The 140388-nt window shown below is 52.0% G+C and overlaps 5 protein-coding genes across 10 annotated transcripts in view; 2 read left to right on the forward strand and 3 right to left on the reverse strand.

Annotated features, from left to right (window-relative positions):
• Positions 1 to 9948, forward strand: part of ASPHD2 (aspartate beta-hydroxylase domain containing 2) — a 12467-nt gene extending 2519 nt beyond the window's left edge. The window contains exons 1-4 of one of the 2 annotated variants that reach the window (XM_040250984.1): positions 1490 to 2406; positions 7515 to 7628; positions 8148 to 8261; positions 9080 to 9948. In XM_040250984.1, the coding sequence (XP_040106918.1) occupies positions 1599 to 2406; positions 7515 to 7628; positions 8148 to 8257 (1032 nt within the window). In that variant the 5' untranslated portion in view covers positions 1490 to 1598 and the 3' untranslated portion in view covers positions 8258 to 8261; positions 9080 to 9948. Of the gene's footprint in view, positions 1 to 1306; positions 2407 to 7514; positions 7629 to 8147 lie in introns of those variants that run through there. The other variant, XM_040250983.1, reaches the window with a different exon arrangement.
• Positions 9949 to 15275: 5327 nt separating this feature from the next.
• On the reverse strand, positions 15276 to 40859 carry HPS4 (HPS4 biogenesis of lysosomal organelles complex 3 subunit 2). 4 transcript variants are annotated; one of them, XM_040250987.1, is made up of 15 exons: positions 40778 to 40859; positions 38910 to 39434; positions 36439 to 36529; positions 34604 to 34747; positions 30018 to 30125; positions 29563 to 29679; positions 28072 to 28166; positions 27190 to 27262; positions 25287 to 25323; positions 24553 to 24649; positions 23175 to 24003; positions 18932 to 19064; positions 18388 to 18496; positions 17461 to 17471; positions 15276 to 16535 (listed from the first exon to the last, which is right to left on the reverse strand). In XM_040250987.1, the coding sequence occupies exons 2-15, from the start codon at positions 38948 to 38950 to the stop codon at positions 16387 to 16389; spliced, it is 2034 nt and encodes a 677-aa protein (XP_040106921.1). In that variant the 5' UTR covers positions 38951 to 39434; positions 40778 to 40859; the 3' UTR covers positions 15276 to 16386. The 4 variants fall into 4 exon arrangements, with proteins under 4 accessions (XP_040106921.1, XP_040106920.1, XP_040106919.1 ...); XM_040250986.1 differs by having other exon boundaries at positions 17461 to 17474; XM_040250985.1 differs by lacking the exon at positions 17461 to 17471.
• Positions 40860 to 40897: 38 nt separating this feature from the next.
• Positions 40898 to 63905, forward strand: SRRD (SRR1 domain containing). The gene is made up of 7 exons (XM_040251298.1): positions 40898 to 41067; positions 59685 to 59725; positions 61097 to 61356; positions 61431 to 61529; positions 62409 to 62563; positions 62829 to 62874; positions 63201 to 63905. Exons 1-7 carry the CDS (start codon positions 40898 to 40900, stop codon positions 63420 to 63422), a joined length of 993 nt encoding a protein of 330 aa, XP_040107232.1. The 3' UTR covers positions 63423 to 63905.
• On the reverse strand, positions 63481 to 79455 carry TFIP11 (tuftelin interacting protein 11). Its single transcript, XM_040250989.1, has 13 exons — positions 79363 to 79455; positions 77555 to 77772; positions 71686 to 71839; positions 71260 to 71416; positions 69817 to 69944; positions 69320 to 69472; positions 67472 to 67999; positions 67249 to 67355; positions 66402 to 66570; positions 65846 to 66089; positions 65368 to 65510; positions 64911 to 65076; positions 63481 to 63888 (listed from the first exon to the last, which is right to left on the reverse strand). The coding sequence occupies exons 2-13, from the start codon at positions 77761 to 77763 to the stop codon at positions 63533 to 63535; spliced, it is 2514 nt and encodes an 837-aa protein (XP_040106923.1). The 5' UTR covers positions 77764 to 77772; positions 79363 to 79455; the 3' UTR covers positions 63481 to 63532.
• Positions 79456 to 88607: 9152 nt separating this feature from the next.
• Positions 88608 to 140388, reverse strand: part of TPST2 (tyrosylprotein sulfotransferase 2) — a 55041-nt gene continuing 3260 nt past the window's right edge. Inside the window, exons 1-7 of one of the 2 annotated variants that reach the window (XM_040250990.1) lie at positions 130371 to 130836; positions 109789 to 109860; positions 104562 to 105467; positions 100183 to 100381; positions 96510 to 96560; positions 90759 to 90807; positions 88608 to 89130 (exon numbers count right to left, since the gene is read on the reverse strand). In XM_040250990.1, the coding sequence (XP_040106924.1) occupies positions 90766 to 90807; positions 96510 to 96560; positions 100183 to 100381; positions 104562 to 105467; positions 109789 to 109860; positions 130371 to 130456 (1356 nt within the window). In that variant the 5' untranslated portion in view covers positions 130457 to 130836 and the 3' untranslated portion in view covers positions 88608 to 89130; positions 90759 to 90765. Of the gene's footprint in view, positions 89131 to 90758; positions 90808 to 96509; positions 96561 to 100182; positions 100382 to 104561; positions 105468 to 109788; positions 109861 to 130370; positions 130837 to 140388 lie in introns of those variants that run through there. The other variant, XM_040250991.1, reaches the window with a different exon arrangement.

The following is a 140388-nucleotide window of genomic DNA, read 5'->3' on the forward strand; positions in this document are numbered from 1 at the left end:
GTAGTACCAAACAAAATTTCAGAATTATTCTCCTCGAGATGAGAGAATGTTACTACACATGTAGTGGAACATAGACCTGGCTGTTCTCTGATTAAAAAGAGGGTGGACAAAGAGTTTCATCTGGGAAGCATCTCTGGGCTTTTTTGTTTTTTAGTTTTATTGGAGTCGAGTTGCTTTACATGTTGTGTTAGCTTCTACTGCACAGGAAGATGAAGCAGCCAGACTTACACATATACCCCCTCTCGTTTGGATTCCCCTCCCATTTAGGTGACCAAAGTGCATTAGTTAGGGTTCTCCTGCTATACAGTGTGTTCCTATCAGCTGTTTATTTTATACATAGTATCAATAGTGTATATATGTCAGCTGGCAATGAGACAGCTGGGCTCTGATCGTCTTTTAGATTATTAGGATAATAAGCATGCTAGACGTTGGCCCGAAACATAAGTGAGCTACGAGGTAAAGCGCTTCTGTCTGGTTTGGAGGCAGAGACCAGAAAGGGTTTCTGTTTCTCTCTCCTCACTCTGTCCATCGTTTCACTTCATAATCCCATGAGTGAGGCCAGTAGGTAGCCTCCCAAGCCAGTAGACAGAAAATGCCCAGTGTCTGCCACGGATTGACCCCAGGGAGCCCACTTGCTTTTCCAGCTTGATTTAAGCCCAGCCTGTGTCAGAAGGGCAAGAGATTAAATAAACAAGAATGATGAAGTGCTGTGAAAGAGAAAGTAAAAAGGAGAACATGAGGTTTTAAGTGCCTTTGCCACTTGTAAGATGCTTTTGAATCCAGATTTCTCTTTAATAAAAACTACAAGAGAGTTGGCTTCCCTACTGGTCCAGTGGTTAAGATTCCCAGCTTCTACTGCAGAGGGTGAGGGTTCAGTCCCTGGTCGGGCAGTTCCATTACAGAGATTTAGGGAGATGCAGCATTTATTACATACCTTCTTTACAAGAGTAGGGCAGTAGATCCTGCTTTGAGGTGAGATGGGCTTTGTGTACCCGCCCCCACTGCATGAACTGGGGTGTTATAGGACCTCTCTGAGCCTCAGTTTCCTCATCCATAAAGTGGGGATCATAGCTCCTCCTGAGGATGACACAAAACAGATGGGACTGCTGCAATTATCCAACAGTACTTGACCTAGATTAGACACAACTGGCGTTTTGGGAAATGGGGGAAGAATGCACAAGATGAGAAGTGTGTCCTCTTCCAACAGGGATCTGATAAAACGATCTGGGGCTTTTTGCATTTTAGTTGAGGACTTTTCTGAGTGTAAAAATTGATGCCGGTTTATTATTATTATTTTCAATCCCAGGTTTGGATTGCCTAAAAAATCATTGCACGGTGACCTGCCCCACGTCCTAAGGCGACCTCAAGCCACTCCTTCGCCCCCCGCCCGCAGGGACTCCCGCTGGGACTGGAGCGGTGGGCGCAGAGGTCGGTCCATGCCACCCGCAGCAGCAGCCCAGGACCCGCGGCCGCCATGCCCCCGCCGGCCCAGGCAGCCCCCCGCCCCCGGCGCTAGGCTGCAGGGCGTCAGTGCCCTCGGGACCCCTGAGGACTGACCTCGTCTGACCTCGCTCCAGACCCCGTCAGCTCCCCCTAAAATGTCGCTCGAGTGGCTGGTGGCCTGGGGCTGGTCGCTGGACGGCCTGAGGGACTGCATCGCCGCCGGCATCCAGTCGGTGCGGGACTGCGACACCACGGCGGCGGTCAGCGTGGCCTGCCTGCTGGCCCTGTTCGTGTGGTACTGTTACCACGTGGGCCGCGAGCAGCCCCGGGCCTACGCCTCAGTCAACGCCCTGATGCAGGGCCCTGACGCGGCGGGGCTGCAGAACGGCTTCGTGTACTGCCAGTCGGCCGAGTGCGTGCGCTGCGGCCACAGCGAGGGCCTCAACCAGAAGCTCTACCACAACCTGCAGGAATACGCCAAGCGCTACTCGTGGTCCGGCATGGGCCGCATCCACAAGGGCATCCGCGAGCAGGGCCGCTACCTCAGCAGCCGGCCGTCCATCCAGAAGCCTGAGGTCTTCTTCCTGCCCGACCTGCCCACCGCGCCCTACTTCTCGCGGGAGGCGCAGAAGCACGACGTGGAGCTGCTGGAGCGCAACTTCCAGACCATCCTGTGCGAGTTTGAGACGCTGTACAAAGCCTTCTCGAACTGCAGCCTCCCGCAGGGCTGGAAGATGAACAGCACCCCCAGCGGGGAGTGGGTCACCTTTCACTTGGTCAACCAGGGGGTCTGCGTCCCCCGGAACTGCAGGAAGTGCCCACGGACGTACCGCTTGCTGGGAAGCCTTCGGACCTGTATTGGCAACAATGTTTTTGGGAACGCGTGCCTCTCTGTGCTGAGCCCCGGCACCGTCATCACAGAGCACTACGGCCCCACCAACATCCGCGTCCGGTGCCATTTAGGTAGGTGGCGGAGGCGGGGCCTCCGGTCCTGAATCCCGCCCCAGGAAAGCTACGCACTTCATGGCACTCTGATCAAAAATCGATGGGTCAAGTGTACACAGTGTTGGCAGCAGAGATTGAGTCAAAAAAGAAAGGCATGGTCAGTATCAACCTACTCTGTGACAGGTGCTCCATTCAGAGGCCCTGTCTGCCCTGTCCAGGCGGGGAGCTGCCAGCCGCATGTGACTGTCCAGGGCCTGAAACGTGGCCGGTGCAACTAAGGAGCTCGATTTTTACTTTAATCCAGAAGTTAAAATCTGGCGGTGGCTGCTGTATGGAACAGAGTAGCTCTAGAGCCAGAGGCTATTGAAGTGGTTCTGGAGGTTTGTCACGACGTCCAGGAGGCTGGAAGATAACCAGAGTGCCTTCCTAATCACAAGGACGAAGTGATGCTTGGTGTTACATTGATTTTGTTCAGACTCTACGGAGGTTGGTAATAGGTTTAGTGTGTGTAGCAGTGGTTTTCAGAACAGGATCTGAAGTCAGGTTGCCTGTGTTTGCATCCTGGCTCCACCACGAGCTGGCTGGGTTCCTTTGGACAAGTCAGTCCACCTCTCTGGGCCTCAAGTTTCCCCATTTGGAAATTGGAGGTAAAAAAGACCGTTTCTTACAGAGCTATGTTGGTAGTGTGAGTTGTGAAGCCTTTGTTCAAGCAGAGCCCGCTAGAGAGTGTTCTTGTTTAGTTGCTAAGTCGTGTCCAACTCTTTGTAACCCCATGGACTATAGCCCGCCAGGCTCCTCTGTCCGTGGGATTTCCTAGGCAAGAACACTGGAGTTAGGAGTGTTCTTGAGAGTGAGTACTCGATAAAAGCAGGCTCAAATGCTACTCAGTGAAGAGGGATATTAGTTCTCCAGAATGCCTCTTCCCTGGTGAGTCGAGATAACATGTTGGTTACCAGGGCAACGGTGCCACAGGTTAGCATCCCACACCAGAAGAGCCTGGGGGAGGCCCAGCTTAGTGGTGTGACCGCCCCACCTGTGGCGCGGACGGGGGACTAGCACATGGAGGAGCCCAGGATGGGCTTGAGCAGAGATATCAGAACTGGGCTCCGCAGGGGACCTTGGGGCTGCCAGCGGCGGTGGGGGGGGGGGCGGGCCTGAGCCCCTCTCCCCGGGGCCCCTCTGCTCCTCCTGTGCTCTGTCTGTGAGGATTGGACAGAGGGCTTTACTGCTTCAAAGAAAAAGAAAATTAGATTGAGGCAGTTGACACCGTTTTGAGTAGTTCAAGAGTAAAAGCAGGACACGATCGGGGCCCTGGAGGGAGTGGCCTGGCTTCATGGCCGGCTGTGAGACTTTGCACAGTAACTGTATCTCTCTGGGCTTCAGTCTCCACATCTGTAAGATGTGCAGATAGTACTCACTCACAGGAATGTTGAGAGGTTCTTCCATGGGCATTTGACACAGCGCCTGGCGCATAACAACTTTCGATAAATGGCAGCTAGGATGTTAATGATCAAACGGTGTGCTGGGCAGTGTGAAAAACTAATCCATAGAACGTGGTCCCGCCCCCAGGAGACAGAAGAAACTGTGCAGGCTCCGGAAGCACACACACCTGGACTCAGATCCTGGCTTAGCCCGTTTGCCAGGCGGCTTGGGGAGGCTCTGAAGCTGTGCCTCCGTCTTCTCCTCTCTGCAGTGGGGGTAGTACCCACCTGGAGGGCTGATTGGATGATTAGAAGTATGTCCTGCGTGTTAAGTGCTTGGCAGGTGGAGGGCAGTCAGGTAAAGGGGGCTCTGGTTAATCAGAGACGCTACATGATCGTCCAAAGTGATGGTCGTGGTCAGTAAAGTCTCTGTGCAATGCACCCGGATGCGCTCTGAGCTCAGGGGACCCGGGCGCTGCAGCTGGGCTGCTCTGGGGAGAAGGATCTGACCCCATGGGACCCAGGGACCACTCGGGCAGAGCGAGGGAAGAGCTGTCCCCTGGAGCAGGGAAGTCCGCTGCTGGGCTGAGCTGGCCCAGTCGGTGGGAGCAAACCACAGGGCACCCCCCCCCCCCCCCCCCCCCCACCCCGGTCAGGCTGAGGAATTGAGGCTGTGGGCACAGGAAGCAATGCTGTTCTTGTTAAAGGTTCTCCTTGTCTTTGGAAAGCTTCAGAGCGGTGTGTGGGGAAGGGCATCTGAGGCAGAATTCCGGGCAGTGTGAGCAGGAAGGGCTGGTGGCAAGAGCACCCGGGATCTGCCCCCTGGGTATCAATGCCTGTTGTGTATCAGTGCCGTGTAATGCGTGTGTTTGTAATACGTGTCTGCACGGGCCTCTATATGACCTGTCCTTCCCCTCCCCGAGTGCCTCCTGCCACCAGAGAAACTGGGTCACCCGTGTCACCCTGGACAGCAGGCGGTGCTGGAAGGCGGCCCACCGGCGTGGGCTGTGCCATGGCCAGGGCGAGTGCCAGGGCTGGGTTTGCCATTTCCTTCTCTTCTCTGTCCTGCCTACATGATCCACCCAGAAAGGAAACAGGGTGTGTGAGACTCATGTGACCTTGTGTGTTGACTGGAGGGTCTGGAGCATGAGGTCAGAGACAGGGAGGGCCTGGTACATGCTGGTGGCCACACTGTCACCAGTTAACCTGGCCATCGTGGGGAGGCCCCTGCGGTTCCGGGACTGTGCCCTGGAAATGCACACCCACCCCTGCCTCCTTTTCTGCCTTTTGTCCTCATGGGGCCTGGGGGTGTCATTTCTCTGTGTGACTGCAGCCCCAGCGCCTCCAGTTGGCACAAGTTTGCCGAGCCTGCTCCAAGCTTCCACTAGACGTGGCATCACTTAACCCCTCTCCACGCTGCCCAGCCATCACCCCGCAGTGCGTAGGGGCTGCAGTGTTCCCAGCCACTACCACAGACCTCCAGGGAACCGCCTCTGGAACTAACCAGGCAGATGTTAGCCACGAGGCAGGTGCCCATTCTCGTCGGGAAGCCCAGTCAGGCTCTCGTCCCTTTGTGAGTATTGCTGGTGTTCTTGGCCGTCTGGATGGTGATGCAAGTGGGTCAGCTCGTGTCTGCCTTGCCCGCCCTGCAGGCCAGCTGCCAGCCTCCTGAGGCAGGGCCTCGCTGGACAGAGCCCTTTTTCCTCCTATCTCTTGTCTCTGTTCGTGGGCGGTGGAGACAAAGCAGTAAGCCCTAAGCCAGAGAGGCCGGAGACGCAGGACTGCCGAGGCAGTGTGGGGGCCTATCCCCAGGAGCCACCCAGATACTCTGTCTGTGGGGGTGCTGACTGTTCCTGCCAGCCAGGCTGGCTCTGGCAGTTAGCTGGGATGGTGGGCCGCAGGGAGGCTGGGGTACAGGGGAGGGAGGAGGAGGAGAGGGAACTGGGGCTGGGAAGCGCAAGCCAGGCTGTCTTTCTGTTGTACTGTGGGGACTGGTAGTGAATCACTACCCAGAGAGAGGGGAGCTCCTTTCCAAAACCCTGGGGTGGACTGTCCCTGCGGAGAACCACCCATTCCTAAAGGCCTTCTGCACCCGAACCAAGCAGTGAGGGGACACACGGAAGGATGTGGCCCGCGGGGCTCTCCATCACAGCCAGTGAGTGGCAGGCTGAACCCCTTTACGACCCTGACCTCCCCCAGCAGTTGTCACTGTAGTGGGAGAGGGTGGTTCCAGAGGCAGAATGGACTGTCAGCTGAGCCAGTGAATGTACTATTGAGAGCTGAAACTGAGCGTCTGCGGGGAAATTGACAACCGCTTAGCATCACTGCTACTGACCTGTCAGCTCACACTTCCATCATACTGTCTAGTGTCAGACCAGCCTGCTCCATGGAGCCAGACAGACTGGGGTTCGAATTTCAGTTCCCTCAGGGCTGAATAGCACTCCCAGCTGGTCACTGAACTTCCCTAAGGCTCAGTTACTGCATCTGGAAAGCATGTGAAGTGATGTCTGTAAAGTGTATGTTTAATGCAAACCCCTGCTCGCAGTAAGTCTTTGGTGGTTGGTAGCAAGGACACTGGTCGCATAGCCTGGAAGGCAAGTACGCCCACGGCCCCTCTTTACAGACGAAGAGCTATGGCTCAGAGAGGTGGAGGGATTTGCTTAAAGTCACCTAGCACATAAATGTGGTTGTCTGACCCCAGGTCCTCTGTCTTGCCCTCTCCTCCTCATGGCCTCTGTTTCAATTCTGCCTCCATCCATGCTTCCTGGAGCCATCCATTGATGGTTCAGGGGGTACATGAAATCCTCAGGCTGTTCGGAAGCTGTTTCCTGTGTGTCAAGGGGACGTTAAATCAGAGCGGTGGGTGCCGACTGGCCCAGGGTTGTGGTTGTCAGGTTGGGACACAGGAGACAGAACCCCACCATGCCAGCGCCTCTTGCAGGGCCCGCTGCCTCCCAGGTCGGGCCCACTCACCCTCTTCCGAATCAGTTAGGTGGCTACAGGTGCCTAGGCAACCAGAGTGCCAGGGGCCCAGCGCCCTTCAGACGCTCAGGTTGGAGATGGGGGCGTGAACATGTACGCACAGCAGCGTTTCAACCAGACGCCGTGTCCGGGGTTATATACCCGAGCCCCCTGCCCCGCACTTGTGTTGAACACAGTGGCTCCCTCTCTGAGGATGTCAGTCTGTTACCTCTCAAAGCTCGACGTTTCTTTAGGGGTGTCTCCAGTTTCCCAGAGTGAGGCTGGGGAAACTTGGCCTGTGAACATGCCATGCTCAGGCCTTGCGATGGACCCCAAGGGGGGGGCACCCTGAGGGTCTTAGCATCTTTACTCTCAGCTGGAGCAGCCCTTGCCTCTCGCGCAGGTGGAGGTCTGATCCCACCTGCCTCAACCTCCAGGGGTCCTACGGCTGGGCTTCAGGAGTCTCCAGGTGAGGTGCAAGCCTCAGTCGGTCTGTGCTTTAATCAGAGGTGTCCCTGGCCCAGAGCAGATTAAGCCACGGGAGGAGGGAGCATTTCTGGGTGTCTGGGTGCACAGCCTGGCTCTGTCCTAGCAAACTGCAATCGGGGCTCCCGAGGGGTGAGGGAGGGGGAAGGCGGGGCTTCGGAAGTTGAGTGCCACCCCCCAACCCGCCGAGGCTGCCCTCCTGACTTCCAGCATCCTGGTCCTGCCCCTCTTCATCCTCTCCTCTCTCCTCTCCCCCAGGTCTGAAAACCCCAAGCGGCTGTGAGCTGGTGGTGGGAGGGGAGCCCCAGTGCTGGGCAGAAGGCCGCTGCCTCCTCTTCGATGATTCCTTCCTACACACTGCGTTCCACGAAGGTGAGTACCTGTCTGCTCTGTGGCCGCCTTTAAATATAAACATGTATATACTTACATGTACTTCAATTTTATCTCTTTAGAGCTGTTTCTGGTTTCCAGAAAAACTGAGCAGAAAGTCCAGAATGTTTGCCCCCTTGATGTGACCTTCCTCTGCATATACTTTCCCTTTATTAACATTTTGCATGGCCGTGGCACGTTTGTGAACAGTGGCTGCGTCATAGTTTACATGAAGGTTGACCCTTGCTGTTCGTTCTGTGGGCTTGGACAGATGTCATGGGTCTGCCACAGGAGGAGAGCATGCAGTAGCTTTCCTGCCCTAAACGTGCTCTGCGCTCTGCTCTGAACCTTCTGGGGCCCTCTCCTAGGGTTTGTTCAGGGAGAAGGCGAGCCTGCGCTCTGTGCCAGGGGGCAGGAGGGGTCACTGCCCGGGTGCTGCCCGCGTGGGTCCGTCTCCACCGTGGTCCCGGCTCGGGGCGCTTTGACCTTCTCCTCTCGCCGCCCTGCCCTCCCCTCCTCCAGGTTCAGCAGAGGACGGCCCGCGGGTGGTTTTCATGGTGGATCTGTGGCACCCGCACGTCGCGGCGGCCGAGCGGCAGGCCCTGGATTTCATCTTTGCTCCGGGACGATGAGAACGTTGGTCGCGCTGGAGTCGCCAGGAGTGACAGTGGATGTGCCTGCGTAGACGGGGTTGCGGCCCAGCCCCCGGCTCCGTGTGGACCCCATCCATGCTCAGAAACCTGCCTCAACCGAGAGCTCGCATTTGGGACTTTTGTGTTTTAAGATCATGTTGGGTCCCTTTTTCCTTTGGTTATTGAACAGTAGGGAATTTCCAGCTTGTATTTCCTTAGATTTTTCCCCCCCTTCCCATCGTTTGCTTCTGCGATTCCTTTCTGCCTAAAAGCGCGTTCCTTTGCGCTGCAGCCAGAGGCCCGGTGTCCCTGCTGTCTGGTGTCACGCGCGCTGCTACTTGGTCTTGTCAGTGCTCTGAAGTAGAGTCGCCAAACGGTTACTTGTCTGAATGTAATAACATAAATCTTCTTGTGGTCATCTTAAGAGGAAAAAACAACAACAACAAAAAAACAACCAAAAAACTGCAAAGCAGAGAGCTGGCGAGCATGGCCTCTGCTGCTGTTACGTCACCTGGGGCCCTTCCGCTGCCCCAGGGCAGGGCGCAGTCTGCAGTCAGCATCGCCACCTGGCCCCGGCCAGCTGCGGCATTGGCAGGGTGGCCCTGGTCAGGGGCAGGGCCAGCCCACCATCGCTCACCTCACCCCGAGCCCCATGAGCTCGCTCACGGCAAGAGCCTTGGGCTGGCGGGACCAGAGGCTTCTCTGTAAATGTGGCTTTCCGAACAGAGCCGGGGTTGGCGTCTTCTTCTCCTTCGAGAGCCCAGCCGGGGCTCCCTCGGATCTGTCTCTGAATGTGTGATTCGCTTACCTCACTGCCTACAGAAGCCCTACTGCCAAATCGGGCCCGGGAGGTTCCCCACTTAAGCTGTGTGGAGTCCACGGCGCTGAGCGTTCAGACCACCAGGCTGGCCCATGGGCGCCAAGGTGGGGCGAGCAAGGCCTCCCTCCTCCGGGGACGTTCTGGAAAAGCCTCTCTCTGGCAAAACTGGGAATCGTAGGTCCGCCCAGGATGTGTCTGTTTTTCGCTTTGGAGTTCTGCTGCCTGTGATTTTCCATTTGTCTGTCTGTACATAAACGTTCAAATGCTGGGCTCGGAGATCACGCTGGGGTCGGCCTTGTGCCTGTCACCACACAAGGGCACGGCTCCGGCCCCCCTCAAGCCAGCGTGTGCTCGACCCTGGGCGACCTGCAGACCCAAAGGACCCACAGTCTCAACGCTGGCTTGTTGGTCTCCTGTGAAGGATGTGGCTGGGTTATGGCACCAAGTCTGGAAATGGCCCCATGTCAGCCCATGTGTAAAGGAGTCATCACCGGCCACACGAGAGAGGCATTTTTGGAATAATGTATTATTGCAGAGTTGGGCTGATAAAGCCATGGAGTGGCATGGAACACACAGTTTGTCCCGTGTCCAGGTCCAGCATCAAGAAACCATGTCTGCGTTTGAGTACACTTTCTACACATCTTTTTCAGCGATTAGGATGCAGGAAAGGGCAGAGATTTCTGCCCCGCCCGAAGTCTTTCTCCTCCTCCTCCAGTTTCTTGTTGAAGAGTCACTGAGGTGCATGATCTGTCTGCATCCTGACTGCTGTCTGTCTACAAAGCCGGCAGCCCACACCCGTCCCCAGCTGCCTGTGCTTCCGTGACGCGGCTGGGGACCAGGAGGTAAATAAAAGATCTTGCTGAAAACCAGAGTGACGTGGTGAAGGTGGTGTGTGGGGAAAGAGACGTGACTTGGGCAGAAGCTTTGAGCTGGAGGCTCTTGGTTCCTGGATCATGTCATGGAGACAGGTGGGACCCTGAAGGTGGTCACATTCAGTGACTGAAGCGAAGTGTAGTTCTGATCCTGGGGGAGAGGGAAGGAGCAGACCTGTGGAATGTTCAGGAACTGCAGGCGTCAGCCCCAGGTAGAGAACCAGGACCCTACCCTGCCTCAGAAAAACTGAGTCGGGACTCAGTGCTGGGAACTCGCTTGGGCCAGTCACTGTCCTTCACCATAGAGACGCAGTGACATCGGTCCCCTTCCTGACACCACGGGGGTTCTGAGCAGTTAGGGAGAAACAGGTGAGGAGGAAATGTGGGTGAGGGGGAGCTGGGTGAACTCACGGGGCCAGTGGTAGAGGTGGCCAGGGGCGCCGCGTTGCCTGTGTCTAACCTCAGGGCCCAGACCCTCGACGGCTGCGTTTTGAATCTTGCCGCTTAGAAGAGGGACCAGGGCTCTGGTGACCTGGAGCTGCCTGGCTGCCGGGTGTCTTCACAGCAAGGATGGCCGGGCCGCCATGGCTCCCCTGAAGGGTGCGTTGCCAACTTGGCAGTCGCTAAAGTAATTCACACATCATGGCGGGGGATGCCCGAGGTGAGAGAGGGGAGCTGGCCTGCCCGCCCAGCTTCGGATGGGAAGCCCTACCTTCCACCGGGAGACACCCAGCCCCAGCTGGCTAGGCCAGAGCGGTTGCTCAGTGTGACAAGGTCATCTCCCAGGTCTTCTGTGCACCTGCTCATCACCCCCCAAAGTCACCTCAATTGTCTGGGTTCTGAGCTCCCCTTGGTGACATCGAGTGCCCTGCAGCCTGTGGCGGGAAAGGGGGAGGGTAGTCCTCACTCACTGATTTTGCACTTTGCACAGTACGGTCACCTGGGGGGCTGTTGAGAAATACTGGTACCTTCCCCCACCTCCCCCAAGGCAGTCCCGTTCTTTGTTTCAGCTCATTTCCTGGGCTGAATCTCCTGTGTAGCTGGGGCTGAGGGTCGTTGCCCTGAGTAGCAGAGATGATGAAGCCTGTGAAACCAGCCAGCTGGAGGCTCGGGGCTGAGCTGTGTCCCTGTGACGCTGGACAGGCCTCCTAATCTTGGTCTCTAGGGGACAGCCACTGTTTCTAACGCCCTCCTCCAACGGTACTTTGAGGAGTCTCTTGTAAGAGCGTTAACATTGCCATTCTCAGTCCTTGCGTTTCTTCGACTTGACCCAACCCCAGCTGCAGGACTGGGCATATAACCCATACCTGACCAATCAGAGCTTTCCAGATCCCTGGGTACCTTGGATTGGGTCAAGGCTGGGCACATGACCCACATCTGATCAATCAGAGCCTTCCAAACTCCTAGGTCCTCGGGGATTGGGTCAGGGCTGGGCACATGACCCACATCTGACCAATCAGAGCCTTCCAAACTCTTAGGTCCTCAGGGATTGGGTCATGGCTGGGCACAGGACCCCAGTTCTTTCCTGGGACCGTTGAGAAAAAGGCAACTGTTGATGGGATGGGAGTGGGGAATCCAGTGTGAAGAAAATCTGTGAGTGAAACCCACAGAGGAGAGCAGGTCTCATCTTGTGGAGACATCTGAATCTTGATAGAGCTTTGCCTGGAAGCAGCCCTACCTCTGGCCTTTTCCATCACAGGAGCCAATAAATGCTCTTAACTCACGTCCAAGCTGTTGTTTTCGTCTGCTGCTCCCTAGGTGTCCAGATCCACTTTGTGCCTGATGCTCCCTGGCCTAGGATTAAAGGGAGGCTTCAGCAAGATAGTATCATGGTGAGCTGTGGGTGGGTGGGAAGTGCTCCCTAGGCGTTTTCAAAATGTAAACACGATAAGCAAAGGCTCAGTGCAGAGTGCTGTGTTTAAGGATTATCACGCTCTGCTGCCAGCCGCCTCGCCTCCCCATGACATGTTCGTCCCCGCTTGAATCTTACTAACCAGATGTAGACCCTGGGGACAGGACAGAATGAGGCCCTGTATTTTAGAGCTGCTGACAGATGGCAGCAAAAATACTCCAGCAGAGTGCAGCGTTGGGTGGCAGGAGACAACACACGCAGAGATTGACGGACTCTGCCTCCTTCCCAGGTGCACACAGTGGTCCCAACTTCAGATCACCCGCTCTTTCCCGTAATGCCCACTCCTGCCACCCTGGATGCAAGGTGGGTGCATTTCATCATCGAGTACAGATGGCACTGTACCTTCTGGGAGAGTCTGTCACATGTGTTATTATCCCGTAATACTTGGAGCCCTGCCAGGGGGAGCTGGGACAGCTACACACTAAACACGGGAAAACGTAGGGTCCGAGGGCAGTGGACACGGAAGAGGTTGCGCTGGCAGATGAGGCCAGCTGTCTGTGCTCACGGCTCACCATCCCCAGGCTTTTGAACTCTGGCGTGCATTCAGGCCTGTCTCCACGGCAGATAGAGGTACCCCACTGGGGAGAGCGTTTGCCTTCTCAGGACACACACTGAGCCCACTTTCTGAAGGCCCATGACACACCATGCTTTCACATACATCGCCTCTCCTTTCCATTTAAAAGAAGACGCTGAGGTTCAGAGAATTACATTAACCAGTTTCAGAAGCAAGTCCTAGAACCAGATTTGAACCCTAGTCTGTTGACTCCAAAGCCGGGTGCACCTCCAGCCACAGGAACCGGTTGGGGCTGGTCGGAGAGTAGGGACCAGTTCCGAGCACGTGCAGGGGACAGAATCAGGAGAGGGCCAGGCTCACCCTCCCCTGCCCCGACGCCCTCCCTGGGAGCACTCGGCCCAGGCAGGAGAGGGGAGGGCTGGCGCTCAGCTGACCAAGCACACTCTGCAGTCGTGAAATGCCTCTTCTTGGCTCTTGACGGGATTCAAAAGACTCTCTGGGTTTTGTTCCCCGGAGAGCTGCAGCTGGGTTCCAGGTGGTTCAGACATTTAAAATAAAGAGAGAGGAAGTGTCCTTTAGCCGCGAAGCCCTGAGAATCTTCACCTTAAGCTCCCCAGATTCAGTGACCGTGTTGAGAAAAGATCCAGGGTGGCTTGTTTTCTGAGCCAGGGTGACGGGTGTGGCGTTAACACTCTGCCCTCCCCACGGTCGGGGACAGGGGGTTCCCCTCCTGCTGCTCTTTTCCCAGGACAGGTCCGCAGTGAAGGGGTGCGGGGGTGTGTGCGGCGGGAGGCGGTGAACGGACGCTGGCGTTGCGCACAGCTCGAGAGCATCAGCCGTTGGTTTCCTGCTTGCGCCGTGGACTCCTTCGGAGCAAGGATCTCCCCTCTCTCCCTTGGGGCTTCTCCCCTCTGGAGACCACTCCCCACATACAGCAGGCGCATCCTTCTACCTGCCCCAAGTGCAGGCAGAGGCGGGGGATCTAGGTCATCCTTGAATCTGCCGGTTTCCCTCCATCGTCTGTCCACAGCCTCCAACGGCGGTGGGGGGGGGAGGCGGCGGTGGGAGGTTTCCACTCCTGCCATGCTTCTCGCCTAACCGGGAGCCAGGGAGGAGCAAATCAAGTCACTGCCCTGTTTCAAGGCTCTCCTTCGCCCAGCGCCTCGGCCACTTCCCTGGTGCGGGCATGCTCCAGCAGGAACGAGCAGGAAGGGGAGGGAGTGCTCCATTTCTTCCCTCCTTGTGTAGCGTAGGTCTTCCAGGTGGGAAGGGCAGGGCTGGGATCTGGACTGAGACTGTCCGGCATTTGGCCTAACGGTCCAAGCCAGTAAGGAGTCTGGTGGGCGGGTGAGATGTGGGCCCGCACGCATGCGCACCATCTATTGCTGTGATGCATGACCCCAAAAGTGGCTTAAAACAGCACCCGTTTATCATCTCCCATGCTTCCTGAGGGCCAGAGGTTCTGAAGTGGCTTGGCTTGGCGGTTCTGGCTGTTTCTCTTAGGGCTGAATCAGATGGGGACAGGCAGGGCCTGCTGTTGTCTGGTGGAGGCCACTGGGGCCAGGCAACCTGCCTCCAAGAGGCTCACTTCACACGGCCATGGGCAGGAGACCTCACCCCGGGCACATCTCCCCACGACAGGTGGACCGAGAGAGAGGTGGCACCTGCGATGTTTTGTGACCTACCCTCAGAAGTCACACTGGCATCTTGGCCACATTCTGGTCATTAAAAACAAGCACTCCGTCCAGCCCTCACTCAAGGGCGCGAGTCAGGTCCTGAAATTGTAGCAGAGAGATTCCAGACTTTCTAAAATACTTACTTGGCTGCGTCAGGTCTTAGCTGCAGCCTGCGAGATCTCTGGTTGTTGTGTGGACTCGCGCTGTGGCTTGCAGGCTCAGGAGTTGTGTGCCGCGCGGGCTCAGTTGCTCTGAGGCGTGTGGGGTCTTAGCTCCCCGACCAGGGATCAGACCTGCATACCCCTCACTGCAAGGTGGATCCTTAACCCACTGGACCACCGGGCAAGTCCCTGTTGGCTTACTCCCACACTGCTCTGCGGACCTCACGCTCTTCCTGTGACGTAGACTCCACTCAGAGGGAGGCACTGGGCTGCCTTGAGCGCAGACTCTAGGAACCAGGATTCTGTGTTTTACGTGTTTTCAGCCTGATAGTAGCCCTGGGAAATGAGATGGTAAGAGAGGTTTCTGGAAGCAAAGCAAAGATGATGATCTGCCAGTAGCCTGGCACCTAGGAAAGGGCCCAGAATAGGCAGGAGGCTGCCTTGTGAAGCAGATCTCATGTGGAAGTGTCCTCAAACCCAGGCACTCAGCCGAGCTACTGAGGGCGGGGGATACGAACACGGGCTCGGGCGCTCCGAGTTCTGTCCCTGCATCAACACGTAACAGGTCAGATTTTCGCCAGCCTCAAGACTTGCAGATCTCACAACTCTAGACCATCGGCAGCAAGTCTGGCTGATTAGAAATACCGCAGGACAGGAAGGGAATGGGTTCTGTGTCCGTCAGTCACGGGAAGGTGCCTGCAGAGGCTCGCCAAGGTCTTGGAAGGAATTTTCCTCCGACAGTCTGGCAGAGAAGTGGGACAACGTGCATTTCCCTAGCTTCAGCTACAGCCCTCCTTCATCTGGGAAGCTCACTGTCTTAGGCCAGCCAGGGGCAGGAGGGATGCCAGAGAGGTGACGGAAAGGGGGCTGTGGGCGTGGTGTGCGGTGCAGCCTTGCTGAAGCTGGTGCTGTCCGCCCCCAACCCTCGCACACAGACCGCGCTGACACACCCTTCCTCCCTAGCCTGGCTGGATCAGGCAGGGCAGAAAGGTGACCACGCAGAGTACACACATGCGTGTACATCTATACATACGTATCCCCATCAGAACTCAGTACTCAGAACTCAGTAGCATTTTTGGCTACTTTATTTTTAGCCCTTAACAACTTGTTTCAAGAAAAAGACCCCATGTCATAAACAGGAAATATTGGCTCACTGGCATGAAGTTACACTGCAATTTTCACATGGAGCCTTAGGTGCTTCTGGTAAAGATCTGGTTAGGATTTTGGTAAATATTTTCATTCTGTGACTTGCATCGTATCATCACAGAACGTTGGACCATAACGTCACCGAACTGATGTTCTAAGTCCTACCCCGGCCTGGCAACAGCCAGAGCAGAATGCTGTCTCCTCTCACGCAGCATCCCCCTCCCTGAAAAGCAGCTCTGCTTCTGCTCTAAGACCTTTTAGAAACTCCTGTTTGGGACCCTCACTCGAAGCAACCAGCAGCACCACCCACTTCCAGCCAAGGGGCCGGCCTGGCCAGTCATCACCCACCTCCGGGTCCCGGCGCCCCAGGCTCCTTTTGTGTCATTGAGATCGCCCCTTCCCCACCGTGGGTGATCCAGAAGATCCAGACAAGGCAGTCTCAGCATCCCCGACCGCTTCCTGTGCACCCATCCCCCAGGAGGACCGTGGTGAAGACAGCCTGAGAAGTGGGCGCACGGTGTGCTTGCAGACAGACAGATCCGTCTCCTGGCTGTGCAGTCACCTCAGACCCACCCCCTGCAGACAGCGAGGGACATGCACTCTAGACCAGGGACAACGGCGTTCTAGAAGGAACACCAGCCTCAGTCTCTGTATACGAGTCAAGGCTGGGGTGGAGCAGCCCCAGGAAACGTCGGGCGCCCCGGCCTCCGTGTAATGGGGGAGTCACTGACCTGAGCCCCTGGGGTGGAAAGAGCCGTGGCCCCACCCTGGCCCCCACACCACCCACGCTGTCAAGTTCTTACCACAAGCTCTAGGTCTGCCAACCTGAGGAACGACCCCCTCCAGCCCTGATCCACAGAAGGAGTAACACTCAAAAACTGCAGTCCCCAAAGAGGACTATTCCAGGGAAAGTAAAATAGAGGGGCTTTCCACTTAACAAGACGGCACTTCCTTTGCTGGGGTTTGATTTGAGAGGCACCGCGAGGGTCAGGAGCGACCCACGGTTCAGAGCAGGTTCACTCCATGCTTCAGCAGCTTCTGTTTGGCTTTGCCTGGGAGGCCGAAGACACCGTCCTGCGGGTTCGGGAAGCCAGAGCTCCGCGCCGCTGTGGCCAGCTGCTGGAAGTAGGTTTCCTGAACAGGGTTGCAGCAGGCGTATACAGCCGTGGAAGCGTTCCTGGTAGTGGGCAGAGAGAGGAGACCACAGTCCGGCACCATGCAGACCTCAGACCCCAGAGACCCCGCGAGGTCTCTGGCCCAGCAGGACAAGCATGGGCCCAGTCACTGTGGCCACAGAGAAGGGGTGCCTCAGGGTTCCGAGCACGGGTCTGGAGGTCCCACGCAACCTGGGTGCTCACCCCAGCCCTGAGACTTCTGGCTGTGGGAGTCTCAGCTTTCTCATCAGAAGAATAGATGACAGCAGTCAATTCCCTCACTGAGACTTCAGGGAGTAAATGAGTTAGGAATGGATACAAATCGCTCAGCCCGTGGTGGGATGGTTCAGAAATGGAGGCTGTTGTTTCCATTACTGTTACTCAGATGAGCTACGTATCCCACCATGAAAAGTCTCAGCTCCGAGGAAGGTGAGACGCTGCAGGTCCACAGGTGGGGGGTGGGTCTGGGTTGCCAGCGTGGGCAGCTCTGACTTAAAGCCAGAGGAGGCACATTTATTGTGGAGAGATACACAGAAATATTGGCTGGAGACAGCGCTGGGCAGCAGAAACGCCCACATTCCTGTGTGGCAGCTGACAGACATTAGAACCTGGTCAGCCAGGCCCAGAGCCCACGCCCCACAGCCCGCCTCTCAACTACACTGCACACACACACACACACACACACACACACACACACACACACACACACGCCCCAACCACAAGCGTGCGTGGCGGGGCGCACGCCGCGGAGACGAGACACCTGGGCGCAAATCCTGACTCGGCCTCTGATCTGGGGCGACTCATTCACCCTACTGCATACTTGTGTCTCAGTTTCCTTGTCTGTGAAATGAGGTTACAAAGAATGTACCCGACCAACCCACTCCAGAGTACAGTACACACACACACCACACACACAGCAAGCACTCCCCTTCTGATCCTCTAACTTGCCTTCTTTTCTGCTACTGGTTTCATAAGAGAAGCATGTAGAGAGAAAAAGTAGAGTTTAGTTGGTTAAAGACTGTAAATGCCACTAATTAACAGGTCTAGATCTGCTGGCCTGAAGGTGTTCAAGAGACGCAACAAAGTGAAAAAGGAACTTAAAAAACAGCAAGTGCATGTGCTCCAGTTTTTTTTTTTTTTTTAAGAAGAAAGACCAGTAAAATAATAAAAAATACTGATCATGTTTTTTATATGGGCTACCCCAGTGGTTCAGTGGTAAAGAATCCTTGCCTGCCAATGCAAGAGATGAGGGGTTCGATCCCTGTATTGGGAAGATCCCCTGGAGAAGGGAATGGCGACCCACTCCAGTATTCCTACCTGGAGAATCCCATGGACAGAGGAGCCTGGTGGCTACAGACCACGGGGTCGCAAGAGTCAGACGCGACTGAGGGACTGAGCAGCAGCACCTCTTATGTGCAAAAAAAACCCAACTAACGCCAAGAAAACCCGGGGTGTGATACACCATGCTGCTGACTGTGAGCATCCGGGGGCACATGCTGGTGTGGGGAGGACACGCTGCCCTTGGGAGACCTTTGAGGTGGGGACATCTGGATGTTGTGGTCAGGAGCACGCTGCATCTATCCAGTTGGAAGACAGACGACAGCCCCTCCTCCGCCCCCAGTGACTGATGGAAACACCAAGACGGGGAGGGCCTTGGGTCGCCTCCCTGCTGTCCCTCAGTGTCTGGAGCAGCCCGAGCCCCAGAAAGGACCCAGCATGTACAGGACTCGGGGAAGCCTGAGGGTGGATGACAGCAGCCCGCAGGGCGGGTCAGGAAGGCCCGGGCCAGTCCTCGCACTGCTCTTCATCCAGTTGTGAGTGAGGCTCTGCCAGGGACCCCGAGTGCTGGGCTGGGAGCGGCCTGGGGACACTCACCTGACAGTCACCTCGTACAGCGTGGGCAGCCGCGCGAAGTCGGAATGCATCAGGCTGACAGCCTGGAGGAAGCGGCGGTCCTGCGCTGTGGTCACCTGCGGCAGGTTGGCTTCCGGAAGAGGACACGGAAGTCGTCATGCATGGCAGAGTGCCGCCCCCCAGTACACCCAAACCCAGAACCACCAAAAGCTGGGATGAAATGAGGCCCCCCCAGGCAGGAGCGTGGGTGCCCAGAGGCAGTGGGACAGAGGCCGAGGTGCTGGGCCCTCCCACCACCCCTGATGGTGGTCAACACTTGTCTCGGCACACGCGTGTCCAAGTCGGGAGGCAACCCCATCAGTCTGGACGCGGGTGCTTCTCTCAAAATGCTGGAGAAAGGGCCAGAAAGAGACCAGCTGGGAAGAGTTTGCCGAGAGTAGTTAAACCCAGTGGGAGCTGGGCTCCGAGAGAGAAAGAGCATCCTGACCACAGGGTACCTCCCGCCCAGCCAGGGAGCTGGGCCCGGGTGCTGACCCCTCACCCACTTCCTGGAGGCGGCCCTTACCTGCTAGCACGTTCTGGACACGGTCGTAGTGTGCGAAGCTGTAGGTTCTGACCGCGGGGGCCGCTTGGTCCCGGGGCAGTGTCTCGCTCAGGTGCACCTCCAGCCCGTTGAGGGACGCCAGGCTGCCGTGGTACTGCGGGGTGGGAGGGGACAGGCCGCCGCCACTCAGCAGGCCACCCGAGGAGAGCCGCCGGGCCGCCCGACTTAGCGCCACGGGGGCTAGGACCCGTGTTTGGAGAGGTCCCGACTTCTGCCCTGAGGTCCTAAACCTCTTCAAAGCGTTCATCGCTCAGTCCTGTCTGACTCTTTGCGACCTCGTGGACTGTAGCCCACCAGGCTCCTCTGTCCATGGAATTCTCCAGGCAGGAATACCGGAGTGGGTTGCCATTCCCTTCTCCAGGGGATCTTCCCGACCCAGGGATCGAACCCCGGTTTACAACATTGCAGGCAAATTCTTTACTGTCTGAGCCACCACAGAGAGACCTTTTCAAACTTGTAGAAAAATGAGAACATAGAGGGAAGCCAAAAAGTAAAAGAAGGGGTAAAAAGGAAAACAAGCTAAGAAGAACAGCCCAGAACCTCAGCATCCAGGCAGAGCTGCTGGCAGGCGGCCCGCCCCCTCCTCACCACGCTGCCGCCCGCGCCGGTTGACCGGCGCGTCTCAGTCAGACTGAGACGTCATGACGTCATCCGCGTGTGCAGCGCGGCCCCCTCCCTCCCGGGAACCCCAGAGGAGCTAGGGGCGTGGGCCGGCGGCTCTCCGCTCACTGGCCCAGGGGAGGACCCGGGTGAAGAAGGCCGTGCAGGGCTGAGGCCCAGGCACCTCTTTGTTCCATCGCCTCTGGGGGGGATGTCACGTGCAGGTGCCATGGGAACACAGGACTGTCCCCTTTCGTATGAGTCGTTGTTTATAAGCTAAAGATGGGCGTCAGACTGTAAGCAACGACTGACGCTAGTTTTGCGACCTAACGATATAGCATGAACTTCCCTCTTCAATCTGTTTTCCCACAACGACATTTTCCAATGACCAACGGCTGAGCTCTGGGGCCCATCAAGCGGGGATGTCACACCCGATGGACCTGAAATAGGGCCCCATGGGGCCGCCCCGGGGGCTACTGAAGTCACAAGGAGACAGTGGCTAGTGCCCATGTGAACGAGCCCGTGTCTCAGCCTCTTCCTAGCCAGACCACCAGGGCCAGTTACAGAGGTTTTTGCACCTTGTTCTTTTCATCTGTAAAACAGGAATATCACTGCTGACTGGCGGAAGTCAAATAACATATGGACACTCTGTCCATTCTAAAGTGCTCCCTGGAGGGAGGCGTTTTCCTGAAGTCAAGAATATGAAAATCATCGTCCTTGAAGAAGCGCTCTCTCTTCCACGAGCACCCGTCCCTGGACTGACAAGATGTGTCTGTGGGCTGACTTATTTCACAACAGCTGTGCAAAACACTATGTGCAATAAAAAGGCTCAGTGATGCAGAGAGAATGTTCTGAGGTGAATGTCAGAAAGCTCAGGCGTCATCTTGGGAAGCACCCTGGACTTAAATTAGCATTTCTGGCCCATGTTGTAGAAATGAAACTCAGGCATTAGGTCTGGCTACAAGGTTTACGCGGCATCCCCAGGGCCCAGCAGACAGCCTGGCTCCCAGGAGGTGCCCGGTCCACAGCCACTTGGTGACTGGACTGTGAGCGGGAACTAGGCACCGTCAGCTGCAGGCTGTGACTCAGTCACAGGTGTGAATGACAGGCAGTGTCCAGGAGGACAGGCAGACACCAGGGGTTGGCAAACATGGCCCGTGGACCATTTTTATAGCCTGACAACTAGGACTGGTTTTTATATTTTTATATGGTTAGAAAAAAGAGTCAAAATAATAATATTGTGATGTGAAATCATATGAAGTTCCAATTTTTGTGTCCATAACAGTTTGCTGGAACACAGCCCCAGTTTACATACTGTTCATGGTTGTTTTTGTATTATAACAGCAGAGGGGAAGAGCTGTACAAAGCAGAAAACATCTGCTGTGTATCCCTTCACATTAGAGTTTGCCAACCCCAAGACACGCTGCCACATACATGACCTGCACAACACACTAGAGCACACGGAGCTGAGGCTGTGCCGGGACCCCCTGCCTTTTAGTCCACAGCTAAGTTAGTGGCTCACTGTCAGTGCACAGCCAAACATGCGGAAGAGTCGCTGCAGGGACACCCATGTACTCAGAAGCACGAGTTTCAGGGGAGAGGAAGGTTTTTCGTATTTTCTGCCAACACACTAACCTCGGGCCTCGTCTGCTCTACGCTCACAGTTCCCCATCCTGCTGTAGCAATGAATAATTGATCCCATCACTGTGGCTGAAAGTCACTGAGATGATCTCAGGGTTCTGAGCAGGAAACTGTCGGTGGCTCTCTGCTGCCCCCTGGTGGGAGGAGCCGACTCTGCTCCCTCTGAACCAGGGGGGACCTCTCCCTGGCTGCTCCCCACTCACCCCGGTCACCCAGGGCCCTGACCCACCCTCAGCAAGCAGAAACGGTGGCAGCTGGTCCACGCAAAGATGTGATGGCGAAACGACACGGAGCCGTGGCGACGAGTCCTACCCGGGGGGACTGTGCTCATGCTCACGTCTGAGTGTCGTGCACCCGGCTGGGGGGGTGGGGGGGGGGGGGGCCGAGCTTTTCTGACAGCAGCAGAGTCCGGGGGGAAATCAGGTCAACTGTTTTGTGTGCAGGTCAGGACCAAAAGGCAGTGAAAGCTCTCTGCCAGTTATAAAGGAGACGGCCTCCAGGTCTGATCAACCGATTCCCCTCTCAAACCAGCAAGCTGATCAAAGTCTGTTACACCCTTCTCTTTTTAGGAAAGACTGGTTCTCCTTTTCTGTAAAGCTGTGTTCTCTCTCCTCCCAGACCCCAAACCATCCTGTCCATGAAAGCCCAGGGAAGTCATTGTCCTGACACCAGGATGGGCCGAGACAGACCAAGTGCCATGTCCACATATAAAGGGCCATGGAAGGCAGGCCTTCAGTCCTTCACCTTCCCACCTGCCGGGCCATGGTCAGGCCCACGGGGGACAGAGGGGTCGGGGTGGGGGCCGGGAAACAAGCAAGAGGTGTGGACCCGCCCCGTGTGTTAGCTAGGTCTCCATCGCTACTTCAGGGCGAGATGGGCGTCACCGTGCTGGGCCCCAGCGCTGTTCAAGGCTTGGTAGAAGTAGCAGATGTAAATTATTTACATAAAGCAAATGTAGCATGAACCCTAATTTACCTCCTTCTCTCTGAGCAGCCTGTGGTGGTTCTTCTTTCTATCTTGGGGGGCCTCATCTGAGCTGGGCGCTAAGCCAAACAGACCATGAGACCGAGGTGTGGGGGGAGGGGGAGGATGGATGTGCGGAACTGCACCCCTGGTCCCCGAGCTGTTACAATGAGGCGGGGGGCGGGGGGGGATGTCGGTCAGAGCCAGGGAGATGGAGGTGGAGAGGGTGACCTGGGGCCTGGGGAAAGGGGAGAGGGGCCAGGCAGGTGCGGGAGGGCTCCGTGCGGGGACCCGCCTTCCCTCCTCCACTGCACTCCAAGGGGGACCCGCTCCTTTACAAAGGGTCATGGGCCCTGCGTGCTAATAAGATGAGCTTAGCACAATATAGATTGAAGAACAGAAACACGGCAGGCCCCAGGACGCCGTTCGCCCTGCAGCAGTCTCAACCAGCTGCTCTTACCTCCGCTGCTTCCCTGGCAACTAAAGCAGGGCTGTTACTATGGCAACTGCATCCAGCATGGACCCCAGCCCAGAGGTCAGTGAGCCTCTAGGCGTGGGGGGAGAGCTGCATGGGTTTGAGTGGTGCCTTCTGGAGCCAGTCAGCATTTCAGAGGGCCCAGGCTCCTAGGAAGGAGCTTCAGATGGACGGGAATTGGGGCTCGTGGAGAAACCCACCCCAGGTGGTAACACGTGCAGACTCCGGCCACACAGAGATGTGAGGGCTGCCGGGCGGGGGCGAGGCCATGTGTGGTCAGTGCCCAGCACCCTCCCAGGTCACTACGAACCAGAGACCCCGAGAAAGTGGGGACGCTGGAGAGGGCAGCCCTGGTGGCTGCCTCTGCACTTGGCTCTGTGCTTGGCACTGGACGCTCACCGCCCACAAACAGGGAGGTGGGCACTCCCTGCACCCCACCATATAAACAAGGGCGTTTGTACTGGGCCGTGCAGCTGACGGCTGAGCCCGACCCCGCCCCAGCCCCCCACCCCGCTGCACACTCACCACCTCCTCCACGGCCGCACGGTCCCCCAGCAGCGGCTCCTCGGCCAGCAGCGACAGCACCAGGCCCTTGACGCTGTGCGTGTAGAGGTTCATCCGCACGAGCCCCTCGCAGGAGGCCGGGCTCACCGTGGACGCGGTTCTGTCTGCAGAGGGGCCTTTGTCTGAGGGGTCTGTGGAGTCCGGGCCGGGGGTCAAGCAGCCCTCGGGAGCCCCACTGCGGCGCTGCTCTCCACCATGTTCCTCCGGGGGCAGTTCAGTGCCCCTCTGCCTCAAAACCAAGCAAGGTGCCCGCCCAGGCCTGCTCGTCCTGCCGGGGACGTGGTCTTCCCTGGGGACGGGGGCTTGGCCGCCACTGCCAGGAAGGTCTGCGGGCTGCTCGAGGGCTCCGTTCTGGGGGACCACCTCAGGAGCGGAAGCAGGGAGGCGGCCCAGGGGCAGGGCCCCGTGCAGCTTGGCTCCGGGACTGCTGGGGTTGTGGACAGATTCCTCACAACCAGAACCCCCGCCATCTGCAGCAGGATGGCCCGGGGATGCTTCTGTTTCCTGAACCTCTGGGATGTGGATTTCACACAAGTCCAGGTCCTCATTCCCCCTGAATAAACCCGAACCCCTGCCCGCAGCAGTGCGGTGCTGCATCGCGGGCAGCGTGATCTTCAGGTCAGGGCCGGGCCAGTGTCCGTTCTCCCTGCTGCCATCTGCCCAGGCGGCATCAGGAGACGGGGGTTCAGGTGTGGTCGTTGAGGTCTGAGCCTTGGATCCCATGTGTCCGGGGGCGTTTTCTTTCGGAGCGGCTGAAGGCTCCTGGAGTCTGGCTGGAGGCACCGGAGTGCTGGTGAGGAAGGGCAGACGACTGAGTGTGGTCAAGGCCCTGCCTGGGGGACTAAAGCAGCTCCCTTACAAATAACAGGCACTGGTGACATGTGCTGCCACACAGTAACACCAGGGTCACTGCTGGAAGTGGCAGAGCCCCCTGGATCAGAGGCACCCAGGTCTGGGGCTTAATTGCGAGTCAGGTCCTATATAGGCGCTGCACGAATGCTGTTTTCACCTTTCACGATGAACCCAAGACGTAGGCATTACTGGATCCATTTTACAGATGGAAAAACTGAGGCTCGGGCAGGGAATGGACTTGCCCACGGTCACACAGCAGGTAAGCCACGGATCTCAGATCTGAAACTTACGCTTGTCTCACTCTGCCAGATGCCCCTCATCTCTGCTGAAGGTCCAACTGTCCATCCCTCACCCCCACCCCCTGCCAGGGCAGAGCGTGGAGAAGAGGGAATCGTGAGAGGATGGGATGCACGGGGCTTCTGGATGAGCCCCTGGGAGGGACTGCCCGACATGTGGGTTCAGAGCAGCCTCTTTTGAGCCCCCTTACCTGGCTGGGGGCTCCCAGGGGAACTCGCGGAGACTGGCGGCTTCCTCTTCAGTCAGGAAAACAGGCGTGATCTGAACGTTGGGAGGGAGTGCCGCTCCTAGAAGTGCAGAGCAATGTGGTCAGGGCCCTCTCTGGGCCAGAGAAGAGGGGGTAGGAAGCGTTTTTGGCATGATGCCTCCAGCCCGCAGGCCAGCCCAGCAAGCAGCTCTGGGCTCCGTTCCCCAGAACAGAAGCCACAAAGCTGCAGCTACAGTTTCTGCCGTCAGCAAGGGAAAGCCCATGTGGGCCACTCTGCTCCCAGAGTGACGTTTGGTGGAAGAAAACTGACCGGCACTTAAGACAGAACCTGGATCAAAAGCACTTCTAACTGACCAAAGGGGTCTGCCCGAACTTAGGCTTCAAACTAAACCCCCCTCTGCTGCCAAAGGTCTTCCTGGCAGTGGCCCTGCCGTCACGCTCTCCCCATTGTCACCTTCTGGAACTCATCTGAGCAGCCTCATGGTGCTGAGGGTTAAGGAGGAGCTGAGAGGGAGGATTTAAAAGCTGTGCCTAAAATCAGAGGCTTTACAACTGGGATTTTGAGAGTAACTTTGCCCTTGCAGCGTTAATATTTCCCTGATCTCACGAGCCGACAGGATAACTGTTTGGGACTGCTCCGCCTTCCACGTGACTTGGATAGGGCCAGGCTGCTTACAGGCCGTTTCCAAAACGTGGCAGGACACCCGTCTACTCACCACATTCCTGCAGGGCGTCCCCTCCCGTAGGTTTCCTCTGAAAATAAACAGACAGGCGTCGGTGCGGGGCACCGCGTGCTCTCCCTGACCTGCCCATCGGGACCGCATGCTGCCATCTGTCCCTGAAACGTGGCCGAGGCCCGGGTGCTGGGCCCAGCCGCTCGCCCACAGCAACGCGGATGGAACAAATCCCCCCAGGCTGCCTGCTCCCCGCCCGGGCTGGGGTCACGCCGGCTAAGGCGGCTAAGGCGGCCACGCCACCCAGGCGCATACCGGCGTCCCCCCTTTCCGATCTCTCATTCTTCCTCTTGGGGAAGGACAGCGAGTGTTCCTGTGCTTCCAGACCTGCAGGGAAGTCATCTTCCGGAATACGGCCACGTCTCCCGCAGCCCTGGCTGAAGTCCACACAGGCCCCATTGTGACAGCAGCGTGAGGGGCCTGTGACCCTCACAGCGAAGGCCTCAGCCTAAAACCGAGGCGAGGCCGGCTGGCCTCTGCGTTTACAACCAAGGCGGGAAACCCGGGGAATCTCCTCAAAAGAGCTTTCCGGCCGTCTCCACCGAAAGGACCCAGCAAAGCAAGAGGAAAACCAAAAACTGCTCTTCTAGCCAAAATGACTTGCCCTCCTCTGAAAGGATGTGGTTTCCTTCACAGAAGCTAACTCCAGACAAAAATTCTTTTCAAAAAAATCACACAGAATCCCCTCTTCCACAAGCCAATCCTGTGAACACGAGGCACATTTTCCTGTAAAGTCCGTGCATTTTTAAAATACTTTGAGCACACATTACATAAAGTTCTATTTCTCTGCTCAAAAGAGGGACTCACAGTTTCTGTCATGAGAGCACCTTCGGCCATTTTTAACGGCTGACTAAAGTCATAGGAAGTTCACCGTGGTGCAGGAGAATTCAGCACTCCCTGACTTGAGACCACCATCAGCAACCTGTCTGGAAAGGGCAGGCCAGTCAGTGTTTTGGGCACTGCGGCTGTAGGTCTCCGTCCAGCTACTCAAGCTGCAGCCGTGGCAGTAAAGCAGGCCAAGAAAACATGGCAGGCAGCTCCTACCTTAGATGTCTAAGTGATAATCTGATTTTTCACTTTCATAAATCTTATTGTGACAAGAGTTTTGAGTATAAACCTTTTCCAGCAGTCGGATGACTTCCTTAGTATTGATTCTCGGAGCTGAACAAGGGGGAAAAAGGAAAAGACCCCTTCGGCCCTCTCCTTATCAGACAGTTCACCAGGAGGGGTGTTCTCACGCCGCCTGCACCACAGTGAGAAGGAGCCGGAATAGAGCCCCACGTGCGTTTTTAAATGTCTGCTGACATAGCAAGTGCAAAAAGCTAGCCTTCTGACAGATTTAAAACCAGTTTCACACACTAAGAATCAACTTGCAAAACAAAAGAGAAAAGAGCTCCAAGGATATGTGCCAAACGCTAGAGGTGATTATCTCTATGTGGCCCAGCTGTGGGCAGTTTTCTTCTCAATGAGCACGTTATGACTTTTCCTTCATTATGAAAACAATTAGGCAAATATAAGATAGAAGTATTTTAAAAGCCACTGTCGTCCTAAGCCGTCTTTTACAGTCTCTCTCTGAAAAAAATCCAACATTGCTTTGACATAAAGCCCACCCTGCGGGAAGTCATATTCTCACAGTTCCACCTGGATGGAAGAAAAACCAACCATCCAAGCCGACCACGCAGGAGGAAACATTTTCTTCCAGCTTTGCCAGGACCTCGCTTGAGGGGGACCACACGGATGGACGGGGGTCCTAAGAAGCACATGGCAGCCCCCTGCCCCCCTGCCCCATCCAGTGCTGGTGATCAGCCTCGCCCGACACAAAGACAGACTCGCTGGGGGAGACTCCCCGCCGGGGGCAGGGTGCGCGGGGAGAGGGGTTTGATACCTGGTCCTGACGTGCCACGCGATGAAGCAGGACCTTGGCCGTGACGGAGGGCGGGAGCTGGGTGCTGACGATCCTGGACAGGAACCAGAACAGCAGAGAAGAAACAGAGTCAGGACCTGGCATCAAGACAGTCCCAGCACCCGCAGCAGCTCGGATCTGGGGGACACAGCTGGTGGGAGTGTCACCTGGGGAGGCACTCACAGGGGCCCTCTGGCTGTTCCCCATCAGTTTTAAATGTCGAAATGCTTGGACCGACTTGTACTAAGAATATTTCTAAGGTGCCAGGAGGGCTTCTCCAGGGCACATCCCTCCAGGATCATAGCACTGGACACAGAGCACCAGCTCCCCTGCCTCTGACCTGGATGGCCAAGCCTCCTTGAGGCCCGGAGGAGGCATGGAGGGCTCCCAGGCTCTCTAAGAGGCCCTCCAGCCAGGCGAAGAGGTGCAGTGAGACCTCTGTGAGGCTAGCCCGAGGCAGACCCAACCACACAGCTGCGGGAGCCCAAGCAGGAGCCACGGCTGGTACACTGGGGCCCTGGGCAGCAGGGGGCGTGCCATGGGCCTCATACCCCTCTCCTGATGGTGGTGGGGCCCGGAGACCGACCACTCCGCAGGCATGGCCCAGCTGAGAGCTACATGGATCTCTGCAAAGCTGCCTTGTTCACTCCTACCTCTTCTCTGGACACAACAGCTTCCAATTCCCTAGGGACAGGCACGGCCCCTCAATCGAATCTAAACTACCCTCGAGTTGCCAAAGAAGACCGGCTGAAACTGGCCACACACAGAGCTCTCGGCTCCCCAGCCCCAATCAGGAGGTGGCCGGGTGGTCAGGGCTGCAGCGGGGGGTGGGGATGAGGGAGAAGGGACGGGGGTACTACTCACAGTCCCGCGTAGAGGATGCAGCCGGCGAGCATGTGGGGCGCGCGCTGGCAGGTCTGCAGGATGAGGGCCGCCTTGAGCAGGAGCAGGGGCTCCACCTGTGTGGGGCGAGAGGCAAGCCCCAGTTGGCACGCCCCCGTGGGCAGGAGGGGACGGGCAGGGGGCTGCGGAGGGCAAATGCAGCACTGGGAGCCCGAGCCCGGACGGAGGGCGTGCCGCACACTGGTCACGTCACGCCTCTGCCATCCTGCACAGCTGCCACCACAAAACGCCAGCTGCTTGGGACCGGGGGCCTCCCTGAAGCCGGGAGGCAGAGAGAACTGGGCATATGGCTCTTCACAGGCAACCGTCCACATCACCAAGGAGGTCCTGATCGGTGGCGCGGAGACCAGGAGGCAGCCGCAGGGGAGAGCCCGCCCCTCAGATTCAGGTCAGGTGAACCCACTCTCCTCTGCAGCCCAAGGCCCTGTGGCAGGTGGCTTACTGTCTGACCCAGTCCCCTAACTCAGCCAGAAGGGAAATGGAAGCATCACAGTCTTTCACACGGGGAAGCACGTCTCGGTCCTCGGTCCTTATAAAAAAGTCCCTAAAGGGACAGGCAGAGGATCTGAACCTGCTCACGAAGGGCCAGCAGTGGCCACCAGCCTCCTCCGGGTTCCTGCCTGGCAGCCGGAGCCTGCGGTACCCGGGAGCAGCCAGCACTGAGTGTTAAGGAGCCAGGCTGGAACCCTTACCGTGGGCGGTTAGTTCCTTCACAGCCACTCGGAACGCTCTGGGCCAACTTCCAAGAAGCCCTCCAAACAGGAGCGGGAAAACCCGTCCCTGTTTCTAGCATCGAGCCAGTGCCACACCCCAGGGACAGGGACACGGTCCCCACCCGCAGAGACCCAGGCCACGCATGGTGGAAGGTCCCACTCCCAAGATGCTCGGGGCACGAGCAGGGCTCCTCATAGCACCGCTCACACCGCCCCCCGCTGTGATGGTGAGGATGTGACGTCTGCCAAGGCCAAAGGCCACCAGCCCGCAGCAGTGCAGGTGGCCTCCCGTCACCATGTGCTGAGGCGACAGCTCAGGGACAGACCCTGCCCAGCCCTGCTGTCCCAGACAGTGGCCGCCCTGGGCCTTTCTGGATGCTGAGAATAACTAATGATAACGCTGAGAAGAGGGCCTTCAGATTACTGAATTCAGCACGTCTGGGCATTAACAAAGGAATAACACTCTTTCCTGAGCATCTGTCCTTTACGTAACTGTCCCAGTTTCAGCCCCAGAACAGTCCTGGGAGGTGGGTGTCACACCGCTCCATGGGTAAGGAGAACGAGGCTGAGACAGGTGACCTGACTGGTCCTAGCCCACGCGGCTGGCAAGCGCTGCCTGGAACCTAAATTCTTAACAGCCATGGGGACGGAGGGACAGCTCATCAAAGGGGAAGCACTCGCGTCCAGAAGCCCAGTTCCCATCCACACATGCAGCGGGCAGGGGTGCCGAGCCGGTTACCTTGGTTCGGTCCAGGTGCCAGAGGCAGCTGAAGATCTTGTGCAGGCCGCCCGTGTTCCCCAGGATGTACTCGATGAGCGTGTCCCACTCGGTGTGCAGTTCTTCCCGCGGGCGGCTCTGAAACAGAACAGCCGGCGTCAGCACCCACGATCCCGAGACACGCGCTCCAGCGGGGACTCCAGCCCCCCGCAGAACTGTCCCTCACGCGGACCCGGCTGGCAGGGAGGGCATCTTCTGAACTGCCCACACCCCCAGGCAAGGAGAGGACAGAAGGTGGATGAATGGGCCCCAGGCCCCCAGGGAAGAAAGGCGTCCGGGAGGGGTTCCGGGGGCCCATGACCCTGTGGCTGACAGGTCGTGTTTGTGTAAAGGGTTCCCGATGCCCGGATGTGCCCTGGCAGTGTCACTTTTGCTAAAGAGGTTCCACGTGAGCCTCCCCGCTGCCCTCCTCGTACCTTGCAGGCCAGAGACATGGGCCCGTTGTGAAAATGAAAGAAGCCAATGAGCCGGTGCAGAAGCTGCCTGCAGCTGACGTCGGGGAGCTCCACGGCACAGCCCAGCACCTGCAGAGGACAGCGTTCTCCTGTTCTCGGATGCCAAGCCTGAAGTCCTGGTACCCAAGGTTCACTAAGCCAGACTCCACGGGCCCCTGGAGATCCATCCTCTGTGTGCAGCCCCACACCCTCCCCCAGCCATGCAGCGCTCCACAGGAAACGGGTGGGTTTTGAACCCACTCCTGCCACCTGAGCTGGAATCATCATCCCTGCTTCCTGCTCATCTGCCTGGGCATCCCCACCCCCTCAGCCCCCCCCCAACACACACAGATTCCAGCTCCCCAGGCCTGCTCTCATCACTGCAGCCAACCGTGACCTCTCTCCTGAACCCCCGTATGGTCACCACGGTGATCTGGACACTGGATGTTTCATTTGGGTTTCACAGCAAACATGGGATCCAGACGGTTAGGAGTGGCCATCCCTTCTCCAGCTGGATGGGGCCCTTCCATAACCCGCACCCAGTGCATCGTCACGCCAGGGCGGAGCGACGGCGGTGTTCCGTTCCACAAACGATAGACACTTGCTCAGTTAGGAAGTAATCTGGCCCCCTGTTTATGGAGCTTGAAAAACACTTCATCTTCTTTGACTCACTAATTCTACCTGGAGGAATCTCTCCTAAGGGAACCATCAGAAACTTCAACAAACCAACTATGAACAAAAACAGGTGAACAAACAAATGCTCTCTGAATGTAAGCGCCACTCAAGTGCCGTCTACAGTCTGGCGCCCAGTTAAGTGCTTACTTCTCCCCCAGTTATTCTACAGATTGAAAGAAATCCTAATAATCTCACCAACTTTCCTTCAGAGACTGACAAACTGATTCTGCAACAGAAATACAAAGGACTGAAAAGAGCAAACGCTGTCTCAGAGAAGAGTAAGTTTGGAGGACTTCCCCCAGCTGATTTCAAGACTTATTCTAAAGCTGCAGACATCAAGACAGAGCAGTACGTGTACAGAATCTTCAGAAAGCCCAGTGGGCAAGAACAGCACGCCCAGAAGCAGAGCCGCACTTAAACGGTCATCTGAGCTCCAACAAAGGAGCCCCAGGAAGCAAATAGGAAAAGGCAAGTTTTTCAACAGCGGTGCTAGAACAATGGGACATCCATAAGGAGAAAAGGCCCTTTGACCTCTGCTCATACTATTCACAAGGATTTATCCAAGGTGGATTACAGACCTAAATTTAAAAGCTAGCACTATGAAACGTGCTCCCCCCAACCGCCGCCCCCCAGAATTGGAGAATGTCTTCTCTAATGGGTAGGCAGTGGTTTTAGACAGGATACAGAAAGCAATAACTGTAAAAGATAAAACTGATAGACTTCATTAAAACCAAAAAACGCCTCATCAAAAGACATTACTAAGAAACTTAAGCACACCCAGAGACTGGGGGAAATTATCTCAAAGGAAGATACCCAAATGTCCACGAAGCACATGAAGAAGCCCTGCTGTGACTAGTCACGGGGGAAGTGCAAATTAACACCGATTGAGATGCCACTTCACATCCAGCTCAGTGGCTAAAATTGTGAATAAACAGACTGACATGCCCGCTGATGAGGGTGTGAAGTACCTGGCCTTCTCATAGACTGTCAGTGGGAACGCAAGACAGTGCAACCGCTTTGGGCAAACGTCTGGTGGTTTCTTATAAAATCAACACACACCTACCGTTAAGACCTAGCAACTTCACGCCTATGTATTTACCCATGAGAAAGGGAAATGTATGTCCACAGAAAGACTTGTACAGCAATGTTTTTAGAGCCTTACTCTTTTCGTTTATTTGCAATGTTGTTAATTCCTGCCATACAGCAAAGTGATTCAGGGATACATATGTCTGCGCTAAGTCGCTTCATTCATGTCCGACTCTTTGTGACCCTATGGACTGTAGCCTGCCGGGCTCCTCTGTTCATGGGATTCTCCAGGCAAGAATAGTGGAGTGGGTTGCCATGCCCTCCTTCAGGGGGTCTTCCCAACCGGGGATCAAACAAATGTCTCGTGCGTTGGCAAGCAGGTTCTTTACCACGAGCGCTACCTGGGAAGCCACATATATTCTTTTTCAGACTGTTTTCCATTATGGTTTATCGCAGGACATGGAGTCTAGTTCCCCTTTACTATACAGCAGGGCCTTGTTTATCCATCCTATGTGTTTGCCCCTGCTACTCGCAAACTCCCAGGACTCCCCTCCCCTAACCTCCTCTCCCTTGGCAACCACAAGTCTGCTCCCTGTAGCTGTGAGACTTTTTCTGTTTGTAGCTGTTTGTGTCATATTTTAGAGGCCACGTATAAGTGATATCACGTGTTATTTGTCTTTCCAACTTTCGTTTCTGACTTCCTTCACTTAGTATGCTAATCTCTAGTTTGATCCATGTTGCTGCAAACGGCATGAGTCCCTTCTTTTTTACGGCTGAGCAGTGGGCCGCTGTATGCAACGGGCCGCACCCTCTTTACCCATTCACCTGTCCATGGACGTTCTCCGTGTCTTGGCTGCTGTAAATAGTGCTGCCCTGAACGGTGGTGCATGTGGCTTTCTTTCCTCCCATATTTATTTGGCTGCACCGGGCCTTAGTTGTGGCACGTGGGATCTCCAGTCTTTGCTGTGGCGTGTGAAATCTCTAGCTGCAGCCTGTGGGATCTAGTTCCCTGACCAGGGATCGAACCCAGGCCCCCCACATTGGGAGTGTGGAGTCTTAGCCCCCGGACCACCAGGGAAGTCAAGTATGTTTCTTAATTAGAGTTTTGTATGGATATGTGCCCAAGAGTAGGACTGCTGGACCATTTGGTAGCTCTGTTTTCGGGTTTCTGAGGAGCCTCTGTGCTCTTACCCAGTGCGTGCGTGCCAAGTCGCTTCATTCGCGTCTGACTCTTTGCAGCCCTATGGACCGCAGCCCACCAGACTCCTCTGTGCATGGAGTTCTCCAGGCAAGAATATTGCCATACCCTCCTCCCAGGGATGTGCCCAACCCAGGGATCAAACCACATCTCTTCCATCTCTTGCGCTGGCAGGCGGGTTCTTTACCACTAGCGCCACCTGGGAAGCCGTTTCCCACAGTGGCTGCACCAATTTCCGTCCCACCGACAGTGCAGGAGGCTTCCCTTTTCTCCACGCCCACTCTAGCATTTATTATCGGTAGACTTTTGATGATGGCTGTTCTGACTGGTGTGAGGTGATACCTCGTTGTAGTTTCGATACTCATTTCTCTAGACCCTTATTAATCTTAAGTGCCCCAAACTGGACAAAGTTCCTGTATCCAGAAAAAGGAATGAGTAAGCAGACCAGTACATTTAGACTGTGGAATACTGCTCAGTGATAAACAGGAATGCACCGTGGGGCTGTGCAACAACGTGGATGAATCCCAGTTAAGCAGCAGGACAGGACCCAGTACAGAGGAATGATGTGAGTATTATTCCACTTACATGACACCCTAGAACAGGCAGAATTCTTCTTTGGTGGGAACACTCCAAACAGTGTTACCTGGGATGCGGGGGGAGGGGATGGAATTAAGGACATAAGGGAACTTCCTGGCGTGATGCTAACATATTCTGCATCTTGATAGGGATTTGTGTTACACAGGTGCACCATTTATCCAAACGCACCACATACACTCAAGATTTGTCTATTTCATCGCACGTAAATGAATTTTACCTCAAAAAAGAGCAGAAGAACCACAAACACATATTGAACTCTAGTTAACGTGCAGCACAATGGCATATTTGGGGCCAGGCGGTAAGGTATATACTCATATGTGCAACTTCAGAAAGCATTAAAATAGAGGATAAAGGAATGAATAGATAGTATGTGATAAAGCAATGACAATGAAGGGTTCACTGTAGAATCTCAGAGGTATGTGGGTATTCACCATACAGTTCTTTCAACCGTTTGTTATGTTAGGAAATTTTCACAATAAAACATTGGAAATAATACCTATAAAGGCGAAGATACTTCCTCACATGTAAGCATCCGTTTCCCTCAGGAATAAATTTAAAATAAGAGTAGGCAGGAGACAAAGGGACTTGAGAGTAAAGGGTACTACGAGCTGTAAGTGGGTTTGTTTTGTTTTTTTTCCCTTAATGGTCCTTGGAGACCTAACCGACATGCACCAGTGTCTTCAAGTTTCGAGCTCCCTTCCCCAGTAAGTGTGGAAAGTACAGGGAGGAATAGAGGAGAAACAAGAAAAGATGGAGATTAAAAACTCAGTTTGCATCACAGAGCAAAAAGAACGTCCACAGGACGACTGAAGTCTTTCAAAAGCAAGGCGAACGCCGCCTTGTGCAATGCAGGCTGTGATAGTGACGTTTGGGAGAGCACTCAGCTCCGATGGCACCCGCAGAGCGGGACGCGGGCATCGTGGATGACACAGAGGCAGGGGACGAGGCAGCAGGCTCAGGAGCCACGGCAAGGGTTACCTTGTAAACCCTGCTGTCACGACACCTCTCAGCAAGACAAGCACCTCTTGGTAGAGGCGACCCCGCCGGCACTGGTTCAGCCTGGCAAACTCACCCAGAGGTAATCACCGTCAACCTTTACAGCGAACTTCAGTTTCCGAAGGCGGACAAGGGCGGGAGGAGAGCCGGAAATGTGGGAAACGCAGTGGACGGCCCCAGCGATCTGTCCACACAGCAGCTCCTGGTGGTCCAGCGGGGTCTGGGGAGAGGAGCCAGTCCAGACATGAGGCTGAAGGTCCTGAACTCCCAAGTCGTTCCTCAGAGTCGGGGTTGGCAGACTGCAGCCCCGAGGCCAGATCGGCTCTGCTGCCTGTTTCTCTCTATAATCTGTGAGCCCAGGATGGCTTTTACAGTTTTGTAAGGGTTGTCAAAATAACAAGGAAGAACATGTGACAGAGACCTTGCGTGGCTTACAAAGCCTAAAGCACTGGCCCTTTTGAGGCCAAGTTGGCTGAACCTTGCCCGGGGTGTCACAGAACGCCCACAGTGAATGCAGGAGATGATGGCCCAGGAACGGCGTTCCTGTTCCCGGGATTACAGGCCTGCACACATATCCCCATTCAGATCCCCGTGGAGACCGGAGTGGTGCAGGCTAATCCCCGCTCTGCAAGTCAGAGCACAATCATGTGAGCAAACACACGGGCCTCCCGACCCACCTTCACGCTAAGTAAACCCCCGGGGGAGATAGCACGTGATGCCACGGAGAATGGAGCACTGGTGCCTCAAAGGGCTGAACCTGGACTCAGTCAAGGCTCTAGATCCTTTAGCTTACAGGAAAGGCTCTGGGCAGGAAGCACCGAATGGCCCCATTGTGAGGAAGGGACCAGCCCAGTCCGAGTGGGACACGTGCTGACGCTCCCCTGAATCAGGGACCCGCTGTCTTCAGTAATTCAGTGGCACAGGGGGGAGAGGATGGGGGGGTGGGTGAGCAGCGTCATACGATAAGAGGGACTTGAAACACAGCCGCACAGGGCTCGTGGATCTTGTTTGGATGCTAATTAGGAGAAAAGGAAGGGAGAGAGAAAGGGAGAGGGAAGGAAGGGCTGAGCGACATCTCAGATAATAAAGGCGAAATGGGAACACAGACTATATAGGATGGTATTATTGTCACCAATGGCAACTTTCGCCCAGCGGGATGTTACCCAAATATACCCTTTCCAGTTAGAGGTGTTCCCTGATGCTGGTGAGATGACACCACGTCTAGGATCTGCTTCAAATACTCCAGGGGGAAAAACAAGAGTAGGGAGGAGTTAGGCTAGCTCATAACAGGCTAGTCAGGTGGTGATCTTTGTTGAAGTCGGGCACAAGGGCTGATGACTCACTCCTCTTTACTCTGGTATATGTTCGGAGAAAAGTTTTTTTCTTTTTTTTCCAATGGAGCAGACAGAAAATCGTGACAGTAACAGAGAGGTAGAGAAGGCAGAAGTACTGGGCCGCTGGCTGGGGCATTTCAACATCAGAACAGCAACAAAGAATACAGCTACGAGTAAGGGAGCAGGGCTTCCCTGGCGGTCCAGGGGTTACGAATCTGCCTGCCAGTGCAGGGGATGTGGGTTCGATCCCTGGCCTGGGACGAGTCCACATACCTCGGAGCAACTAAGCCCACGGGCCACAGGTACTGAAGCCCACGCTCTAGAGCCACGCTCCGCAACAAGAGAAGCCACCGAAAGGAGTAGCCTGTGCGCCACAGCCAGAGGGCAGCCGCCACTGGTGCAACCAGAGAAAGCCTGTGTGCAGCAGAAAGACCCCGCATAGCCAAAATCATAATCATAATCAAGAAAGAATGAGAGAGTAGAAGTGGCAAATGCCTGGATTATGCGAAGAAAACTGTCAAGATATAAACCCTTTGAAAGGTCATGGGGTCCCCACCGAGTGAGCCGAGTGGCTTACCTGAGGGGGATAAAAGTAACAGATGCCAGCTCGGGTTGGATCTCCTTCTCCCTTCACCTGGGAACCATCATAGAGGAAAAAATAGTTCCACCTGCCAAGAGAAGAGAAAGGAGCCGTGTTCCCTTCCATCCCGTGAGCAGGGCCTTGTAACACGCAGCTTCCGGTGGCCCAGCCCAAGAGGGACTCATGCCTTGGTATCTGAAAAGCCTTCTGGGGGCCCCAGAGGAGAAGGAAGCTGAGAGCTACAAAGAGATAAGACCATTTTGTTAAGTGCGGCCGACTCAAGCTGAAAACACGCCTCCATCCAGCTGTCCGACCCTCTGCCCCAAAACACAGCGAGCAGCTAAGGAAAGACAGTGCGCCCACGATGACGCCTCTTATTTGAGACACTGCGCCTTAACTCCATACCCACGCAGTTTGGTAACGTGTCTTCTAAGATGCTGATAACGAAGTAAGTTAGGGATGTCTTAGCTGCCCTCACAACTGCTGGGCACGAGGGCTTGTGGCGTGCGCTGCATTCGCCAACCCTGGGGCCACGGCGAGCAAAGGCACACAAGGAATGTGCAGTCTCCAGGCAGGAGAGCACGTCTGTAATGGCAAAGTGGGGGCACCGCACCCCTCTCTGCGGTGGTCCGCTGGTGAAGACGCCGTAATTCCACTGCAGGGGGCGCAGCTTCAACCCCTGGCTGAGGAAGTTAAGATCCTGCATGCCACCTGGCTCAGCCAAAAAAATTACAAGACAAAAACTAAAAGCCTCATTCCCTCCTTTGACAGGACCCCTCATCAAACTTCTCATTTCCTCTCTGCAGAGGAAGCTCTCAATTCCCACAACCCTCTGCTCTTCCCTAAAGACTCGGGGTCTCCTCTGCGGTATGACTATAATTATCTCCTTAAGACCACAAGGCAAACTCCCCAGGCTAGCCCTGGGTTCAGCCTCTGTCTCTGAAAGCATGCCCGTCAGGCCAGAGCAGTGACTGCACTCTTCTCCCCAATCTACACCCTCCCCCTGTTGCCCTCCCTGGCCCCCACTTTATCCTCCCCGTGACAAGCAGTAACTGTTTCCAGCACATTCCGGTTGCCCGAGTTCTAGATCTCAATGTGCCACCGGCTTCAGGGCAAGAGCAGATCAAAAATGCCTCGGGCGCAGCTCAGAAACCCCATTGCCGGGTGGTGAGCCTCTTGTAATGTAACGTACAGAAACAGCACATCACTGTGTTGGGTACAATGTTATCCGTCAGTTATGCTGCAGACAAAATGTCATAGAAAAAGATGGCATTTGTGGTTATCAGAGGCAGGGGGTGGGGGAAGTGGGGATCGGATGAAGGTAGTCAAAAGGTACAACCTTCCAGTTATAAGTACTGCCAGGGTTGTAACGTGTTGTTGCTGTTGTTTACTCGCTGGCGCCGTCTCCGACTCTTTGCGACCCCGTGGATTGTAGCCTGCCAGGCTCCCCTGTCCATGGGATTCTCCAGGCAAGAGTACTGGAGTGGGCTGCCATTTCTTCCTCCAGGGGGTCTTCCCAGCCCAGGGACAGATCCTGCACATCTTACGCGGCCCCTGCATTGGCAGGAGGATTCTTTACTGCTGAGCCACCAGCAAAGGCCTGGTGTAATGTACAGTATGATAAATGTAATGAACACTGCCGTGTGTTATACATGAAAGTTGTTAAACAGAGTAAATCCCGAGTTCTCATTACAAGGAAAAAACTTTTCCTTTTATTTTGTATCTGTGTGAGATGATGGATGCTCACTAAACTGACTGTAATCTTTTCATGATTATGTGAGTTACAGTGCTGAACGTCAATTATATGTCAGTGAACTGGAAGCTTGTAGGTAGATAAATACATGATGAACGAATGCAACCCCACTGCTGGGCTCCATTCCACCTTTTCCTCATGTTCCCTGGATGAAAGTGCCCCGACTCTTGACAGGCCCACAAAGAACACTTGAGTGTCATTTTGAACTGCACACATATAAACGTCATAAACTCTGCTCATTCTTTTGAAACCACGCCTCTCACTTTCCTCTCCTCGATTTAACATTCACTGAACCAAATTCAGACAGGCTTAACCCATTTAGGGTTAAGAAAAGTTTCAGGCAGGTGTTGTGTAATACCCCTCAAGAGCCAGTCTGGCCGAACTTCTCCTCGTGGGGAAATTCCACATGGCCACCTCTGCTTGTCTCTCAAAAGTGAGGACTCGATCGCCTGTGGTACTGTCACGGCCCAGCTGCAGAATCCAGCCACAGCTATCCTTTCTGCAATCTACCAGCAGCACTAGACCCTGCAAGAGGCTTGAGCGGTCACAACACATCAGCTTCAGAGAGAAATGGCCCTTGATTAGTGGCTCTGAGGAAAATGGTTCCCGCCCGCTTAATTAAATTTAGACAATCCAGTTGGGGATTTTCAGTTCACCCAAAACATCTGTCCAGCAGCCTGGCAGGAACTAAACCCCCGCAGGCCCTGCTACTCACCAGGAGGCCAACTTGCTCTCTGTGGAGGTAGAGGCCGCCATTTACTCTCCGAGGGCCCTCATTCTCTTCATTTGGGTTTTCTTTTCCAGTCTGGCTTTATTCTCCCCAGCAGTGGCAATTTCCTCCGGGTCCCCAGTCTGCTGAATCCGGATGTGGGGCGTTTAGGTGTCTTCAGTCGCCAGCAGTCACTTTTCTAGTTTTCATTTAGCATGAAAGTGCTGCTTCCCTTCCCCGGAGGCCCTTCAGTCCCATCAGTACCTCCAGCCTCTCAGATAGAATAAAATAAAGCAAGACAATTGTTCCAGAAAGTCAAATCCACCAATCTGGTTCCATGAGCATCAGCTCTCTGGCCCTCTGCGGAACGAACCCTTCAAAGAGCTCCTCACCAGGGACGCCCCTGGACAGGCGAGATGCATTCTGAAGGCCGTGCCCTGAAGCAGTGTCTAGCTTGTCTTCTTCAAAGCCAGTCTGAAGGCTTCTTTTTTAAAGTTTGAAGCTTCCCGTTCAAAGATCAGTCCCTTGGCCCTAAAATAAACACAAGGCATAGATTATTTCAGAATCCCATGAGTGAGCATGTGACCCAGCAGAGCTAAGCAAATGGTATGCTTCAAAAGAGCTTTCCAGAAAGTTGAAAAGCGTGTTTCAAGATCCAAAAGAGAGGGGAGCAAAACCTCAGAGTAAGTCCCACAGTTAACTTGTAAAAGTTATGTCACACGTAAGATAAAATTAAATAACCGGTGTGAAAAAGCTCTGGGTGTCGAGCACAGCGATACAAATGAAACAGCTGCTGTAGTAATAATGGAACTCAGATTAAGGAACTGTCACCGCGACAGCCCCCAAAGTAGTCTAAAACATGTAGAATCCCAGAGCTGGGCGTGTTTCCAGAAGACTGAGAATTTAACAAGTGACGTTCAAACTCCCACAAGAGGAGAGAAAACTCATGAAATTTCAAACTCAGAAAGGATGAGGGCATCACTTTAATCCTCTCTTGTACTCTCCTTCAGTAACTATCTTGACTGTCTCTGGCTTCCTCCCTCCAGAGACAGGTCAGTATTAAATTTATCCTTCCACCAAGCTGAAACTGGTCTTCAAGTAAACTCCACACTCTCCAAGAAAACAAAACAAGGTCTGATCCCTTGGTCACTTCAAATCTGTATTACCAACCGCCACTTTCTCAAAGCTCAGTGTCCCCAGGGACATGGTTTCAAATGCTTGTTCACCATCTGCCATCCTCCTGGGAACATAAGGGAGTTTTTTTTTTTTTTTTTTTTTAAGCTCCTTTGGTAGAAGTCCCTAGAGAGGACACTACTGAGTCTTTGGTGGCCTGTAAAACCAGTCTTTTCTCAGCTCTTGCTATCTTGGGGTGGGCCTCACTAGGGTCATACTCATGGCATCTGAGAAGCATATTCGGATGCCTATGGAGGCGGTATCTAAGCCCCCAGGGGCCAAGGACTGCATCCTGAAACCCCCATCCCTTGTTCCCAGAGGACTGGGCCGTCCTCTGCCAAGGTCCACTCGCTTATCTGAAAGGTCCAGAAGGAGCCGGTAATGGTCCGAGGGTAGGGCAACTGTTGGGATGCGGCCGCATAAGTCCCTGGTGGGGGGCGAGGGGGGAGGGGAGGCGGTGATGTATGGCCTCAGGGTCTGCAGAGCAGGCAAAGGGGTGCGACCGACCGCGATGGGCTGGGAAGCGATGGCTAACCGCAGGCGCGCCCAGAAGGCGCTCTCTGCCTGGGTCCCCCCCTCCCCCGCTTCGGTGTCCCTGCGCCGCCGGGCACTGCCCACCCGCCGGAGTCGCCAGGCAGCCCCAGGGTCGGCGATCGGGCTTCCGGACCTGGTGGTCCCCAGAACTCCCGCCCGGTACCTACGCGCGCGGCAGAGCGGTCCCGGGGTCACGCGCCACCTGCGCCTACCGCCCCGGTGAAGTTCCCGCAGGACTGGCGCGCGCCGATGACGTAGGGTCGAGCGCGCCGTGACGTCGGAGGCCCATGGCGGCGGCGGCGGCGGCGGAAGAATCCTGGCGGGCGGTGTCTCCGCGGAGAAGGCGCTCAGCAGCGCGGCATCCGAAGCGGAGGGAGGCTGTGGCGGCCGCCGGGACCCCGGGAGCCGAGCCCGAGGTGGACGGCGGAGTCGTGCTTCGTCGCATCCAGGAGGCCAGGTAAGGACGGACTCGGTCCTGGGTCCAGACTTCACGCCCGTGGGAGTCTCCCCGAGCCCCAGTCTCGCCATTTGTCCCCTTTAACGCTCAGGGTTTAAGGGTTATGGGTGGAGGTAACGGAGGTAAAGAGCTCATTATTGTAATAAGCACGCAATAACGTCTCTTACGGCAGTTGCAACTGGGCCAATGGGCGTGAAAATAGTACCTATATAGGCTTGTTTCGGGAGAAGGCAATGGCACCCCACTCCAGTACTCTTGCCTGGAAAATCCCATGGGCGGAGGAGCCTTGTAGGCTGCAGTCCTTGGGGTCGCTAAGAGTCGGACACGACTGAGCGACTTCATTTTCACTTTTCACTTTCATGCATTGGAGAAGGAAATGGCAACCCACTCCAGTATTCTTGCCTGGAGAATCCCAGGGACAGGGGAGCCTGGTGGGCTGCCGTCTATGGGGTCACACAGAGTCGGACACGACTGAAGTGACTTAGCAGCAGCAGGCTTGTTTCGAGGGTTCAGTGGATTAGTAAATGGTTGCACCATTCCAAACAGTATCTGGCGCGTGGTAAGCGCGCTACCCATGTTCGGTATGAATATAATGCTGTGGTTTTGCTCACACGAGGGCCGCAGCCGGCACGCGTGATAGTCATTTTCACGAGTCTCATCATTGGTTAATTGAGGAGCTGCTGCTCTGTGGCTGACACTGGCTTAAGCGCTTTTTATCGAGATGAACATCTCAGCCATGCTAGGGTCCCGATGGGGCGCCGAGTCTCGAAGAAAAACGGTTTCTAGATGTGTATAGAGCCAGGTTTCAAACCTTTGTCTTTGGTAACTTCAAGTTCAGTTCAGCTCAGTCATGTCGGACTCTTTTCGACCCCATGGACTGCAGCACGCCAGGCTTCCCTCTCCATCACCAACTCCCAGAGTTTACTTAAACTCATGTCCATTGAGTCGGTGATCCCATCCAACCATCTCATCCTCTGTCGTCCCCTTCTCCTCCCACCTTCAGTCTTTCCCAGCATCAAGGTCTTTTCCAATGAGTCAGTTCTTCAGGTCAGGTGGCCAAAGTATCAGAGTTTCAGTTTCAGCATCAGTCCTTCCAATGAATATTCAGGACTGATTTCCTTTAGGATGGACTGGTTGGATCTCCTTGCAGTCCAAGGGACTCTCAAGAGTCTTCTCCAACACCACAGTTCAAAAGCATCAGTTCTTCGGTGCTCAGCTTTGTTTATAGTCCAGCTGTCACATCCATACATGACCACTGGAAAAACCATAGCTTTGACTAGACGGACCTTTGTTGGCAAAGTGATGTCTCTGCTTTTTAATATGCTGTCTAGGTTGGTCATAACTTTTCTTCCAAGGAGTAAGCGTCTTTAATTTCATGGCTGCAGTCACCATGTGCAGTGATTTTGGAGCCCAACAAAATAAAGTCTGTCCCTGTTTCCACTATTTCCCCATCTATTTGCTATGCAGTCACCATCTGCAGTGATTTTGGAGCCCCCCAGAATAAAGTCTGTCACTGTTTCCCCATCTATTTGCCATGAAGTGATGGGACCAGATGCCATGATCTTAGTTTTCTGAATGTTGAGTTTTAAACCAACTTTTTCACTCTCCACTTTCACTTTCATCAAGAGGCTCTTTAGTTCTTCACCTTCTGCCATAAGGATGGTGTCATCTGCATATCTGAGGTTATTGATATTTCTCCCAGGATTCTTGATTCCAGCTTGTGCTTCATCCAGGCCACCGTTTTTCATGATGTACTCTGCATATAAGTTAAATAAGCAGGGTGATGATATACAGCCTTGATGTACTCCTTTCCCTGTTTGGAACCAGGGAACCTCAGAACTTCCTTCAAAACTTTGGTAACTTCAAAGCTCTCCGTTATTCTGGTTGATCCCACCCCACCCCTCCATGCTTTGCTGTGTGCTTTATATAGTGTTGAGGAGGAAAAGTCTGCTCTTCTAGGTTCTTCTGGCTGCTCTAATAATCAGATTGACACAAAACAGATTAAGTCATGTCTGACTCTTTGGGACCCCATGAACTGCAGCATGCCAGGCTTCCCTGTCCTTCACCATCTCCCTGAGTTTGCTCAAACTCATGTCCATTGAGTTGGTGATGCCATCCTGCCATCCAACCATCTCATCCTCTCTCGCCCCCTTCTCTTATCCTCAGTCTTTCTCATCATCAGGGTCTTTTCCAAGGTATTGGAGATTCAGCATCAGTACTTCCAATGAATATTCAGGGTTGATTTCCTTTAGGATTGACTGGTTTGATCTTGCTGTCCAAGGGACTCTAAAGAGTCTTCTTCAGCACCAGACTTCAAAAACATCAGTTCTTTGTTGCTGAACCTTCTTTATGGTCCAACTCTCACATCGGTACATGACTGCTGGAAAACCATGGCTTTGACTATATGTACCTTTATTGGGCTTCCCTTGTGGCTCAGTTCGTAAAGAATCCACCTGCAGTGCAGGAGACCTGGGTTCGATCCCTGGGTTGGGAAGATCTGCTGGAGAGCGGAACGGCTACCCACTCCAGTATTTTAGCCTGGAGAATGCATGGACTGTGTAGTCCATGGGGTCACAAAGAGTCAGACGTGACTGAGTGAATTTCAGAATGATCTCTGCTTTTTAATACTCTGTCTAGGTTTGTCATAGCTTTCCTGCCAAGAAGCAATTATCCTCTAATTTTATGGCTAAAGTCACCATCAGCAGTGATTTTAGAGCCTAAGAAGAGGAAATCTGTCACTGCTTCCACTTTTTCCCCTTCTATTTGCCACGAAGTGATGGGACCGGATGCCGTGATCTTAGTTTTTTTAATATTGAGTTTTAAGCTGGCTTTTTCACTCTCCTCCTTCACCCTCATCAAGAGGCTCTTTAGTTCCTCTTTACTTTCTGCCATATGAATGGTATCATCTGCATATCTTATCTGAGGTTGTTGATGCTTCTCCCAGGGATCTTGATTCCAGCTTGTAACTCACCCAGGCCAGCGTTTTGCATGATGTGCTCTATGTATAAGTTAAATAAACAGGGTGACAATAAACAGCCTTGTACTCCTTTCTCAATCCCGAGCCAGTCAGTTGTTCCATACAGGGTTCTAACTGTTGCTTTTTGACCTGCATACAGGTTTCTCAGGAGACAGGTAAGATGGTCTGGTATTTCTATCTCTATAAGAGTTTTCCACAGTTTGTTATGATCCACACAGTCAAAGGCTTTAGCATAGTCATTGAAACAGAGGTAGGTTTTTTTCTGGAATTCTTTGCTTCCTCTGTGATCCAGCGAATGGTGACAATTTGATCTCTGGTTCCTCTGCCTTTTCTAAACCCAGCTTGAACATCTGGAAGTTCTCAGTTCATGTAATGCTAAAGCCTACAATGCAGGATTTTGAGCCTAACCTTACTAGCATGGGAGATGAGTGCAATTGTCCAGTGGTTTGAACATTCTTTAGTACTGCCCTTCTTTGGGCATTTGAATGAGGATGGACCTTTTCCAGTCCTGTGCCCACTGCTGGGTTTTCCAGATTTGCTGACCCATTGAGTGCAGTGCTTTGATAGCATCATCTTTCAGGATTCTAAGTAGCTCTGCTGGCATTCCATCACCTCCTCTAGCTTTATTGACAGCAGTGCTTCCCAAGGCCCCCCTTGACTTCACACTCCAGAATGTCTGGTTCTGAGTGAGAGACTGTACCACTGTGGTTATCTGGGTCGCTAAGACCTTTTTTGTGTTCTTATTTGTATTAAGATCTTCTGGGTGTTCTTTCCACCTCTTCTATCTCTTCTGCTTCTCTTAGGTCTTTACTGTTTCTGTCCTTTCTTGTGCCCACCTTTGGATGAAGTGTTCGATATTTCTGACTTTCTTGAGGAGATCTCTTGTCTTTCCCCTTCTGTTGTCTTCCTCTGTTTCTTTGCACTGTTCATTGAAGAAGGCCTTCTTGTCCCTCCTTGCTGTTCTCTGGAACTCCATGTTTAGTAGGGTGAACCTTTCCCTTTCTCCCTTGCTTTTCGCTTCTCTTCTTTCCTTAGCTATTTGTAAAGCCTCCTCAGACAACCACTTTGCCTTCTTGCGTTTCTTTTTCTTTGGAATGGTTTTGTTTGCTGCCTCCTGGACAGTGTTACGGACCTTTGGCTATCATTCTTCAGGGAGTCTGTTTGCTAGATCTAATCCCTTGAATCTATTTGTCATCTCCACTGTATATTCATAGGGGATTTGATTTAAGTCATACTTGACTGGCCTAGTGGTTTTCCCCACTTTGTTTAGTTTAATCCTGAATTTTGCCATAAGGAGCTGGTGATCTGAGCCATAGTCAGCTCCCGGTCTTGTCTTTGCTGACGGTATACAGCTTCTCTATCTTCGGCTACAAAGAATGTAATCAATCTGATTTTGATATTGACCATTTGGTGCTGTCCATGTGTAAAGTCATCTCTTGTGTTGTTGAAGAAGGGTGTTAGCTGTGACTAGTGCATTCTCTTGGCAGAATTCTGTTAGCCTTTGCCCTGCTTCATTTTGTACTCCAAGGCCAAAATGGCCTGTTGATACTCCAGGTATCTCTTGACTTCCTACTTTTGCATTCCAGTCCCCTATGATGAACAGGACATCTCTTTTTGGTGTTAGTTCCAGGAGGTCTTCTAGGTCTTCATTGACTTTTTCTGCATCAGACTTGGATTACCGTGATACTGAATGGTTTGCCTTGGGAACGAACTGAGATCATTCTGTCTTTCTTGAAGTTGCACCCAAGTACTGCATTCCAGACTCTGAGGGCTACTCTATTTCTTCTATGTATTCTTGCCCACAGTAGTAGATAGAATGGTCTTCTGAATTAAATTCACTCATTCCTCTCCATTTTAGTTCACTGATTCCTAAGACAGCGATGTTTACCCTTGCCATCTCCTGCTTGACCACGTCCAGTTTACCTGGATGCACGGACCTAACATTCCAGGATCCTTTGCAATATTGTTCTTTGCAGCATCGGATTTTACTTTCATCACCAGACACATCCACCCTGAGCGTCGTTTCCGCCTCAGCCCAGCTGCTTCATTGTTTCTGGAGCTGTTGGTAGCTGTCCTCCGTTCTTCCGCGGTAGCGTGTTGGGCCCCTTCCGACCTGGGGGGCTCCTCTGTTGGTGCCGTATCTTTCTGCCTTTTTGTGGAGTTTTGGTGAGGGTCTGGGGTCTTGCAGTGCGTGTGTTCTCACAGTCCCTTCGCCCTTTAGCCCGTGATGGACACATGCGCTGCTTCCACATCTCGGGCTGTTGCCGTTAGTGCTGCGGTGAGCGTGGGGTGAATGCCGTGAATGCGCATGTATTGTCAGAGTAGCGTTTTCATTTTCTTCGGAGGAATACCCACGGGTGGAATTGTTGGCTCAAATGGTAGTTCTTTTTTGTAAGACTTCTTTTTGATGTGGACCATCTTTAAAGTCTTCATTGAGTTTGTTACAACATTGTTTCTGCTGTATGTTTTGGCGGGGTTTGGTTTTTTGGCCAAGTCGCATATGGGATCTCAACTCCCCAACCAGGGATGGAGCCCACACCCCCTGTGTTGGAAGGTGAAGTCTTAGCACTGGACTGTCGAGGACCCCTCAACTGGTAGTTCTGTTTTTAATTTTTTGATACTGTTCCCCGTAGTGGCTGCGCCAGTTGACATTTCTACCAGCGGTACGCCAGAGTTCTCCTCTGTCCACATGCTTAGCAACACTTGTTATTTCTCTCTCTTCTTGATACAGCCATCCTAACAGGTATGAGGTGGTAACTCGTGGTGCCTCTGACTTGCGTTTCCCCACTGTTCAGTGATGTTGAGCATCCTTTCCTGAACCTGTTGGCCATCTGTGTGTCCTCTGTGGAAAAAAGGTGTGTCCACATCTTCTGCCCATATTTTAATCAAATTGTTTGGGGTTTTCCGCTCTTGTGTGTTCTCTGTATGTTTTGGATATTAACCCCTTATCAGATACATGCTTTGCAGATATTGTCTCCCATTCGGTATGTTGCCTTTTCATTTTGTCCATGGTCACATTTGCCATGCAGAAGCTTTATAGTTTGATGTAGTTCCACTTGTTTATTTTTGCTTCTGTTCCTTGTACTTTTGGTGTTAGATTTAAAATATCATCACCAAAATATTTTTAATAAATAGAAACAAACAAGCCTCGCAAATACTTGTGTCACATTTACTGCCTGTGTTTTCTTCTAGGAGTTTTATGGTTTCAGGTCTTTCTAAAAACATCCTCAGTTCTGTTTGGCTGGCTGCACTGGTTCTTAGTCGCGGCATGCTCCATCTTCTAATTGCGCGTGTGAGATCTAGTGCGCCGATCAGGCGTCAGACCCATGCCCCCTGCATTGCAGAGTCTTAGCAACTAACCGCCAAGGAAGTCCTGGTCTCAAGTCTTATATTGAAGTCTAAATCCATTTTGACTTAAGCTTTGTGTATGGTATAAGATAGTGGTCTAGTTTTATTTATTTTTCCTAATGTGGATGTCAGTTTTTCCAAATACAATTTATTGAAGAGACTGTCTTTTCCATTTTACATTCTTGGCTCCTTTGTTGTAAATTAACTGACCATAAATGGAGTGGATTTATTTCTAGGCTCTATTCTGTTCCACTGATCTATGTGTCTGTTTTTAAACCAAAACTATACTGTTTTAATTACTATAGCTTTGTAATAGATTTGAAATCAGAGGGCATGGTAGCTCTAGCTTTGTTCTTTCTCAAGGTTGCTCTGGCTATTTGGGGTCTTTTGTGGTTCCATACAAATTTTAGAATTGTTTGTCCTGTTAAAAATGCCTTGGGAATTTTGATGAGGATTGCATTGAATCTGTAAATTTCTTTGGGTAGCATGGACATTTTAACAACATTAATTGCAATCCATGATCAGGAAATATGTTTCCACTTATTTGTGTCTTCCTCAGTTTTCTTTCTTTAATATCTTGTCTTTTTCAGTATGCAAGCCTTTCACTTCCTTGGTTACATTTATTCTTAGGTATTTTATTCTTTTTTAGGTATAAAAATCTTTTTGATGCAGTTGTACATGAGGCTGTTTCTTTTTTTTCTGATCAGTATTTTTTATGGAAGTGTAGTTGATTTAAAGTGTGTTAATTTCTGTTGTACAGCAAAGTGATTCATTTATCATATATTAATATATACATTCTTTTTTATATATTCTTTTCATTACGGTTTATCATAGGATGTTGACTATAGTTCTCTGCACTATACAGTAGGGCCGTGTTGTTTATCTGTTCTCTATATAAATGTGTGTACCTGCTAACCCCAGCCTCCCACTCCAGCCCTCTCCCACCACCCTCTGCTTTGGGGGCCACCAGCCTGTTCTCTGTATCCATGAGTCTGATTTGGATTTATAGGCGAGTTCATCTGTGTCATATTTTAGATTCCACATATAACTGATGCCATATGGTCTTAGTCTTTCTGACTTCCTTCACTTAGTATGGTAATCTCTGCTTCCCACTATGTTGCTGCAAACAGTGTCTTTTTTATGGCTGAGTAGTATTCACACACACACACACACACACACACACACACACACACACACGTCTTCTTTATTCATCTGTCAATTAACGCTTAGGTTGTTCCCATGTCTTGGCTGTTGTGAATGGTGCTGCTATGAATATAGGTTTGCGTGTATCTTTTTAAAATCTAGCTTTGTTCGGATAGATGCCCAGGAGTGGGATTGCCGTATCATACGGTTATCCTAGTCTGAGTTTTCTGAGGAACCTCCGTAAGTGTTTTCCACAGTGGCTGCAGCAACTTACATTCCCACCAACAGTGTAGGAGGACTCTCCTTTCTCCATGCCATTCTCCAGCATTTGGTATTGGTGGACTTTTTAAAGCCATTCTGATTGATGTGAGGCGATAGGTAGCTCATTGTAGTTTTGATTTGCACTTCTCTAATAATTAGCTGTGATGAGCATCTTCTCATGTGCCTATTGGCCATCTGTATTTCTTCTTTGAAAAAAGGTCTGTTTAGGTCTTATGCCCATTTTTCAGTTGGATTGTTTCGTTTTTTGTTGTTTTGTGAGCTCCTTACATATTTTGTAAATTAAACCCTTGTCAGTTGCGTTGTTCACAGATATCTTATCCCATTCTCCAGGCTGCCTTTTCATTTGTGTGTGGTCTCCTCTGCTGTGCAAAAGCTCGAGTTTCTAAGTTTGATTAGATCCCATTTAGGGCTTCCCTTGCGGCTCAGCTGGTGAGGAATCCACCTGCAGTGCGGGAGACCTGCGTTCAATCGCGGGGTTGAGAAGATCCTCTGGAGAAGGGAAAGGCTACCCACTGCAGTATTCGGGCCTGGAGAATGCCATGGACTGTAGAGTCCATGGGGTCGCAAAGAGTCGGACACGGCTTAGCGACTTTCACTTCACTTCACTTCATTTATTATTTCTATTGCCTTGAGAAATTGACCTAAGAAAACATTGGTATAAGTTGTGTCAGAGAATATCTTGCCTGTGATATCTTCTAGGATTTTTATGGTGCCCTGTATTATATTTAAGTCTTTAATCCATTTTGGGTTTCTTTTTGTGTGTGGTGAGATGGTGTGTTCCCACGTCACTGATTTACTGAGGCTGTCTGGCTTTCCCCACACCACGTGCTGAAGAAGCGGTCTTTCTCCCAGCGTGTCTCATTGCCTCCTCTGCCAAGTGTTGATTCACCATAGACGTGTGGCTTTCCCTCTGGGCTGTCTGTCCTGTTCTGACCCGTGTGTCTGGTTTGTGCTCTACCACACTGTTTTGATTACTGTAGCTTTGTAGCATTATCTGACATCTGGGAGGGTTACACCTCCAGCTTTGTTCTTTTTCTTCTGGAATACTTTGGCAATTCTGGATCTTTTATGATTCTGTTTAAATTTTTGGATTATTTGTTCTAGTTATGTGAAAAAGTGTCATGGGTAACTTGATAGAGATCACATTAAATCTGTGTATTACTTTGGGTAGTATGGACATTTTAGTAATATTCTTCCAATCCAAGAGCATGGGACATGAGTCATCTTGAATTTCCTTCATTAATGTTTTATAGTTCTCAGCGTAAGTGTTTCACTTCCTTGATCAGGTTTATTCCAAAGCATTTTATTTTGGTGGTGGAGGGGGGTGAGAATGTGATTTTAAGAGGATTTTTTTTGTTGTTTTTCCTTCATTCCCTTTATGATATTTATTTGTGTAAAGAAATGCAGTCAATTTCTGTCTGTTAATCTTGTACCCTGCTACTGTGCTGAATTTATCAGTTCTAGTAGTTTTTGTGTGAGGTTTTTAGCATTTTCTATATATAGTATTGCATTGTCTGCATATAATGACAGTTTTATTGCTTCCTTCCCAATTTGACTATCTTTTGTTTCTTTTCCTTGTTTGATAGCTGTGGCTAGCACTTCCAACACTATAAAAGAAGAGGTGAGACTGGGCATCCTTATCTTCTTCCAGGTATTAAGGGGAACGCTTTCAGCTTCTCACCAGTTAATATTATGTTGCCTTTGGGTTTGTCATAAATGGGTTCCCCAGGTGGCACTCACGGTAAAGAACCCATCTGCCAGTGCAAAGGGCATTAGCGACATGGCTTCAGTCCCTGCAAAGATCCCCTGGAGAAGGCCATGGCAGCCCACTCCAGTATTCTTGCCTGGAGAATTCCATGGACACAGGAGGCTGGTGGGCTACAGTCCATGGGATCACAGAGAGTCAGACAGGACTGAGCGATTAACACTTTCACTTGCCATAAATAGCTTTCATTATACTGAGATGTTTCCGTCTACACCCACTTTAGTAAGAGCTTTAAAAAAAAATCATGAATGGATATTGAACTTTGTCAAATGCTTTTCCTGTGTCTAATAGGTGACGATAACGTGTTTTTGTCTTGATGTAGTTTATCCCGTTGATTGATTCTGCATATGTTGGGCCATCTTTGTGAGCCTGGGATGAATCTCACTTGGATGCAGTGTGCAATCTTTTTATGTGTTGTTGGATTCAGTTAATATTTTGTTGAGAATTTTTGCATCTATATTCATCAAAAATATTGGCCTATAATTTTCTTCTTTTCCTTTTCGTGATGTCTCTGTCTGGTTTTCCTGTCACGGTAGTGATGGTTTCATAGAATGTCTTCAGGAGTGTTGCTTCCTCTCCATTTTTTTGGAAGAGTTTGAGAAGGATTGGGCTTCCCTGGTAGCTCAGCTGGTAAAGAATGTGCCTGCAATGTGGGAGACCTGGATTCCATCCCTGGGTTGGGAAGATCCCCTGGGGAAGGGAAAGGCTACCCACTTCAGTATTCTGGCCTGGAGAATTCCATGGACTGTATAGTCCATGGCGTTGCAGAGTCGAACATGACTGAGCAACTTTCACTCTACTCTCACTTCACTTAAGGACTGGTATCAGTTCTTCTTCTCATGTTTGGTAGAATTTACCTTTGAAGCCGTCTGGTCCTGGACTTCTCTTTATAGGGAGTTTTTAAATTACAGACTCTATTTCACTTCTGGCGGTCAGATTATTTCTTCTTGATTCAGTTTTGATGGGCTGTTTTTAGAAACTTACCCCTTTCTTCCAGGTCGTCAGCTTTGTTGGCACGTAATTGTTCATAGTATTCTGCTATGTATTTCTGGCGTGTCTCCTTTTTCATTTCTTGTTTTGTTGGTTTGGGGTGTCACTGTCTTCATCTTGGTGAGCCTGGCTCGAGGTTTGTCAACTGCGTTTATCCTTTCAAAGAACCAGGTTTTGGTCTTACCGAGTTTATCTATGTTTTCCAACCTCTCTTGTTTGTTTCCTCTCTGACATTTATTACTTTCTTCCTTCTGCTTTTAGTTTTTTTTGCTCTTTTTCTAATTCTTTGACGTGATGAATTAGATTCTTTATTTGAGGTTTTTCTTGTTTTTTGAGGAAGGCCTGTGTTGCTGTGAACTTTCCTCCAAGAGCTGCTTTTCCCACATCACATGGGTTTTGTGTGGTTGTGCTTTCATTCTCATTTGTCTAAAAGGATTTTTTAATTTCCTCTTTGATTTCATTGTTGGTTTTTTAGCAGCTTGTTGTTCAGTCCTCGTGTAATCAGTTGGTTTTTCCCTCATTTCTTTTTCTGTGGTTAATTCCTAGTTTCATGCCATTTTGGTCAGGAAAGATGCTTGAGATAATGTCCATGCTCTTAGATTTGTTGAGGCTTGTTTTGTACCCTAGATTGTGGTGAATCCTAGAGAATGTTCCATGTGCAATTGAAAAGAATGTGTACTCTGGGTATTTTTCAGATGTAGTGTTCTAGAAATACCCATTAAGTCTTAACTGTTCTTTCCGTGTCATTTCGTGTCTCTGTTGCTTCACTGATGTGAGTGGGATGCTGGCGTCTCCTGCTGTCCCTGGATTTCTGTCAGTCTCCCTTTATGCCTGTTAGTATTTGTTCTGTGTACGGGTGCCCCCACGTATTAGGTGCACGCATGTTGAGGAGTGTAAAATCTTCTTCTGTCGGTCCTTGTATCATCATATAGTGTCCTTCTTTATCTTTCTGTCCTTTGTTGTAAAGTCTGTTTTGTCTGATATTAGTATTGGCAACCCCTGCTTTCGTGTCACTTCCGTTTGCATGAAGTATCTTTTTCTGTCCCCACTTTCCGTCTGCATGTGTCCTTTGCCCTAAAGTGGGTCTCTTGTGACCAGCGTATTGTGGGCTTTTGATTTGGGTTCTGTTTAGCCCAGTCTGCCGCTCTGTGTCTTTTACTTGCAGCAGTTACTCCCTTGGCCTTTAAGGTGACCCTCGATAGCCATGCATTTACTGCCGTTTTAAACCTCGCTTTCCCTTTGATTTCATGTTTCTTTGTCCCTGTTGTTTTCTCTTTTGTGAAAGAGAACACGATTCCTTCTCTCTCGTGTTCTCTTCTTTTTGGTTCTTGTGAATCTGTTGGATGTTTTTGATCTGTGATTACCATGTTTTTCAAGGTTACCCTGTTTTCATGTTAACCCCTTCCTGTATCTGCCTGTCTTAGACTGGTAGTCATATAGGCTCAAACCCATTCTAGGGGGGGAATAATCTATTTTCTTACTCTCCTTCCCCACGTCTTATGGTTTTGAGTTCCTCTTTTATATCTTCATGTTCATCCTCCATTCTCTGTGGTTATCACAGTCACAGAAGATTTTTATTTTTAAAAGTCTATTTTCTGGCTTATTTACGTGATTTACTTTCCCATTGTGATTTCCTCTTTATTAGCATTTCCTTTAGGATAGGTTTAGTATTGCTGAATTTTTTTAGTTTTTGCTTATTTAAGAAATTCTCTGTCTGTCTATTCTAAGTGATAATCTTGCTGGATAGACTACCCTCGGTTACAGACCTTGCCCTTTTAGGACTTTGAATCTGTCTTATCACTGTAAGAGAGATTTCTGGCCTGTAACATTTCTGTAGAGAAATTGTCTGATGGCCTTGTTGGGGGCGCAGGGTCCCCTTAAAATTTGTTGTTTAGTTGCTGAGTCATGTCCCAGTCTTTGCGACCCCGTGGACTGTAGCCTGCCAGGCTCCTCTGCCCATGGGATTTCCCAGGCAAGAACACTGGAGTGTTCTTCTTGCCATTTCCTGACCCAGGGATCAAACTCATGTCTTTTACATTGGTGGGCAGGTTCTTTATTACTGAGCCGCCAGTTTTTGTCTTGCTGCCTTTAGAATTTCTCTTTATCTTTAGCTACCTTTAACTTTTGCCATTTTTAAAATTATAGGATGTCTATAGTATGTCTCATCAGTAAAGAATCTGCCTGTGGGGCAGGAGGCATGGGCTCGAGTCCTTCCTGTACCTGGACAGCTGCTTCCTTCTGTAGGGTTGAGAAGTTCTCGGCCATAATCTCTTGAAATACATTTTTATCCCCTTTTCTCTTTCTTCCCCTTCTGAAATCCCTATCATGCATGCTTTGTATTATTCCGTAAGGCTTTTATATCAGTGTTTTTTCTCAGTTGGCTTTTTGTGAGTATGTGCATAGGGGAAAAGGCTACAACGGCGGGGGCCTGCCTCTCCACTTAAGCACCACCCCCACGACGTGGCCTGGCACACCCTTAGCTGTGGGTGCACCCGATTCCAGCCCCGTCCCAGCTGTTCCCCACAGCCAACCTCAGTCCTCCTGAGGTCTGGTCTCAAAGCCCAGGTCCCGGCACCCAGCCTGGACCCGTGCCAGGCCCCGTGTCTCAGGCGCAGGTGGCTCTGACTGCCCGTGTAGCCCTCTGTGTGCTCTGGCTGCCGCAGGCCGGCTGCCGCGTTCTCCTCCGAGGCTCTGACAGACCCCCAGGCCGGGGCTCTAGGCACGGGAGTTTCATCTTTTGTCCTACCCGGCTGCATGGAGACTTGCATGCTTGCCCTTTCTGCACTCTGAAGTCTGCTGCCAGCGTTCAGCAGATACTCTGCGAGAATCGCTCGACACGTATTCTTGATGTGTTTGTGGGAGAAGGTGAGCTTCACATCCTCCCGCTGCGTCGTCATCCTCCCCAAGGCTGTTTTCTTAGTTTCTGTTTCTGATGGTTCATAATTCTGTGCTGTGCTGTCGCTTCAGCCCTGTCCGACTCTGTGCGGCCCCGTGGACCGCAGCCCGCCAGTCTCCTCTGTCCATGGGGTCCCCCAGGCGAGAACACTGGAGTGGGGTGCCATGCCCTCCTCCAGGGGACCTTCCCGACCCGGGGATCGCGCCCACGCCTCTGACGTCTCCTGCGTTGGCAGGGAGGTTCTTCGTCACTGCGCCACCTGGGAAGTCCCGGTTCGTCATTAGTGTCCAGAGACGCAGCGTAGTTTGTGTTGAGTGTCGTCTGCTGCAGCGTTGCGGAATGGTTAGCTCACTCTGACAGCTCTTCGGTAGAGTCTCGTAGGGTTTCTTGTCTGTAGCACGATGTCATGTGCAGACAGTGACAGTTTTACTTCTTGCTTTCCAACTTGGATTCTTTTTCTTGCCTAACTGGTTCGGCTAAGACTTCCAGCACCTTGTTGAATAAAAGTGGTTAGAATGGGTGGGCTCCCTTGTCTTGTTCCTGATTGTAGAGGAAAGGCTTTCAGTTCTGCATTGTTGAGAATAATGTTAGCTGTGGGTTTGTCATACACGGCTTTTTTGTTGTTTTTTTAATGTGTTTAAAGCACCTTATGGTTTTGCAGAGCATCTTCATAGACGCAGTATCTTATATGACCCTCACAGTGGCCCTGCGTGGTAGGGGTTACTACACCCGTCTTACGGGGAGAGAGTGGAAGTGGTGAGACACAGGCACGCTGTTTAGAACCCTACAAGAACCTTAATACTGTGAGTCCTGGGGCTACAGTGTTAATTCCTGAAGGAGAGGACAGTTGTGAGAATGTAATCTGTTTATAAGTAGACATTTAAAAAATAACGTGGAATCCCAAGATTTTTCCTTTCTAATTTTTTTCAGTTTTTAAAATGCCTTAATGTCTCAAGCTCTACCGAAATATTTCTTTCTCTCCATGATCTATGCTGGATATTTGAAGCATGAAATATAAAGAACTTTTTAGAATAGTAAAATGTTAACACTTTTTATGATCAAAATATTACTGCTTTCAATGGACAGTTAATTTAAGGAAACCAGGTTTTTGTTGTTTGCTTTTTTTAATATTTGGTTTAAATGTGTTGAATGGACTGCCCTAGCTCTACCTGATCTCACTATAAAACTTGAAAAGGATGTGCTACACTTTGGAGAACAAGACGACAAGAAGGTGAACTAAGCAAGTCGCTTACAATTCTGAGGAATTTAAAACTCTTGATCGCCTTTGCACACCTGTTCTTCCTCCCGTGCAGCTCTGCTGTGTTGTATAATTGCCTGTTTTCCCATCTGTGTCTTTCAGAGACAGTTCTGTAAGGCCAGAGACAGTAGTTCTCTTCATGGCTGTTAAGTCCAGTTCCAGAAGGTACACAAATGAGCCCACGCAGGGTGAATGAATGAACGAACAGATTTTCTTTTCCAGCGTCTCTGTCTCCAGTTGAGACTTGATGGTTTGTTTGTTTGCTTGCTTTGCGGCTTTTTTTTTTGACATTCATTTATTTGTTTGGCTGCGTTTTGCTCTGTGTCACGTGGGCTCTCTCATGCTGTGCCGTCTGAGCACGAGCTCAGGAGTTGTTTGGAGCGGGCTTCGTTTCCCCGAGGCACGTGGGGTCTTAGTTCCTGGACCAGGGATTGAACCAAATCCCATGCACTGCGAGGCCGACTCCACTGGACCACCGGGGGAGTCCCGAGTCTGGTATTTCCGATGTAAAGAATGCACATGTAGTCGCTGCCCATGGAGTTTCTCCCGGAACCCGGGTCAGGGGAACACCGGAGGAGGGGTGGCAGAGGGCTTGGGGCTGCTCTGAGGCCGGGTAGGGGCGGCCCAGCAGGCAGCCCAGCCCAGGGTGCGAGGGGCTGTGGCGATGGCGGGGCACTGGATGAGAGTAGAGGCCCAGATGACGCCAGCAGTAGGAGAGGAGGCCGTGTGGAAGCTGGGCGCCACACGGGACACGGGGCCTTTGGAGGAGCCGCCGCGGCATCGTGGAGTCAGCCGTGCCGATGGCTTGTCCGGAGGTGAAGGGCCTTCAGTGAGATGGTAGCATGGAGTGTCCCGCCCAACCCACCCGATCTTAAAGGGGCCCTTCCTTAGCCCCCTTTGGTCCTGGGAATCCTCGATTCCCGGAAAGCCAGTTGATCTTCAGTCACTTTTCGGAGCTGGAGGAGCTGTTGGACCTGGCATGCCTCGTGGCCCACCACCTCCACTGGGACCTTTCTCTCCTTTTTCACCCGAGGGTCTGGAGGACCTTGAGTTAGTTATTTTTCAGTGTCTGAGAATGTTCCGTCTTTTAGCCTGAAATCGTTAGTGATATTACTGTCTCATTTCTCCTTTTATTTCTGTTCCAAATGTGCTTTTTTTCAGAGACAATTTCTGCTGATGCATTGTACACATGCTCTGTTATTTCATCTCTTGCCACTCTTGTTTTTGTTTTAATATTTATTTATTTTTGGCCACACTGGGACCTCGTTGCTGCGGGGGCTCCTCTCTGGTTGCGGTGGGCGGGCTAGCTGCCCTGTGGTGTGTTGGATCTTCCCAGACCAGGGATCAAACCCCAAGTCCCCTGCATTGGCAGATAGGTTCTTAGCCACTGGACCACCGGAGAGGTCCTCCTGCCACTATTTTCATGACAGGTACAAGAACCATAAACACAAGGAGAGAAAGGGCAGTCAGTGCAGCCTTGCAAGATGTCGTTTCTCTGGAAGGGCAAGGCCGTCTTTTGGAGTCAGAGGACACAAAGCTGCCACTGAGCAAGCATCAGAGGTCAGAGGTCATTCTGAATAGCTGGCAGGGTTCTCCTGTTGCCTAGGAGAGCTGCCCCACTTCGGGTGCAGAAGCCCCGAGAGCCACGAGCTGCTGGGAACACTTCAGGGACCGCTTCCATGAGTTACTTCTGGCTGAGTGAGGACCAGTGTGTGTCTCAGAGAGACTCCTGGGGCTGCCGTCTGAGGGGAACCCCCAAACTTCCCTGGCCTCTACCTCCAGGAACCCCACCAGGATTTTATGGTGAAGAGCCAGGGAAAATCACCTGGAGCCTCTGGCAGAAGGAGGAGAACACTGTTTAAAATACACCCAGCGCGTTCTTCGTCATAAAGGTGCTTTTCTCTCTGGTGAAAACGCCATCTGTCTGTAGCCTTTATTAAGTTCTGTTCCACCTAGGCCTGCTCTGTTGATAGTTATCATCTTAGTGGAGGCTGGATTTTGCCAAACGCTCTTTCTGCACCTGTGGAGATGCTCATAGGATTTATCCCTCGTTTTGGTAATGTGCTGTATATTACATTGGCTTTGCGTTCCTGGCATAAACCCCAGTTAATCGTGGTGTATGCTCCTTGTAATGTGTTGCTGAGTTCGGTCTCCTAGTGGTTTTGATGAGCAGTTTTGTGTCTGCGTTCATCGGGGTGTTGGCCTGTGATTTCCTTTCCTTACAGCATCCTTGTCTAGTTATGGTATCATTGTTACGCTCGTGAAGTGAGTTTGGAGTGTTCCCTCCTCCTGTATTTTTGGAAGGGTTTGAGAAAGATCCCTATCAATTCTTCTTTGAATGTCTGGTAGAATTCACCAGTCAATCTAACTGGTCCTGGACTTCTTTTGGTTGGGAGGTTTTTAATTATTGATTCAACTTCCTTACTAGTAATCAGTCTGTTCAGATTTTCTGTTTCTTCATAATTAAGTCTTGGAAAAATATATTTCTAGGCATTTATCCATTTCTTCTGGGTCATCCAATTTGTTGGCATTTAACTGTTCATAGGAGTCTCTTGTGATTCTGTATATTTCTGTGGTACCAGTTGTAATATATCCTCTTTCATTTCTGATTTTTATTTGAGCCTTCTTTTTTTTTTTTTTCTTGGTGAGTCTAGTAATGGTTTGTCAATTTTGTTTATTTTTTCAAAGAACCAGCTCTTAGTTTTACTGATCTTCTCTACTGTCTTTTTAAGGAACGTTTTGTTATGTATAGTATAATAGTAGCATTGGCTGTGATGGGTCCCCTTTGCTGCTTGGGCTTTTCTCTAGTTGGCGGAGAGCGGGGCCACTCTCCCGGGCATGCGGGCCTCTCACCACAGTGGCTTCTCGGGTGCTGCAGCACGGGCTCCCCGACGTGCGGGCTCAGGACTTGGGGCTCGAGGGCCCCGGATCACAGGTTCAGGCCTGGAGTTGCTCCGCGGCGCATGGGCTCTTCCTGGATCAGGGATGGAACCTGCGTCTCCTGCGTCAGCAGGCGGGCTCTTTACCACTGAGCCACCGGGGAAGCCCTCGATTGTCTTTTTAATCTGCATTCCCTTCACATCTGCTCTTTCTTTCCTTCTACTTTGTTCTTTTTCTAGTTCCTTGAGGTGTAAAGTTGTTTGAGATGTTGTTTCTTGAGGTTTCTGGCTGTGAACATCCCTCCTAGAATAGCTTTTGCTGCAGCCCATGAAGCCTTGTTATATCCCTGTTTTAACCAATATTTTTTCTAACAGAAGTGTAGCTCTTCCCACTTTGCTTTGGTGTACATTTGCATGGAATATCTTTTTCTGTCCCTTCCATTTTCACTCTGTGTACCATCATGTCAGAAATGATTCTCTTGTAGGCAGCATAGAGATGGATGCTCTCAATCCATTCAGCCACTCTGTCTTTTGATTGGAGAATCCACTCAGTCCATTTAACGATTGACTGTGTTTTGCCCTGGTTTGTGGAAACAGTTGACTTTAAGCCTCGACACCTGGTTTTGCCCCTTCTACTTTCACCTTGGGGTTGTCCGTAGCAACAAAGGCCGCTGACTGAGGCCTGCTCTGCGCGAGGCACCGGGCTGGGTGTTCCCCATCACATCCCTGCCCTCTGTGATGGGTGCAGTTCTCACCCTGTTTTAGAGGTGAGGACACAGAAGTGTGGAGAGGCTAATCTCCAAGTTTAGCCACTGTTTGCAGAGCTGCCCCCGTGTGCCAAGACCCAGACGTGTCCCAGGAATCGGGGGCCTCCTCGGGGAAGCCCTCTCACCCGCCCTCTCTGGGCCCCAGCGGCTCTGCTCTGGCTGTGTCCCCTGGGCACCCTGCTCCAGGCTCAGGTGTGGACTCTGCGTCGGAGCGTGCGCCCCTTCCCCACTTCCTGATCCCGGTCAGGAGGCAGTCCGTTAGGGAGCCCTGAAAAGGGCAAGAAGTGACCACGCCACTTTTTTTCTCAACAGGGAGGACCTGGTTGTCTCTGACTTCTGGAGCTCAGCACTAGGTGGGTGCCACGGGGCTCAGGCTGGAGGCGGCTGGGGTGGGAGGAGGGCCTGACAGTGGGTAAAGCAGGGGATCCAGCCCTCATCTGGTGACATCTGCTTCACGCAGGGTGTCTATGCTGGGTTCTAATGCTGACTCCAACCCCCCTTACAACTGTGTGTCTTTCGGCATTAACCCTGGTCCTCAGCTTCTGTATCTGTGGAATGGACATGAAAACGTACCTATTCTGTAGTGTAATTTTATAAATGAAGTATTTCCTAAAGTGCTTACAGCGGTGCTTGCTTGCTGCACCGGAGGCAGTGGATGTTACTTGTCATTGTGCTGTTGAAATTTACATTTATCCTGCTCTCTTCCCTGACCTTACATGGCTGTTATAATCTCTTCCTAAACCTGATGGGTGATAACACAAGTATGCCATAGTTATAGTCTTTATGGAGGGACTTTTGTTGTTTATTATACATAATTTTTATTACTATTTTTTTAAAGTAATCAGTGATCAAACTTGTGCCCCCTGCACTGGACGTGCAGAGTCCTAACCACTGGACCACTAGGGAAGTCCCAGTATACATAATTTTTCATGCAAAAAGCTTTTTACCAAATTTAAGGTAATGTTCTTAGTGTATATTTCCAGAGGTGGAAGTGGTCAACTTGCTATCCGCTTTCTGGTTGTTGTCCAGAAAGCGTTCACTGATTCTTTGAGCAGCATGGATGCGGAGAGCCAGCTCTCTAAGTAGCCTTCTGTAGCCTGGGTCTTATTTCAAGGTGTCTTTGCTGATAAGTCAACGTTGGTATCTTATTAATGGGAACAGACGTATGGCTGTTTGCTTTCAGTTTTGTTCTGCATACAGATCTGATCTACTGAATTCAGTGCCAGTGACAGAAAGGGAGATGAGAACTCACCACCCTGTGAAACGATTGAGTAGTTTCCTTAGTCTCTAGACGCCCAGCCTGTTTTTTAAATTTTTTACATGTTAAATGTTCTCACTCCCAGTAATTTATAAGATCATTTTGAGAGCTCTGCTCTTCAGTTCTTCTTTTATTAGAAAAGTAGTATTTCATACCACAATTGGGTGTACTGGTTGCCTCTTACTAAATTAGGATGAGTTAACACAAGCATTAGATGGACATCGTGGCCGTGGATGAACCTGACTTTTGCTTGAAGCATTCCCTTAGTTGAGGCCGTGTGTACCCAGGCGCCAGCCGCTGTCAGCTTGGGGTGGGCGCCGCTGCACACCCCCACGTGTGCCGGGCGGGAGGCCGGCAGCCCCTTCTTTGGGGAGTGAAGGCTTCCGCGCCCTGCTCCCCAGGCCATGGATGGTTTAGTTCCTGGGTCACAGCATGCCCTCTGACTGTGCAGGGCCCACTCTTTCAGAAACCATCACTGGGTGTCTCCAGAAACACCTGGAACAGCTGAGGGCCCCCGAGGGGCCTCTCTCGGAAGCCCTGGGACACCTGCATCTCGCCGCCCCCCCGGTGGAGGCAGATGCGGCCCCTGGCTCCGCCCCGGAAGAGACCCTGGTCCCAGGGACCTCCCGCTTCAAGTGTGTGTGTTACGGCATCGGGAACTTCGCCAGCTGCGCCACAGCTAGAAGCCAGCTGGCGTTCCTGCTCCTCGTCCTGGAGCGGTGCCAGGTGAGTCTGCGCCCTTTACCGTCCCGTCCTGGGTCTCGTGCGCACGCTGACAGAGCCCCCATCGCCCTCTGCAGATTCCCAGGAGTCACTGCTGGGTGTACGACCCTCTGTTTAGTCGACTAGAAATCACGGTCCTCAACGCCCTGGGCGTGGTGGTTCTCGGGGAGAACGAGGTATGTGGTTAGGGGCGCGAGGGGCCCCGCACTCGGGGGCCTCTCACACGGGGCTGGCCTGTCGCTCCCACGTGGACCTGTGCGGTCCTGTCAGGGGGAGAGACTAGGTGACGGCACCGTCTGCGGTTTGCACGGTCCTCCTGAGGGCTGCATGCCCGCTGTGCTCAGTGCTGGGCGTGTCGCTGCAGGAGGGGGAGAGGGCGCGGTCTCTGCAGCTCCTGAGGGCTGCGTGCCCGCTGTGCTCAGTGGTGGGCGTGTCGCTGCAGGAGGGGGAGAGGGCGCGGTCTCTGCACCTCGTGAAGCCCTTCTGCCGGGAGGTGCCCCATTCCAGGGGCAGGAGGCCCCCGCCCAGCCCCTGGCTGAGTTGTGGCTGAATCCTCAGGTAGTGGGGATCTGAGACCTCCAGAAAGAAGGGTCTCCAGAGGGGGTGGCTGCACCCCAAGGTAATGTTTGAAAAGGCCTGAGTCACGATGGGGAGCTGCAGAGAGTGACAGGGCACGGTTCCCGAGGGCCCTGGCCCTGCCTCAGTCCAGAGCCATCCACGTCCGCCGGGCGCGTGTGTTCAGCAGGAGTGAGTTTTCCGGGCTTCCAACGTCCCGACTTAGTCTCGTGTAATTCTGTAGCGTCGCCCGTGCCGCGGATGGCGCACAGGGCGATGCGGGAGTCTCTCCCTTTGGTGCTTGAGGTCGCTGCCCCCTCAGCCTCCCGTCCTCCCAGCTGCGCTAACCGTGGGGACAGGGAGCGTGTGCAGGCAGCCGTGTCGTGGGGTGACGGCCCGCACACCACGGCACTCATCTTCCGGCGCTGAGCACAGCTGGCTAGGGTTAACCCCCGCCTTGCCGTAAGAAGCGTGCTCACCTCGTGCGTGTTGGACCCCAGGAAGGGAAGCGGAGCGTGTGCGGGGAGCCCACCGTCTTCTACATGCCGCACTGCGGGACGGCACTCTACAACAACCTGCTGTGGAGGAACTGGTCGGTGGACGCCCTTTCCAAGGTGGCCATTGTCGGCAACAGCTTCCGGGGGCTCGAGGAGAGGTGAGCGGGGGTCGCCGGGGTGAACCCGGCCCTCAAGTCCCCCCCTGGACAGGGCTGGGCTGCGAGATGTCAGTCTGGGTCATGACAACTAACACACGCACTGTCGTTTCTCCCTAACGAGACAGGCAGTGACGGGGCATTTACGCACACCCCCACGTGAAAAGATTTCTTGCTCTATTTACATCATCTTGCCTTTCTGTGTCCTAAGGGGAATGAACCTGGTCTCATACTGCCTAATCATGTTTTCAACAATTTTGGTTTCTAGGTTGTTGACAAGGATTCTGCATAAACATTACCCATATGTTGCAAAGGTATCTGCCTGAGTGGAGGGAAGTTGTACTGTCTCTGTTACTGTGGAGAATCCTGCCTTTACCAGTAGTGGTGGGTGCTTGCGAGGGTCTGTGGTCCAGAAAGCTATGTTTGAGTGCATCTCCTCGTTTTTCTTTAATTTTCTCTGTTCTCAGAATCTGATCCAACTTACGCACTGTCCTTGGGGACTCCACCTCACTGCACTAAGTACTAAAAACACCTTATTCCTTAGTAACGCTGGAGTGGAGTAAACCAGGACTCTTAACTCGGGAGGGTGGGGCTTACTGGGTCTGTCAAGTTTGTTTCACTTTTGGATCTTTCTGCTCAGATTCTGACAGGCCTGGAGGAGCTGGCATTCCCTCAGACCCCAAGGTACATGGACGTATTTAACGACACCTCCATCCACTGGTTTCCTGTAGAAAAGCTAATGCAGCTCCCCATGGACACTTGGGCTTTTCGGGAGGAGCCAGATTACCAGGACTGCGAGGACCTCGAGATCATCAGGAAGAAGACAGAGGAGCCTCCCCGCGCTGACCTGAGCTCACTGTAAGGGGCCTGTGGCGTGGGGACTGCACAGCGCCCTCTCAGAGAGCAGGGAGGACGTTCGCTCTGATGTAAGACGCCGTTTATTCCCCAGCACGCCCCCAGCAGCTGCGCGGCCTACTTGGCCATGTCGATGAGGCTCTGCAGCGAGGTGGGCACCCAGGTCTTCTCGCCCTGCACAAACACCACGCCGCGGTCGATGTAGATGACGATGCGGCCGAAGGTGTACAGCTGCTTGCCCTCGTGCCGCTTCCCGATGACTGGCATGAAGACGATGTTGTGCTCCTCGGCCTTGGTCTCGATGAGGTCCTTGAAGTTCATGGGCACGGCACTGGCGGCCACGCCAATGCCCCGCTGGGCCATGTTCTCAGCCTCGCGCCGCTCTTGCATGGCCTCGTACTGAAAGTCCTTCCTCCGCTCCGTGTGCGTGAGGTAGGCGATGTGCTCACGCGCACCGGGCTGCATGTAGGCACCTGCGAGGCGCGGGGGCAGGGGCGGGGGCAGGGGCAGGGTCAGGGCGGGGCCCACCCACAGAGGGGCAGGGCGGGGTCGGGGCCAGGCCCACCCACAGAGTCCAGGTGCCCTAGCGGGGTAGGGGTGGACAGCTGGCTGTGGGCACATTAGAATTTCTGGTTCATGCCTAATGACCAGAGGTTATTAAACACTCAACAACCCTGACAGTCATCAGCCTCTGCTCCCCACTTGCTAGGGCTTTCACCCCACAACCCCAAAGGCAGCTTTCAGAACCCTGAAACATAAGGCCAACACTATTAATAGATGTATCGGGGTGGGGGCTGAAACACAGATGTTGAAGGGCCCCCAAATGCCCAGTGCTAACTGAGGGGTCCAGAGGGGAGACTGTTCCAGGGGCTCAGGGTGGCCGAGGAGGAGGTCTGGGGTGTGAGAGGAGAGATGCCCACCAGTGTCCCTGGGAGGCCTGGGTGAGCAGAGGTCAGACACATGTTCACCTCACTAAACACAGTAATACAGTCTGTGTCATCCTGTATTAGGCTAAGCAGAAAGAACTGAATAGAAAGTACAGTCCCAGCTGCCACTCTGTGACCCTGTCTGTGAAAGACGGGACTGGCTGAGGGGGGCCCCCTGACCCATCAGGCAGCGGGACCTCCCGAGAGCTGAGTATTGTCCAGGGGTAGGTAGTAAGTGGACAGTCAGCTGCCTCCTCCTGACCCGGGGCCCTGGGTCCTTGCCGAGACCTGGAAGTGGGGCCTCGCTCCTGTTTTACAGGAGAGACGGGTTAATTCCTAAGTGTTAGAGGGGCCACCCAGCTCCCACCGGGCAGACGCACCGAGGAGCCGCCAGCACAGTGGCAACGAGGTGGACCCGGCTCGCGTGAGCCTCGTTCAGGGACAGCGCTCCTCAGCCACAGCTGAGACGGGGCAGCTGCGGGCTAAGGAACTACGTGGTGGGGCTGAGACGAGTCTGTGTCCTGGAGCCGCAGGTGTGAACTCTGACTCAGTGTGGGGCCCCCACTCACCGACATTGGAGGACACCGCCCTGTTCATGATGTCAAGAGCCTCGTTGAACTTGTCCTTGACGGATGGGTGCGCCAGCACTTGGTCCGAGAACATGGACTTCCAGCCCAGGTACCACTTGGTGATCTCCTCGTAATTGGGGCTGTTGCTCAGCCAGGAGCATAGCACCTGCCCAGAGGAGGCAGGTGAGACGCCAGGGTCCGTCCACCTGCTCGTCTGGGGCCCGGTCTGCAAGCTGGTGACGTTTGCAGGGTTTCAGGGGCTGAATGGGGTCAGCTCAGCAGTGAAGGGCCCTGCATGTAGACTCTGCGCCTGGGCCTCCCACCCCTACCCTCAGGCCCCATGTGGCAAGTGTTCAATAAAAGGTGCACACTGTGGTCCTGCCTGTGTAGTTCCTTCTTGCGTGGCCCCAGTCACCCCAGCTGTCCCCCGGCACCCCACGAGCTGACACAGGCTCACCTGCAGCCACTTGGGGAAGAAGTGCTTTTCGAGAAGGCCCACCAGGCTGGAGACGGAGACCATCCCTTCCCAGTCGATGGCCCAGTAGAAGGCGTCCATGTGCTGCTGGTGGGGGTTGATGACCAGCTCCCCAAGGCACATCCCTGGAAGAGAAAGCCAGCCTCTCAGGTATAGTCACTGTGTCCGCCTTCAAGCTGCTGTTAAAAGGTCGAGTTTAAGCTCTCGATGTGGCAATTCTTAAAAACCATTTCCTTCCCTAACCCAGAATTAGCTCTAAGTTTAGAATCCAGTGGGACAAAAGTTTGAGGACCCCTGTGGCTGCCCTGTCACCAGAGGCCCAAACCAGAGCTCGGGAGGCAGGCAAAGGCTGACCCGGACGAGGCAGAAAGGCCCGGGTACCCTTGGGATCCAGGCACCTCTCGGGAGAAGTCCGCACTAGATGCGGCTGTGCTGTGGGTGTGTTTCCCCGGCTCCTTACCCAGCTTGGGCACAATGTTCTTGACCATGAAGGCCTCCCAGGAGCCGGGGGTAAAGACGTCTTTCCAGGGCTGGAGGATGAGCTTGGCTGAGGAGTCGCTGGGATGCCACTTCTGCAGGGCGCTGGCCAGCTTGCTGCGGATGGGGGAGTAGAGCGGCTCCAGGCGTGCCTGCATGAGCGGCAGCCACGGGTGGACCCACGAGTGGATGGGCACTGTGTCCGTCAGCGGGTTCCAGCTCTCCACCTGCAGGGGGAGCGCAAGGGGCCTGAGTTCACGCAGCCTGTGGGGCAGGCAGACGATGCCCTCCTGGCTGAGCAAGCGTGTGGGGGGCCACAGTCTCCATTACATGCCCCCAAGACAGGGTTATTCACCCACCAGTACACCTACACTATTTGTATTAAGTCTCGGAAACGGTACAATTCTAAGTCATTGAAAAAACCAAGTAATGAATTCCCTGCAAGGGGGGCTTCGAGGAACGGCTCTGAGGCTGGAGCTGAGTGACAGCCACTGAAGACCACTGCTGCCCGAGCCCCGGCCCCCACCCCGTGGGCCCACCTCCTTCTGCAGCTTGGGGAAGATGAGCTGCTCCAGGATGTTGTCCAGCACCCACACGGGGATGAGGGGCGCCCAGCTGTCCAGGAAGTCCACCATCGGGTCGCAGTTCCTCGGCTGCCACTGCGCAACGATGCTCCGGACAAACGGCATCCAGACTTCCCAGATCAGCCTGCGGGCAGGTGGGGGGGGCGCTGGTTACATGCCCAGCTGATCCCACTACCCACGACCCCCCCCCCCGCCCCCATCTCTGGGGCAGGACTGCAGACACCCAACAGCAGGGGCCTCCCGTTAGGAAACCATCGGCCGGCCCACAGCTCTCGTGGCTCCCACTCGGCCTCGGGGCATTTCCTGGGTGTCCCTGCCTCCCTGGTGGGGCGGCTGCGGGCACTTCCCCACCTGGGGCTCTACTGCAGAGCCGACCCCTCAGGTCCGGGCTTCAGCGTCAGCCTCCCAAGACCTGTACCTCCACCTGCACCCGTACGTGTGCACACAGGTGGCACCCTTGCCACTCATGCTCAGCCTGGCTGTATCTGTCCACTCCATTACCACCCGCCTTGTCTCTTCCTGGAGACCGGCCCTGCCTCACTCCCAGGTGAGTGCAGCGAGGACAGGCAGATCCTCAGCGCACACAAGGGGAGGGTGAGCGGGTGGGCGAATCCACGTTCCCTGAGTGGCGCCCACAGGCGCCCGGGGCCCGCACAGGCCGAGCCCCGCCGCCTGGCCGGGAGCGCTCCCCCATCGCTCCCAAGAGCACTTAGATGGGCGAATCTAAGTTTCCAGAGCAGCACCCAGGGGGCCGAACCCTGCCGCCCGGTCGGGAGTGCTCCTCCACCGCCCCCAGAAGCACCTGTGGAAGGCATCCGCTGAGAGGTCCTGCCCGCCGTGTGACAGCAGCTGGTCGTTCTCCAGGAGGCTCTTCCATTGCGAGATGGTCTCGATGCCGTACGTGCAGTCCTGAGGAGGAAGACACAGCGGCTGAGCGCAGCCGGCCGCCCCTCGCCCTCCGGACCGTCTGGAGCCCGGGCCGCCCCAGGCGAGAGGCGGCGCGGCGGTCTCCCCTGCCCGCTCACCTTGAGGGGGTCCCACTCCTTGAAGTAGTCCTTCATGAGCGGGCAGACGATGGCCACGGCCAGATCCACACGGTCGGACGTCCGGTACTCCTCGTAGTACTTGTCCCGCAGCGTCTGGAAGACGCGGGCGCACTCGTCCAGGGTGAGCGGATCACTGCAGCCGGGCTGCAGGCGCCGCTCGCACTCCTCCACGAGCGCCAGCACCTCGCTCAGGCTGGCGATGGCCCGCTGCTCCTGCTGCAGCGCGCCCGCCGCCTTCTCCAGCTCGTGCGTCAAGTTCACCACCACGTCCCGCTCGTACTGCAGCTGCCGGTCGTTGCGGATGATCTCCTGCTCCGTCAGCTCGATGAGCAGCTGCAGGTTGTGCTCCAGCTCGGGCAGCGCGAAGCCGGGCGCCCGGGCCTCCTTGCCCGGCAGGGGTGGTGGCTGCGCCTGCGGCGGGAGCCCGTCGTCCGGGACGCTGTGCTTGTGGCTGATCTGGCTGTAGCTGTAGTAGACCTTCTGCTCCCGGCCGGTCATGTCTATGACCTGGGGAGGGTGGAGGGGCCTGCGGGTGAACGTGCGCCACCGCTGCCCCTTAGGATGCACACTGAAGCCCGGGGAGGGCGCCACGCTCGTGGGAGCCTATGAGCACTGCTCAGCGGAGCTGGGGAAGGGCTCAGCAGAGGGCCAGGGACCTGACCACCAGGGACAGAGCCCTCCTCTCTGGGGCCCTGGACAGACTAGACGGAAACCTGATGACATACAAATGGGACTATGTCGTTGAGATGAAGCTCTATTTTCATACAAGAGTAGAGGCTGTACTGATTAAAGCAGGCAATAAAACAACAAACACAGTCAAAAATATCTTGGTAAAAAATGCACATTTCAACAAAAAGACCTGAAAAGATATATATCACAGGTGTGAAAACTGGTCATTTACAGGAAAAATAATGTTAATACTTTTGCCTCCATTTCGCAATTGTCTACAAGGTACCGTGTACTGCAGTGCAGGAAGAGCTGTTGTTTTTTAATGTAAAAACATGACGCACAAAACCCACCAAGGCAGCCAAGGAAATGAGGTGATTTCGGTGTCGGGACGCCTGACAATGGGAACAGGATGGTACGGAAACGAAGTATCGCCGTCACTTGAGCCAAGACTGTGACCTGGGACCCCCGGAACTGGGACCCCCAGGAAGCCACTCCCCTCCGCTCCAGCCCGGGGCCTGCCCAGACCCGTGGAGGCAGAGGCTCCAGCTGCAACTTCCTGCCAGGTCCCCAGATGACCTGCCACCTGACCTCGGAGAACCCACTGAACTCTCGGTTCTGTGACACAGTGACCTCCTGCAGCAGACACCTGTCACCTCTGTCCCCTGGGGCGGTGACGGGAAAGCCTCTCAGTCTGCACATGCCTGGGGCCGAAAGTCGGGTCACCTTAAGAGGCCACGTGGGGATGCCTCGAGCTCCCCTCCTGGTCAGAGACTTAAAGAGCTTCCAATGCTTCAGCCTGGCGACTGCACTTCTAGGAATCGAGCCTTAAGAACTGTCCCCAGCACAGACAAGGCTTTATGCACAAAGTAACCTGCCCCAGACGGACCCAGCGATGCTCAAGGTCTAGCAATAGAACACTAGGAACTGGCAGCCTTAGCACCGTCATGTCAGGGGTGGGGGGCGGCGATGACAAGCCTGAGTGCAGGGAATGGACAGAGGCTGCCACCCGCGGTAAAGGCACCCGCACACACCCTCCCACCCCTGCACAGAAGACCCGCAGGAGCCTTACGAGCAGGTGCTCAGTAACCGCCTCTGGTGTGTGGGGTAACTGTGTGTCTCCCAGACCCCCATCCAGGGTGGGCATCTATGGGCGCCTACCTTGACCTGAGAAAGCTCCTTCTGGGGAGCGGTGAGCTTCTTACTAATCCTGCCCTTGGCTTTCAGCTCTTCCACGGTCTTGTAAGAATACTTGGGCTTCTTCTTGCTTCCGCTGGGGTCTTTCCTCCACTGGCTCAGCTCCTTCTGAAATTCCTGAGTCAGAGGGACACGGTCCATCAGAAGATGAAAGGGCTGCTGAGACCTCCACACGGTTCCGTGCTGAGAACGTTGCTGTGTGATGCTGACCCCTCCGAGGAGGCTGCCTGACACCCACTCCCCGCTACAAAGGCGAGACCCTGTCCCCACACCCCCATTTCTGACCACACTGGTTACTCGTGTGCTGTGTTCCCTGTTGATGGCGGGACACCAGCCTCTGGCCCGTGCTGGTGCACAGCGTGAGCTCGACCCCAGAACCCCGGACGCTGGCTAACGAACGAGCAGACAGACCAACCCCGACCGACAGGCACACAGGCCAGCTGGGCCGCCTCCCAACCCACCTCCTCAGCCTCCTCTTCCGAGTCGACCACGGGGAAGTCCTGCAGGGACTGGGTGGTGCGCTCTGAGCCGTACGCCCCCACCGCACCTTTGCCCTTCCTCTGCTTGGCTTCGATTGGGTTAATGATGCCTGATGGATTTGAGAGAGACAGACTTGCGGTCATTGCCGTCGTGTGGGTGCGCCACGCGTGGAGACCCGCTCCCTGGTCCTCCCATGGGACAGCACGCCGCCCAGAGGGGAGCCGCTCCTGCCTGCCCCACGAGGCCCTGCTGCCCGTACCACAGAGCAGGTGCCAAGAGAAGCGCACGCAGGCCCTGCGCGGCCGCTCAGTGCGGTCACTTACTTAGCGGACGGGAGTATTTATAACCGACTCTGGCCTACCCTGTTTGCCTGGAAGCCAATTACTACGGGAAGGATATGTTGATTCTGACTAAAGAGAGGGGGAGCCGCCATTTAAACACCATCTGTTTTATTATTATATTATATATATATACACACGCTTCCCTGGTGGCTCAGCTGGTAAAGAATCTGGCTGCAGTGCAGGAGACCAGGGTTCGATCCCTGGGTCGGGAAGATCCCCTGGAGAAGGGCATGGCAACCCACCCAAGTATGCTTGCCTGGAGAATTCCAGAGCAAAGGGGCCTGGTGGCTACAGTCCACAGGGTCACAGAGTCAGACACGAATGAGTGGCAGTCACTCATCACTCATACTTATCACATTTGTATATTTCACGTTGGTAGTTCCTATCTCCTACGCTTGCTTTGCTCTATACTATGTTTGCGCCTTGAAAATAAATGCATTTTTCTTGTAAAAAAGTTTACAAACAGGACTACAGCATTTCTGTGAAGAATTGCCCCCACCCCAAACCTCCCACCACACCCTTTCCAATTCGTACTGTTGAGCTCCCAAATTAGAACAGCCTTCACTCTCATTCCAGGCCACCTTTCCAATCTTCACTCAAGTCCATGGATGTTTCATGCAGCTAAGTTACCTATCCTGCCCCTTTGTGAGCAGAGCCCAGGCACAGTAACATGAACAAGGAGAGTGGGCTGTGGTGTGGAGACAGCTTCCAGAATAAGGAAGCTGTGGGGGCTGACCGGGGCAGGAGTTGTCAGCTAACCCAATCCCTGCCAATCTCCTAAACTGTAGTTTATCTACAACCTAGGAGAAATTGTCTGACTTTTAAACACTGGCAACTGATCTGACTTTTTAGAAACACTGGGCAGGCCAGAAAGAAGCTTGTTCTCAGCCTATCAGGCTGCATTAAGCCTGGCCCCTCCCCCATGCTGAAATACGGCATCTTATGTAACCTGGGTTTTAATAAAGCGCGGAGCTTAGAGCACAACTGTCACATTCTGGCAGAAAAGCAACAAAGAGCAAAGGCAGAGCGCGCCCCTCCCTGCCTCTGCCTGCCCCCCGAGTGCCCACGGGCAGGGTACCACACCTTGAGCGTTCTTCCCCAGGCCCCTTCCGGGCACGTAGCCCATTTTCTGAAGAAGCTTCTGTCCGATTCCTTTTGTGTGTCTTTCCCAGCTGCCGAAATCCATGAAAGACTTGGTTCCTCCTGCAAAACCTTTCTGGCTGGGCTTAAAATTGCCACCCTGAAAACAAAGAAGGAAAGACCTAAGCAAGCAAGCTCGGCTGATGCAACCATGGCCGGGCAGTCCCGGAGCTCTGTGAGAAGTACCCTATGAACCACAAGGACCCCAGGGACGTCTCCGGACAGCGCCAAGACTGCCCAGCACAGCCACCCCTGGGAAACCTGCTCCCACAGGGAGAGGCCCACATGACCGGCCCCCAGCAGATGCCAGGGCCACAGCGACCTTCTGGGGACATTACAAAGGTCACAGCCCTTCAATAAAGATGCTACCGTTTTTAACTTCTTTGGTCCGAAATCCTTAGGAAATTCATCCTGCTTCACGGGTTTCTCTTCATCGTCGGAGTCCTCCAGCTCCGCCTCCTCTGCCGCCCCTTTCTTGAGCCCCGCGCTGATGAAGTTGACAGGAGCCGAGTAGTCGCGGGCCCTGCGGGCAAACACAAGGGGGTCTGTAAGAACTCTCTCGGGCCAACGTCATTGGCCTGAGAGCTCCTTAGAGCAGACCTCGTGGGATCCATTTTAAAAGAGCAGCGCTGACTCCTGTCCTCAGTGCCCCAGACCCGGCTCCCCTGTAATCACATTCGACACTTTGACCTGATGTCTCAACTCTGTGACTTCAGACTTACCAATGACAGCATAGAGTTGACTAAAAGTTCTAAGTATCATGTGACTGTCCACCTTTCCTTTTAGTTAATACATTAAAAAAAAAACCCAAAAAACAAAAACTATAACTTGAGGACTTTCCTGGTCGTCCAGTGGTTAAGAATTTGCCTGCCCACACAGGGGACAGAGGTTCAGTCTCTGGTCTGGGAAGATCCCACATGCCATGGACAACTAAGCCCATGCGCCTTCTAGCCCACGCTCCACAACTAAAGAAGCCCCCACGATGAGAAGCCCGTGCACGGCAACTAGAGAGCAGCCCCGTCTTGCTAGAGAAAGCCCGCGCAGCAAAGACCCAGTGTGGCCAAAAGTTAATTAACATTAAAAAACAGTAACTCGGTAAATTTGATTAAGGCAGGAAAGGTTTAAGAAATAAAGCCTGTTAATAGTACTAGTAAAATGGAGGAACACATTCAAACATCAGTAATCATAATAACTGGTGATGATAAACATAAATAGGAAGTCGTCAAATAGGAGACAGCAAGAGTGAACACTGACATTTCAGGAATCGATGAACTAAAATGGACTGGAATGGGTGTATTTAATTCAGATGACCATTATATCTACTACTGTGGGCAAGAATCCTTAAAAGAAACGAAGTAGCCATCATAGTCAACAAGAGAGTCTGAAAGGCAGTACTTGGGTGCAACCTCTAAAATGACAGAATGATCTCTGTTCGTTTCCAAGGCAAACCATTCAATATCACAGTAATCCAAGTCTATGCCTCGACCAGTAATGCTGAAGAAGCTGAAGCTGAACAGTTCTATGATGACCTATAAGACGTTCTAGAACTAACACCAAAAAAAGATGTCCTTTTCATCACACGAGACTGGAATGTAAAAGTAGGAAGACAAGAGACAGCCAGAGCAGCAGCCAAGTTTGGCCTTGGAGTACAAAATGAAGCAGGGCAAAGGCTAACAGAATTCTGCCAAGAGAATGCACTGATCATAGCAAACATCCATTTTCAACAACACAAGAGACGACTGTACACATGGACATCACCAAATGGTCAAAACCGAAGGGTTATATTCTTTGCAGCTGAAGATGGAGAAGCTGTATACAGTTAGCAAAAACAAGACCAGGAGCTGACTGTGGCTCAGATCATGAACACATTACAAAATTCAGACTTAAATTGAAGACAGTAGCAAAACCCATTCAGTATGACCTAAATCAAATCCCTTAATGATTATACAATGGAAGTGACAAAGATTCAAGGGATTAGATCTGAAAATCTAATCGCCACAGATTAGATCTATGGATCGCCATAGATCGAATTAGATCTATTAGATCTCCAATAGCCTCAAGAACTATGGATGGACATTCGTAACGCTGAACAGGAGGCAGTGATCAAGACCATCCCCAAGAAAACAAATGCAAAAAGGCAAAATGGTCGTCTGAGGAGGGCTTACAAATAGCTGAGAAAAGACGAGAAGCAAAAGGCAAAGGAGAAAAGGAAAGATATACCCATCCGAATGCAGAGTTCCAAAAAATAGCAAGGAGAGATAAGAAAGCCTTCCTAAGTGAACAATGCAAAAGAAATAGAAGAAAACAACAGAATGGGAAAGACTAGAGATCTCTTCAAGAAAATTAGAGATGCCAAGGGAAATTTTTGTGCAAAGATGGGCACAATAAAGGACAGAAATGGTATGGACCTACTGGAAGCAGAAGATATTAAGAAGAGGTGGCAAGAATACACAGAAGAACTGTACAAAAAGGATCTTCATGACCCAGATAACCACGACGGTGTGATCACTCACCTAGAGCCAGACATCCTGGCTGGAATGCAAAACCAAGTGGGCCTTAGGAAGCATCAATACAAACAAAGTTAGTGGAGGTGATGGAATTCCAGTTGAGTTATTTCAAATGTTAAAAGATGCTGCTGCTAAAGTGCTGCACTCAATATGCCAACAAATTTGGAAAACTCAGCAGTGGCCAAGGGACTAGAAAAGGTTGGTTTCCATTCCAATTCCAAAGAAAGGCAATGCCAAAGAATGCTCAAACTACCACACAATTGCTCTCATTTCACATGATATAGCAAAGTAATGCTCAAAATTCTCAAAGCCAGGCTTCAGCAATACGTGAACCGTGAACTTCCAGATGTTCAAGCTGGATGTAGAAAAGGCAGAGGAACTAGAGATCAAATTGCCGACATCCGCTGGATCATAGAAAAAGCAAGAGAGTTCCAGAAAAAAACATCTACTTCAGCATTATTGATTACCCTAAATCCTTTGTCGTGGATCACAACAAACTCTGGAAAATTCTTAACAGATAGGAATACCAGACCATCCAACCTACTTCCTGAGAAATCTGTATGCAAGACAATAAGCAACAGTTAGAACTGGACATGGAACAGTGGACTGGTTCCAAACTGGGAAAGGACTATGTCAAGGCTGTATATTGTCACCCTACTCATTTAACTTATGTGCAGAACACATCATGCAAAATGCCAGGCTGGATGAAGCACAAGCTGGAATCAAGACTGCCGGGAGAAATATCAGTAACTCTCAGATATGCAGTTGACACCACCCTTATGGCAGAAAGTGAAGAGGAAGTAAAGAGCCTCTTGATGAAGGTGAAAGAGGAGAGTGAAAAAGTTGGCTTAAAACTTCAGCTTCAAAGATTAAAACTCAACAATCAGCTCTTAAGAGTAATGGAAATAAAACCAAAAATAAACAAATGGAACCCAATTAATCTCAAAAGCTTTTGCACAGCAAAGGAAACCATAAACAAAACGAAAAGACAACTCACAAACTGGGAGAAAATATTTGCAAAAGATGTGACCAACAAGGGATTAATCTCTAAAGTCTACAAATAGCTAGGGCAGCTCAATATTTTTTTTAAAAAAATCACAAAACGGGCAGAAGCCCTAAATAGACATTTTCCCAAAGACACACAACCGGCCAAGAGGCAAATGAAAAGATGCCCAACACTATTAGTAAGAGAAACGGAAATAAAAACTTCAGTAAGATATCACCTCACACCAATCAGAATGGCCATCATCAAAAAATCTACAAACAACAAATTTTAGAGAGGGCATGGAGGAAAGGGGACCCAGTTGGTGGGAACATTAGTTGGTGCTGCCACTGGGGAGACAGTACGAGATGCCTTAAAAGACTAAGAGCAGAGCCACCATTTGACCCAGGAATACCACTCCTGGGTATATACCCGTGGAAAACCATAATTCAAAAAGATCTGTGCACCCCAGGACCTCCCAGATGGTCCTGTCGTTAAGAATCAGCCTGGTGATGCACGGGACGCAGGTTTGATCCTTAGCTGGGGAAACTTAAATCCCATAAGATGCAGGGCAAGTCAGTCCTCACACCACAACTACGGAGCTCGTGTGCCGCAACTAAGATCTAATGCAGCCAAATAAATAAATACTGAAAAAGATAACATGCATCCCAGTATCCACTGCAGCACTATTTACCACAGCCAGGACATCGAAGCAACCTAATGTCCATCAACAGACGGATGGATAAAGATGTGGAACAATCATGTATACGATGGAATATTACTTGGTCATTAAAAATAACGAAATAATGCCACCTGCAGCAACATACATGGGCCGAGAGACTGCATTACAAAGTGAACTGCAACAGAGAAAGACAAACATGGGCTGTCACTTATCTGTGGAATCTAATGTTCAAAACGACACAAATGAACTTGTTTCCAAGGCAGAAACAGACTCACAGATCTCGAAATCAAACTTGTGGCTGCCAAAGGGAAAGTGTTGGGGGAGGGATAAATTAAAGAGATCAGGGTTAACACACACACACCTATGAAACAGACAAGGACCTACCGTGCACCACAGAGAACTCTACTCAATACTGTGTAACAACCTATGTAGGAAAGGTGCCTGAAAAACAGCATCTCTCCACGTATTTCTATGTATATACTAATAAAAAGAAATGCATACATATGACGGATTCACTTTGCTCTACACATGAAACTAACATGACATTTAAGCAAACAACACTATCCCCCCTGCCCCCCGCAAAAAATTTGTTTTGGACACTATTTCAAGCACAAAAATAAGAAAAGACACCTTCATAAATCCATATCATAAATATAATACACTTAAGGGAGATTATATGAATGGAAAGTATATTAGCAATTTTATCAATCATTCTTAGAAAAGCTCGTGTTCATTAAATGTACTTAAGAAAACTAAAATAGCTAAGAAATTAACCCTGTGAGATGGAAAGTACTGATTTTATCCGATCGCCTCAAGAACAGTACTTACAGTAAGTTCTTAATCACAGCTCCCCTTTGTATAAACTGGAGCTGATAGCTCTGTATTGTGTGGTTAAAGAAGAGCAAAAAGAATCCAGTGAAAAAGCCCGGGAATACTGCAACATAAGGTGATGCTTTCTAAAATGACTAACCGAGTAAATAAACATCCCTGTGGCAGTAAGATCCACAGAGGAATTTTGCCCTAAGAGATGCCATATGAGAGCCCAACGCCAGATCAGACAGACCCCGATTCTCACAGCTCAGCTGCGTGACTTGCCGCTGTTTCCTAATCTGTGAAACTTACCCCGTTTTACACCTGGTGCCTCTCTCAGCAGGTCAGTGAGACCAGGCCCGTGAGACCAGGACCCGCAGGTCCTGGCTGCTGTTACTATCTTACGATCATACATTCCTGCCCTGTGATCCACACTGTCCACTGTTAACATTTTTGCCAGATGAAAAGAGGCTGAACAGATCTCTGCTCTTTCTCCCTGTCTCTTTTGTGAAAAATGTACAGTCTCAACGGGCTGGAGCATCCAGGCTTCAGGTGGGGACACACAGACAAACCTCAGTCTGCCACATACTCTGCTCAAACACGCTGCAGCCCCCACACACGACTTCACACCAAGGAGGAGGCGGCTTTCAGCCTGAACCCCCAGCCCGCGGCTGCCCTCCCGGCCCAGTCTCCACCACCTCTCCCCGGACCACCGCCCAGGCCTCATCACACAGCCCTGCGTCCACTCTGGCTTCACAGAGTCCTCTGCACACACACTGCCCCCGCCACGTCTCGCCCCCTCTGCACAGACCACAGTCCCCTCCTCTCCCTCTCCCCCGTCTCCCCACAAGACCACTCACACCCTCCTGGACGCCCTGCTCCTCCCATCAAGGGGCTCTGCTCCCTCCTGCCCCCCACCACTCAATCTTCCCTGACCTCCCAGAACAGGTCAAACACCCGGAAAAGTACTCCCCCTCCGGTCCTACGTCAGTTACAAACTTCCACTTGTGAGCCTGCCTTCATCCTCCAGGGTCTGGGCTCCTGGAAGGGAAGGACTGGGGCTGCAGCACAAGGCTTTAGATACATGATCGCTCACTCATGATCGGATTGGTCAGTGAGACAGCAGTGCTCTGTCCGAAGGAGGGACTGGGCTCCCTGGCTGAGGTCACAGCTAAGGGCTCGGGGAGGCCGGGAGAGAAGCGTACTTAGTGGGGTAGTTCCCCAACGCCTGGGGAAAGCAGTCCGCGGCAGCCATACCGTTTGCCTCCAAAGCTGGGCCTCTCCTCATCCGAGTCTCGCTCTGCCCACACTCCGTAGGTAGCCTCTTCCTTGGTCTGCCAGTGGCGCTGCCGGTTGGGGTTGAATTCATTCTGGAGATCCCAGTCGGTGATCTCAAAGTTCTCCCGCTCGTCCTCGTCATCATCCATGTGGCCTTCCCCGTCCCGGTACAGGTGGGACAGCGACATGGCCCGTCGCTGAAGGGAGGCAGGGAAAAGGCAGAGTTTGTGACAAGTCCTAGGGCAGCAGCAGAAGGCTCCCCTCACAACTTCCTCCAAACCAAAATCCACTGAAGTCACTGTTACAATTCCATAAAGCAGACGCTAAAAACGTACTTTACAAAACAGGTACCAAAACAGAATAAAAAAGACCAGTCCCAACAGTCCATGTGGTTAAGAACATATTTCCTTCTCAATGTTGTCAAACATCACCCACACTCACATCCACACAAACCATGTAAAAACCATTTAAGGATGTTATTCAACGGATGACTGCCTCACAAATGAGGCAAACATCTTCCTGGATATTATTTATTTCTATTGCTGAGTGAAGAGTTTCATCTGGACTTACAACAGTTGAGCAAAGTGGTTTCGTTTTTTTTTTTTTTTTAAGAAAACACTTATATATGACCCTCAGGTTTTCCTCCCCAGACAGGACCCTCTTTTGAGGCACTAGAAGGCAGTAGCGATTATGAATACGACCTTAAAACAGCACACATCTGTCAACCCGAATTCAGCAATTGACTCGGGGTAGCTGGGTGATGAGATTAAGCTGTCTCTTAAGTGGATTAACTACAGTACCAACCTTAGAGAAGGCTTGTGCGGCAGAATCAATGAGATGGCTCTTTCAAAACACTTAGCTCACAGGAAGTGCTTGTTACTCTAGCCCCAGATTAGGTCTATGGCCCCTCCTATTACTGGATAGTATGGAGCAAAGTGATTGTGAAAGCAGGTGCTGAAATCACACAGCCTGAGTTCAAATCCCCATTCTACCTGGTACTCAATGCATGAATATTAAACACAGACCAAGTGCCAAGCATGGGGCACCGCAACGCAATACATTAGGTGCATGACAGCGCTGTGGCCTCCGTCTATCAGCTGCCAAAAGCAGGCTTCAGGGACAGCCAACTCGCAACACTTCTAAGGCGAGTTCAAACTCTGGCCAGCTCTGTGGGAAAGTTTTCCCTACTTAACTCTACTCAACTCACTGGTGCAATGGTTGGGTCCTGCCGGTCCCACCGTCATCCAGGCGCGAATATTCTCAGAGGAGGCGGCGTGTCCCAGATACATGGGAGTCGCCGATCACCGCTGCCTCCTCGGGCACAGGGCATGGTAAAAAGCACGGAGCTGTCACGACTTACAGAGCTCCCAGGAGGTGCTTAAGTAAGCCCTTGCTGGACACTTCAGGCCGATAATCTAATATAGGCATCAAGACACCTCTACGAGGGAGGTACTGCTAGCGCCTTCGAACCTCAGACTTAAGTAAAACGAGGCTGAGAAATTAACTTCCCTAGGTTCCACGGCAGGTGAGGCTTGAAACCGGGTGAACTGCAGCCAGGGCTCGGCGTCTCGCTGCCGCGCCGTCCAGGCCCCGCGGTGGAGGTTCGGGGTCCAAGTCGGCCCGGAGACCCCGAGCGGCCCCGCCCCCGCCCCGCTGCGGCCGAGCTGTCTGCCAAAGGGAAGAGCGACCGGCGAGGCCGAGGCCCGCTTCCGCGAGCCAGAGCCCCCTCTCCTACTGGCACGGACTCCCCCCGTGTCCCCGTCCGTCCACTGCCGGGCCCAGCTCACCTCTCTCCGGCTCAGCGGACCAAACTCAGCGCCCCGCTCGGTGCGGGAAACGCGCCACTAAGGCGCCGGAACGCGGATGCGGCGCACCAGAAATGACATCACGTCAGCGGATATGACGCGCTCGTTGCCATGGCAGCAGTGGGACGCTGGGGCGGCTTTGGATTTAGAGCATTTGAGTCATCGATATGATGAAGGTTTTCGCGGCCGAGAACGGCTAAGGGCCGTTTTTCTGTTGTTTCTTGTCGCGTTCACTTCGTGGTGACGCCCGCCTCTGACGACTGGTACGGACGTCGCCGAGCCACCCTGGCCGAGGGAGATTCCTTTGTCAGCCTGAGATTCTAAATCTGCAAAATGGGGATATAAGACTAGCTCCTGGGACAGTTGTGCATGAGACATTTGCGGTGGGGTGGGGACGGCACACGATATTCAAATAGGAATAATGAAGGTCAAGACTGTCTCCTGGATCTTCGAGTCTCTCAGTATAAGCACGGTCGTGGGCCCGGAGCGGTTGCCTTTTACAGGAGTTTGATTAAGTGAAGGATTAAAGGGGCAAACTCTAGAACTCCCAAGTATCCTGCCAGGCAATCTCTGCATTCTCTTCCTTTCCAACAGGTTGGTAAATAAATCCGTTCACTGATCTAATAAAAATGTACCTAGTGCCTACAATGTGCTAGGCTCCGGGGATCAAAGGAACTGACAAGCAGGGACACTCCCAGAGAAACCCTCACCAGCTCTGGATTCCGCGTCAGCACACAGGCTCTAGAGTTCCAATCTCAGCTCCAGCACTTAACAACTGTGAACCCAGGCAAGGCATTGATTACTTTCTTGAAGCAAAATGGTTGCAATTAAAACTGTACCGGGTACATAACAGATGCTTAGGGAGTGTTAGCTGCTAATTTAACCTTTTATTGTCTCTCACTCTATCTGTATGATGAAAAGACCTAAGCTCAGTTCAGTTCAGTTCAGTCACTCAGTAGTGTCCGAGTCTTTGCGACCCCATGGACTGCAGCACACCAGGCCTCCCTGTCCATCACCAACTCCCTGAGTTTACTCAAACTCATGTCCATTGAGTCTGTGATACCATCCAACCATCTCATCCTCTCCTCCCAGCTTCAATCTTTCCCAGCATCAGGGTCTTTTCAGATCAGTCAGTTCTTTCCATCAGGTGGCCAAAGTATTGGAGTTTCAGCTTCAGCATCAGTCCTTCCAATGAATATTCATGATTTCCTTTAAGATGGACTGGTTGGATCTCCTTGCTGTCCAAGAGACTCTCAAGAGTCTACTCCAACATCACAGTTCAAAAGCATCCATTCTTCAGCGCTCAGCTTTCTTTACAGTCCAACTCTCACATCCATACATGACTACTGGAAAAACCATAGCTTTGACTAGATGAGCCTTTGTTAGCAAAGTAATGTCTCTGCTTTTTAATATGCTGTCTAGGTTGGTTATAACTTTTCTTCCAAAGAGCAAGCATCTTTTAATTTCATGGCTTCAGTCACCATCAGCAGTGATTTTGGAGCCCCCCAAAATAAAATCTGTCACTGTTTCCACTGTTTCTCCAACTACTTGCCATGAAGTGATGGGACCAGATGCCATGATCTTTGTTTTCTGAATGCTGAGTTTTAAGCCAACTTTTTTACTCTCTTCTTTCACTTTCATCAAGAGGCTCTTTAATTATTCTTCACTTTCTGCCATAAGGGTGGTGTCATCTGCATATCTGAGGTTATTGCTATTTCTCCCAGCAGATTCCAGCTTGTGCTTCATCCAGCCCAGCATTTCTCATGATGTACTCTGCATAGAAGTTAAATAAGCAGGGTGGCAATATGTAGCTTTGACATACTCCTTTCCCGATTTGGAACCAGTCTCTTGTTCCATGTCTAGTTCTAACTGTTTCTTCTTGACCTGCATACAGATTTCTCAGGAGGCAGGTCAGGTGGTCTGGTATTCCTATCTCTTGAAGAATTTTCCACAGTTTGTTGTGACCCACACAGTCAAAGGTTTTCACACACTCAATAAAGCAGAATAAGATGTTTTTCTGGAACTCTCTTGCTTTTTCAATGATCCAACAGATGTTGGCCATTTGATCTCTGGTTCCTCTGCCTTTTCTAAACCCAGCTTGAACATCTGGAAGTTCACCAGTCATGTATTGTTGAAGCCTGGCTTGGAGAATTTTGAGCATTACTTTGCAGGCATGTGAGATGAGTGCAATTGTACGGTAGTTTGAACATTCTTTGGCATTGTCTTTCCTTGGGATTGGAATGAAAACCGACCTTTTCCAGTCCTGTGGTCACTGCTGTTTTCCAAATTTGTTGGCATATTGAGTGCAGCACTTTAACAGCATCATCTTTTAGCATTTGAAATAACTCAACGGGAATTTTATCACCTCCACTAGCTTTGTTCATAGTAATGCTTCCTAAGGCCCACTTGACTTCACATTCCAGAATGTCTGGCTCTAGGTGAGTGATCACATCATCGGGTTAATCTGGGTCATTAAAATCTTTTTTGTATAGTTTTTCTGTGTATTCTTGCCACCTCTTCTTAATATCTTCTGCTTCTGTTAGGTCCACACCATTTTTGTTCTTCATTGTGCTCATCTGTGCATGAAAATTTCCCTTGGTATTTCTCATTTTCTTGAAGATATATCTAATCTTTCTCATTCTATTGTTTTCCTCTATTCCTTTGCATTGATCACTGAGGGCATTCTTCTCTCTCCTTGCTATTCTTTGGAACTCTGCATTCACATGGGTATACCTTTCCTTTTCTCTTTTGCCTTTCACTTCTCTTCTTTTCATAGCTGTTTGTAAGGCCTCCTCAGACAACCATTTTGCCTTTTTGCATTACTTTTTCTTGGGGATGGCCTTGATCACTGCCTCCTGTAGAATGTCACAAACCTCTATCCATAATTCTTCAGGCACTCTATCAGATCTAATCCCTTGAATCTATTTGTCACTTCCACTGTATAATTGTAAGGGATTTGATTTAGGTCCTACCTGAATGGTCTAGTGGTTTTCTCTACTTTCTTTAAGTCTGAATTCTGCAGTAAGGAGCTCACGGTCTGAGCCACAGTCAGCTTCCGGTCTTGTTTCTGCTGACTTCTCCATCTTTGGATGGACCTTATAGAGCTTCTCCATCTTTGGCTGCAAAGAATATAATCCATCGGACTTCAGTGTTGACCATCTGGTGATGTCCATGTGCAAAATCTTCTCTTGTGTTGTTGGAAGAAGGTGTTTGCTATGACCAGTGCGTTCTCTTGGCAAAACTCTATTAGCCTCTGCCCTGCTTCATTCTGTACTCCAAGGCCAAATTTGGCTGTTACTCCAGGTGTTTCTTGACTTCCTACTTTTGCATTCCAGTCCCCTATAATGAAGAGGACATCTTTTTTGGGTGTTAGTTCTAGAAGGTCTTGTAGGTCTTCATAGAGCCATTCAACTTCAGCTTTTTCAACATTACTGGTCGGGGCATAGACCTGGATTACTGTAATATTGAATAGTTTGCCTTGGAAACAAACAGAGATCATTCTGCCGTTTTTGAGGTTGCATCCAAGTACTGCATTTCATACTCTTTTTTGTTGACTATGATGGCTACTCCACTTCTTCTAAGGGATTCATGCCCACAGTAGTAGATATAATGGTCATCTGAGTTAAATTCACCCATTCCAGTCCATTTTAGTTCACTGATTCCTAAAATGTCGATGTTCACTCTTGCCATCTCCTGTTAGACCACTTCCAATTTGCCTTGATTCATGAAGCTAACATTCCAGGTTCCTATGCAATAATGCTCTTTACAGCATCAGACTTTACTTCCATCATCAGTCACATCCACAACTGGGTGTTCTTTTTGCTTTGGCTCCATCTCTTCATTCTTTCTGGAGTTATTCTCCACTGATCTCCAGTAACATATTGGGCACCTACCAACCTGGGGAGTTCATCTTTCAGTGTCCAATCTTTTTGCTGCTTCATACTGTTTATGGTGTTCTCAAGGCAAGAATACTGGTTTGCCATTCCCTTCTCCAGTAAAGACCCAAGAGGCATTGTTAATGTATACACAGAACAATGGACTTGGAGTCAAGATGTGGGTCTAAACTCCCATGGTCCTGAATTAAACAAGAACCTACAGGAAGTCAATTACTTGGGAAAGGGGTCTGTGTCTCTGTATCCCCAATGACATGTCTTGTCCATGTGCCAGACAGATAGATACTACATAACATGCACTCAGGAAAGGATCTAGAAAGTGAGGTTTTAGTAGAGGAGAAGGCCAGAGGGAGCAAGTCTTAGAGACTGAAGGCCCACTATGGAGCAGAATGAGGGAAACATGGAGACAAGATAAACCATTCTGAGCCGGGGTCTGAAAATGTACTTGCTTCTGTTTATAGGTCAAAACCAAAAATAAACGTAAGCCTGGCTTCTCTGTAGCCATGTCCACAGCTTTACAGCAGACTTTATGAATCTGTAGTTACTTTGATCTCGAGGGATTGATGCCAGTGGATTTACTTCAACAAATGGACCCTACCACATGGCTTCTGGAGAAGGAAACTTTGTGGACTGTCATGGGGTCATTGAGAATACAGGCTCTGATCAAGTGATCAGAGTGTATGTGTCCCCTAGAATGGGGTGAATGGAAATCTTCAATAGGATGTCCTGAGAAGATCGAAGCATCAATCCTGTGATTTCTGCCAAGGTGCATAACCTGAATGGACCCATGAGGATACATAAGACAAACCCCCAGTAAGGGGATTTGTATAAAACAACTGCTCTGGGGCTTCCCTGGTGGTCCAGTGGTAAAGCATCTGCCTGCCAATGCAGGAGACGCCGGATTGATCCCTGGTCCTGATCCGGGAAGATCCCACATGTCGTGGAGCAACGAAGCACTTGGCGTCACAGCTGTTCCGCCTGTGCTCTAGAGCCTGGGAGCCGCAACTACTTAAGCCCACGAGCCCCAGAGCCTGTGCTCGAGAGCAAGAGAAGCCATGGAAATGAGAAGCCAGCGCACCTCAGTTAGAGTAGCCCCCGCTCTCCACAAGAGAAAAGCCCTCGCAGGAAAGACCCAGCACCGCCAGAAATAAATCAGTTTTAAAAGAACTGGTCTGCAATCTCCAAAAGTGCCAAGGGATTGAAAGGTAAAGAAAAACCCTAGAACTGTTCCAGACCAAAGGAAACTGAAGAGACATGACAACTAAAAGCAACAGATGCTTCTGAACTGGATCTTTTTGTGATAAAGAAGTTACTGGGGCAGCTGTCAAAACCCCAGTGCGGTCTGAGGGCTCCACGGTGGTGGCGTGTCCACGTTCGTTTCTTGCTTTTGACGATTGTCCTGTGGTTACACTGGAGAATGTCTTTGTTAGTTGGAAATACTAGAGTATTTAGAGGGTGATAGGACATCACGTAGGCAACTTATTCTCAAATGATTAAAAGAAAAAAAAATGTCTTCTCCCTGAATATTCATTGGAAGGGCTGGTGCTGAAGCTGCAATATTTTGGCAACCTGATGGGAAGAGCCAACTCAAAGGACCTTGATGCTGGGAAAGATGGAGGGCGGGAGAAAGGGGCAACAGAGGATGAGATGGTTGGATGGCATCATCAACTCAGTGGACACGAGTCTGAGCAAACTCCGGGAGACGGTGAAGGACAGGGAAGCCTTGCACACTGCAGTCCACGGGGTCGCAGAGTCGGACACGACTGAGCGACTGGAAACCATGACAACAATGTGCTTAGAATTTTTTTTAAAGTGAAGTTTCTGGAGTAAAACTTCAAGGATCCCAATAATTTCCACTTTGTTTCTTAGACCTGGGCAGGTTGTTTCACTTCTCTACACTTCAGTTTCCCATCTCTATTGGCATATTATTTTTGTTTGGCTGGATAGCAAGTGGGATCTTAGTTCCTTGAGCAAGGATCGAACCTGAACTCCCTGTGGTGGAAGCACAAAGTCTTAATCACTGGACAACCAGGGAAGTCCCTCCCATCTCTAAAATAGGGATAAAGCTAGTATTGCTCTGAAAGGCAGTTCCCAGGGCCAAAATAAAAAGCGAGAGAGAGCGAGCTAATTAATGCATGTAAGAAGCTCCTGGCTCAGTCAGATCTACTTTGATTTAGAAGACAATCGCATATCTCTGCATGGACGGTCTCGAGCCTCAAGGACAAGTGGTTTTTGCAGATTTTTGGTCTCAAGTGCATACAGCCTCCGGAAAAGCCAGGAGGGAGGTGGCCAGAGGTTTACTTTGAGGATTCTCAGATCCAGTCTGGTCTCCCAGAATTCCCCAGATAAAACCCTTCATTTGGGACCCAGGGGATCCAGGCCCATGTCTAGATTCCCAATGAGGTGCTCAGACATGTAGCCTTCCCAGGAGGGGTTGCCAGGCAACGAGGCTCCTCAGCAGAAGCCTGGCAGGGCTCTGGGACCCTCATTGGTCCTTTTCTTCCCTTTTCACTGAAGAGGCGGCAGAGGAGGCCACGCCCTACACGCCCTACGGGGAGGTACCAGGGTCACACAGGGTGTTTAAGGGCGGTGCCAGACAAGCACGCACTTTCTCTGCTGCACCGCCTGCCCCATCCCACATCGATTCTATCCACTTACGTGAGCGAATCATGTATAGCCTGACTCCCGTCTATTCAGGGTCACAAAGAAAAAAAGCTCTGCACATGTCATCTCTTCAATTCCCCAACCTTCCAAGGTAATTCCTGCAAGAGTTCCACAGGGGTCCACACTCCCAATCACCCGCTTAGGCCACTCACACCATACGGAACTGTTTCTATATTGCCTTCAAAAGATTTTGGGGTGGGGGGGAAACCTGAGTTACAACTTTAAATAGGCTGGTACCATAGAAACAGTCTGTAAGCGGCATTTCAAAGACGATATATTTAAAGTCTAGCACAAGTCCTTTTTCTGGGACACTGACATTCTACAGTGGCGCATGGCTGAGTCGTCATTTGAGTTCTGTCACAAAAATATATATATATCATGTCCTGAGCTTGGCAGAACCGAAGACCCAGATGAGCTGAGACTAGCAAATGTGGTTTCCTTTTAAGTGTTTCTTACAGATGGTTTTCTCCCCTACTTATCTTTCAAGCATCTGTTAGCATTGTCCTGAGAAAGCTGAGAGGAGGTTCTGCAGGCCTGGGGCGTCACTGTGTAGCAAGCATCCTCAAAAGGTGATACGGGTGAGGTCAGGGGAAATGACTGCGCCGGCTGCAGGTATGTCCCTCAACTGCGTGGCACCTGCTGGCGGAGGCGGGGGTGGAGGCAGCTGTCACGTAAGAAGTCTGGCTATCCTGAGACCGCCATCCGCAAGGAAGTCCAGACTGGCATGTGGAGAGGGTACCTGAGAGTGATGCCCGCAGATGACCCAATGTCTGAGCCCAGGCACCAGACACGCGAATGCAGAAGCCTACAGTGGGCCATCTGACTAGGGTGACAGGCCCCGGCCACCATCCGACTCCGAGGACCACCGGGGCTGCTCTAGTTGACCCCCAGAACTGAGAGGTTGCACAAGGCATGGTTTTAAGTCCCGAAGCCGGGGGCCTTTTAGTCACACACCGACGGATGGGCGGAACCATGAATGAGCCTGGATGCCTTCCGGGACACTGACACCCCACAGCAGCACATGGCTTAGTCTGAATTTTCGGGTTTTGTCACAAAAGAACACATATCGTGGCCTGAGCTTGACAGAACGGAAGATCCAGACCAGCCTGAGATGGGCAAAAAGTAGCTGAGATCACGCCCCTCGAGGGTCATGAGCTTCCTGCGCCCACGACTCCGGCAGCAGCCCATCCCACTGCCCGAGACCGGGAAGACAGTAGCTGCTTCCCTCTGGGAGCTCATCACTTCCCAGGCATCACACCCACCTCACCCACCAGCCCCTCCCAACAAACCCAGGAAGTTCTAACTTCCCCCTTTTACAGATGAAGAAACAGGGGTGCGAGCCACATAGCTGGTACTCTGGCCCGACTCCAAAAAGCCATATCCCACGCCACCGTGAGTCACTGCCTTCCCGAAGCCACACTACCGTCATGGGAATGAAGGAAAGGGGGTGTGAGTAAAACATTTAACCCTTAAGGATAAGAAACTGTTCTGAGCCTGGTTGATCCCTAAGCATTTGGGGGATTGTCAAGCCAAGGACCAACTCAGCAGGTTTGGAGAGAGTTCAAATGCTGCAGATGACAAAGAAAGGGGGGGACCAGCTCCTGGGAGCTCGCCTCCTGAAATGGAATGTCTTTTACTAAAAGGAGTGTCTTTGGACAGCTAGGACCCCGGACCACAGAAGGCCAGAGTCTATGCTAATCCTATGATTTATAGGGGGAGGATCTTGGGTCACGCTGTTATCATTTGGCCTCTCGAAGGGCTGGAGACAAGAGTAACTGAGGTCAGTTGCCCCGTGCCTTCGTGACTGATGCCCAGTAAAAAAAATGCTGGCCACCAAGCTGCAGGCGAGCCTTCCTGGCCGGCAACACCTCACACATGTCATCACACATCCTTGGCAGGAGAAGTGAGCGCGTTCGTTAAGACTCCGCTAGGAGAGGGTATCTGAGGGCTTGTGTGTAGGCTCTCCTGGACTTCTCTGCGCCTTCTCCCCCTTTGCTGATTTTAGTTTTGCGTATTTATTTGGCTGTGTCAGGCCTTCATTGCAGCATGCAGGATCTTTCATTGCAGTGCCGGGCTCTAGAGTGCGCAGGCTCAGTAGCTGTTCTGAGATATGTGGGATCTTAGGTCCTCAAGTTCCCACGGATCCAACCCACCTTCCCTGCATCCCAAGGCGCATTCCTAACCACTGGACCACCAGGGAAGCCCCTCCTTGCTGATTTTAATCCACGTCCTTTCACTGTAATAAACCATTAACTGTGAGTCCACCAGGTTTGCGGAATTGAGTTCTAGCCAACTGCAGAACCTGAGGGTGGCCCTGGGATCTCCGACGTGGGAGTTCAGCTGTGCCCTTGCATGGGCCTATTCTCCAGCTTTTGCTCTTCATCAGTCCACCTGACAAAACTCAACACAGAGAGGGAAAAATCTATTCACTCTCTAAAGTCAGCGTTAAAGTTGCTTAGTCGTGTCTGACTCTTTGCGACCCTGTGGACGGTAGCCCGCCAGGCTCCTCTGTCCAAGGGATTTCCCAGGCAAGAATACTGGAGTGGGTAGCCATTCCCTTCTCCATGGTATCTTCCCAACCCCGGGATGGAACGCAGGTCCCCTGCATTGGCAGGCAGATTCTTGACCATCTGAGCCCCCAGGGAAGCTCTCTGTAAAGTACGGTACAGACAAATGAATCCCTGTTCAGTTTATTCAAATAATATATATATATAATTTTTTTTTCTCTGTGAAATTGAGTAGAACCAAGGAAGAATAAAAGAAAGCTTCATATATTAAATTCTTAAATAGATTTTTTGACTTCAAAAGTAAGGGTCAACAGGAGAGGCACAGGCGGTGGGCCCTGACCCAGACACAAAGCCGCCACGGCAGTCCTGTGAGTTGAGGAGGATGGCAAATCCATTTCTTAAAAAACCAAAAAAAAGTTCTCAAGGGGAAAAATATAAAATAACCTAAGTTTCAAAAGCTGGACTACTTTTACACTCTTGGCTCTCTACCCTGGACTGTCCTAAGACAGAGTATCTCAAGGTTAAGTTTCCAATGACACAGCTTTTGCAAACATATATGCAGACATTCCTCATGAGCAGTCCTGTTTTGGCGGTTAATAGCAAGCAATATGCTTGGATTAGAGGTCCGATTTCCACTCGAATGCAAAGTTTCTCCTCTTCTGGCAAACAAAACCATGTGCTGAGATCTGAAAGGGGGAAAAAAAAAACCCAGAAATGGGCGTTAGGCCCCAGTCATGATTCCGAAATAGCTCTTGTATATTTATACGTGTGATGGCTGGACGGATGGTCTGCGTGTACTCACATAAGCCTGTGGGATTTTCCTATAGCATCCCAGATGGCCGGAGAGAATCTACATTTAAAAATGTCTCCTGGGTTCTTACCCACAGCTCAGCCTGCTGCCTCTTGACCTCGAAGATACACTTTCCTGACTTAATGAGGAGCAAATGGCAGTGATGAAAAGTGCCAGTGAATTTCTGGAGGGCAGGGGAGGACATGTGTTCAAGGGCAACTCCCTACCAGGAATTAGCTAAAGCACCCTGTCTCTGGTACCTCGTCTGAACAGTAAAGCGGGGAACAGATCTGGCTTTCATTAAAGGTTCAGGATTCTACTAAAGAACCCGCAGGAAGAGAGCAAGGGGAATCAAGTTGGGGAGAAACCCAGAAAAGGCTGCTTTCAACGCCAGCCTTCTTAGGGACGAAGCGGAAGTCCTGGATTTTAGCACAACTCAAGATGGGAACCCTGGTAACAATGGTGACTTAAGTGTCTCTCCAGCCTTACGGTGCTGGTGCAAAAGGGGATTTCAAGAAAAACAAACAAACATGCTGATTATTTAAAAAGAAGGCAAGGAGACTAAAAATAGGCTCAAGGCTAGAAGCTCTGTTACAGTTTAAAAGCAGCAGCAGAATAAATACCCAGGCAAGTTGGTCCTGGCCTCCAAGTCACCCCAGGTTTCCTTGAGCCTGATCAGAGAAGTAGGAGTGTAAGGAAGCGAGTTCAGTGGCTGGAGCCTTAGCTCTGGGGCCCATGGCCAGGGCCTAGCACTCCCACCCGGGCCAGCTCACTTCAACTCACAACCACCCTTGCAAGCGGAACAGGGGCGAATCCCCTTCTCCAGACAGGGAAACAGAGGCCAGCAGGAGTCCAGCCTGGAGTCCGTTCTGACATATTCGACTTCCCAAGATCAGAACCTGTTTTCCTGCCCCCCCTGGCAAAACACGGATTAAAATCCTGTGTTAAAAGCAAACTCTAGGGGAGATGACTTTTGGCGGCTGTGTGACCTTGAGCAAGTCCAAGCCCTTCTCTGGGCTTTGGTTTTTCTCCTCCGTAAAATCGGGGACCTGCCTCCCAGGGATGCTGAGGATAAGAGGAGTAATGGCCAAGGACCACTTGGGCCAGTGCAATGGGGGCTATTCTTAGACCAGAACTGCCTGTGACTATTATTAGAACATTAATTGCTTTGGGCCAACCTGATGCTGTTTATAGAAGCCAGGCTGCCAAACAACAGCCTGTGCAAATCAGTCTAGAGTGCCCCCATCACATTGGTCCTCAGTACCCCCCTGCCCAATGACAGAGGAACCTGTTTCTTGTCGGTTCACCATTGATCCCCGCTGCCACCCAGATCCAGAGCTAGGAGACCAAGCCTTGATTCTATAGATAGCTCCCCAAGCTATCGCCATGGAAACCTACACGGCCTGGGTTAGTCCACCTTGGTAGCCTCTCCCAGACCCAGGGAGGCTCAGGAAGGAACAAGCTTTTCAGAAATGTGGCTGGTCTCAGAAGTGATGGGAAGCCCTGGGAAGTCCACAGACCTACCTGGAAATCATGAGCTTCCTAGGTGGGAGGAGGTGCTGTTCGGGTTCACCTGGAGGAAGACAACACACAGAGGGAGGGTCACGGCCAGGTGGGGGTGCCAGGGTCTCACTGCCCCGAGGTTCAGCCCTTACTGCCACTGAACTGCGAACACACTCCCTCACTGAGCTACTGTGAACACGACTTCTTGTTCCACCGCTCAGTCGTGTCCAGCGCTTTGCGACCCCGTGGACCGCAGCACGCCAGGCTCCCGCGTCCTTCACCATCTTCCAGAGTTTGCTCAAACTCATGGCCATCGAGCTGGTGATGCCATCCAACACCTCGTTTTCTGTCGTCCCCTTCTCCTCCTGCCTTCAGTCTTCCCCAGCATCAAGAAACATGACAGACTCCCTCCTATTCCCCTCTGCCTCACATTCTAGAGGGGAGAGCCTGCCTGCTCAGCAAACGCTTCTGTACAGAATTATTAAGTCCAGGCAACACAGTGGGCTGATGAGTGACGGGTAAGTGGTTCACAGAGGCCCCTGCAGAGGGATGACGTTTCAGGTGTGGTGTAATGAAGGATCTGGGCTTCCCAGGTGGTGCTGGTGGTGAAGAACATGCCTGCCAACTCAAGTAGGCATGAGAGACACGGGTTCCATCCCTGGAAGATCCCCTGGAGGAGGGCACCGCAACCCACGGCAGTATTCTTGCCTGGAGAATCCCATGGGCAGAGGAGCCTGGCGGGCAAGGAGCAGGACATGACTAAAGTGACTTAGCATGCATGTGCGTGATAAGAAACCTACGTCTTTACCCTGGTCCAGGCACCAAGCTCCTAGAACCCTTGCAATCTCCCTAGTGATAAAAAACGTCTTTTGTCTGCAAATGAGATGACGGGGTGGTTAGGGCCCCCGAGCTTCAGGGTGGGGGCTTGGTCACCCATGATTAAGGGGTTGGAAACTGCAGTGCCCGCTGCCCCTACCCAAACCTCTGGAGAGCAATGAATAACAAATGGTCAATGATTTAATCAGCCATGCCTACTTACTGCATGCATGCTCAACCGTGTCCGACTCTTTGCAACCTCATAGACTGTAGCCCTCCAAGCTCCTCTGTCCATGCAGTTTTTCAGGCAAGAATACTGGAGGGGGTTGCCGTGTCCTCCTCCGGGAGAATCTTCCCGACCCAGGGGTCGAACCCACGTCTCCGGTGTCTCCTGCACTGGCAGGTGGATTCCTTACCACTGTGCAACCTGGGGAGCCCACATGCCTACCACTTAATGAAACCTCCAGAAACATTCCTAAAGGATGAGGCTCAAAGAGCTTCAGGGCTGGTGGACAAGTGACAGAAAGTTGGGGGGTAGTATGGGCATCTGAAGAGGGGGTACTCTTGTGGGCCGGGGGCCCGTAGCTTGGGGAGTTAGAGGCTGTGTCTGGAAATCAGTGTCAGAATTGAACTGAATTGTGCAACAGCTGCATATCTGAGGTTATTGATATTTCTCCTGGCAATCCTGACTCCAGCTTGTGTTTCTTCCAGTCCAGCGTTTCTCATGATGTACTCTGCATATAAGTTAAAGAAGCAGGGTGACAATATACAGCCTTGACGTACTCCTTTTCCTATTTGGAACCAATCTGTAGTTCCATGTCCAGTTCTAACTGTTGCTTCCTGACCTGCATACAGATTTCTCAAGAGGCAGGTCAGGTGGTCTGGTATTCCCATCTCTTGCAGAATTTTCCAGTTTATTGTGATCCACACAGTCAAAGGCTTTGGCATAGTCAATAAAGCAGAAATAGATGTCTTTCTGGAACTCTCTTGCTTTTTCCATGATCTAGCGGATGTTGGCCATTTGATCTCTGGTTCCTCTGCCTTTTCTAAAACCAGCTTGAACATCAGGGAGTTCACGGTTCATGTATTGCTGAAGCCTGGCTTGTAGAATTTTGAGCATTACTTTGCTAGCATGTGAGATGAGTGCAATTGTGTGGTAGTTTGAGCATTCTTTGGCATTGCCTTTCTTTGGAATTGGAATGAAAACTGACCTTTTCCCATCCTGTGGCCACTGCTGTTTTCCAAATTTGCTGGCATATTGAGTGCAGCACTTTCACAGCATCATCTTTCAGGATGTGAAACAGCTCCACTGGAATTCCATCACCTCCACTAGCTTTGTTTGTAGTGATGCTTTCTAAGGCCCACTTGACTTCACATTCCAGGATGTCTGGCTCTAGATTAGTGATCACATCATCATGACTATCTGGGTCATGAAGATCTTTTTTGTACAGTTCTTCTGTGTATTCTTGCCACCTCTTCTTAATATCTTCTGCTTCTGTTAGGTCCATACCATTTCTGTCCTTTATCAAGCCCACCTTTGCATGAAATGTTCCCTTGGTATCTCTAATTTTCTTGAAGAGATCTCTAGTCTTTCCCATTCTGTTCTTTTCCTCTATTTCTTTCCATTGATTGCTGAAGAAGGCTTTCTTATCTCTTCTTGCTATTCTTTGGAACTCTGCATTCAGATGCTTATATCTTTCCTTTTCTCCTTTGTTTTTCGCCTCTCTTCTTTTCACAGCTATTTGTAAGGCCTCCCCAGACAGCCATTTTGCTTTTTTGCATTTCTTTTCCATGGGGATGGTCTTGATCCCTGTCTCCTATACAATGTCACGAACCTCATTCCATTGTTCACCAGGCACTCTATCTATCAGATCTAGGCCCTTAAATCTATTTCTCACTTTCACTGTATAATTATAAGGGATTTGATTTAGGTCATACCTGAATGGTCTAGCGGTTTCCCTACTTTCTTCAATTTGAGTCTGAATTTGGTAATAAGGAGTTCATGATCTAAGCCACAGTCAGCTCCTGGTCTTGTTTTTGATATGCAGATATGCAGATGACACCACCTTTATGGCAGAAAGTGAAGAGGAGCTAAAAAGCCTCTTGATGAAAGTGAAAGTGGAGAGTGAAAAAGTTGGCTTAAAGCTCAACATTCAGAAAACAAAGATCATGGCATCTGGTCCCATCACTTCATGGGAAATAGATGGGGAAACAGTGGAAACAGTGTCAGACTTTATTTTTTTGGGCTCCAAAATCACTGCAGATGGTGACTGCAGCCATGAAATTAAAAGACGCTTACTCCTTGGAAGAAAAGTTATGACCAACCTAGATAGTATATTCAAAAGCAGAGATATTACTTTGCCGACTAAGGTCCATCTAGTCAAGGCTATGTTTTTTCCTGTGGTCATGTATGGATGTGAGAGTTGGACTGTGAAGAAGGTTGAGCGCCGAAGAATTGATGTTTTTGAACTGTGGTGTTGGAGAAGACTCTTGAGAGTCCCCTGGACTGCAAGGAGATCCAACCAGTCCATTCTGAAGGAGATCAACCCTGGGATTTCTTTGGAGGGAATGATGCTAAAGCTGAAGCTCCAGTACTTTGGCTATCTCATGCGAAGAGTTGACTCATTGGAAAAGACTCTGATGCTGGGAGGGATTGGGGGCAGGAGGAGAAGGGGACGACCGAGGATGAGATGGCTGGATGGCATCACGGACTCGATGGACGTGAGTCTGAGTGAACTCTGGGAGATGGTGATGGACAGGGAAGCCTGGCGTGCTGCGATTCATGGGGTTGCAAAGAGTCGGACACAGCTGAGCAACTGAACTGAACTGAACTGTGCAACAGCTAGCTGGTGTCTGTACATTCAGGTTGTTGGTGCTGGATCACCCCATGAGCAAAGATCCAGAAGATGAAACGAGGCCAGCTGTGCACAGATGTGGATAGCAAAGCATTCCAAGCAGAGGGAACAGCAAAGCCCTGGGAAGGAGAGGGTGTGTGGAGTTTAGGAAGTGAGTACTCATTTTTTGCATGAGCTACAATTCTGATGTGTGAGCTGCTTTGTTTTGCTGGCTTCCAACTCTACCATTTTTTTTCACTGCACAAGGACATTTTGGATGGCTACATAGTATCCTAGGACTCTGTATAATGTACACACCACCATTACTCAACTGTTGCCTACGACTGTTTCCAAATTGAGGTCATGTGTGTATGGGGGGCGGGGACAGTGGAGGAGAAGAGGGTGGGAAGTAGGAATTTGATATAACGCGCGGGGTAGCTCTCCTGAGGGCGGGACTGCTCACGATGACAAGCATACGCCACCCCTTTATTTTTGGTCCTAATAGAGCAAAACACACAGTCCCACACAGTGCAAGAGAGTGTAAGCTGGTCCAGCTCTTTTGTAAGACAATTTTAGCCTTGTAGTTGAAGAGTCTTAACAAGGACTCTCCCAGGGACTTCCCTGGTGGCCCAGTGGTTAAGACTTCGCCTTCCAACGATGCAGATTTCATCACTGGTTGAGAAGCTAAGATCAAATGCCTTGTGGCCAAAAATCCAAACCATAAAAGAGAAGCAATATTGTAACAAAATTCAATAAAGACTTTAAAAACAGCCCACCCATTCCACTCCCTAAAAATGTATTCTAAGGGAATGAGTCCACAGAGCCCTCCACCCCTCACCCCACAGAAGAGAGGCAAAACCAGTACATGACACCATTCAAAATATTGCAAAAACTGCAAATCATTTTAGGATGACAGTTAAGTAATTGGTGGCAGAGAATGCATGGAATCACCCAGAATGGCCACAGTAAAACCCCCAGGATGGAAAAATACTAAGAAAGTAAAACAAAGCAGCTCATACCATGCAATTGCAAGGAATACAAAAATGAATATCCAGGTGGGCCCCCCCAAAAAAGCTATATGTAAAAATGAAAAGAGTTTCAGATGGTGGTTAATCCCCCTCAGTCCACTTCTGTTTGTTGTTCTTGTTACATCTTGAGTTAAAACAAATGACAAATTAGTACTGACTAATTCTGGCAACATTTTTCTTCACAGTGGCCTGAGATGGCTTTCTGGTTCCCATGCAGGGAGCACTGGACTCCACGCCAGAGGGTCCAGACATGTACGGGCCCCCAGGCAGCAAAAACGTGTGAGTTTGATAACTAAAGTGGAAATTGGTACAGGGTGGTTCACCTTTTATTGGCTAACACACACACACAAACACAAACTGAAACTACTGATTTTAGCATCAGGACAATTCATTTAAAAAAGAAGCACTTTCGGGACTTCCCTGGCATTCCTGTGGTTAACACTCCGAGCTCTCACTGCAGGGGGCTCAGGTTAGATCCCTGGTCTGGGAACTAATATCTCACATGCGTTGGCACGGCCAAGAATCAATCAACTTTTTTTTTTAAGGGAACACCTCAGCACCCAAAGGAGGATGGCTGGATGGCTTAATGTTAGTCCCAGGAGAAGTTTTTTCTGACAAGATCCAGGGACAGACTCCCACGGATGCACGCAGGACGCAGTGAAGGCCAGGCGTGGGGGACGCGTGTGGGGACGCAGGACTGTATCACGCCTACGTCTGCATGCATACCTGCAGCACGGGACTCTTGTTTTTGGGTAGACTGATGAAACTTTTGCTCTGGGTTGTGGCTGTGTTTGGGAATGGCCACTTAAAATGAAGCTGAATTTAAGACTGGAGGCGTGAAGTTTGACAGAAAGCCCCCACAAAATCCCTTTAACTGAGTTCAAGCCAGGGGGCAAGGGGAAGGACAGGGATCAGGCAGAAGGGCTGCTGCGATGTGGCCCGGGGTAGGTCAGACGCTCAGGAGCCCCCAAGCGGTTCCCCATCCCCCTCCAGTTTTCTGCTGGGAGAACCATCGGCCGCACTACAGCTGTGAAGTGTGTGAAGGGCATAGAGCAAACGGGTGGTACTACGGAATTCCCCCTGGGGTTTCTGACCTGAAAATAGCCTTTCAGATTAGCTGGTGTTTTATAGTCCCCTTTCAAGACCTAGGAAAGAGAAAAAAAAAAATCACTATTTTTAGAAATGATCAAAAACCAAAATTTAGCCAGTCACTTCCACACCCACCCACCTACCCATCCACCCTCCCAACTAACCATTTTCCATCCATCCAGCCTCCCACCCATCCCTCCAGCCTCCCACCCATCCATCCATCCATCCATCCACCCACCCACCCACCTACCCTTTCACACATATACCTATCCATCCACCTACCCTCCACCCCCCATTCACACCCCACCAACCCACCCACCCACCCATCTACCCACCCATCCAACCATCTATCCACCAAATGCACCCATCCACTTATCCATCTGCTCATCTATGCATCCATCCAACAAACATTTATTAATAAGCTCCTCCTAAACATTTATTAACAATGCTCCTAACATTATTCTAAGCTCTGGGGTTGGGGGTGGGGGTGGGGGTGTGCAGGGGTTTTACAACATTAACAAGACAAATTAAAATTCCCATTCTCAGGCAGCTTCCATTCTAGACTAGGGAGGGCCAGACAATACACAAGTAACAGCAAAACACAAGGAAACAAGAACAGACTAAACCATGGGAAGTAGAACATGGGAAGCAAGAGGTGTGACTCGGACTGCCTGGGGCCTTCTTGTGAGTGAGTGGTCCAACAGGGCCTCTTGGGACACATGGCCTCTGAGCTGAGCCCGTGTTCCAAGGAAACCCTGCCAGGCTGAGCTCTGAAGGAGAAGCTTTCAGATGGAGGGCACAGCGGGGCAAAGGCCCTGCGGTGGGAACCAGAAAGTTCTAGGCCTTCCCACTGTTCTCTGGAAATACAAGGCACTGGATAGACCAGTGCTGTCCAATAAAATAGGATGTGAACAACCCTGTAATTTTAAATATTTCAGTAGCCACAGTATTTAAATTCTTTTTTTTAAGTGAAATTAATTCTAGTGGGGTTTCTTTGGGGGGAGGGTGGCAGGGGGCGGGGCTTGTGGTATCTCAGTTCCCTGACCAGGAATCTGTCACACCCTCAGCAGGGAGAGTGCTAAGTCCTAACCTCTGGCCTGCCAAAGAATTCCCTCTAGGGGTGCTTTTTTTCTTTTTTAAACTTAACCGGATACATCCAAAAATTAATACTTCAACACGTAATTGATGGCGTTCAGGGCAGGTCACCCCCAGTGCACCACTCTGGCATATTCACTGTTTTGAATTAAAATTGTTTAAGAAACAGTCATGCTGGAGAAGACTCTTGAGAATCCCTTGGACTGCAAGGAGATCCAACCAGTCAACCTTAAAGGAAATCAACCCTGAAGGAAATCAACCCTGAATATTCATCGGAAGGACTGAGGCTGAAGCTCCAACACTCTGGCCACCTGATGCTAAGAGCTGACTCACTGGAAAAGACCCTGATGCTGGGAAAGATTGAAGGCGGGAGGAGAAGGGGGCGACAGAGGATGAGATGGTTGGATGGCATCACCAACTTGATGGACATGAGTTTGAGCAAACTTCGGGAGTTGGTGATGGACAGGGAGGCCTGGTGTGCTGCAGTCCAGGTTGCAAAGAGTTGGACACGACTGAGTGACTGAACTGATGAGGACCTCAAACGCAGTGTGAGTTTCACACTTACACAGCACCTTCCCATATGGACTCGTCACAGCTCAATGGCCGCACAAGCCTAGTGGCTGTAATGGACGGCACGGGGGATAGATGGTCTCATTAGCACTGGGGTCCTTTCAGAATTGAGTGTACTTCCAGGACCCAGGACAGGACCATTCTGTGCCTTTAGCACATGCGCACGCACACACACACACACACACACACACATATGGCTTTCAATGAGGGGATTTATCTTCACAGCCACAGCAAAACCACCGTAAAGACTAAACAAGGTGTCTGGCACTGCTCAAGACTTATGGAACCCCAAGGAGTAATGGGCTTCCCTGGTGGTTTAGATGGTAAAGAATCTGCCTGCAATGCAGGAGACCCGGGTTCCATCCCTGGGTTGGGAAGATGCCTGGAGAAAGGCGTGGCAACCCACTCCAGTATTCTTGCCTGGAGAATTCCACGGTCAGAGGAGCCTGGTGGGCTACAGGCAATGACGTCGCCAAGAGTCAGACACGACTGAGCTACGAACACATTCAACATGTTCAGGGAATAAACCTCTTTGTGTTTTTGTTTTTTGCCACTTTGATTATATTTTAAAAGTACACAAGGTCACAAAACTAGAGCAAGCTTTTGGCTTTATTTTTTTCACCTAATTCTGTTCTTACATCAAAATCTGCACCACTGGATATGTAAGCCAGAAACTTGAAACAGAAAAAAAAAAAATCATATTTGAAACTGACCCGCTCAACTCTCTACTTGCATATGTGAAGGGTCAAAATATTTCTTTTCAGAAGCACAAATGTAGTCACAAAAATTCACAGTTAGGAATGAGGTGAAATGAATCAGTGAATTCTGGTTCTCGTAACACTTGTGTCATTAACCTAGTTCATAGAAAACAAGAGTTCTTCTTTGGGGAGTCAACCGCTTTGGAAGAGATCTAGAGAACTTTCTCTAATTTAAACACACAAACAGCAGAGCTCCAAAGAGCTGATCTTAACCATCACTGCTCATCAACATCTTAACACCCAAGGTCAGGTTTGACTCTGGGAGCTTCTGACCCACAGTCTGGGAACTGCCAGGGGGCTCTGCCTTTTAAAGAGACTCCAGAGAAGCTGCTGCTGAGCCCCTGGCTAAGAACATAAGAAAGGAGAGGCCAGCTTTCTCTGAGGCCCTTGTCCCATCCCAGCCACCTCTCTCTCCTGAGAAGCCCTTGGGGGCTGGATTTCAAGGTCACCACCAGCTACTGTGGCTTCTTTTTAACAATGACTTCTGTATTATGAAATATACATATATACAGGAAAGTATCTAAAACACCTAAGTACAGTGTAGTGTAAAGGATAATAACTATGGTTAAATAGTAAACAGTAAAATGAATAGTCAATATCAAACCAAAAATAATAACACAGTGATAATCAGCCATGTCCAGGTTGCTAACACCCACTCTCTCCATGCAGTCTGGGTATCTACCTTGGATGTCTGAGCATTTTCACAAGTTTACAGAATCAGCCAATGTCAGGAGAAGAAAGAAGGAAATCAACAGATGGGCATACACTTCAAGGACAAGGGCAGAGCTGCCAACTCACTGTGTGAGTAAATTCTCTCTCTTCCCTGGTTGGGAAACTAAGATCCTGCATGCCACTCAGCACAACCGGAAATGAATATGTAAACAGAAATGAAACCTTATGGGGGCGATAAAGGGACCCATCCTTGATTTATTCACACCCCGCCTCAACAAAGACCTGAAGGGCTTTACAAACAGATGAACTGACAGCTAGGGAGGCAGAGGGGACAGGACAAGGCCGAGAAGAGAAAGAGGATGAAATCAGCACACAGACGGGCCCACCAGGAGATGCAACGGAGTGTGAGAGGCAGAATACTCACTGGTTTTGAGCTTCCTGGTGGCCCAAGCAAAAATGGGAATACAAGCAGTCATACGAAGACAGATACAAGCCAGCTGCTTAGGAATCAAGGGACTGAGTGTCTTCTCGGGTAGCAGGAGCCCCCACCCCGGCCGCATCTCCCCGTGGGCAGTGCACTCACCCGGTGTGTGTTGTTGATGACAATGGGGTCGGGGTTGCCGTAGTTGGGCGGGTTTGCATAGGGGTCATAGCCGAGCCGGGCCAGCATGGGGGCGATCTGGGCCATGTCCCTCAACACATCCCCAGGGATGTGGCCAGTCCACTTGGAGAGAGCTTCCAGGTTCACGGGCTTGATGACCTGGTCTGTGGATCGTTCAATCCTGGGAAGAGAGGGCGAACGGGATGGGGTGTGGGCAGACCCAGGTGGCGCTGGGGCAGCAGAGAATGTGGGGGGGGACCTGGTTCTTGGAACCCACTCGGCTCCCCTAAACTCTAAAAGAGTGGGCGAGTCATCTGGCCTCAGCATATCTGCTCTGTACAATGGGCTTAAGAGCACAGAGTGGGAAGCTGGCAGAAACACCATTTCAGTGGAGCTCAGACTCTTGACCTCTGGGACTTTTTATTTACATGACTAAGATGGACGTGACCTTGACTTCTTCCTTGACCTCTATGACTTTTTATTCCCATGACTAAGATGGACTAAGACTTTGTTCTTGAGAAGTAATTCTAAAGCACTAACAGTAAGGTGAAAAGCCTCTGTGGCTGCCGCTCCCGGTCCATCAGCTGCCTGCAGGGCCCGACCGTGGCATTCTGGAGTGTGCCTCTTCTTTCGGTCTGCTTTCTGTGCTTTTAAAACCAGAGTGGCTAAGGGGCCAGACTGCCTGGGGGCGGATGCCAGCTGTGTGACCTCAGCAGAGTGACTGAGCCTCTCTGAGCCTCAGTGTCCTCACCTGCAAAATGGGAATCATTAACAGCACCTACCCTGCTTGCTGGGCTGTTCTGAGGAGTAAACAGGTTAATAATAAAAGTGCATCAGGTGCATTCTAAGGCCTCAGTGTTAGTGTGCACTCTCTCTCTTCCCCACATGTATATACATAGAAAATCTATGGTTTTGCTTGCAGATTTAAACGCAGAAGTTCTATGCTATATATAGTACCGCACTGTAGGCTTTTTTTTTCTCACTCACTCAATACCTCCTCCTTTTTCCATCCCCGAAAGGTGGCCCTGGAGGTTGTTTCCAGTTTGCTGTTAGGATGAAAATGCTTTCTGTCTCCCAGATTACAGGCTTACCACCTTATCCAATCATGATGGTCTTACTGAGTATACAGTTCAGGGGCTTCGAAAGCTGGAGGGTGGGGAAGGATCGAGGACCTATTTCTAGATGCTTCCATCCCAACCAAGAGATAACTTGGGAACGAAAAACAGTACAAAAAGATAGAGCAAAAGGAATTGGCATGGGGTGGGAGGGAGACTGGGGAGCGAGGCAAGTGCACTGAGGGGGCCAGGGCACGGGGGGCTGCAGACGGGATCCAAGCCTCAACTCTAACTGACAGGGGCGGGGCATGGAGCTGGGGGCTACAGACGGGATCCAAGCCTCAACTTTTAACTGATGGGGGCAGGGCAAGGAGCTGGGGGCTACAGACCGGATCCAAGTCTCAGCTCTAGCCAGCACATCGAAAGATCTCAAGCACGGTTCTAGGTATTCTCACTATATAAACATCTCTGCCACAAGCAGTCTCGTCCCACGACGATCACCCACAAAGGCTGTTTTGCCATAAAAGATAAAATCACATGCTGACAGTTACATGACGAGAGAAAATGATAACGTATCAGTTTCTACAGGTCCTTGGGTGAGCTAATCTAAGCCAGATTCTGTGAGAATTTTCACCGTGTTCAAGACACATCAGGAATCAAGTAACCGTCCCTTTTTTGGGGGGGATAAGTGGAGCTTGATTCTTCTTTTGCCTCTTTTTTTTTAAAATTGAAGTATAGTTGATATACAATGTTGTATTAATTTCTGGTGCACAGCAAAGTGATTCACTTATACATATATATTATATTCTTTTTCATATTCTTTTACTACGGTTTATTACAGGATTTTGAATATAATTCCCTGCACTATACAGGTCCCTGTTGCTTATTTTATATATGGTAGCTTGTTTCTCGGAGAAGGCAATGGCACCCCACTCCAGTACTCTTGCCTGGAAAATCCTATGGGTGGAGGAGCCTGGTAGGCTGCAGTCCACGGGGTTGCTAAGAGTTGGACAGGACTGAGCGACTTCACTTTTGCTTTTCACTTTCATGCATTGGAGAAGGAAATGGCAACCCACTCCAGTGTTCTTGCCTGGAGAATCCCAGGGACGGGGGAGCCTGGTGGGCTGCCGTCTATAGGGTCGCACAGAGTTGGACACGACTGAAGCGACTTGGCAGCAGCAGCTTGTTTCTGCTAATCGCAAACTCTTGAGTTACCCCTCCTGCCTCCCCTTGGGTAATCATGCTTGTCTTCTACGTCTGAGTCTGTTTGTTTCCCAGGTTCATCCGTGTCACAGTTTAGATTCCACATACAAGTGGCATCATTCGATGTTTGTCTTTCTCTGTCTGACTTACTTCACTCACTATGACCATATCGAGGTCTAACTGGGTTGCTGCAAATGGCATCGTTTCATTCTTTTTATGGCCGAGTAGTATTCCACTGTACGTGTGTGCCACATCTTTCCATCCGCCCCTCTACTGATGGACACTTAAGCTGCCTCCACGTCTCGGCTGCTGTGAACATGGCCCCCCGTGTCCAATACCACGATAAATCTGGTAAAGACGGCAGGAGGGAGCAAACCACTGTATCTAAACTAGCCAAAGACCCATCGTTAACGCTCTCAAAGGCTTCTGTGAATCAGCAGCTGCCGCTTTCCTATGAGCCACAGCTCGGTACCCTTTTGGTTTTGACAGGTGGGAGGGATGACTGCTCAAGAGGATTTGCAGAAACTGATATGTTATCATTTCCTAGTATAATGAAACCAAAACTGTCATCAACCAGTTATTTCATCTTTTACAGCAAAATACCTGCTGCAGAGATGTTTACGGCAAAGAAACCCAACCTGATCAAACGTGTGCCTGGCCGCCCCCACAACCCTGGTGTCTACAGGACTTTATAGGACAATCACATAGACGGATCCCAGAACAGGGATGGGAGCCATGCTTAACATGAGTCCAAAGTGTCCCAGAAGGGGAGATGTTGAACAGAATATGGTGATTGTGTAGTGGAATATTATACAGCCATTCAAAGTGATGTCACTGCAGAGTGCTGGGGGCTCATGGGCAAGTGTCCCAGACACAAGATGAAGAAAGTTCACAGAGGAACCTGCCCAGCAGCACTCTGGTTTTATTCCCCGACCAAGGACCAGCAGGCCACAGATCACAATCGGGGTGGGGGGCGGATTACGGGTGGTCTTCCTTTCCTGTTTTATGTATGTTCCCAACTTCCTGCCGTCAGGATGTATTCCTTTGGTCATCTGATGTTGTGTCAGGATGATTTACAGAATCCAAGCTCCAGCACCAGCTGGCCAGAGTATGCAGTCCATGGGCACTGTGCTGCCAGAAGGAGAGCTGATGAGCTCTGCTCAGGGCTCTGGAGCTCCTGGGGACAGGGCCTGGGAGGGCCCAGACATTAGAGAAACAGGAGGCGCTGTCCCAGGAAGGACCGCTCTTCCACTGGGCTCTTAGGGGTGCTCGCACCTGAGCAGGATGCAGGCATGGGAATGGCATTCTGGCCCTACACTGTCCCAGGGTCTCAGGAGAGGGAAGAGGGTCCCGGTCAAGGAGAGCTTGAGAGAATAGGCCCTGGAGTCCAACAGGTGTGAGGTTGAACCCTGGCACCACCTCTTGCTAGACCAGTAACTTTCCTAGGATTCTGCTTCTTGATCTATGAAATGCGGTTAAGAGCAGTTCTTAAGTCCGAGTTTGCTGTGAAGATGAGGGCAATAATGATGGTTGGGGGCTTAACTCAGTGCTGGCCACACAGCAGGCGCTCAATAAGAGAGCAAAGGCAAGGCCAGTGGGGATGCCACTAAAAGCAAGGTCAACACTAAAATGAAGACAATGGGGATTAGCAGCACCTAAGAGGTACCACCCCATCTGAAGTTCACACGTGAACAAAGGTGGATGGATTCTATCCCCATGCTACCGATGAGGAAACGGAAGCACAGAGAGGTTGAATCCCCTGCTCAAGGTCACACAGTTAAAAAGGGACGGGGCTGGGACTCGAACCCAGACATCCCGGTCCCAGAACCTGTCCTCTCACCCTTTATCAACAACAGCTGTCTACACAAAGCACATGGATGTGCTGAGGAGGGACTGCCCCCTTTTGGAGGGGGCTAATTAAACTGAGGTTTCAGAGGAGTCCAGCAACTTGCTCAATGCCATAGAGCTACCGGGAGGGAGATGTGGATCAAAGCTCTGCTCTTAACCACTGGGCATCTCAGATCTCTGTTACAACAGAGGAGGCTCAGAGAGGCACAGTGACAGGCCCCAGGCCACAGAGCAGAAGGTGGGGGCTCCACTCACTTGGACAGGGAGACGCCGCCCGGCTTGCCGATGAGGTCCTCGTGGTGGAGGACAGCGTCGCTCCAGGCGATGCCCAGGAAGTCGAGGATGACCTTGAGGGAGCGCCGGGGGTGCAGCACCAGCTGCTCGTAGTACACGGGCAGGCACTTGTCCTTGCCCACCTCCAGGCACTGCGCGTACATCACCTCGATGGCCTTGTTCCACTTGGTGAGGCAGTCGCGGTAGCTACTGAGGTCGAAGCCGGCGATGGTGACCTTGCGGGTGATCATGGAGTGCACCGAGGCCCGGCCGTCGCGCACCATGAGCAGGAACTTGGAGTTGGGGAAAAGGCGCGACAGGTAGACGGAGGACTTGAGCGTGAAGGGGTCCTTGTTGCAGAGGACGCGGGCCGGCTCGCCGTGCTTGGCGATCACCTCCAGGATGAAAGCCTGCATGGCGGCGTCCAGCACCTCGTCCGTCACGCCCGCCTCGTCCAGCCGCAGCTTCTCTCGGCCTGACTTGGACCAGGCCTGGCGCATGGCCAGCACGCGCGGGATGATGCGGGTCTCCTCGCCGCAGCGTACCTCGGGGTGCGCGTCTAGCATGGCCCGCATCAGCGTGGTGCCGCTCCGGGGCACGCCCCCGACGAAGATGAGTGGCATGGCCTTGCCGTAGCGGTACTCCACGTGGTCCGCGCCCACCATCATCAGGTCCTCCTGCTCGGGCCGCATGGTCCGCCGGGGGCCCCGCGGACCCCCCAGCACCGCCTGGCACTCCAGCACCCGCTGCCCCAGGTGGACGGCCAGCACCAGGGCCAGGGCCAGGCAGGCTGCCAGCAGCGCCCTCCGCACCGACAGGCGCATGCTCGGCCCGAGGCGGGGGGCGCGCTTCAGGGGCAGGCGGGCTGGAGCCCCGCGGCGCTCACATCTAGGGAGACAGAGAGACACGGGGCGCGGCGCGGTCAGGGAGGCCGGCGCGGTGCTGGTGCTTCGCGATCAGACCCCAACAACAGCCCGCGAAGATGCTGACACCCACAAGAGGAAAGTTTGATGAGCCCAGCTCTGTGTCGGGCAGGCTCTCCTTCTTAACTCCCGAGATCCAACAACCCTCAGGGGGAGACGCTATTATTACCCCCAGGGGCCTTAAAGGCCTGGGTTCAAATCCCTCCTCCCCACTTCCTAGCTGGAGGACCCTGCCCAGTCCCCGTAACCACTCAAGGCCTCAGTTTCCCCATCTGATACATGGCAAGTGAGTAACAGTCCCTCCATCAGTTCCCACTCTGTGCCACCCCAAGGACTATATATAGCCTGGCAGGTTCCTCTGTCCATGGGATTCTCCCAGCAGGAACAAACGGAGAGAGGAATCGTTCTTTTAAAAATGGACTTTTTTGAAAAACATTTATGTAAAATTCTTCAAAATGTGAAAATAATAAAAGCACTAGAATATCACATTTCAGGAGCACAGTCATTAGATAAGGAAGAAGGTTTTGCTTGTTTTACTCACAGCTGTCTTCTCAGCCCCTAGCGCAGTGCCTGGCTCCTTAGTGGGTGCCCAGTAAATATTTATGGAACGTGCCTGGGTGGAATGAGTGGGGCCTGGGGTAGAGTGAGTGCTAGGAGGTGATATCAGTAGAGACAGGAGGAAGCCAAGGTAAGGAGGGGCTATTCACAGTCACCCGGCTGGGAAGTGGCCAAGCTGTGGTCCGTGATCAGGACCCAGGGCAAGGGTTAGGAGCCGGGTCTATGTCTGCTCTGAGCGACCGCCGTTTGCCTGTGCAGGAGATGCTTTTCAGAAGCTGCAAAATATCCTGGGGCCTGGGCTTTTTCCAGAATCGCTGTCCATTCATTCAGTCTTCCCTCAATTAATGCTTAGGAAACAATGAAAGGTGCCAGGCTGAAGACCGGAGACAGGACAGTGGACAAGACAGCCGGGCCTGTGGCCTCAAGGAGCCTACGTCCTAGCAGTGGATGGAGATGACTTACAAGCTCTGGCCAGACTATGACACCAGCTTCCAGGGAAATGAGCTGGACACCACAAGCAGGATCAAGAAGGGGCAGGAGGAGGGAGGTCAAGGAAGACTTCTTGGAGGAGGTAACATTCACGCTGAGACCCGGATGAGGAGGAGCTGGCTATGTGAAGATGTGAGGGAAGGGGTGGGGGGCTCCAGGCAGAGGGAAGAGAGAGCAAAACTTCAGGATGGGGGAGGATTTAGGTGCTCAAGAACCTAGGAGAGGAGGCTACTGGGGCCAGAGGGGAGGGAGGGGGGAGATGGGGAAGGAGCTGGACTTACTCTCAGGGCAGCCCCTGCAGAGAAGGCCTGCAGGGGTGAGAATGGAGGCAGGGAGGTCAGTCAGGAGGGCCCAGGGATGTGTAGACTGTGGGGCTGATGTGGGAAACGGGGAGGGAATGATATGGGACCTGAACCGAGCTCCTTACCCCTTGTAAATGTCACTGCAAAAGTTGATCAGACCCAATGCCAATTCTTTAGGTTAGGCACTGGTCTTGAAAAGCAGGGGTCCACCCGGCCCAGCCCCACCCCCTTCTCCAGTCACTCAAACCTCACATCTACCCTCCTCCCCCGTTCACTCTCAAGGTCCTTTGATTATGCAACCTCAGCTCCGAAGGTGCAGACTCAGATCCTGGAGAGGCAGCCCTCCTCCAGCCACCCCAGCTCTTCTCTGTGTCTCCCCCACTGGGTTTCAGAGCCTTTGTTTCCTCTCTCACCTCTTTCTAGAATCAAAGTGAAGCTCGAGGCCTCTGGGCATTCGAGGAGTCAGACAGACCTGGGTTCAGATCCCAGCTCTGCCACTTCCTCTGCGGCTGAGCTCGGGCAACAGACTCCACCTCTCTGAGCCTCATCTGTAAAATGGGTCTAAGAGTGTCCACTTCGAAGAGCTGAACACTAACCAGCCTCTACGAACTTAAGATGTTCCCAGCACATAGGGAGCATTTGAAAGAATATTAGCCATAATCACTGGTTATTCATTCATTCTAACATTTCATGAGTTCCTACTGTGTGCAGGAGTCGGGCTATGGAGCTAAGAGACACAGACTCAGCTCTCCAGCTCTACTTGGACTATGGGCCCACATCAGGTAGGGGTGATGGGTTCTACCTGTGTAGGTGTGGGAGGGCTGCCTATAGGAGGCGGCCTTCCTGCCGAGTTACGAGCAGTGGACAGGTGGTGTTTTGAATAGGTGGGTGGAGCAGAGAGAGAAGGGAACTGCCAGGGCAAAGTCACAGGCAGGAGAGAACCTAGCATGATGGGAGGCGGGGTGGGGTCCGGGCAGGTGTTCAGCCGAAACCACTGAAGGCACTGGTGTGCAGCTGGACCAACCCTCCCACAAGGGCTTGGACTACCTGGGGCCCCTCAGGCCAGAGCAAGTGGAAAAGAAACATCAAAGCTGAAAAAAACACACCATCTCAGGCCAGGGCTCGAAACTGCTGAGAGGCCCTGGCATTTCCTGGCCATGTGGCTTTGGGAGAGTCACTTCCCCCATCTAAGCCACAGTTTCCTCAACTGCAAAAAGGGGTGGGTCTGCTGACCTCAAAGGCTGCTGTGAGGGTTCTAGAAGCAACTGACAAAGTGAAGATGAGTCTCATCTGGGGGTCGCTGGCTTCACTGAGCACTGGAAAATAGCTGGGGACCCTCTCCCAAGAAACACGAGCCTACCGTAAATTGTTGGCAGTTCATGGGTATACTGGATTCAGGGTTGGGGTAGGGAAATCTAACACCAAAGCTACTTTTGGGCAGAGGCAGGCTGTATAGGACACAAAGTCACTCAGAAATCCCTCCAAGGTGCCCTCAGCTTCGTTAAGTGCTCAGTGAAATTCTGTCTGTAGCCTGGAGACTAGCAATCTGCCAAAGATGATTATTTCAGTGTCAATGGCCCTGGTGGAGTGTCAATCACACTTTAGCTAGAATTAGTGCAACCACTTTTTCTTCCTGACACTTGGTGGGGAGGGACAGACTGCAGTTCAGGGAATAGAAGAAGGGATGATTTAGGAAAGTGGTTTCCAGAAAAGACAGAACGGTGTGCCTCCCACTGTGAGTGTGTGTGTGTGTGCACGCATGCGTATGTGTGCACGTGTGTCCCACTGAGCTTACGTGTGGAGTTGGAAGCATATCTGGATACTAAATACCAGGGGGGAAAGCCTATATGAAGGGACAGAAAGAATTTTAAAGCTGTTATCAACTCCCGAGTTTTGCTTAATGCTGAGCATTCATTCGACTTTAAAACAAAGCCCGGAGTTGTATATTTTTTACACTTACTGAGCACATCCTCAGCTAAAGTTTATTTCACGCATCACCTAGTGGGATCCCTTCTGCCACCTCTGGGCGGAGCATGCCTCCCACTCAGCAAGCAGCTCAGAAAGGGGAGGCCCCTTGCCTGAGACGGGTCAGGGTCAGATTAGGGGCTGAGGCCTGCTGTTCACGGTCCTCAGAGCAGACCCAGCAAGGGGCTCATCTCTGGGCCTGTCTCTGCCACTGGGAGAAAACAGCACAAAGCGGGCAGGTTAGATGTGAGCAGGAGACAGCAAAGACAAGCAGGGCAGCTTGAGAAGCAAAGGCAGGGCGCCCTGGCAGAGAGAAAGCCGCTGGGAACCTAAGAGCGAACGGTAGCTTCCAAACCACCCAGAACCACAGAACCCATCCACTCCAAGAGGGGCCAGCGGGCCCGGCCCAGGGCCCGAGGCCTGCCCTCCACTCCCCACCACGCAGCCAAACTCCATCAGGGGCAGTGAAGTTGGTGGCTGAGACTCAGACTCGGGAGTCCTGCAACCCCAGGTTCAAATCCAGCCCCTGCCACTTGGAGCTGGACAGCCGGACGAGGGACCTCAGCCCTCTGAGCTTTGGTTTTCTCCTCTAGCAAAGGTGGGCTGATAAGAACCTTTTCTCGGGGAGCTATCATGAGATGTGGGGACGTTTTGTGTGAGGGGCTGAGAAAGCGTGCCAAGAATGCTGGCGCTGGACACCGGAGCGCGGGGAGGTGTTTAGATTCTGGCCGCGCCTTGAATCGGCTCAGTGATGCCGGTTAAGTCCCTGCCTGCCCAGCAGTAAAATTTCCGTAAGCAGTGAGGCCTGCCCTCTCCACGCTGCTGGGGTCCAGCTTGGTCAGGCACTGGGTTTCTGACAGAGAGTGACCTGGTGGAGTCTGATCAGCTGCCCGATCATGGAGGCTGGGCCGCGGGGGTGCCGAGGGTTTTCTCAGAAGCCGGGACTCTGGGGGCCCTTGGGGCAGCACTCACCTTCCCTGGACACGCTCATCCCTGGGCTCTACTGCTCGTGGCTGCTCGCCAGGACGGTCCACCAGCTGAGCCCTACGGAGGCAGAGGAGATGCTGCATTAGGCGTGTGTGCCATGGGGAGGGGCTGGGCCCCCCAGAGGGGCGGAGGAGGGGTGCTGGGCTTCACCCCACAGTGATCTGGGGCAGCAGGGAAGTACCCTGGCAAATGAGCAGCAGAGCAGGGACAGGCCACCTCAGGCCAAGATGCTGAAGCTGGGGTCTAAATTCACCGATTCAGCTAGGGAATGAACTGGCCCACTTCTCAGGCAGCAAGTTGTGGGCTGAGAATCTGAGCAGCAGTGGGTCTCTGCCTATCAGGCCCTGCCTTCTTCCTGGCCCAGGGGCCTTGGACTTCAGGGAAAGTAAATATCACAATATGCAACCGCCACCACTATACCTACCTCTAGTCACCATCTGGGACTGCTGGGTACCGTCGAACAGGCTGTGCACTGCCCAACTCCAAAGGGCACTGCGCACCCAGTCTATGATACGGCGCCCCCTGGAGTTGAACAGTGCCTTGCTCTCACCACCAAACATGAACTAAACGCCTACTGTGTGAGCGCGTGTGTGTTCAGTTGCTCAGTGGTGTCCGACTCTTTGTGATCCTGTGGATATAGCCTGCCACAAGGTACTATGTGAGTGCCGTGTGCCATTTAATCCCCCAACGAGGAAAGGATGATGCTCCCAACTTTGTAAAGTGAGAAAGTGACAGCCAGAGGAAGAGCAACTGACTCGGGGAACCAGGGTCACCATCTGAGACTCTGACGCCCAGCTCGTAACTGCATTAAACGAATGGGGCCATGAACTCAATGGGGGTCGGGGGTAAAGCCTGGCTGACATGCAACCAAGGGAATCCTGTTTTACACCTCACTGCTGTATCATTTGGGGAGGGGTGGGGGGGAGGCAGATTGTTAGTCCAATTCTCACCTCCTCCCATTTTACAGATGGGAAAACTGAGGCTCAGGAGCAGCTATCACTTCACAGACTCACTTCTCTCCTCTTAGTCCCATCCCAGGAGGTAGGGGAGGAGGGAAGAGGGTCGGTGGTGGTTAAGGACGCAGCTCTGGAGTTGGATGACTTTCTGACGAGGTAGATTGTTGTTCTTCTGAGCCTCAGTTTTCCTTTTCTGTAAAATGGGCTGTTGGGAGGTTGAAACAGGGTAATAGCACATACTCAAAAATCTCAGCAATTATTAACACACTGGGAGTAGGCTGTGACTCTGTTCTTGGGGTCCTATCTCTCTTCCTATTCACTTATTCTTTGCATCTACGTTTTTTTTTTTTTTCCTATCCCTGAAACACCAACCTGATTAGTCTATCTAAACCCAGGAGGAGGACAGTTCCCAGCCCCTGCCCCTCCTCCCAGCTACTGAACCCACAGGCCTGGCGTTCCGAGGCATGGGCGGCTCCTGGAACAACAACAACAAAAGCACCATTCGGGACCAGGGCCCTTGAAGCTCTTCTGGAGACCAGATGGCTCCGGCCCAGCTGCCCTCAGGCAGCCCTTGAAATGCCAAGAGAGTTCGAGAGACCTACCAGGAGGGCAGCTCCCACGGCCCCCTTCAGGGTCGGGCCGGGCCGTCAGGGCCTTTGATCACTGAAGAGCTGAGACTCCAACATGCCGCACTAGCCACAGGTCACGATTTAAATTTAAGTTAAAATTAAATAAAATTTAAAATTCAGCTCCTTATTGACACTGGTCACATTTCCAGAGCCCAGAGGCCCCCTGGAGGCTACCATACTGGCCACGGCAGATTTAGGATGGGGTCAGCCTTGGGTCGAATCCACCCGTCACCCTGTTTTGTGAGGCCTGTAAGCAAGGAGTGATCTTGACTTTTTTTTTTTTTTTTTTTAAGGGAAAGAGGAGGAAGAGGATGAGTTGGGAGGGGAGAAGAGAAGCAGCAGCAACAAGAAAAACCATTTTGCAAAACCTGAAATATTTACTATCTGGTCGTTTATAAAAAAGGGCTTCCCAGGTGGCGCAAGTGGAACCCGCCTGCCAAGGCAGAAGGCCTACGAGACGTGGGTTCAGTCCCTGGGTCGGGAAGAGCCCCTTGGAGGAGGGCACGGCAACCCGCCCCAGTCTTCTTGCCTGGAGAATCCGGTGGACAGGGGAGCCTGGCGGGGTGCAGTCCATGGGGCTGCACAGCACTGGGCACGACTGAAGTGACCTGGCACGCACGCGTGCATTTACAGAAACAGTCTGCTGAGCTAGACTATCCCTATCATTCACCCAAAGGGCTACAGTCACTCCCCTACATGTAACAAGTTCCATTCCCAGTATGCACTCAAAAGTCCCACAAAGTTAGCCTAGGTATCCCAGCTCACACAATCAGCTATACCACTGCTGCTTCTACGCTCGCTTCCAGACATCCTGGGCTTGAAATAAGAGATGCTGTACCCCTGGACTCTGTACAGTCCTGAACGGTAAAGTGAACAAAAGCACAACCCCTTGTAAAGGGTGCACACATGTGATAATGGACGCCAGACATTGACTTAAGTGGCTGGACACACGAACACAGTTCACATCTTTGAAAGCGTGCAACGTGGAAGTTCGCCTGTAGGGGACTTGCTGTCGGGCACGGTGGAGACGCAGGAGACACAGCGAGAGCTTCCTTGGTGGCTCCGCGGAGAAGAATCCGCCCGCCGGTGCAGGAGACAGAGGTTCGGATCCGGGAAGATCCCACATGCTGCGGAGCAACCAAGTCCGCGGGCCACAGCCACTGAGCCTGCGCTCTAGAGCCCACTGGCCGCAACTCCTGAAGCCCGTGCGTCTACAAGAGAAGCCACTGTGATGGGCAGCCTGCGCCCCGCAAGAAGAGCAGCCCCCGCTCACCGCACTAAAGGAAAGCCCTCGCAGCAGCAGAGACCCAGCACCGCCAAAGATAAACAAACAAAATTATATCAAGAAGACACAGGAGAGGGGTGGGGGGGAGTCAATGAGCCCTCCTTTTCTCGAAGGAAGAACATCAGAATTTATTGAGCGCCACTGTATCCCCAACACTAGACCAAGGGCTTTCCACGCCTCTACCTCATTTTAGCCTCACGACAGCTCAGTGGCAGGGTGGAGCAGGGAGAGGGCTCTCCAATTTACGAAGACAAAAGGCCCATGGGGGTGCAGGGTAAGCATAGCTACACCAAAAAGCAAATCCGCCAAATCAATCGGACCAATCAGCAAACACAAACCCCAGGTAAGAAGACAGTGGTGGTAGGCGAGAGCATTGTTCCCTGAACACATACTTTTATGGTGTTGTTCTATGATCTTGATCTATAGAATAATAAAACAACCAGTATTTTTTTTTTAATCCTATGCCAGCCACAGTAGGGGGGGTCAGACTGAAGGGGCACCAGTCTTGGCTCCACCAGTTACTGGCGGTGTGACCTTGGCAAGTCACTTAACGTCTCTGAGCCTCAGTTTCCTCATCTGTAAAATGGGGACAACAACAAGACCTCCTAGGAGGCTCACGTGAGGCACCCGGGCCCTTGAAATGTGGCCAGTGTAAATGTGGAAGTAGCCTCATAGGAGTCCTGGGAAGTATAAATAAGTTAGAGAATGTTAGAACAGAGTCTGGCACATAGAAAGTGTGCTTTACTAAGAGGGAAAGCCAGTTTCTAAATCTGGCTCTGTCTTCATGATGACACGGCTCAGAAGATGGGCCAGCAGTGAGGATGAGGAAGGACTTCACATCACTCTCTTTCCACTGACCCATGGGCTGCCCTGAGTGACCACCAGAAGCAAGGGGAGGGGGCGGTGCTGGACCATCGTCAAGACACCTTCAGACCTGGACTCATTCATTCCACAAATGTTTACTGAACACCTACTGTGCTTGGAAGCAGACGGTGCAACACATCAGGGCCGGCACCCCAGGGCCCTGCCCTCACAGAGATGATGCTTTGGCACAGAGCCAGGAAACCAGCATGCCAGATAACTGCATCCGTGACTGTGATAAATGAGCGATACCCGAGGTGGGAGGGGGAGACGTGCCCTAAGGCGCCAAAGCTCAGCAGATCAAGAGGTTCCCAAACTGGGGGCGGGGGGAGGGCTGGAGCACAGGACGCCAGCTCAGGGGGCAGGCCATGGCACTTGTAAGAGGAGCCTTGGAGGGGTACCTGGTACCCCCGTGCCGGAGTTCAGCCATCAGCCTTGCGAGCCTTCTCTGTGGGAACAAGCTCCCAAGCATTCCATCACCATGGAGACCACCTACCCCTCTGGGGCCCACTGACCTCACCACCCCAAGCCTCCAAGGAGATTTGGGGAGACTGGGGTTCCCCCTTCAGGATCCCTGGGGATCAGAGACCTCTGACCTGCTCTGGAGGGAAGCCAGCCAAGAAAAGCCTACCAGAATCCAGTGGGGCAAGAGGAAGAGGCAAAGAGGATAATTCTGAGGCTTTAAGGGGTGAGGCTTGAGCATAAGAAACACGTGGGGTGATTCAAGAGAGAAGAAGAAAAGGCAGGCAGGTGAGTGGCCTTAGAAATATCAGCTCATACAAGCCCTTACTGTATGCCAGATACTGAGCTGAGAGCTTCACATATATCACGGAGGCTTTGCCTCACTAGCCCTGTCCATGACCCCATCTGACTCTCCCGTATTAACCATCTCTTCACCGATCCTCAGAGAGGCAAGTTCATCTGGCCAAGGCCACACAGCAGGTTAGCACAGGAGCTAACAGGAAAACCCAAATCTCTATCCAGAGCCCGTGCTCCTAGACTTGAGTTTCCTGAGTTTCCTCATTCATTCCACAAATGTTTACTGAGCTTTGCTTTTTTTTTTTTAACCTAAAACAATCAAAGCAGGGCCCACACCTGCCACCTTGCCTCAATCTTGGAGGCCCAGTTCAGCACCCTGTTGGCACAAGCTCACGGTGGGGGGTCACATCCCAGCTCTTGCACTCATACATCAGGGATCCTAGGTCAATCCAGCTTGCGGAGCCTCAGTACTGCCATCTGAGAAATGGGTGTTAACACCTGGAACAAAGAGTCGTGAGGAATTCCTTAGCATCACCACACCCAGCACACATGTGCAAAGCCGCTAGCACTGAGTCTGATCACTGTCATCACCGCACGGGGAGGAAGACTGGAGGGAACCTGGAGACAAACAGGCCAGTGGTTTGGCGAGGCGGGGTCGGCACACTTCTGTGAAGGGCCAGGAAAGCCACGGATTTTGCCCTGTGGGCCAGAGGGTCTGTCAGGGCTCGACAGACCACTCGGCCTCTGCGCTATGAAAGCAGCCAGAGAAACACACGTGGCTGGGTTCCAGGCAAGACTATTTACAGCATCAGGCAGCGACCTTGATGTGCCCCTCAGGCGATCCTGTGTGAAGGCCCGGCTCTGTCTGAACGCCCAGGGGAACTGGGACAAACTCACCAAACACAGATGCAGAGGGTCACCGTAGAAGCTGGTGTATATTTGGGCTGGAACAGCCAGGGGCAGGACTCAGGCAGCCAGCCTCTGGTGAGAAAAATGGACAACTCGAGAAAATAGTTTATTTTTTAAAAGAGATGCATGCACGTATGTGGGGTCATCCGCTGTCTGGCCTGTCACCAAGGAAAGATTTAAGGAGAGAGACCTGTGTGTGCCTGGCCCTTCGATGTGCATTTGCCTCTAACAACAACCTGGGGAGTTGAGGGAGGCACTCTTATTAGCCCCAGTCGACAGAGGGGGAAGCTGAGGCTCAGAGAAGTGAAGAGCTCAGGGAAAGGTCACACAGAGAGCAACGAGCTCAGCCTGCAGTGGAGCCAGCTGTCTGATCCCAGAGGCCAAGCTCTTTAACTGTCACCCCCAAAGCCCTGCCCTGCTCAACACACAGACAGGGACCATGCGTGTCCACGGTCAGGCAGCTGCCTGGGGCATGGCTGGCTCGGCCTCCCAGCTCCCAGGGTTGCAGCCTTGCCTCCAGCGTCTGGTGAGGCCCGGCTCTGCTCTGTGCTTCCTGTTCGGGAACACACGGGCCGGGCCTGATAAAGAGTATAAACAGGAAAGGGCCAGGGTGACCTTGCAGGGCCCGGGGCTTCCTGCGCCTGCACCACACACACCCACACACACACACACACACACACACACACACACCTACACACCCACACCCAAGCCTGTCTCCACTCCTCTGCCTGGAAGCGTCCAGAAGCAGGGGTAGAGGGGGTGGGAGGATCAGCACGCCAGGCTCTGTGTCCTTGTTCTGGGGATCACTAGCAACGCAGCCCTGGCTGGAGCAGAGGGAGCAGACAGCCATGTCACACAACTGAGTCCTAAACCGGGCCTCAGTTTGCTCATCTGTGAATTGGGGATGCTAACACCCGCACTGAGGATTAAAGAAATGAACTGACAGCTCTGAGCTTCGTTACTGCACCACTGTTACTTCCTCCCTTTAAGGTGGTTCAAAACTTCCATGCATCAGAATTACCTGAAATTGTTAACAGACAGATTCCTGGGGCCTGTCCCCAAATAATCTGATTTGGAAGTTATAGAGTTCTCGAGCTCTGCCCCTCCCCTGGCTCTACAAATCACTACACGGGGCACTGGATTCGGCATTTGAGGACTTATTTACTGGCTGGGCACTGGAATGGGCCCAGTGTGGGGGCCAAGAGCCAGACAGGTTCAGGAGCAATCTAGGCTCACTTAGGAAGTAAGTACAGGGAAGTAGAAAGGAAACCAGTTATAGTCTGGCTAAGAACACAGTGATGAAGATCAGTGACACAGGTGTAGCCAGCACAGACAAATTAAATAAACAAATAAAGAAATTTTAAATGAAAATGTTAACATAAAAAAAAAAAAGAAGTGCGGAGGGCAATCAGGGACCAGAGTGGGGGTGACCTCGGCACACACGGCCCCCAGGGGAAGCAGGATAAGGTATCTACATCTCCCAGCACCCCGGGTGCGCACCTGCCGCTGCTCCGGGCCCCTAGTGGCGTCCTCTCCTCTCCTCTCCCCGGCCCTCAGTCTCCTCATCTGTAAAATGGGGCCAGCAACACTCACCAGCAAGGGCTGCAGTGAGGACTTAAGTGAGATGGAGGCTTACCCGTGAGAAGATAAGAGCGGGGGATGCTGCCGCCCTTTGGTAATTATGGGTCCCATGCAAATCTGAGAGAAGGAAGCAGCCTTGGCGGGGGTTGGGGTGGGGGGCAAGAGGGTGGGGAAAGGAGGTCAGCAGGCTCCAGGAAGGCCAAGCAAGGAGCTTGGGGTTTATCCTGAGGGCAGCAGGAAGTGGCGAGTGCTGATGAGACTGAGGTCTGGGAGGGGGCATGGGCTTTTTCTAGCACAGGATGACTTAGAAGCTGAGGGCAGGAGGCCAGGCGAGAAGTGCCGGGGGGGCCCAGGGTCCACCTCAGAGGAGACACAACGGAGGACAGAATGGAGGAGGCGGCCCAAGGCCAGATGGTCTGGGCCGCAGGAGGTGACTCGGAGACCCCACTCTAGCCTCAGCTCACAGCCTTTCTTCCCCTGGGCCTCATCGGCCTCTCCGTCAAATGAGAGCAAGGGGTCTGCGTGGTAGGTAGGGCAGGGTGAGGAGACCACTGCCCTGGACCGCAAAACTTACAGGGGCATCCCCCAAACTCAGTATTCAGGATCGACAATGTTCAAATGCAACATTTACAAATGCCAGCCATATGCAGAGACGTGGATGGACCGAGGGACCGACAGAGAGAGCGCAAAGTAAGACAGAAAGAGAGAAACAAGTATCATATATCAACACATGTATGTGGAATCTAGAGAAACGGTACAGATGATCTTATCTGCAAAGCAGAAATAGAGACGCAGATGCAGAGAATAAATGTATGGACGCCAAGTGGGGAAGAGGGGAGGAATGACCTGGAAGACTGGAATTGACATACACGTGTGCCTGCTCAGTCACGTGTGAGTCTGCGACCCCGTGGACTGCCGCCCTCCAGGCTCCTCTGTCCGTGGGATTTCCCAGGCAAGACTACTTGGAGTGGGCTGTCACCTCCTTCTCCAGGGGATCTTTCAGACCCAGGAATCAAACCCAAGTCTCCTGAGACTCCTCCCTGGCAGGCGGATTCTTTAGCGCTGAGCCACACTACTCTATAAAATAGAAAGCTAATGAGAATACTGTGGAGCACAGGGGGCTCTCCTTGGTACTCTGTGGTGTCCTAAATGGGAAGCAAATCCAAAAAAGAGGATTTATGTACATACATATATTTATACATATAAATAGGTGATATATATATATATGTGGGATATACATATATATGTGAATGGCTGATTCACTTTGCTGTACAGCAGAAACTAACACAACACTGTAAAGCAACCATATTCCAATTAAAAAAAAAAAAAAACTGCCAGAAAAACACAGTGACAAAGGAAACATCACATTTTTAAATAGGATAAATAACGGTGCTAGCTAAGTTGTATTAGAGCCTGAGGCAGAAGGAAAACAAATCAGTAGTACTAATCCTGTCTTTATTGTTGACATATTGTTCATCATGGATATTTTTTAATCAATTTAGATTTTTTTGGGAGGGGTGTGTAATAGCTTCACCGAGATTGAATTCACATATCATACAATTCACCTAAATAAGTGTGTACTTCAATGGTTTTAAGTGCATTTACGGAGTCATGCTAACACTTCCACAATCAATTTTCGAATATCTTCATCAGCCCAAGGAGAAGCCCCGCGCTCGAGCGGCACCCCCAACCCCCTCCTCCCCCCAGCCCCTGGCAACCACTCTGTGACTTTTCCTCCTCTGAACATTTCAGACAAACAGAAAAACAGAACACAGGGTTTTCAGCTGCTTTACATTTAGCACAATGCTCTCAAGGTTCACCCTTTATTTGGGTTTTTGAAATTTGCATTAAAACAGTACTTGTCTTGATTGCTGAGCTCTGGGGCACTTCCTTAAATTCCGTACCTGAGTCCAGTCCCTCATATGCTTAATCTCAGCCCTGGGTTTAGGGGATCTCTCTAGACCAAACTCAGGTTTCTGCAAGCTGAGAGCACAGTTCTGTTCACACTGTACCCACAAAGCCCCCAGGCTGGACAGCAGAGGCTGCAAGGCGCCCCTCGAGGGAATCCACGTGGAGCTGCGGAGTGGCTCCATTAAGCCCCACTCCCCTGGAGCGACTCTAACTCCACTTCCCCCGAGAAACTCCACTGCTACGTCCACTCTGAGAGGAGCATTGATTGAGCTCTGGCTGTATACATCACAGGTCACCTCCCCACACACCAGGTTCGGCTGGCAGCCCCTTCATTCCCTTTCCTTGAATAGTCATGGCGCACCCCCTCGACAAAACAGGGCCTCTGAGAACACGGGTGGCGAGGCACATGGCAGGGTGGCCCAGGGGTCAAAGGCCTGGGTGGAGGGCTGGGAAAGGCCTGGGGCCATGTCCGGCTCTGCCAAGGACTGGCCAGGAGATCTGGGACAGGGTAACAACAGCCTCGGTTTTCCCATCTGTAAAACGGGGCTGAACTGCCTGTCTCAGAGGGTTGCTGTGACGACCACTGAGGCAAATGCTTACAGGAAGACCCGGCAGCAGGAGGATTTCAGTAAATGCTGGCTCTTAATTTATCATCATCTCTAATTACACGCTAATTAAACATTCCACAGTACAACCATAAGAGACATATATACGACTGTTAGAAAGAAGGATTCGTTATCCTGCAGGTGATCTGGGATGATGTTTGGTGATAAAAAAGGCTATCCAATTCTATTCTGGTAAGTATTTATGTTAGAAACATACTCCAGAAAGGTATGCCCTAAACTGCTAAATGGAGCTTAATCTATTTCTCCTTTTCTCCCCTCTGAATTTTCTAACTATTCTACAGCAGATATATATTGCTGGTGTGATATAAAAATGGAAAAATGAAACTGGGGTGATTTCTAGGTTTACTGCATAATATTGAGATTTTGAGCCTTGGAATGTCGAGCCGGCCTTGGAGAAAGCCCAGTGAAAGCCCAGAGAAGAGAGTCTGCCCAAGGTCACACAGCAAGGTCATGGGGCAGCCAGGCCTGGGTCTTGCTTTCCAGACACCCTGAGCCAGGCTCCTCTCTACTGACTTGAGTCAGTTCAGTTCAGTCGCTCAGTCGTGTCTGACTCTTTGCAACCCCATGGACTGCAGCAGGCCAGGCCTCCCTGTCCATCACCAACTCCCAGAATTCACTCACTCATGTCCATCAAGTCGGTGATGCCATCTAACCATCTCATCCTCTGTCGTCCCCTTCTCCTCCTGCCTTCAATCTTTCCCAGCATCAGGGTCTTGTCAAATGAGTCAGTTCTTGGCATCCAGTGGCCCAAGTGTTGGAGTTTCAGCTTCAGCATCACTCCTTCCAATGAATATACAGGACTGATTTCCTTTACGTTTGACTGGTTGGATATCCTTGCAGTCCAAGGGACTCTCCAAGAGTCTTCTCCAACAGTGCAGTTCAAAAGCATCAATTCTTCGGCGCTCAAGCTTTCTTTATACTCCAACTCTCACATCCATACGTGACTACTGAAAAAACCATGGCTTTGACTAGACAGACCTTTGTTGGAAAAGTAATGTCTCTGCTTTTTAATATGCTGTCTAGGTTGATCATAACTTTTCTTCCAAGGAGCTGGTTCATTCTCCTGTAAGAGGAGGGAGGCTGGCCCCCTGGTAAACAGTCTGGCCCTGGGGCGCCCTGGTGGCTCAGGAGGACACGGGTTCGATCCTTGATCCAGAAGATCCCACATGCAACTAAGCCTGTGTGTGCCACAACCTCTGAGCCTGTGCTCTTGAGCCCGGGACCCACGACTACTGAAGCTCATGTGCCTTAGGGCCCGTGATCTGCAGCAGGAGGGTTCCCCCACAACAAGAAGCCTCACACCACAGCTAGAGGAGCCCCCGCTCAGTGCCATCTAGAGAAAAAGCCATGCAGCAACAAAGACCCAGCACAGCCAGATTTAAAATAAGTAAATTAACATTTTTTTTTTCCAAAAAGAGGCTGGCTCTGGAGTCAGGCTGCAGATCCTAGTGGCGCCATGAGCTACATGACCTGGGGCAAGACACTTAACTTTCAAAAGCATCAGTTTCCTCCTCTGTACGATAAGGCTCAGACACGCAGTAGTACCAAAGGGCTTTTGCAAAGAGTTAAAAAAGATAAAGTGAGTAAAGAACTTTGTACCGAACAGTAGGTACTCTAGGCCTTATTATGACTATGAACCAGTATTTGTGTTTGGAATCTAGTAGCGTCACAAAGGATCTTCCGCAGGGCACGGAATGCTAACTCAACAGACGCAGGAAGGAAATTTCAACTTGGGCACTAGGGAGCCACGGCAGGTGTTTGAGCCGGAGAGGAGCACAGGGCTGGCAGCCAGCGCCCACCTAGGGAAACCGTCTCTGCCAAGGGCCTCCATTGCAGGCTCCATAACCGTGGCAGTCCTCCCAGAGCTGCTCGGCCAAACCACAACTCCCACTGGGTACAGTCTTGCCGCCTCCAGCCGTGCCCATTTCCTGGGTGCCAGCTGGGCTGGTGAACACGAAGTGATCAACAAGCTCGGGGGTGTGACAGCCCACACAGCCTCGTGTGTGATGACCAGGAGGCCCAGAAGCCTGGAAGGGGCCACAGGGTGGCAGAGAAGGGCTCCTATATCACCGCCATGAAGACTGATTTCCAGTCAAGCCTAGCTCCTACTCTGCTGTGTGACCTTGAAAAGTCCCTTTCCATCTCTGAGCTCAAGTGTGCCCATGTGCAAAGAAGATCCTAACTGCTCCGTATGCTTAGGGGCTGCCAGGGGGCTGCCACACAATAAAACAGCAGCGGTTTCCTCTCCGTCTGCTTCAGGTGGGAACTCTCACTAACTCCTTGCAACCCCGGAAGTGGGTCCTTGGACTATTTCTGTTTTTTAAGTTGACTTAATTACTCAGGTCAAAGCTACAACCACTGTATTTAACAATAACAGAGAATGGGACTTGCCTTGTGGTCCAGTGGCTAAGACTCCATGCTCCCAATGCAGGGAGCCCAAGTTCAATCCTTGGTTGGGGAATTAGATCTTGCATGACACAATGAAGACCCAGTGCAGCCAAATAAATAAACATCAAGAAAAAAATACTAGAGAAGGATTAAGTCTCCTGGGAGCAAAATCTGCAATTCCGTCCTCTTCCGTCTTTTAAGAGGTAAACGCTATCGATCACTGTGGGGAGGAACCCCCCACATACACACCTGCTTTCTGTGAGGTTACAGCCGAAGTCATATCGGAATGGAAACCACACGGGGCCTGTCCTCCACCATCCCAGACACCCATCCTTTCATTCTTCCATTTCCACTTCCCTCATTCCAGCCACGCACTGTCCGACTGCACCAGTGGACCTCAGCTGGGGCTGATTTTGAGGGACCGAACAGCAATGTCTGGACATAAGAGTCTGGGCTGTCACAACTAGGGGTCATCGGATGCGTAGAGGCCAGAGATGCTCCGATGCCCAGCCCCCACCACAAAGACTCGTACAGCCCCAAATGCCAGTAAAGCCAGGCCTGAGAGGCTCTGGATCAGACGTATCCTGAAACTGGCTCCAGTCACCCCACACCAGGTCGGGGAGATCCTCCCGTGTCAGCATACAGAGTCTATCATTCAGTAAACCCTGCCTGAGCACCCACTGTGCGCCAGGCCCAGCTCCAGTCCAGGGCCGCACCGGTTAACGACACAGGCGAAACCCCGGCACTCAGAGGCGGCTGCCATCCTCCTGGGAGGCAGACACAGCCGCGTGCGAGACCCCGAGAGGCCTCCCTCCTTTCCATGGCTCCAGAGCATCCCGGGCAGGGACGGCTGACATTCATCAGGCCAAAACCTTCCTAATGGACATGTAGGCTGTTTTCACCTTAGACACAATGCACCCCATCACAAAAGAACGTGCCTCCCTTGCCCGTGGCCGAGAGGCACCCCAAGGCATCAGCAGGGCCCCCTGGAAGCCTGCTAGTCCCACCCCAGAGGTGCAGAATCAGAGTCTGCATCTTACCCAGCCCCCAGGCATCCCAGGGCTTCCCAGGTGGCGCGGGCGGTAAAGAACCCACCTGCTAACGCAGGAGATGTAAGAGATGTGGATTCGATCCCTGGGTCAGGAAGATCCCCTGGAAAGGAAGCGGCAACCCACTCCAGTATTCTTGCCTGGGAAACCCCATGGACAGGGAGCCTGGTGGGCTACGGGGTCACACAGCGTCAGACGTGACTGAAGCGACCGAGTGCACGCACACGCAGGCATCCCCATCATATTCAAACTTGAGAAGCACAGCTTCGTACTAAGTAGTTACCTAAAAGCAGTCAGCTGGCTTGGGAGCCACACATCCTGTTTCAGCAGAAAGTGCCCCCAAAGACCCCCCACCAGCGGTCTGCGATCCACCCGCCACCCCCGCCCCCACCCCCCATGCGTCTGCACCAACTTTGTATTGTCAGACGTTGCTGTTTCCCCTGAGCTGATGAGTCTTCCCATTTTCCAGATGTGGAGACTGAGGCTACACGGCCAGAACTCCGGTGGGGCTGACAACTTCTGAGGCCTCCTCCCACCTCCGGCTTTTAGGATCTGGCCACGTCCTGGATGTGTTCTGGGTCAGCTTCCCGCCCAAGCACTCTGGCTCTCAGGAAGCGAAGCTGCTCACCTGGAAAAAGACGATGTCCTGCGGGAGGGAACTGGCTCTAGAGATGGGGGCGGGAGCGCCTGTAAGCACCACGGGGAGGCTGCCAAGTCCCCATTCGTGTCCAGTCATCCAGGACAAAGGACCGGCTGGATCCCGGGGCCAGCCTGCCCTTTAATGCACAGGAGGTGACGCCAGGGCTCTGGGACAAGAGCAACGACGGGGGAGGGAAAAGAGCCAAGGAGCTGGGGCGTGGAGGAGACCCCAGCCTTGCTCTCGCTGGCTGCACATCTTAGCCTCAGTGTCCTCTCCTGAAAAATGAGCTCATGCCCCTCACTGCAGAGCTGCCAGGAGGACGTGCAGCCGCCACATGGAGCCATCTTGGGCGGGTGCCGCACCGCTGCATTCAACTACCTACCTCCTCATCACCCTGCCCATTTGACAGATGAGGAGACTGAGGCTCAGAGAGGTGCCGCCCTGCCTGCCCTTCACTGCACATTGAGCTGTGGCCACGGGAGCCTTGGACCTCACAAGGTGTCAGATCCTTCATAGAAATCCTGCCTCTGTCGCCCTTGTGTGACCCCAGGCAAGCTGCTTCGCCTCTCTGCGCCTCACTTTCCAAAGCTGTGAAATGGGGATGCGATGCAGGGATCAGAGACGGGAAGCTGCCTTGCAAACTGCAGAACGTACCGGATGTTCCCGCCCCACCCCAGGCTCCACGCTGTCCTACCCAGGAACACCTGTCACCCGTGGGCAACTCCCTTTTCTCCTATGATCTCGGTACAACACGGGCAAGGCCAGGCAAAGCTGGCAATCCCCCTGGGAGGGAAAGCCACTTGCTCACAGTCACACAGATGGTGACCAGTGGCGAGCAGGGCCAGGCAGCAAGTTGCAGGGGGGGTGAGAGATCAGGGGGTGTCTGACCTGAGTGTGGAGTGCAGGTAACGGCCAGGCTGGGGCTGCAGGTGTCCGGAGCCGTGGCCACTAGGAGCAGGCACACCCGAACCGGCTGAGGTCTTTCCTCCCAGCTCTCAGCGCTTGAGGCCCCTTTGAAGGGTCAGTCATTCCCAAGATGTCCCCGCCTCTCTCCAAACATTCCTCCTCCTCCTTTGGGGCCCAGCCTGGCCACCCGCCCGGGGATTGGCAGCAGACACTACCTGTCTGGGACGGCACGGCTACTCTCTGCAGCCAGAGCTCAAGGTCTTCCCGGCTATTCGGTCTCCCTACGGCTGGTCTTGTCCCATCCTCTGGACTCTTCCCTCCCTACTTGTGGCTGGCGGGTGGAGCTGCCACAGAAACCGGACCACGCCACCCCCTTGTCTAAACTCTTCCGTGAGCCCTCAGCCCTAGCTGGCCACTCCAGCTCCTCCCCACAGATTGTTAACAGTGACATCCAGCACAAGTTCAAGGTCAGCCACAGGTGGAAGTCAATTTTCCAGCAGCCACCCGTTAGAGAGGTGAAAAGGAGAAGGTGGCCTGACACTTCATAACAGATTTCATTTCACCTAGTGTATCCGAAAATGTCATTATTAGTCAATATAGAAAATGATTAATGAGACAATTAACTTCCTTCTTTTCCTTAGTACTAATTTTTTGATATCAGGGCATATCATTAGCGCATCTCAATTTGGATGATAAATTGTCAGGAGAAACACCCAATCCGCAACTAAAGGTCATCAGAGTTACAGCTGGCAACATTTACGTTCATGCCCCCGAAGAGTCCTACACACATTTATAATGTTTCCCAAGACACGGAATGGAGTTTCTGTTTTGAAATCTACATTTCAATTATATCAATATAAAAAATTCAGGGCCTCAGCTGCACTAGCCACGTTTCAAGGGCTCCACAGCTGCTCATGGCTCCTGGCTCCTGGAGCGGACACACAAGTTCGGTCCTTCAGTGTCTGGTCCCATAGCCCTCACGCCTCCTTTCCCGGCCTGTCCTGGACACGAGTGGAATCTCCGCGCGTGCCCTGAGTTCCCAGCTCCGTGATTCATCCGAGTCCTTCCCCAGCATCTCCCACTTTCTGCCAGTCCCCACTCCTTCCTCCTAGATACAGCTCCAGGTTCCTTCCTCCAGGAAGCCTTCTCTGACATTCCCCACATGAGATCACATTCCTGGTCCTTCTGCTCACTCCCCTTGTTATAATGTCACACGGCATCAGTATTGTGCACTTCTAGGTTCCCCGACCTCAGTGCTATCGACATCTGGAGGACTTGTTGTGGGGCTGGCCTATGTCTTGTTTAGCAGCACCCCTGGTCTCAACTTACTAAACCTCAGTAGTGTTCCCTCCCCAAGTGGTGATGGCCAGAAATATCTCCAAGAGTCCCCTGGGAACACAACTGCTCCTGGCCAGGTGTTCCCTGGGAACACAACTGCGCCTGGCTGGAAACCAGTGCCTGTACACAGAAGGCACCCAAAAAGAAGAGGCTCACCAAGCATACTGTACCATGAAGCCTGCCTCCTCCAGGAAGCCTTCCTTGATGCCTCCAATCCAGTTAGTGTTCTCATGGGCTCCCATATCCCCCTGTACTCACCCCAGTGCAACTTCCTCCAAGGGAAGGAACTGCATTTTGTTTACCACCGGACTTTCAATCCCTAGCCTGGCGATTGATACGAAGTATATGCGTAACAGATATAGAACTGGCCTGAAAAACAGGGATAACTTAGGTTGAAAAGTCCCCACAGGGCTAGCTTTTGCCTGTTTTAGTTCAGGGCTCTTTCATTCCTACAGAGGTGCTAATAACCATCCCTGCCCCATTTATACACGAAGCACTGGGCTAAATACTCGCAGAGCTGAGAGGGAAACTGAAGTTCGGGCAAGTGACGGCTTGACCTGTGTTCAAGTCAGTGCCTTGGAGGCTCAAAACTTCTGGTTCCTCCTCCTACTGAGTTACACAGGTAAGACCATATTTGCAATACATATGGCAAACAAGATATTTGTATTCAGAATATGCAAAGAGCTCTGGGAAATTAGCAAGAACAGGACAAGCAACCCATTAGGAAAAGGGGCAAATCTGAAGCGATACTTCATTTAAGACATTATCTAAACAGTCAATAAGCATTTGAAAAGGTACACCACCCCAGCAGGGAAATAAATGCAAAATAAAAATACAACTTGGGGCCATATACATCTGAACACTTAAAACGAAAAAAGAGGATAATACCAAGTGATAGCAAGGATGTGATGCAATCAGAACATGTTCCATGGGTGGGAGGGACCTGGCACACTCTCTGGAAAAATTCTTTGGCGTAAGAGACAAAAGCTGAATTTGCACCTTCTCTGGCTGTTGCTGTTGTGGTGCCACTAAGTTGTATTTGAGTCTTTTGCGATCTCATGACTGAAGCCCGCCAGGCTCCCCTCTGTCCATGGGATTTCCCAGGCAAGAATATTGGAGTGAGCTGCTATTTTCTTCTCCAGGCATCTTCCTGACCCAGGGATCGAACCTGCATTTCCTGCGTTGACAGGCTCATTCTCTACCGTTGAGCCACCAGGGAAGCTCTGTACCGTCTCTATGACCCAGCAATTCCACTGTTAAGTATATATCATCAGAAATGCATCTAACTTCTTCCCCCAAAGGATACATATTGACCTGTTTCCTGCAGCACTATTTGTAACCACCCCCAACTGGAAACTACTCCAATGCTCATAAACAAGGGGATGGATAAATAAGTAAATACAATAAACCCGTTCATACCAGACAGCCAGGAGAGAGAACAAGCCGAAACTTCACATACTATGGGTGAACATCTCAAGGCAGCGTGCTGAGATATCAGCCCCCAAAAGCCAACAGAGAAGACAATATGTGTTTGTGTGCATGTAAGCACTTTATATGCATATGAAGTACAAAGACAGGCGAAATTAATCTCCGGTAGGAGATTCTGGGTCAGCAATCACTCTTTGCAAGGAGGCATGCCGGAGGGGGGTGCACAGGTATCTTGGGGGTGCTGGGCATGTGCTTTTCTTGATCTGGGTACTGTCACACACACGAGCACGATTATCTTTTGAAAACTCATCAAGCAGTCTCTTTACGATGTGTGCACCTTTCCGTAGGTCTGATCGATTCCAATAAAAACAAGTCTTAGAGAATCACACTTTACCAAACGCCGCTCGGCACCCTCCCACCCACCCACCTTTCCCGCGGTCCCAGAGGCACACACAGGACTCCATTCATTCACTCAACCACCGCTGGCTGCCAGGCGCTCTCCCGGGGCCAGGCTCGATGCCAGGTGCCGGGACATAAAAGTGGATGGCGCCTCGGCACCCGATTGTGCCAATCCCACCCCGGTGCCTGGCACACAGACCTGTCCCCACTGCATAACATGCCAGAAATGAGCCGCCACAGCTGGGGTGGCTTCTGATCAGAGGCCAAGGAGGTGATGTCGGCCTGTTTTCCACTCTCTGTCCTGGCTTGGTGCAAGAAAGTTTGAGACTCTTTTCCTTACAGTGGGCCATTCTGCAGAGGCAGCAGGGTTCACACTCTGCTACTTGTCTGACACTGCCGCCTCCACTTCGCTCACCAGGCTTTCCTCTGCTCCCCGCAGGCTGGTGACTTCTTGGCTGTCATCCCCAGCCCACATCTCTCTCCCCGACTTAGCCATCAACCGTGTCCACGTCGCCTCCGCTTGCGTCAAGCCAGGACCTCAAATTTAACGCGCCCAAAGCTCATCTCTTGGTTTCTCCCCCTAACACACTCCACTCCAGTTGTGGGCAGCTCAAGACGCTCAGGCCAAAAGCCTCAGAGGTAGCCAGAACCTCCGACTCCTCTCTGTCTCTCCCACCCCAACCCAACCCGGCAGCCAAACCTGCCAACTGCGCCTTCAAAACAGAAGGTAGATGATTTCTTGGATCTGACACCAAAGGCATAGGTAATAAAATAAAATAAAAAAACTGGACTTCATGAAAATTAAAATGTTTTGTGCTTCACAAGACACTATCCCCAGAGTAATAAGGCAAGCCATAGAACGGGAAAATATATGTGCAAATCACAGAGCTGAAAAGGGGTTCACATCCAGAATCTACAGGGAAGCCCTAAAACTCACCGACTGGCTAAAAACTGGGCAAAGAATCTGAAAGCACATTTATCCAAAGACGACAAATGGTCAAGAAGTATGTGAAAAGATGCTCAACGTCAGAAATCATCAGGGAAACGCGTATCAAAAATACAGGGAGTTGCCGCCTTACCCCGATTAGGATGGCTAGTGTAAAACAAAACCAAACAAAACCCACAACCCCCCAAACAAACAAAACCCCAGAAAAACAGAAAATAACAAGTGTTGGCCAGGATGTCAAAAAATGAATCTTTGAATGCTTGCTAGGGATGTAAAATGGTACAGTCACTGTGAAAAAACAGTAAGGAGGTTCTGCAGAAAATTAAAAATAAAGAATTAGCAATATGACCCACGCTAATTCCACGTCCCAGAAGACCCAGAAGAACGGAACACAGGGTCTCAAAGAGGTATTTTTACATCTACGTTCACAGAAGCATTACTCACAATAGCAAAAGTGTGGAAGCCACCCAAGGGTTCATGGATAGAGGTGCACAGTGGGGGGTATTATTTACACAATGGAATGTTACTCAGTGTTAACAAGGAAGGTGATTCCGATACACGTTACAACATGGATGAACCTGGAGGGCATTATGCTAAGTGAAATTAGCCAGTCACAAAAAGACAAATACTGCACGACGGTATTTACATGAGGTGTCCAGAGTCATCAAAGTCGTGAAGACAGAACTGTTAGTGTGGTTGCCAGAGGCTACGGCAAGGAGGACGGTGCGGCAGGGTTTGATGGGTCCTGCAGGCTTTAAGTACAATTCTTTTCTAGTCCGAGCCTTAACACAAAGCTTGGCACTGCCCCAGGCATTCATATTTTTTGAGCTCTCTCTGCAGATCACAAAGTTTTCCCAGGTATCAGGGAGCCATGAACACATGGGCTTTGCAGAAAGATGGAGCCGAGTTTGAATTCTCCACCTGTCAGCTGGAGAGTCACTTAACCTCTCTGAGCCTCATTTCCTTGCCTGTGAAAGAGGAGAGCGGTTAAATACACATAAAGTCCTTCATGCCATATTAGAGCAGACTGAAGGCTCCATTAAGGGCAGCGGCTGCTTCCACTTTTTCCTCCAGGACATAAGCCCTGCCTTCCTTTTTCCTTTCTGCTCCACCACTGGTGCTGTGGGCATCTGTCTGCTGGGATGCATGCATTCTCCATCCTTGTAACCAGGATGGGGCTGACCCCATGCCCAAGACCAGCAGCTGAGGTCTGGTCAACAAAAGGGTACAGACAGTCACGGATGGGCACGAGACTCCAGGTGGGTGAACAGGAAGCAATCCGAGGGCTTGCGACAACAATCAGAGAGCCCGTTCTCTTAGAGCTAAATGAGCAGGACGGACGACTGGAGACGTCAAAGGGGAGAGCAGGCCTGAGAATGAAGCCACCGCAGGAAAAAAAGCCCATCTGTGAGACAGAGAACAAAAGACATCGTGTCGGGCTTCCACGGTGGCTCAGCGGCAAAGAATCCACCTGCCAGGACAGGAGAGAGGGGTTCTATCCCTGCTCCGGGGAGATCCCCCACGTCACGAACAACTCAGCCCGGGAGTCACAGCTACTGAGCCTGTGCTCTAGAGCCCGGGAGCCGCAACGGCTGAGCCCGCGTGCTGCAGCTACTGGTCCACGGTGCTCTGTAGTGAGAGAAGCCCGACACCACAATCAGACCGCAGCCTCCACTCGCTGCCCTCGGAGAAAAGACCACGCAGCAACCAAGACCCAGCAGGGCCAAAAGTAAATAAACAAATAACATTTTCGAGAGAGAGAGAATATCCTACGAGGGTGAAGCACCCAAACAGTCACACTCAAAGGCAATCTACTTCCAGACTTAACCGTTTATCTAAGCCAATAAACCCCCCTTTTTTCCCCTCCACCTTTAACTACTTTAAACCAGGATTCAACCATTCACAACCAACTGATACAGACACATCAGAGGCCCTTTGGGACCTTGGCACACTCACCACTCACATGGTCTTCTCCCAGACCCCAGCATGATTTTTTCTTTTGTTCTGATAAAACTAAGCAAAATTGATTCCCAAAGTCTCATGGGAAAACTCACAGCGACGGCTTGAGCCAGCTAAGCACTCTCACTTCTGCCCCCAAGGGTGTGTGGATCGGAGTTGTCCTCATGGGAAGCTAACCCAGAGACTGTGGTTACGCGAAGGTCCGAAGGCTGTTCCGACACTTTACGCCTAGAAAAGTCCTGGACGAGCTTCCCCTGCCCCTTAATTGTAGTTTAGGGCTTTTCTGATTGTATGTCTTCGTTGTGCAAGTTTTGCCGTGGCCGAGAGCCAGTAAGGTAGAAGGGCCCGACCAGGAACAAAGCAAGCAGGTCACCAACACTTCCTGATGTAAGTTCCCAGATAAGAGGAGTCTTCCACAGGTGATCTTTGGGGTATGGGTGGGGGAACGGGGTGAGGTTTTTTTTCTTTCTGGCTGTGCTGGGTCTTCATCGCTGTGCACAGGCTTCTCGTTGCAGGGGCTTCTCCTGCCGCAGAGGATGGGCTCCAGGGTGCGCGAGCTTCAGTACTGGCACGTGGGCTCAGCAGCTGTGGCTCGCGGGCTTAGTTGCCTCGAGGCATGTGGAATCCTCCCGGAGCAGGGATCGAACCCGTGTCCCCTGCATTGGCAGGCAGATTCTTAACCATGGGACCACCAGGGAAATCCCTGGGTGGGGGTTTTAAGAGAAACATCCCCGGGAATCTTATTTGATCCGGGACATCAACCTGCCCACCTGCTTCCCTCGTGGACAAACACAGTCCAGGACTGGGAGGCCCTCCTTCCTCTTGCTTGCTCCCGAAGCAGACAGAAGAGGAAGACTTTCAAAGAGCTCCAAGAGCTGCTCAGAACAAGAACACTTTAAAAATCAGAGGGAGGAACCCATGAGGAGAACCATCTCCTCATGGTTCATTGACTTCTGGGGGCTAGATTCAGTGAGTGAATGGCCTTTCTTTAAAGAAAAATGGTTTGGGGTGCCGAAGGGGCTTGGGACTCTGCTGGAAGTCCTTGCATCTGCAGACTTGCCCAGACGTCACCAGAAACAGGCTCAGGGAGCATGCTGCTGTGGGAAGAGTCCCTGAATGTCTCTGAGCCTCAGTTTCCTTATCTGTAAAATGGGTAAACAACACAATCCAGATTGCTATGAATTACTGAGCACTTCTATGCATCAGGCACCACATAGACTCACGTATAATCCTGACAGGAACCCAAGAGACAGTCACTAACAGGATTCCCATTTTACAGGGATGGAAACTGGAAACCAGAGAAGAGAAGGGGCTGGCCCAAGGTCACACCGCTGTGCACAAGTTAATTCAAGTGTGTCTGACCCGTAATTGGGTGACCTAAATCCTGCAATAAATCTCCTCTTAAAAGAAAACACTGCCCATCTCTGGTCTGGTTATCTAGATAAACCAGTGATCATTTCCTTTCTTTTTTATATTAATTAAAATCAAGGTATACTGTGAAGCTTCTGAAGTCAGAGTGAGATAGTACCTATAAAAACAACAAAAAAAATACATCTACATATATACTGGGTCGGCCAAAAAGTTCATTTGCAGAACCATACGGGGGTGGATGGAAATGACAATGGTAATAAAAGTAACAGCAGTTAACTAATAGCAGCAAACACGTGTATACTGCTTACTCCATGCCTGGGCACTGTGCCAGGCACCTTACACATATTAGTTCATTTAATCCTCACAGCTAACCTACGAAAACAGTGCTGTTATTATCCCATCTGACAGACGAGGAAGCCGAAGCGGAGAGGTAAAGGCCTTGCCTCAGAACTCTTGGCAGGTAGGTGGTGGAGCAGAATCTTGAGCCTACACTGCTAGACACATTTTATTTTCCTGAGCTCCAAAATCACTGCAGACAGTGACTGTGGCCATGAAATTAAAAAGATGCTCGGTCCTTGTTAGAAAAGCTATGACAAACCTAAACAGCGTATTAAAAAGCAGAGACATCGCTTTGCCCACACAGGTCTGTCTAGCCAAAGCAGCAGCTGGGAACGTGTGAGCAATGGAAACGCTTGGGCCCCTTTCCAGAGCTGCTGGGTGGGGGTTCTGGGCGTGGGGTGCAGCCAGCTGTGGAGGACAAGCCCTCAGGGGTTGGGGGGTGCTGCCGCTTGCTCAAAGGCACTGCGCTCCCACCGACCTTCTCGGGATGGGAGGGGTGGCGGGAGGGGTGGCGGGAGGGGTGGCAGGAGCGGGGCAGGGGCGGATCCCCAGACACTGGAGTCTCATGGAAGGAGAGCCCCTTCCCTCCTCGGCAGAGCTGCGTCTCTCCCTTCTGGTTTCCCCAGCGAACCCACAAAATGCCTGTGATTACAAAAGCATCCTCCGTGTGACCTAAGGGCAGAGCCGTGACACAGGAGTGGAGGACCGAGGTTCCTGAGGCCGCGGCAGCCACAGCCCCGGGCTAAAAGCAAGCCTACCGTCTGCCAGCTGGGAGGTCAGTGACGTCTGACTCCACAGCCCCAACTCCTTCTGCAAACCTTGGGACTGCGTGTCATCCCCTGGAGGGTGTGGAGGCGGGGCCCCCAGCAGGTGGGTGAGTCTCCCACCTCCTCAGGGATGGTTTTCACGTGACCCCGACCCAAGGCCACCAGGAACACCCAACCACGCTGTCCTGTTGCCAAGGGTGGGGGTCCCCGGACGCGGCTCTGGGTTCCAAGACCGTTGGCACACTCTTGAGCAAATCGCAAATCACCTCCGCTCTCTGGACCTCGGTTTCCCCGTGGGCAGAAGGAAGAGGCTGGACTCAGTCTCTGATCTGGCCCTTCACCCCCAAACTCTCACATGCACTGCTGGCCTACTGTGTGCTGGAGGGGAGCCGGGGACACGCTGCGTGGTGCCTGCCCGGGTGGGCGCATGGCCTCTGCATGGGGACCATGCAGGTCCCAAGGGGACCACCCACGGACATGTACCCCTGCCTGGGAGCCAGGGTAACAAAACCCTCGCCACCCCAGGGGACAGAGCCCCAGCCCAAATCAAACCCAGAGTGGCAATCCACCCACGGGCCTTCAACCCAAGCTTCCTCTTCCTCCCTGCAGCCCTGGGTCAGCTGGCCGGGGCGGGGCGAGGAGGGGCCCTCCCGGGGTTGGGGGGGGTGGACTGCGAACCCTGGACAGCAGCCTCGGCTGCCCTCCTGACCTCCCTGGTGCCCCCTCTCTTCACCCAGCCAACAGGGACCACACCAAGGTTCCTGCACCTCCATGGGGCACACATGGCTGGTCTCCGGAGGGTTCTGATGGGCCTTGAGGCAGGATGTCACTCGCGGCCGAAGGAAGTGGGACAGAGGAGAGCAAGGAAGAGCGAGTCAGGGGTGTGCGCGGGGGGGAGGGGAAGGGGAAGTAGCTCAGGTCGGGGACGGAGAGGACAGACAGACAGACAGGGACGGGGGTGGAGGGACGCAGAGAGACAGAGATGGGCCGGAGATGGGCGGTGGCGGGGGGGGGGCCCCCCAGGCGAGAGAGGGACCAGGGGAGACAGTCAGGGGAGAGACCAAAACCAAGACAGGGACGGGAAAGAGAGACAGGGCACAGCAGAAATAGAGACCCCGGCAGACGGCGGCCGGCGGGGAGTGAGAGCAACAGGGAGCAGCCTGGAATAGGAACCTCAGCTCCCCAGCGCCAACCGACCGGGGACGCACACCCCGCACCACCATGGCTAAAGGGGTCCTTCCCCCCACCCTTGGCCCCGGCTCCTTCGACTTCAGGGAAAGAGCAGACAATCAGGGGGAAGGCTGCTGCGGGTCTGGCCCCCTCCCAGCTTCCCCCCACCCCCACCACGGGGCTCCCCTCCAAATTCCCACCTGCCGAGGGCCACCTTGGTGACAACAGCTACACCCCAAACCCCCTTGGCTGCTGTCTACCTGATACTCTGGTTAAATGAATTCAGTATCGTTAAAAACATTTTCAAAGGAAACTCTGCCCCCTCACACCTTCAGTTAACAACACGCCCTAATTAAAAAGTGACTGCAAAGACGCAGAAAGGAAGCGATCCTCCTGCCTCTTGGCTGAGGCTGCCAGCAGCCCAAGGACCACCCCACACAGCCCACCCCCAGGAGCCCAGCGGGGGGTCTGCCCTTTGCTCATCCACAGGACTCCCTGGAGACAAGCACTGAGTTAGCACCCACAGCAGACCCTGTCTAGGAAGCCATCAGAAGGCGGAGGGGAACTTGGGAGAGGAAAACTTTTTCCTTCGCCAGGGTAAACCCAGGTTTTCTGAGACAGCCAATTTTTAACATTCTTTCATCCCCAAGATGCACACACAGACAGAGAAAAATCTCAGTGTTGTGAGTTGGTTTGTGTACCAAACCAACAAGGCCAGTTTTGTGCCTGTGGTTCCCTTCCCCTAGAAAACCTTTCCTGCCCTCCACAACGCAGCTAACTCCTATTGGTACAATTTGTACCCCCTCCTCCAGGAAGCCTTCCTTGACTGCCTCTCAAGCCCATGTCAGGTTCCCCGAGGTGCTTAGCAGCCTGAGTGGCCTCTCTGGCTCACTGCCTCCTCCACTGGAAGGCACAGGACTGGGCATTCCCTACGTCCTCTCGACATTAGGGGTCAGCAAGGCCCCCAACGCCCAGCACCAGCTGCATGGATTATTTGTCGATTCCATGGGAGAACAAAGAAGTGAAGGCATCCGAGTGCGCTCGGATGGGTTGAAATCAAAACAAAACCTTCTCTGTGCTCCATGAAGATTTTCCACGCAGAAGCTCTGATGTAACAAGAATGTACTTACCTGGCACCAGTTGGCCTCGCCCACTTCCTGGCCCCCTAGACTCTGCATCCCTGACCCAGCCAATCCGAGCCTCAGTCTGTCTCACCCATAAAGTGGATACAATAGTGAACTACCCCTAAAGAGCTAAGTACCCAGGAGGCCCTCAAATGTTAACTGCAATCCTTTTTATGACAACATTACATTCACCAAATCACAAAACACTATTACTTGAGTAATATGAGTAGATGGAGGTTGTCAGACTACCTATAAAGGGCCCAATAATTGTTATTGTCAGGACTTCCCTGGTAGTCCAGTGGTGAAGACTTCACCTTTCAATGCAGGGGCTATGAGTTCAATCCCTGGTCAGGGAGCTAAGATTCCCCCATGCTTCCCGCCAAAAATCCAGAACATAAACAACAGAAGCAACATTGTAACAAATTCAATAGAATTTTTTTCTTTTCCCTAAAAAAAGCACTAGTGATTTTTTATAAAAACTGTTCTCAGGTCTGTGGACTATACGGTCTCTGTTAGAACTACTGGACTCTGCTGTGGTAGGTGGAAGAAGTGTGGGCCCGTTTCAATCAGTTCAGTTCAATCACTCAGTCATGTCCGATTCTTTGCAACCCCATGAACCGCAGCACGCCATGCCTCCCTGTCCATCACCAACTCCCGGAGTTTACTCAAACTCATGTCCATCAAGTTGGTTATGGCATCCAGCCATCTCATCCTCTGTTGTCCCCTTCTCCTCCGCCCTCAATCTTTCCCAACATCAGGGTCTTTTCAAATGAGTCAGCTCTCCGCATCAGGTGGCCAAAGTATTGGAGTTTCAGCTTTAACATCAGTCCTTCCAATGAACACTCAGGACTGATCTCCTTTAGGATGGACTGGTTGGATCTCCTTGCAGTCCAAGGGATTCTCAAGAGTCTTCTCCAACACCACAGTTCAAAAGCATCAGTTCTTTGGCACTCAGCTTTCTTTATAGTCCAACTCTCACATCCATACATGACTATTGGAAAAACCATAGTCTTGACTAGACAGACCTTTGATGACAAAGTAACATCTCTGCTTTTTAATATGCTGTCTAGGTTTCAATAAAACTTTATTTCATGTTTTAATAAAACTTTATTTATGAAAGCAAGCTGTGGACCAGATTTGGCCCATGGGCTGTAGTTTCCTGACCTCTGATCTAGGTTGTCACTGCTTCAAGTGTGGTCTTTAGACAGCAGCACTGGAGTCCCCTGAGAGCTAGGCCTGCCCAGTCAGCATCTGCAGAGTTCGGCGAGATCTCTAGGGGATTTGTGCAAGTGTTCAAGTTTGAGAGGTGTGGTGTGTCTCAGTCACGTAGTCATGTACAACTCTCTGAGACCCCATGGACTGTAGCCTGCCAGGCTCCTCTGCCCATGGGATTCTCCAGGCAAGAATACCAGAGTGGACTGCCATTCCCTTCTCCAGGGGGTCTTGCTGACCCAAGGATGGAACCGGCGTCTCTTGTGTCTCCTGCATTAGCAGGCAGATTCTTTATTGCTGAGCCACCCTGGGAAGCCCCAGTTTCCCAGCTGGGCAGCTCAGGTCACAGATATCATTTTCTCTTTTTCTTTTTGCCGCCTCTACTGGAACATGTGCTCCGGGAAAAGTGGGACCTGGTGGCTTCCTGAATCTTGCACCCCAGCATCTAGCTGAGAACTTGCCACGTGCCCTTATTTATTTAGCAAGTTACTGAGGACCCAGTGTGGCCCAGGGCCAGGTGCAGGGGTCACGGCGCTGACTGTAGATATCCGTGCAGTGACAGGTGGACAGCTGAACTGCCACGGCAGCCACTGGAGTTGGGGAGTGGGTTCGAATCCTGGTGCTGTCACCTCAGGCCTGCGTGACTTCAGGGAAGTGACCAGAGTGTCAGTTTCTGGGAAACGAAGATGTCAATAGAGAAGTGTCTCTCTGGCACCCTGTGAGGGCAGGGAGAGGGTATGGGATGGTGCTCCTGCAGCTGTGAGGCAGCGTGGACGTGCTGGGGCAGACACAGTCACCAGTCCTCCCGGCAGAGGGGCCTCTGTCAATCGTGTCCGACCCTTTGCCACTCCATGGTCTGTAGCCGGCCAGGCCCTCTATCCACGGGACTTCCCAGGCAAGAATACTGGAGTGACTTGTCATTTCCTCCTCCAGGGGATCTTCCCGACCCAGGGATCAAACGCACATCTCCCGCATCGGCAGGTGGAGTCTTTACCACTGAGCCCCCTGGGAAGCCCTAGAGGGACCTCACCTGGCCCCCAAATAACCCTGTGGGCTAGTCAGGGGCCTGGACCTGGTAAGGCAGGACCCTGGGGCCCAGAGAGGGACTGCAGGATGGGGACAAGGCCATGTTAAAAGCCTTGAGGGGACTCTCCTGGTGGCCCAGTGGCTAAGACTCCACGCTCCCCATGCAGAGTTCAGGCTCGATCCCTGGTAAAGGAGCTAGATCGCACATGCCGCAACTAGAGATCCCGCAAGCCTCAACGAAGACCTGGAGCAGCCACATTAAAAAGAAAAGCCTTGAAGGTTTACAGCAGCAGAAGAGGTAAGAGGCCTCAGCCTCTGATGACCCAGAAAAGCAGCGCTGGAAGAACTCCTGAAGAACACTGAAACCAGTGGTTTAAAATACATATTCGTATTTAAAGCAACGGATCTGCTCATTCAAATGACACCCAGGCAGGCCCCTGGGGTCCTCAGAGCCTAGAAGGTGTGCACTTGGCCAGAGACCCTCAGGGCTGGGGCACGGTGAGAAGAAACCAAGAGAGCCCAGGCCACCAAAGGGGCAGCTTCAGGACACTCTAGTGTGGCCCAAGCTCCTGAGTTTCCCTAAGAAGGGAGGCTTTGGCATTATTCTCTAAAAATATTCGAATGTTTTCTCCTTTTAAAATAAAACATCGTGGGAGTATACAAGAGCCACCCTGTGGGGTGAAGCCGTTGACTGGCAGCTTGTTACAGCCCTGCCTACCCATTTCACAGGTGGGGAAACGGAGTCTCAGTGGGGGCAAGCACTCTGTCCAATGTCACACAGCACTCTGGAGGCAGAGCTGGGACTCAGCTGCCTCTGAGCTCTTGCCCAGCCCCCAGCTGCTCATGAGACTGGGACACCGGGGTGGAGAGGAGAAATCTAGACCTCACAAGCCAAAAGCCCTGCCTGTTCTGTCCATCCAGAGGCAGTGTGGATAGAAGGGCAGAAAAATGGATGAACAATTATTAGTAACATACAGTAATTTTATGATAAATTTTATGATAAAATATCTAAGAATAATTCTATAATAATGTAATAAGAGTAACTGAGATTTTCTGTATGCTAGACTTGAAGGCAGGGTATCTAGAGGCAGGTAAGATGGTAATTAACAGTGAAGACCCTGGGGGCTTTCCTGGTGGCTCAGTGGTAAAGAATCCTCCTGCCAATGCAGGAGACATGAGTTCGATCCCGATCTGGGAAGATCCCATCTGCCTCGGAGCAATGAAGCTACAGAGCCTCTGGCTCTAGAGCCCGAAATCCCGTGTTCCACCGCGAGAAGTCTGTGCACCAAGACGAAGAGAAGCCGCCACTCTCTGCAACTAGAGGAAAGCTTGCGTAGCAGTCAATACCCAGCACATAAAAGGATTAAAAAAAAAAAGTGTGTAGACTCTGGATTCAAACCCTGTCTCTCCCTACGTCCCAGCTGGGTGACCTTGTACCAATGACCTTGCCTCTCTGTGCCTCTGCGTGGACACACCGGAGGGCGGGTGGGAGAATTAAGTGAATTCAAGCACAGAAAATACCTAGAACACTGCCTGGCACTCAGTGAGCCCAGCTGACACTGTATTTATAATCACTGCCTCTGGATAGATGGGGAAGCTGGTCTCACAAAGCAACACTGTTCGAGTATCTCTGAAGAGTCCGTCTGACCCCAGGGGTCTGGCGTTTCCCCTAAGGGCAGGGTGGGCACTTTACCCCCAACCCCTCCCGTCAACACCCGCAGGAAGTAGGTCCCAGCTTCGCCTGTATTCTGTGGATGAGAAAACTGAGGCATTGGGGAGTCAGCCAGGGAACACCTCGCCCTCGTGTGGAACTGCCCGGATTCAAACACAGGCCCGGGCCCTCAAAGATGCTATGGCCCAGCCCACTCTCTGGCCTCAGCTGCCTGGGTCAAAAGTCTGGTCGATGCGGGAATTCACCTGGTGGCCCAGACATTCTCCTCGGGGCTGTGGAAGCCCGGGGTGGAGGAGACCCGAGCAGGGGGCGTGGAAAGGGGCCGGCACCCTGGAACCTGCCCGGGAACCAGACAGAACAGATGTGTCTGCAGAGAGCGAGGAGGCAGGCAGTTGGGACAGGTGGCAAGTAGGGAGGCCAGGAGCTTGCTATCCAGACAGGTTTCCATTATGCCACCTGGCAGATCAAAGCCACGACGGTCACACCCGGGCTTTCGGGTCAATATCAGCCGCTTTTGAGCTGCCACTCTTGCTACAAATTGATCCACGAAGTCACGTGGATAACACACCTGAGCGCTTTACAGATCCCAAGGTGCTACTGCATTCAGTCCACGCCCATTCCCCAGAGGGATACACTGAGGCCCAGCAAGGGGCAACACCTTGCCTAACCACCACAGCCCTGTTTCCATTTCCCCAGGCTTCCTTCTCCATGCACAGAATTCAGGATTTTAAAAGGCCAAGGTAGGGAAAGGATGCACGAGTGAACAAAAGCAGGAGGGACTGGACTCAGCCATCAGGAGGCCGGGTCTCCACGGCCCTCCCAAAGAGTGGCTGCCTGGGTGGGATGAGGCCGGTGGCTGGGACCCCGGGATGCACAACCCAATGCCAGCCGAGGTTCCTGAACCAGCGGATTACAGGCTGAACCTCAGAAAGAATTGGTGACCTTCAAGCCCCCTTGTGGTCTCACGATACCAGCGCCCTCTGACCTGGGCTCTTCCTGGGCAGCCCTGTCTTATCTAAAGACAAGGAGTGTGGGCGTCCCAGGTGTGGGGGCAATGACCGAGAGGAGGGACACAGGTGGCCGTCGGTCAGGCCTCAGGCCTCAGGCCCAGGGGGGCGTCTCTGGAAATAAGCAGTGGCCCACTTAGGGTATATCTAACTTGCCCAATGGCTCATGCGGTCAAGAATCTGACTGCAGTGCAGGAAACTCCGGATTCGCAAGTTCGATACCTGATTCAGAAGATTCCCTGGAGGAGGAAATGGCAACCCTCTCCAGTATTCTTGCCTGGAAAATCCCATGGACAGAGGAGCCTGGCGGGCTACAGTCCATGTGGT

This window comes from Oryx dammah, unplaced genomic scaffold (assembly GCF_014754425.2).
Source record: "Oryx dammah isolate SB20612 unplaced genomic scaffold, SCBI_Odam_1.1 HiC_scaffold_12, whole genome shotgun sequence".
NCBI classification, from domain to species: domain Eukaryota; kingdom Metazoa; phylum Chordata; class Mammalia; order Artiodactyla; family Bovidae; genus Oryx; species Oryx dammah.

Bases quoted from the DNA above. Each gene is read 5' to 3' on its own strand.
- TFIP11 (XM_040250989.1), bottom strand. From the start codon at position 77,763: ATGTCGCTGTCCCACCTGTACCGGGACGGGGAAGGCCACATGGATGAT. The intron at 66,571-67,248 runs GTGCTTCTGGGG...ACCTGCCCGCAG, and splicing joins TCAGCGGATGCCTTCCACAG to GCTGATCTGGGAAGTCTGGA. The intron at 63,889-64,910 runs GTGAGTGGGGGC...CGCGCCTCGCAG, and splicing joins GGCGGTGTCCTCCAATGTCG to GTGCCTACATGCAGCCCGGT.
- HPS4 (XM_040250985.1), bottom strand. From the start codon at position 38,950: ATGGCGGCCTCTACCTCCACAGAGAGCAAGTTGGCCTCCTG. The intron at 27,263-28,071 runs GTGAGTAGTACC...GTTCCTGTCCAG, and splicing joins TGCATCCTCTACGCGGGACT to GATCGTCAGCACCCAGCTCC. The intron at 16,536-18,387 runs GTGAGTGTCCCC...GCCCACTACCAG, and splicing joins CTGTACGAGGTGACTGTCAG to GAACGCTTCCACGGCTGTAT.
- SRRD (XM_040251298.1), top strand. From the start codon at position 40,898: ATGGCGGCGGCGGCGGCGGCGGAAGAATCCTGGCGGGCGGTGTCTCCG. The intron at 62,564-62,828 runs GTGAGCGGGGGT...TTTGGTTTCTAG, and splicing joins TTCCGGGGGCTCGAGGAGAG to GTTGTTGACAAGGATTCTGC. The intron at 62,875-63,200 runs GTATCTGCCTGA...CTTTCTGCTCAG, and splicing joins ATTACCCATATGTTGCAAAG to ATTCTGACAGGCCTGGAGGA.